This window comes from Eumetopias jubatus, unplaced genomic scaffold (assembly GCF_037043125.1).
Source record: "Eumetopias jubatus isolate StellerSeaLion01/CBP00866 unplaced genomic scaffold, mEumJub1_p1.0 scaffold_15, whole genome shotgun sequence".
In the NCBI taxonomy this organism is placed as follows: Eukaryota; Metazoa; Chordata; class Mammalia; order Carnivora; family Otariidae; genus Eumetopias; species Eumetopias jubatus.
This window is the reverse complement of record NW_028274821.1, coordinates 90,746,319-90,887,580: the sequence shown is the minus strand read 5'-3', so window position 1 is coordinate 90,887,580 and position 141,262 is coordinate 90,746,319. Positions and strand designations below refer to the sequence as shown.

Genomic DNA, 141,262 nt, shown 5'->3' with positions numbered 1-141,262 from the left:
GTTTGGTGAAAGCAAATCCTTCTCGGCTTCCTCTCCAGTCCACATTCTCTTGTCATCACAGTCCATCTCTGACACTTTTGTCAAAGAGGTCTTAAAATGGAAATACGAAATGTTTGTGAACTTTGATCAGTGCGGGCCCCCAGCAAGCCTTTGTCAGTCCATCTCGAGACCTGTGCCTGTCAGATTTCAAGATTGTGGAGATTATTTTAATGTTTTTTTCCCTTTGATGGTATTGAATACTTTTGAAACAGTAAGTATATTTTAGTTGTATACCTGCCAAGACTTTGAAGTTGCTTCTTTTCTTATTTTGGGAGTGATTAGAGTACAGTTAAAATAACCTAGTTTTGATTTAGTTGTAGCTTTTAGATTACGTGTTGAATGGACATTTGTGCCAGACGCTGTTCCTAGTTGCTGGTGATACAGGGGAAGCACTTTCTTTTTTTTTAAAGATTTTATTTATTTGAGAGAGAGAGAGAGAGCACATGAGAGGGGGGAGGGTCAGAGGGAGAAGCAGACTCCCCGCTGAGCAGGGAGCCCGATGCGGGACTCGATCCAGGGACTCCAGGATCATGACCTGAGCTGAAGGCAGTCGCTTAACCAGCTGAGCCACTCAGGCGCCCGAGGAAGCACTTTCTTAACCTCTGCCCTTCTGGGACCTCCCGACACAATTCAGAGTGCTAATGAACCAAGTCCAGGGGTAGCACAGGAGTAAGGGTTTTTTTGATACAGAGGTAAGGGAAGACTTCTCAGGAGATGGTCTCCGTAATATAGACCTTTACTGAAGTTTTCTTGAGGAGGTGGCAGGGGGTAAATTACATTGAACAACAAAAAGCAGTAAATCCTCGATTTCTCTTTATATAATCTGTCTTCCTAGTTTCTTACTCATCCTAGCAGTTGCTCTCTCCCTTTAACTGTCTCCCCGTCTCCCCTACCTTAACACATCCCATTCTGGTTCTTCTATCTTCCTTCCTCCCCCTGACTAGGATTGCCAAATAAAATACAAGATTCCTAGTTAAATTTGAACCTCAGAAAAATAGCTAATACTTTTAAGTGTAAGCATACAACTGCATTTTGAAAGATGTTTTTGGTATTCTCAAAGCAGGTTAGGGGTCAGAAGTTAGATTTTTACTTTTTCAAGTTACTTAAAAAAAAAAAAAAAACGAGTACATAACAACCTGAGTTTCTTAAAAACAAAACCAAGAACACTGAGGTAAATATTTGTGTATTCATTCACCTGCAAGATATTTGGGTGGCTGATATGTGGCAAGTTTTATTACAGGCCTGGGGGGTAAAGTGGTGAATATGGCAGACAAGGTCTCTGCCTTCTGGATGTGATGGTTTCAGATCAGGGGAAGGATGCTAGTGTGATTTAGCGCATAGGGCACTTCTGACAGAAAGGTTTGACAGTCTCTGCAAGCGATAGTATTTACACTGGGACCAGAAGGAATCCACCATGGGAAGTATATTCCAGGCAGGGTGAGGGCAGATACAAAGGTGGAATCAAGCTTAGTGTGTTGAAGGAAAAGGAAATGTATCACACGAAGGGGCAAGTGTGCTAGATAAGATCATCAAGTAAATTGTGAATATTTGTTATAAAGCTTGAATCAAAGCATCCTTAAAATGTACTTTTATATCAATTTCTGCCCCCAGTTTTAGCCATTGTTTTAAGATTTATTTTACTAGTATTTCAGAAGCATTAGAAACAACTAATTGACAGAGGATCTTTAGTATCTCCATAACAGCAAAGTGAAATACTGATTTAGTATTAGGAGAATTATTTTCTTCCCATAGAAGAATTCTTAGCTCAGTGAGCGGTGTATGTAGTTAAGTAAGCTGGGGAAAATAAATTTTATTCATTTTGAAGCTTATTTTTTAATCTTTATTCTTGCTGGAAAGCAAGCCATTCATGGCCCTTAAATTTAGGACAGACCTGTTTTTTATTTTTCCCTGAATTAAGAGGTAATCCTATATCCCTCTATAAGATCTCTTCCTTTCAGGACATTTTCGTAGCTCTAGTCTTTTCAAAACAGAATAGGCACAAGTTCCATTTATACATAGAAGTTTTTTTTTGAAATGTTTATTTTTTTTTTTTAAGATTTTTATCAGAGAGACAGCGCGCAGGCAGAGGGAGAAGCAGGCTCCTCGCCGAGCAAGGAGCCCGACGTGGGACTCGATCCCAGGACCCTGGGATCATGACCCAAGCCAAGGGGAGACGCCTAACCAACTGAACCACCCAGGCGGCGTCATACAGAGTTTATTTTTTATGTTTTATTTTTTATTATTTGAGAGAGAGCACGAGCTAGTGGAGGGGGTGGCTGAGGGAGAGGGAGAAGCAGGCCCCCCCCACTGAGCAGGAAGCCTGACATGGGGCTCTGTCCCAGGACTCCGAGATCATGACCTGCGCTGAAAGCAGACGCTTAACTGACTGAGCCACCCAGGTGCCCTTTTATACATACACAAAGTTTGAAATAGTCAAATACTTTTGTAAAAAATGGCATGCACCCCTCACTCTCTCAGTAACCATTTTTTATTCTTCTTTTGATATCTACTTCCATATTTCTAAATAACATGTCACTCTTGTGATTTCTTAACTTTTGAGTTTTGGGCATCTTCTCTTGCTATAGGAAGTACCCTTTCTTGCAGCCCTACATTCTCACATACCTTTCCTGTTCCCTCATCCTCATTACAGAGTTATTTTATGATTTTTAGGTCAGTGTTTGTTGTTTTGACTTTATAAAAGTACCCACAGCTAAGTCATGTAGTATGCTGTAACTGCTTTTCCTTTCCTTCCCAACTCTTGGTTTTCTCTGGATTTATTGTCTCATTTAATTTTCTATATACTTAAAACTAAATTAGCTTCAGACTCTTGGATGTTTAAATCTCTCATGATCAGGTACATGAAATAATCTATAAGTTTCGTATTCTTGGTTTATGATGGTTATCCTGAAGTACTCACCATCCTCATCCCGGGGCTTGCATTTCTTTCTTTCCTGTGTTGGATCTCTGTCTCTTGTGCCCCTAGTTATCTTTCTTGGTTAGTCCATCATTTTAGCAAAGCACAGTCTTCCAGCTTCCTGAAAAAAGGATGTGTGGATGATAAAGTTTTGAAACCTTGTATGTCCTAAAATTTCTTAAATTTTCTTATTTTTTCTACTTTTCATCTCACTTTTCTTTTTCTACTTTATCAGAGGCCTTCTCACCTATTTTTTTTTTTTAAGCATACTTTTAGTTTCATGGGACTCTTGTTCTCTGAGGATTCCATTTTATAGGATCCTATTCTTTTCATGAGCATGGCATTTTTTAAATTTATTTTTCATTTTTTTAAAGATTTTTATTTATTTATTTGATAGAGACACAGTGAGAGAGGGAACACAAGCAGGGGGAGTGGGAGAGGGAGAAGCAGGCTTCCCAAGGAGTAGGGAGCCCGATGCGGGGCTCGATCCCAGGACCCTGGCATCATGACCTGATGGCAGACGCTTAATGACTGAACAACCCAAGCACCCCATGGCATCTCTTTATTGTCTGAAGTTTGTTAACGATAGTTTTAAAGTCAGTTAAAAAGTTCTCTTTGCATGGTTCCTGTTTCTCCAATTGCTTTTTGCCTGTTCGTTTTAGTGTATACAGACCTTATATATTAACTCTTTTCTTCAGATAACTGATGATTTTGGGTGATCTCACAATTAAGAACAGGACACTGAAAAGCAGATAGGAGCATTATTCATAGTAACCAAAGAGGGGAAACAACCCAGATACCCACTAGCTGAAGAATGGACAAAATATATTAATGTACATAGAACGAAATACTCAGTTGTAAAAAGGAATAAGCCATTATCTGCTACTTTTACATGTTCATTGATGGACCTTGAAAAATTATATATAATAACGTAATATTATATAATATGTATTATTGTTACTGTTATGCTAACACCTAAAACTAATATGTCAGGTACACTTCAATTAAAAAAAAATTTTGGTAAGTGAAAGAAGTCAGGTACAGAAGGCCATATATTGTATGATTCCATTTATATGAAATGTGTAGAATAGGTAAATCCATAAAGACAGAAAGTAGATTATTGGTTACCAGGGTTGGAGGAGGAAAGGACACTCCCAATAGGTATAGGGTTTATTTTGAGATGATGCAGGTGTTCTGGAATTAAATAATGGTGATAGCTCCACAGAACAGTGAATATACTAAAAACCACTGAAAGGGTACACTTTAAAATAGTGAATTTTATGTTGTATGAAATACATCTCAGTTTATAAAAACGCTATAAAAAAGGGATGAATTTAAATAGTGACAGGTTAAAAGAGATGCTAGGAATACCTGAAGCTCCTGCTTTGCTAAAATGATCCTTTTTATTGCACTGTGGGGAAGTTAAATGCGATCTGAAGGACACCATAACATGGTGAAACCCAGCATTAGTTTCATTCTTTATGTGAAAATTGAATGCTTCGGTGTAGTTACAAATCTGTATTTTGTTGTATATAAGATTAAAAAGAAGCTCTGAGTGAAAGGGTAGGCTAGTTAACCATTGGCGCTTTGTTGTGAAGCCCCATCCCCACCCTTATAAATCAGTATCTTTATAATCTTTTTTCTCTCTTAAGTGAGGTCAGATTCCCCAAAGAAGAATCTTCAGATATTTTGCCTAGAAAGGGTAGGTCTGACAGGCAGCTGACCATGGGATGAGGGTGGGGGACAGGGAAGGGTCCCAGCATTCAGTGTATAAACATTTGCCTAAGTTCCCTCTTTGTCAGTACTGTATCTCCACCGTGCCTGCTGTCCCCACTGCTGTCCCCAAGGCTGAAGACTTTTTTTTTTTTTTTACCCTCTCCAGAGACAAAAATCTCTGCAGTATTTTGTGGGTTGCAGAGATGGGCTGTCTCTCTTCAGCCCTCCTTCCAGATTAGAGGTCTACATCAGATTGCTAATAGGTTGCAGCTCAGCTTCTTGGACTTGCTAAGTCAGCTACCATTCATCCAGCTTCCAACATTTTGATACATGTGTCTTCTGTTCTTTGTCCTAATGAACTAATCTTGTTTTTTAAAAATTGCTTTGGTGTTTTGGTGGGGTTTCAAGAGGAGTGAAAGGGGAAATGCCTGTGTTTAATCTCTGTTTTTTTTTTTTTAAAGATTTTATTTATTTATTTGACAGAGACGCAGCGATAGAGGGAACACAAGCAGGGGGAGTGGGAGGGGAGAAACAGGCTTCCTGCAGAGCAGGGAGCCCGATGGGGGGCTTGATCCCAGGACCCTGAGATCATGACCTGAGCCAAAGGTAGACGCTTAACGACTGAGCCACCCAGGCGCTCCTCAATCTCATTTTTATTTGAAATTTTCTTTCTCTTTTTTTAACCATACAGCTTAAACAATATTGTTTTAGCATTTCTTGTTTATTCAGGCCAACAGTTATTAGTGGTGGTATTAAGATGCCTTGATTACCTCTAATTTGTATTGTAATGAGCCACAGACTATGGCATCAACCCTCATCAAGGCTCATCACCCTCATTCTGTTGTAATTTGACTTCATAATGTTTGTCACTAGAATGCTATAGTGGGTGTAGACTCTCTTTACAAAAATTTGGTGTCTTATTTAGGACATAAAGCATACCTAGTTAATACATCTTACTGCAGGTGAAATGTAATAACATGTAAATTATCTTTTGGTGCAAAAGACAAATGAGAGCAAATTCAACTTCTAGCAATATGAGTCTTTTATATACTGATGTGCCTGATAGAAGATATTTTTATTTTTTAATCCTTGCATGTAACACATAAAAGTATTAGATAAAATGACATTTTGGCCGGTTCCTCTTTTTTGGGCCATTGTGGCGAATGCTCTTTTTTATCTTTTTTTTTTTTTTTAATAATTTTATTTATGTGTGAGAGTGAGAGCACGAGCAGGGTGAGGGGCAGAGGGAGAAGCAGGCTCCCCGCTGAGCAGGGAGCCTGACGTGGAGCCTGAGCCCAGGACCCTGAGATCATGACCTGAGCCGAAGGCAGACGCCTCACCGACCGAGCCACCCAGGTGCCCCTGCTCTTTAATCTTAACATTTATATTTGCTGTCCTTATCTGCAGTCCTCTCCTGTCACCAGGCTCATTTTAGGTTGTATGGACAGGGATTAGGTAGGAAGGAAGTGCTCTTCTTGGGTACTAACTTTGATTATCAGTACCTAAATCCCCTGTAGGGAAATTGCTTCATTTCTTTAGCTAATCTCAGATTGTAATTTGTTCTGCAAAGGAAGCAAAACAGGCTGATAAGATAAGTGATGGGAAGCTGCTCCTGAGACCTGGCTGGGAGCCAGAAGAAGAGCATTTTGTGCAGGGTAGAGGGGAGTGTCAGGAACATGATGCTTTGGAGATGGGAACTAAGTGCGCATGTATGAGCAGAGAGATTAGGCTGGTGCGGCTGGAGTGAAGGAACTGAGGGGGAAAGGGAAATGTAATAAGACTGGAGAAGTAGTCAAGAGCCAGATGGTGTACGGCCATGGAAACTGTGGGTTGGGTTTCATCCTCAGTTTAGTGAGAAAGTGTTGGAAGATGTTTAGTTGGTTGGTGTTAGGCTGGGGAGTAGTAATATGCAGCAGATTGCAGTTTTTTACATCATTCTTGGTTGCTCCATGGAGAGTAATCTGATGGAAAGACAAGTATAGATGGAATAGGTGTGTCAAGGGACTGTTGCAGTAGCCTTTGATATGGGTGGCAGCTCTGGAAGTAAAAGTGAATGCATTGCGTGTGAATTTTGGAGATGTATTGATGGAATGGATGTGGGAATTAAGGGGAAGAGAGGAGGATTCTGAGGCTTTTGGCTTAAGCATCTGTTCAGGCGGTGATGCTGTTTACTGGGCATCACATGAGTTCGGGCTAATGGCGGTCTCTTCTGGAAGTGACACCACAGAAGCCAGAGGGGTACAGTTGAATGTGTCAGACGAATATATATTGTGAGAAAGCCTTGGGACAGTAGGATGTGATTTAGGTCTCAGGGTGGGAAGGAAATGACAGACCAGACTAGAAGAACTGCTACAGATGGAAATGAGAGTGGATTTTTTTACTTTGCCCTTTTTCCTTTCTCTCATCGCCCTGGGCTAGAACACTGCTCTGATGTTACCGTGTAGTACGGGGCAGAAAAGTTGCAGCTAGCTCATGTCAGCCAAAAGTAGTTAGGCAGCATTAGGGTGGTTCTGTAGCCCAGCCCATGTGAGGCATGACTCACAGTTAGTCTTTGAATTCCTTGGTTCTTGAGAGGTCTTGTCCCTAGGGCTAGGTTATTGTAACCAAGGGAGTTAGAGTTTGAAAAACATAAGTGCTGGGGTAGATTTGCAGATTGTAATACTACCATGCTCATTTCCTGAGGTATGTCTCCGCCCCCCCCCCCCCCCCCCCCCCGGTCCATTACTCCCTACCCCATTCATTAGAAGAGGCACAAAAGCTAGAGTGGTGCTAGGATTTAGCCCCTTGTGTCTCCCCTGCCGCCCCCCACCAGGCATACCTTTCCAGCTGATATGCCTAGAATCCGTGGGGAGTACGAATTCAAGAGGGGGAGATGAATCTCCTTGGAATGTAGTCACTATAAGAGAAAAGTAGCAAACTGGAAAATACAGAAAGATAAAGCAAAAGTAGTGGAGCAGATAGAAGATTTAGCCTGTTAAATATTTTCAGAGAGAGGAGAGAACATGAAACATGAAGCAGGAGGGAGAAACCATAACAACACACAGAAGATAGTGTGAATGAAAGAGATAATAGTTGAAATCAAGGATTCATTAAGTGGCACAAATATTAAATATACAGAACCTGAGGAATCAGGAAAGGATGGAAGTGGGAAATAGAAAAGAAAAGGCACAAGGTTGGGTACAAGTAGTATTCTATGTGTAATAAGTATCTCAGGAGGGAAAAAATGAGCTGGGGTGATAAAACTGAAAATTGCCCAGAAATAGGGAAGGATTTAAGAGTTTGGGTCAAGGGGCGCCTAGGTGGTTCAGTTGGTTAAGCGACTGCCTTCGGCTCAGGTCATGATCCTGGAGTCCCAGGATCGAGTCCCGCATTGGGCTCCTTGCTCAGCAGGGAGTCTGCTTCTCCTTCTGACCCTCTTCCCTCTCGTGCTATCTCTCATTCTCTCTCTCTCAAATAAATAAAATCTTTAAAAAAAAAAAAAGTTTGGGTCAAAAGGGTTCTTAGTGTGCCAAGGGAATATAAGCACATGTACACCTTCTTAACAGTTGCAGCAAGACCTTTAGAACGTACTAAAGAGGCAGGCTCCAGTAGTAATACTGTCTGCCAGAGGCTCGCATAAAAAGAGCCAGAAAAGTTTATGATGAAAGGATGGAAAAAGAGAGTAACAGAATAACATGACCAAAAGAGAGCAGAATTGCAGTTTTATAATCAAACAAAATTGAATGTGAAAATAATTCAGAAACACAAAGACAGTAGATACTCATAAAAGGAACAGTGACCCAAGAACATATAATCGACCGTGAGCATGCATGGATGCAATAGTGTAATCTCAAAATAGACAAAACAGCAGTTGACAGAGCAGTTGTTGTGGATTATGACAGGTACTCCAGCTAATATTCCATAATACAGTTCATGAAGGCGAGGAAAACAGTGAATAATTGGAAGAGTCATAATTCTGATCATTTGCAGATGGTATCACTATCTACATAGAAATCCCATTAGAATCAATAGTTGGGTACAAGATTGATGTGCCAAAAAAAAAAAAAAATGTTCTTTTAGAGCTGTAATAACTAGCTAGAATATATAAAAGAAGTATCAGTTATAACAAAACCCAAACTGCAAACGTTAAGAGACCTAACTCTTCCCTGCATGTATGACAACCTAGGGTAAGACTGACGGGCCACCATAGGTCAGCAGGGAGAGGAGAGACTGTTCGATAGTAGGGGGAAAATTGGCCTACTCTAGCGGAAATAAATTAGTCTACATTACTATCTTACAGTACATTATCTTCAATTAACACATATATTTGAAAGGTAGAATTACATAAGATAGAATAAATATCAGAAAACACACGTCAATTTAGGTGACTAAAGTCCTAAAAACCCAAGAAACATTAACCCTAAGATGAAAAATTTGGATTTTACTCTGTCATAGTTAAGAATTTTTCAGTGAAGGACCCCATATTCATAGTTAACAGATGGGGAGAAGAGTTAAAATACTCCAAAAGTGACAGGAGACAACTAGGAGCTTTTACAAAGAGCTTTTGTAAATCAGCAAAAATACAGGGAAATCAATAGGAGATGGACAAAAAATAAAACTAGCAGTCCACCGAAGGGAAGACTAAATGGTGAATAACTGTATGAAGTGTTGCTCAAACAAAGAAAAGGACATTAAAGTAACAGGGTGGTGAGCCAAAGTTTGTGATCACTCTGACTGCTTAGTCTCACACTGGGGTGTGCTCACCAGAACACTCCCTTGTCCATCCATGGGAATCTGTGCGTCTCAGGATGTTATTTACAGGATTGTTTATGGAGTTAGAACCAGTTAGGATGGATGAATGTAATACGATAGTTCCAACTGTAATCAGTAGCAACAAACTCTTAAGTATTGATTGAAAAAAAGTAAGATTTATACCACAGTGTCCTTTGGGGTAAACACACACTGCACTGGATTTTTTTTTAGTGATAACTAGTACCAGAAACAGGGTGGGTGTGGAAGGTGGAAGTTGTGGGAGTGGGCATGTGGGGTAAAAGGAAAAATCGAGTAAGAGAGGCCTTGCATAGACTGTTGATGGGAGTATATCTTGAATTCTGATTTACTGTTTACCTGAGATCAAAAGCAAGGAGGCAAAAAGAGAGCAAGGAAGTAATCTTTGAAAGTGGAGTATGCTACCTGGATGAGAAATTTTGGTGGAGTGGTTAGGACAGAAGCCAAGTATAAAAGATGTGAATAGCAGGACTGTTTTGAAAAAAGAAGGGGAGCAGAAAAATATGGGCAGTAGTTGGATGGTGATTCGGGAGTTAAAAAAGGATTTGTTTTGTTTGCTAGTGGTGCCTTTTTCCCCCCTTTCATTAAGAAACCTTATAAAGCAGTTTCAGATTCACAGCAAAATTGAGGACAAAGCACAAAGTTCCTCTTTTACCCCCTTGTCTCCACATGGTTTGGGTGGGTTTTTTGTTTTCTGAGAGGTGGGTCAAGGTGTATGCTGATGGGAAGGAACAATGGGCAGGAAGAAATTGATGTAAGAAAATGGGTAACTTCAGAAATTTGAGTCTTGACAAGAGGGATTTAGAACAAAAGTCAGTGGGTTTCGCCTTTGACTTTGTAAAGAAAGGGAAGATAGGACATATCAGTATGAATGGCAGTTGCTTTGTAGGTTTTGTGTTTGGTTCTATTTTCTTATAACCTGTAAGGCAAGAGCAACATTGGTTACTGGGAACCACCTTTGTAAAAACTCCTTTTCCACAGTGAAATAGCTGTTATTTTAATAGTGTAATTTTTTTAAATCAGAATTATCTTAACCGTCCCATTATAATCAAAGAAAATGTATATAGTGGTAATATTTTTATCAGAATGTAATAGAATATTTTGATCTGAAAAATTATCAAATTTTTAGAAACATACAGTTTTGTAGAATAATCCCATTCTCTGTTGGGGAAAAAAGAAGACTGGTATATCCTCTGATGATAGGGCCTCACTGGACATGTCCCCTTCCTCCCAGTGTAAAGAACAGGAACATGGTATGTTTTTTAGTTACAGTGCATTGTATGATATTACAGCATTTCCACTGTCCTGTAATAATTTGAAGAGCCAATGAATGTTAGTTTCTGTTCAGTGCATTGTAAATGTTCTACTCAGGGAGCTTATTTTCTAACTATATGCGTGATTATTTGTCCTCTGAACCTAGGTGATTTCTTCTAAACTTAATACTGCTTTGATGGGACCACAAACCTTCACTTATTTGTACATTTAACTGTTATTTCATTTAGTGTGAAAACATTAGCACATGCCATTCATGATGTTTAAATTTTCCTAGTCCAAAAAAGGTTATGAAACAGATAAAAATGTAACTTCATCAAATGTACAAACCAGTGAATATATAGTATATACTGAGTATATTCCTTAGTACTTTTTGAATTTCTCTGTGATCTCTCAATAAGTTTGGCCTGTAATAGGAGGCCATTATAGCTTGACGATCAGAGATCCTCTTTATTTCTGGTTCCTAAGGTTGCTTTAGAAATTAATATAAGTCCAAATAATTTCAAACTAAAAGTCTGTCCTCTCCCCAGGATGGGGACTATTTGGGACCTTCTGGGCACTCTCAGGCAGATACCCTGTTCTCTAAGATAAGCAGGTTTGAGATTTTATTGATCTGTCCTTTTCTTTCTCTTTGTTGTACCTGCTAGGATGCATTTTAATAGCTTTATTGAAGTATAATTTATATACTCTGAAATTCACCCTTTTAAAGTATGCAAATGAATAATTTTTTTAGTAAATTTACAGAGTTTTATAACCATCACCATAATCAGTTTTTAGACATTTCCAGTAGCACTAAAACTAGCCCTTGAGCCCATTTTCAGTCACTCCTCATTCTGCAGCCGGCCTCAGGCAGACACGAATCTACCTTGTGACTCTGCAGATTTGCTGTTTCTGGATATATCCTATAAATAGAATGATAAAATATTTGGTCTTTTGCATCTGGTTCCTTTTACTTAGCATGGTATTGAGGGTCATCCATGTTGTTCATGGCCTTTTATTCTCAGATAATATTTCATTGTATGGATAATGCTGTATTTGTTTTTCCAATCACAGTTGATGAACATGTGGGTTGTTTTCAGGTTTTGGCAATCATGAATGAGGTTATGAACATAGAGTGCATCTTTGAAGGTGATTCTTCAGACCTGCCACATTGTGGGGCACTCTGGACATGGAAGTGGGTGATACAAACCGATTGTAGCTGTGTTGGACCAGAGTCTGACCTCATTTGCAAATAATTCTCATGCTGCATAAATGCTGAGGAGTCTTGGTTGGTTAACCCTCATGATGTGTAATTGTTTTTATACATTGTTGGATTCCATTTGCTAATGTTTTGGTGGGGATTTTTACTTTTATGTTGGAGATACTGAGCTATAGTTTTCTTTTTCTGTAATGTCTGTCTGGTTTTAGTATTAGGGTAGTGTTGGCCTCATAGAATGAGTTAGGAAGTACTCTTCTGCTTCTGTATTCTGGAGGAGATCATAGAGAATTGGTATAATTTCTTCCTCAAAAATTCACCAGTGAATTCAGCTGGCCTGGGTGTTTTGTTTCAGAAGGTTCCTTTTTTTTACTGATTGAATTTCTTTAATAGATGTTGGCCTATTCATGTTATCTATTTCTTGTGTGAATTTTGGCAGATTATTTCTTTCTAGGAATAGGTCCATTTTACCTAGGTTATCAAATTTGTAGTCATAGGGTTGTTCATAACCTTTGTTATCTTTTTCATGTCTGTGGGATCTATAGTGATGTCTCCTCTTTCATTTCTGATATTGGAAATCTGTGTCTTCTTTTTTTTCTTAGGCTCTAGCATGAGCTAGAGGCTCATCAATTTTATGATCTTTTCAAAGAACCAGCTTTTGGTTTCATTGATCTTTCTTACTGATTTCCTGTTTTCAATTTCATTGCTTTCTGCTCTTTTATTATTTTTCTTTTTATGCTTGCTTTAGATTTAATTTGCTCTTCTTTTCTAGTTTCCTAGGGTGGAAGCTTAGATTACTGATTTTAGATCTTTCTTCTTTTCTAATATATGCATTCAGTGTGGATAAACTTCCCTCTAAGCACTGCATTTGCTACATCTCACACATTTTCAGAGGTTGTATTTTTCATTTTCAGTTAGTTCAGTATATTTTTAAAATTTCTCTTGAGATTTCTTCTTTGGCAATGTGTTGTTTAATCTCCAGATATGTTGGGCTTTTCCAGTTATCTCTGTTGTTGATTTCTAGTTTAATTCTGTTATAGTCTGGAACAGACAGTGTATGATTTCTATCCTTTGAATTTGTTAAGGTGTGGTTTACGTCCTCAGATGTCTGTTTTGCCATGTGAGCTTGAAAAGAATGTGTGATCTGCTACTGTCATGGAGTAGTCTATAGATGTCATTTATATCTGGTTGGTTGATGGTGCTTTTGAGTTCAGCTGTGTCTTTCCCAATTTTCTGCCTGTTAGATCTGTCCATTTCTGATAGAAGAGTGTTAAAATATTATTTTTTTCTTGCAGTTCCATCAGTTTTTGCCTCACTTATTTTGATTCTCTGTTGTTAGGCACATATATATGAAGGCTTATTGTGTCATCTTAGAGTATTGACCCATGTATCTTGGAATAGTGACTTATTTGTCCTTCACATGATACCCCTCTTCATCCCTGATGACTTTCCTTGCCTTGAGGTCTGCTCTGTTGGAAATTAATATAGCTACTGCCTCTTTCTTTCCCTCCCTCCCTCCCTGTCTTTCTCTCTCTCTCTCTCTTTCTTTCTTTTTTAAATTGTTCCTTCTATTGTTTGTTAGGAAATGTAGATGATAAGTTTTTTTCTTAAATCCTGTCTGCCCAGTTACTAGCTCTATTGCTTTGGGCATGTCATTTGAATATTCTTATTTTCTTTAACTGGAAATGGTATCTACTAGCAGGTGCAGTGGTGTCAAGAAATATATATAAATTGCCTTGTGTGATACTGTTTCTTTTCTTTCTGTTAGTGTTAGCATGCTTATCTTTCTCCATCCCTTTACTTTTTTTTTTTTTTTAAGATTGATTTATTTATTTGAGAGAGAGTCTGGGGCGGGGCAGGGGAGGGGCAGAGAGAGAGAGCCTTAAGCACACTCCGTGCTGAGCCTGACATGGGGCTCAGTCTCACAGCCCTGAGGTCACGACCTGAGCTGAAACCCGAGAGTCAGATGCTTAACTGACTGTGCCACCCAGGTCCCCCTCCATCCTTTTACTTTAATCCGTAATGTGTCTTTATATCTAAGGTGAGTTTCTTGTAGACAGCATACAGTTGGGTCTTATTTTCTGATTCACTCTGACAATCTTTTATTTGGTGTGTTTAGATCGTTGACCTTTAAGGTGACTGTTGGTGTAAGTGGATCCATTTCTGCTGTACTTGTTACGGTTTTCTATTTGTTGTCCTTGTTCCTTGTTCCTCTTCTTGTCTTCCATGCTTTCTCCACCGTTGTGGGGTCTCTTCCTTTTTTAAGAGTGAGAATGCGCACATGCGCAGGGGTGGGAAGGGGCGGGGGGGGGGGGAGAGAACCTTAAGCAGGCTCCATGCCCAGCGCAAGGCAGGGCTCGTTCACAACCCTGAGACCATCACCTGAGCCCAAATCCAGAGTCGGGCCCTTAACCAGCCGAGCCACCCTCATTCCTCTCTGCCACTGTGGTTTGAACTGAGCGTTTTGTATGGTTCCGTTCTCTCTTTCTCCTTGGCATATCAGTTATTCTTTACTTTTTTTTAGTGGTTGTCCTAGAGCTTCCAGTACATATTTAAAACTAACGTGAGTCCACTTTCAGATAACACTTCGTGGGTACTGAGTACATCATAGTAACAAAATATTACTAATTCTTCCCTCCCATCCCTTGTATCATTATTGGCATTCATTTCACTGATGTATAAACATAGATAAACATATACACACACACACACATACATAAACATACACATACACAAACACACAAACATACACACACATACATAAACACACACACAAACACACACACATAAACATACACACACAAACATACATAAACACACACAAACATACATAAACACACACATACATGACTGAATATATCATTACTATTATTTTGAATAAACTATTAGATCAGTTAAGAAAAAGAAACATAAAGGTTTTAATTTTACCTTCACTTATTCATTCTCTGATGCTCTTTGTTTCTGTAGATCCGAATTTCTGACCAATATCATTTTCCTTCTCTCTTAAGATCTTTTTCAACATTTCTTGCAAGATGGATTTAATGGTGACAGATACCATCAATTTTTCTTTGAGAAAGCCTTTATTTCTCCTTCACTTTTGGAGAATTGTAGGGTTCAGGATTTTAGGTTGGTGGGTTTTTTTCTCTCAACAGTTTAAATATTTCACTCCACGTTCTTCCTGCTTGCATGGTTTCTGAGAAGTTACGTGTAATTCTTATCTTTTCTCCTCTGTAGGTAAGATGTTTTTCTCCACTGACTTTTTTCACAACTTTTTTATCTTCGCTATTTCAGATTTCTGAAGTATGGATATGATATACCTGCGTATGTTTTTTGGCATTTATTCTGCTTGGTGTCCTCTGAGCTTCCTGGATCTGTGATTCGGTGTCAGACATTATTTTGGGGAGACTCTGAGGCATGATTGCTTCAGATCTTGCTTCTGTTACTTTTGCTCCTGCTCCCGGTTGCCCCATTGCATGTGTGTTGGGTCTTTGGCACTTGGCCCACGGTTCTTGGATATTCTGTTCTTTTTCCCCAGTCTTTGTTCTCCTTGCCTTTCAGCTTTGGTAGTTTCTGTTGCCAGATCCTCAAGTGCAGCAGTTCTTCCCTCAGCCATGTCCAGTCTACTGATGAACCCACCAGAGGCATCATCCTTCATTTCTGCCAGTGTTTCTGATCTCTAGCATTTCTTTTTGATTCTTAGAATTTACATTATCATCTATTTTTTTTTTTTAATAGAGTGAGGGAGAGGGAGAGAGAGAATCTTAAGCAAGCTCCACGGCCAGCGTGGAGCCCAAGGCAGGACTTGATCTCACAACTGTGAGATCATGACCTGAGCCAGAATCAAGAGTTGGATGCTTAACCAACTGAGTCACCCAGGTGCCCCCATTGTCATCTCTTGCATGCTCTACTTTTTCCGTTAAACTCTTAGTGTATTAATTATAGTTTTTAAAAAATTTCCTGGTCAGGAGGTGCCAGGGTGGCTTAGTTGTTAAGTGTCTGCCTTTAGCTCAGGTCATGATCCCAGGGTCCTGGGATCGAGCCCCGCATCGGGCTTCCTGCTCCGCGGGAAGCCTGCTTCTCCCTCTCCCGCTCCCCCTGCTTGTGTTCCCTCTCTTGCTGTGTCTCTCTCTCTCTCTCTCTCATAAAATCTTAAAAAAATAATTACACACACAGAATTTCCTGTTCTGGTAATTCCAGCATTCCTGTGATATCTGCCTCTGATTCTGATGCTTATTCAATCTCTTCAGACTGTTTTTGGCCTTTGAGTATGCCTTATAATTTTTGTTGTAAGGTGGACATGATGTAGGTGAAAGGAACAGCCAGCAGTAAGTAGGCTTAGTAATATGGTAAGTTTTGGAGGAGGGTGATGGTTCTGTAAGCTGTGGTAGTCTTTCAGTCTCTTGGTGAGGTTTGGCCCCTGGACTGTGAACCGTACACGTTTCTCAGTTCCCTCCACCTCCTTAGGTGGGACAGGATGGCCAGAACGGGCTCAGTTGGTTATTTCTTTTCCCTAAAATAGTTCAACTCTGGTAATATAGGAGTTTCTCCAAGATCAAGCCTTGTTAAGATCAGAATGTTCTGATATATTTCAAAATGGTTTCTTTCCTCCTCCTTGTGCTAGAAGCATGAAGGGATTTTCTCCAGTACTCACTGTGAGGGCCTAGAGGTAGAACTCAACAAAGTGGAGGGGTCCCCCTTACGACTGGGTCCCTCTAGAGTTATTGTCACTCAGAGTTGTCCACGTGAGCCTCAAGCAGCTCATCAGTTCCAGTTCAGGGTGTCCTCTCCTGGCACTGAGCTTTGTGCTCCTGTCACTTCTGGTTATGGGAAGGGTTGTTGATTTTTCAGCTTGCTTTTAACTCATTAGGATGAAGTGGTGACTTCTAAGTTCCTTGTATGTTAAACTGGAAACTAGAAGTCACAAATTAATTTTTCATGTTCTGCCACTTGAGGTTTTAGGTTCCAGACTTGTTGCTTGTTTTGGGAAATTTTGCTGTTTAGAATTGGCTTTCCAGAATGTTTTTGCTTTCTTAATATGTTTTTTTGCTGTATGTAGGTGGCACAGGAGTGGATCAGCTCTCCAAACAAAGAGAAATTCTATCAGTTGCATTTACGAAAATTTCCTGCTGATTATAAAAAATACTGGGAGTTTGTGGGTAAGTTCTTTCTTCTGTAATTTGGAATATATAATAATTGGAAATTGCTGTTTGAGGAAAGCTTATCATCATTTGAATTTTTTGGGACATAGGTTTCCTAAGCTGAATTTGTAACCTCTTACGAGGAATGTTTAAAGTCTTTTTTTTTTTTTTTTTAAGATTTTATTTATTTATCTGACAGAGAGAGAGAGAGAGACAGAGAGGGAACACAAACAGGGGGAGTGGGAGAGGGAGAAGCAGGCTTCCCGCGGAGCAGGGAGCCCGATGCGGGGCTCCATCCCAGGACCCTGGGATCATGACCTGAGCCGAAGGCAGATGCTTAACAACTGAGCCACCCAGGCGCCCCGTGTTTAAAGTCTTTTAATGAGAACAATTACTGGGACAGTTATGGATATAAAATTCACGGTTGTAACCATTCTATAATTAGAAAACCACAGGCCAAAGTGGAAGCTGGGCATGGAAGAGAGGGTGAGTGAAGGGAGCTTGACAAGATTGGTTGGGGGACGGTGTCCGAAAATCAGAGTGTTTCTAGATTCTGAGTAAATCTTCCTGCTGTCTATCTTCTCATTTCATCATTGGTCTGAAACACATACCACACTTAATGCATTAGTTATAAATCAACCAAACATTCAGAACTCTTTAAAATAAAAAGTATAAATCCTTTTTTGCCTCACCCCCGTCCACCCTACTCCATAGATTCAATTAAGATAAAAAGCATGTGTATGTATATTTTTGGGGAAAGGTACTATATGTTCATTGTAGGACACCGAAATAATATTAGCCAACAGAAAAAAAAATCACCAATTCCGATCATTCCAAGATAGTCCTATGAAAATACTAGTATATATCTTACTGCGAGACTGTCTGCTCACCTGTGTGAATTGTGTATATGTGAATGTAGTAGGGTCATTTATTTAATGACATTTTTCATTCATTCAGCATATGTTGACTTTATAGTGCCTCATTATGGGTATGATTCTAGATGCTAGGTATATAGCTGTGAAGAAAACATAAGATTCCTGCCTGCATGAAATTTATATTTTACTTAATTTTATTTAATATATTGTAAATGTCTTTTCAGAGTTACTAAATAACAGTATATTTATTTTTTTTTTTTTTTAAAGATTTTATTTATTTGAGAGAGAAAGAATGAGACAGAGAGAGCATGAGAGGGGGGAGGGTCAGATGGAGAAGCAGACTCCCTGCCAAGCGGGGAGTCCGATGCGGGACTCGATCCCAGGACTCCAGGATCATGACCCGAGTTGAAGGCAGTCGCTTAACCAACTGAGCCACCAGGCGCCCAATAACAGTATATTTAATATTTATAGTTATTCCATTGTAAATATATTCCACAGATCTACTTAACCAGTCGTGTCTAGTTAGACATGTACATTGTTTATAGTTTTTCACTGTTGCAAACACTGAGTGTAAACTTTGCTAGGTCAAACAGATGTGTATTTTAAGACTTATTCCATATTGCCTCTGCCTACCAAAAGGAATATCAGTTTCACTTCTAACATGAAGATATAAGAATGTACACTCCCTCATTTGCTAGCTTCAACTTTGTTTTCCACTTTTATGTATGTAAAGTGTATCTCATCTGAGGTTGTAGCTTTGTTGCCAAATCTTTTCTGATCGTGAGTATTCTTAGGGGACTATGGGGATAATGGTTCATGCCCTTTGCCCCTCCTCTTCTTTCTTCCTTTTTTTTTTTTTTGTTTAAGATTTTATTTTGAGAGAGAGCACAAGAGCGAGGGACGGGCAGAGGGAGAGGAAGAGGGAGAGAAGCAGACTCCCCTCTCTGCAGGGCTCCATCCCATGACCCTGAGATCAGGACCTGATCGCTCATCCAACTGAGCCACCCAGGCCCCTTTTCCTATTAGGGACATTGTTTTCTTCTTTCTTTTTTCTGTCTTAAAAGAAGACACTTTTGGCAGTTTGTTATTCAGATTCACATGCAGGTTTTGAGGCACGGACAATTTCTACACATGTTCAAAACTGTTATACTTACTTCTTTATGGTTCTGACTTTGGTCTTTTTTTTTTTTTTTAAGATTTTTTTAAATTTATTTTTGTGAGAGAGAAAGAGAGGAGAGCGCACCTGAGCATGAGGGGTGGGGGGCTGGGGCAGAGGGAGAAGCAGGCTCCCCACTGAGCAGGGAGCCCGATGTGGGGCTCCATCCCAGGACCCCAGGATCATGACCTGAGCTGAAGGCAAACGCTTAACGACTGAGCCACCCGGGTGCCCCAGATTTTTACATTTTTAAAGAATTTTTTTTAAGACTTTATTTGAGAGAGAGAGCATGCATGAGCAGGGGGAGGGGCAGAGGGAGAGAGAGAAGCAGACTCCCTGTCAAGCAGGGAGCCCGATTTGGGGCTCTATCCCAGGACCGTGGGACCATGACCTGAGCTGGAGGCAGATGCTTTAACCGACTGAGCCACCCAGGTGCCCCAAAGAACTTTGGAAAAAAGCTGATGAATATACAACAGACCCTATGTGTGGCTTGCAGAAAAAAAAGTTTGGCTCTTCACAGAAAAAGTTTGTAGCCCGTTTTCTAGACAGTTCATTGTTTTGTCAACCCGGAATTTATTTTTATGCATGAATGGGATGTGTAGGGGTCATGTTTCATTTTTTTTTTCCAAATGGAATTGCGGTTATCCCAATATCATTTATTGAAAAGTCCACCCTCTTCATGCTGCGCAGTGCCATATTTGCCATAAATCTAGTGTCCATTTAACTCATGGATTTTTTTCTGGACTCATTTCTTTATTGGATCATTTGCCTACCCTTGTGCCCACATCACATTGCCTCATTCCTTAGTCCAGCTTTATAACGAGTTTTAATAACCACTGAACAGTTCCTCCTACCTTTTTTGCCTTAAGAGTGCCTTGGCTATTCTTGTCTGCTTGAGTTCCCATATAAATTTTAGAGGAAAAAAATGGGGAAATTGGGCAGGAATTGACATCTTTTTTTTTTGAGAATTGACCTCTTTCTGATAATTTTCTAACTCATGAATAAGAAATACATCCAGTTATTTTGGTTTATTTTCAGTAATGTTTTAGAGTTTTTGATGGAGAGGTTTTGCACATCATCTTTGGTTTGATCTTTGCAAGGGTGGGGCGTCATTTGTAATTCAGTGACTATCTCTAAAAGATACAGACCTAAAATTTTATAATAAGATCACATTTTATTGCTAAAATATTAACAGTTATTCCTTAATATCAGATAGCTAGTCATTGTTCAGATTTTCAATTTCATCATAAATAACAACTTTTTTCAGCGAGTTTGAAATAAGGTCCAAATTAGGTCCACACATTGACACTAGTTGAAAGGTTTTTTTTTTTTTTAACTATAATTTTCTCATTCTGTTTTTTTTTCCCCTTTGTAATTTGTTTGTTGAAAAAGTTGAGTCGTTGATCCTTTAGAATTATTGTCTGTACTTGTTGATTGTGTCCCCCTGGTGTGTGTTGGTATGTTTTTCTGTCCTCTGTATTTCCTGTAAATTGATAGTTGTTTCTAGAGGCATGATCCGATTCAAGTCTGATTTATTATTTTTGGCAAAACTATTTCATAGATGGTTATGTTCCTTTATCAGGAGGTGCATGATCTCTAATTTCTCTTTTAGTAATATTTACAGCTGTGGATGCTTAATGCCTAGATTAATTTATTAAAGGTACAAAATGGTGATATTTTTACTTGATCACTTATTAGCTGGAATAGTTCTATGAAGAAATTTCTCTATATTATTTGGTTACTCTCTGGTGTGCTTTATAAAGAAATGTAGAAAAGTACTTGACTCTTGACCAGTTTTTAAAATAATGAGCCTAGGGGCGCCTGGGTGGCTCAGTCGTTAAGCGTCTGCCTTTGGCTCAGGTCATGGTCCCAGGGTCCTGGGATCGAGCCCCGCATCGGGCTCCCTGCTTTGCGGGAAGCCTGCTTCTCCCTCTCCCACTCCCCCTGCTTGTGTTCCCTCTCTCGCTGTGTCTCTCTCTGTCAAATAAATAAATAAAATCTTAAAATAAAATAATGAGCTAATTCACTGCAGGCACTGGTGTTGACCAGTGTGTTTTTTTTTTTTTAATTTCATAAATGCATAGACTTACATATACTTGTGTTTCTATCCATTATCATTTAAGCCCTTTAGATAGGACCCTACAAGTCTTTGAGAGCTGACTTGCTATCTCATATGACCAATATCATCTATATTCTTTTATCCCGTATCTGAACTTGCAATTTTCTAAGTAAGCTTAGCATCCTGTAGAAGAAAATGGTTATTTCAAGAACAGTATGATTACAATATAATACTACACTGTATGTGTGAACAAGTAATACATGTAAGCGTAAGAATACAGAAAGGTTGAAAAAATAGAGGATTGGAGAAAGACAGTCACACAAACTCTACTAAAAGAAGATGTGTTTAGGGGCGCCTGGGTGGCTCAGTCAATTGAGCATCCTACTCTTGATGTCGGCTCAGGTTGTGACGTCAGGGTTGTAGGGTCAAGCCCTGTGTTGGGTTCCGCGCTCAGCGGGTAGTCCCTCACACACATTGCACGCGCTTTCTCTCTCTCTCTCTCTCAAATCTTTAAAAAAAAAAAAAAAAGGACATGTTTAGCTCTGTTAATATCAGACTAAATAGACTGTAAGACAAAAAAACTTACATACAAAGGGAATTTTTCATAATAAGTTTAGTTCAGAAGAGATGACAATTCTCAATGTATATATACCTAATAAAATATATAAAGAAAAAACTGAGGGGCGCGCCTGGGTGGCTCAGTCAGTTAAGCATCTGCCTTCGGCTCAGATCATGGGATTGAGCCCCTCGTTGGGCTCTTGGTTTAGCAGGGAGCCTGCTTCTCCCACTCCCTCTACTGTTTCTGGTAGAACTAGAGTATACTTTTTACACATATATGAGACTTTGAACTATTAAATTACCAAAGGTGAATTTTAAAAAACGTACCATAAAGTGAAACACAACAGAAGTAAATGAACCTAATTATATATTACATGTTTTACCTTTTGTTTTGGTTGAATACTTTTACTTTTTTTCTCATTTTAAAATTTCTTTTTACTTTTTCTTATTTGGAAATTCTCTCTCAATGTATACATCTTTTGCTATTTTAGAACAGTTAGGTTAAAACAAACCATGCACCCTTGATTTATCAAAATCTATAGTTTTAGTAGCTCTTTTAAGTGTTTCCATAGATGAGGTAAAACCTTTTAAACTGTGTGAGACATAATCTGTAGCCCCTAGTGACAGTCCTTGGTTGTTCACTGATGATACCGCTTTGTGTTTTTCTTCTCTCCTTATGCCTTGCTTATCCCTGGTGTGTGTTGGTCATTATCTTTGCAGAGTTATTTATAAAAATAATTTGAGGCCTAGGATGATACTATCTTCCTCCACAGAGGATTTTCCTTTGCTTCTGCCAGGCATCTTGGGGGCACCTGCGATGTGGGATCATCTTAATCTGGTTTAAGGGATTGGCTTTTCTGGAGCACCCAGCTGTTTGGAAGCTGGGCTGTAGCCCACGTCGAGGCGGGTTTGCTTTTGCTTCATCCTTGGGTGTAGTCCTGAGTCCTTCGTAGTCTCAACCTGAAGCATATAGGGCTACCAGGGTCCCCACTCTGTACAGGCCCTGGACTCCAGTTTTTGTCTTTTTAGTCCATTAAGGCCATCCCAGGTCTGGCCTGGCCTCTTGGCTGCCATTCCAAGCATAGTTGAGATGTTTCTAGGGGAAATACTGGGCCGACTCCAGTGGATTTCCACATTCTTCTGGATCTCAACACAGTAACTCTTCACTGTTATAATTGCTGTCTGATACCTTCACATAGATATTTCTTTCTTACCTGCCACATTTTATTTATTTTTTTAAAAAGATTTTATTTATTTTGAGAGAGAGAGAACGTGCGCACTTGCTTAAGCAGCGGGGAGGGGCAGAGAGAGGGAGAAGCAGACTCCACACTGAGCAAGGGAGCCTGGTGCGGGGCTCGATCCCAGGACCCCGATCATGACCTGAGTGGAAGTCAGAAGCTTAACCGACTGAGCCACCCAGGCACTCCTAACCTGCTAACATTTTAAAATTTTGTTTGGATTTAGTGGTTCTGTCTATCTAATCCCAGTGCCTCGTATTTTATTTTATTTTATTTTATTTATTTATTTTTTAAAGATTTTATTTATTTATTTGACAGAGATGCAGCAAGAGAGGGAACACAAGCGGGGGGAGTGGGAGAGGGAGAGGCAGGCTTCCCGCCGAGTGGGGAGCCCGATGCGGGGCTCGATCCGAGGACCCTGAGATCATGACCTGAGCCGAAGGCAGACGCTTAACGACTGAGCCACCCAGGTGCCCCCCCCAGTGCCTCGTATTTTAGTTCACTGTACTGTTACTGGATCTGGTGGTCGGTGCTCAACTTTTTTGTTGTAGTGCTTGCTGTTTTCCCAGCCCCAGTAGTTTACAACTAGTCTTTCCCCCTTGTTTGAAATGCCACCAGTAGGCTCAAAATTCTTATATGTCCTTGGATCTGTTTTGGGGTTTTCTCCTGGGATTTTGAAACTGAGAAACAAAAGAGAAAATTTTTTGGTTAAAAACTAAAATAAATTTTAAGGAAAGGAAATTTACTAGCTGCTTTTGAATATTATTTTATTTTGGCTTTTTAGCCATTGTGGAGAATACATTTTATAATATTGTATAATCCATATTTGAGAATGTTGATTGTCTTAGAGTATTATTTTGAAGTATATTACAAAGTCTAGTGCTGTATAGTTGCTTGAACTTAGTACAAGGGTTAATATCCTTTAATCTCATTTAAAATAATTCTGTTAGAATCAATGCCAACTTCTTATTGTTTCATAGTTCATCTTGAGGAATGTGAACTAGCTAAACAGGTTCATCCAAAGGAAAATGATTTGGTGTTTTTGGTTCCTGAAAGACAAAATGGAGAGAAGAAAGATACAGAGAGAAATCGCATGCAAGATCTCCGTGAATATCATTGTGGTTATATTCATAAGTTTCGCCGCACTTCAGTCAGTAAGTAGATAGACTGTAAAGAGAAATCTGTCAGATATAAGCTCATCTTTTAATTTCCCTCTGAGTTGTGCTTTACCGGCCATATACTTGTTAAACATATTTGAGACGTGTATTTGCCAGGTTCGTTACTTGCCATTCAGAGTCCTTTTTTAATTTTTCTAGACTCATCTGGGAAAGGCCCAGTACTTATTGCTCTAGATTTATGATTTAAAAGCTTTCTTTTGTAATGTCCTCTCTTTCTGATATATTCCTTTATCTGTCATTGTGTTTGTTATTAAACAGACAATTTGCAAACCATCTGTTTTTTTGTATCTTAAAATCACAACCTTGGTGTTGCAGCTAAGTATCAAGAAGACCAAACATATAAGTCATTGTGAGGCAACTTGAAGGTTCTCCTGTTTCCATTGCTCCCATCCCTTGTGTTGTAGGGACCCATCTCCTGGGAGTAGCATCGCAGAATTAGTGTCAGCTTGGATATAACAAGTACCTGCTGTGTGCCAGGCCACGTGCCTTGTCCTTCCTGTGCTCATTTATCGTCTTCCTCAAAGCCTTGCAAAGCAGTAAGATTTATATATTCCCTGCTCATCAGGAAATTAAGGCTCAGGGATACTCAGTACTCATCCCAAGGTCATTCTCAGTATTAAGTGGTAGGCCCAGAATTGAAACCTACGTTTGTTTGACTGCAGGGTTGCCCACATTCTTCATTGTATGCTGAGCAGCCTTTTTAACATTTCTGCTTTCTTAGCCTCAGCTATGTGACAAGAACATGAGTTCATTATTCCTTCGTTTTTGCATCCAGTCTTAAAAACAAAGCTCCTTGGAGTTTAGCATCATGGTGCACTGAAACTGGTGTGCTGTATTTCTATAAGTGTGGTCCAGCCCAGTTCTTCCTGTAGAGTGCATTTAGGGGAGTAGCAGGAGGGGTACATAGCTTAATCTGTGCTTTTTGACTCTTGCAGATGATGACATGCGCCAAATTTATATTTCTAAGGTATTCTTCCAGCTCCTCAAGCATCCAACTATCTGACATCCCCATTTGCAAATCTTTTAGACAAAAAGACCAAAGGAAGCGCTTGATTTTCTGCCTAACATCTACTATTCCTTCTCTTTTTCCCATCTCAGCAAGTGGGGCCTGCCTTTTTCTAGTTGCTCAGGCCCAAAACCCCAGTCATCCTTGATCCTTTCTTTGTCTCACATCCTACATGTAATTCATCAGCAAATCCTGTTGACTCCTTTGCAAAGTGTCCAGAATCCAAGCCCCACGTCTGCTTACCACATCCTGGTCCTCACAACCATCAGCTGCAGTGGCTTCCTGGTGGACTGTTTGCTTCTGTGCTTTTCCCATTGCTGTTTATTCTCCCATCTGCAGGAAGAGTGATTCTTCTAATGTCTAAGTTCAAGGATGTCACTTCCCAGTACAAAGCTGCCCTGTGGCTTTCTACCTGACTTGGAACAAGGTTCAAAGTCAGTATTGTGGTCTGCAGAGCCCTATAAAACGGAGCCCCGTTTTCTTCTCTGAGTCTTCGCAGCACTTGTCTCCCTACTTTTCCTTCCAGCTATACTAGGCTTGTCCCTGTTCCTGAAATACTCCAGACACATCTTTGCTTCATGGTCTTGCAGTTGTTGATTCTTTGCTGGTAACACCCTTTCCCCAGATAAGGGCGTGGCCTACTCATTTATTTCAAGTTTCTCCTAAGATACCATCTTATCAGGAAGAAGATCTTCCCTGACTTGCCTGTGACGGTAACAGCTCCCTCCCATCCCTCATGACTTCTTCATCCCCTTTCTCTGCTTGGCTTCATGGTGCTCGGCACCATCTGACATGTTTATTTGGTTATCTGCTTCCCTTTTCTTGAAAAGAATTGCCTGGTTCTTAGGAAGCATTCAGTAAACGTTTGAATTACTTGAACAATATCATACAAAAAACATAAGTTATAAAATACATAATTCTGAATAACCTTTTTAGCTGGACAGCATTATTCCCTGGCAACTGAAATTGCTTTTTCTCCTTCTTGATAATAGTGCGCAATGGGAAATCTGAGTGTTCCCTTTCCATCCAGACTCAAGATAATTTACCAGTCAATTTAAATGAACTCGTGAAATGCGTTGTAATCAGTTCTCTGGTAACTACACAAAGGAAGTTGAAAGCCATGTCTTTGTTGAGTGGACGGAACCAACTGGCCAGAGCTGTTCTGAATCCAAACCCCATGGACTTCTGTACAAAAGATTTACTAACTACAACATCTGAGAGAATTGTGAGTCATGGTTAAACAAGAACGAAAAGTCTGAAAATTTCGTGTCAGGATGTGACAGCATCATGTCGTGTTTATTTGTTGCACATTCCTGTATGTCTGGGACAAAGCTGTATCCCTGTGTGTGCACAGTGAGGGTGTGTGGCGCTTTGTTATGTTACTCAGCTTACCTCAGGGAGAAAGCGTAGTGCAATGAAGAATTGAAAATATGCTTAAAGAGGAGCATTAAAATGTTAGATGAGCATCCTACTTAAATGCTTGTTAGGTGATTAAAATTCAGAGGTAGGAGTAGGTTAATAGAGTTAATTTTGCATTTGAAAGATCGACGGAGAATTGACAGGTAAAGTTGCCATTTTGCATGAGCATGTATGCTCTTGCTGTAAGAGCTATGTATATTCATTCCAGGAGATTAATACTGAGGAAGGCAAGAGAGAAGTAACAGTGTTTGGACCGCTGCTGTGTGTGGGGGCTTTCTGTGCAGTATCTCCTTCACTTCTCGTCCGCTCAGGAATCCCAGGTTTATTGGATGATAAAGGCATAGGCTCAGAGAGGTTAGGAGTTTAGAGACCTAGCTTGTGAGTGAAGCTGAGATTTAAACTTAGTTCTGATCCAAAATCCGGAATGTTAGGAAAGAAAATCTTGGAACGTTTTTGCACTCTCTATGGAAAGAATAAATAGAAGAAAAGTATTGAACAATTTATTGTGATCTTCTTTGTAAGAATCACAAATAAAAATGCAGTTGTAGTAGTTGTAGGTGGGCTGAAGCCTACAGACACTCATAAATAACTTCATCGTAGTGAAATTGGTTCTGTAGATTAAAGGTCATGTTGGAGTCTTGCCTGATCATAACCCCAAAGCTTCTGTCTGATAAAGGTTAGAAGAAATTCAAGTGGTTTTCTCTTCTTCCTCTCCTGTGCCACTCCAGGAAGAGCAACTCATTCTCACTAATGTCTTTTGCATAGATCGCCTACTTAAGAGATTTCAACGAAGACCAAAAGAAAGCGATAGAAACTGCATATGCCATGGTCAAACACTCCCCGTCAGTTGCCAAGATCTGTCTGATTCATGGACCACCTGGAACAGGAAAATCAAAAACTATTGTTGGCCTCCTGTACCGCCTCCTGACAGAGGTAGAGCATGTGAGGGCGTCAGTGCTGTGAGCCGGGCACATCGTTCCACGTGAATTAACTGACATACATAAATAACTACTACAGGTCTTTCTCCTTGCACTTTTGTGTATCTTTTTGGTACTGTGTGGAACTGTATCTGAGAAAGAGGTAGCAGAAGGAGACAAGGATATAAAAAGTAAAAAGAGCAGAAAATGCTGTCCTGTGTGACACTAAGCTGAAGGGCTAGAATGGTGGTCTTGTCACGTCTAATGCCAAGAAACTGGAATGTATTCCTGGGCTACATTTTGGTTGGATTGAGTATGGAGTAAAATAACTGGATAGTGAGGTGAGGCTCAGGGAAGCTATGATAAAATGTCCTGCTAGAGTCATTTTAATGTCAATGTAAGATGTAGGTGCCGTTACTTATTTTTAAGTATTTATAAGGGGAACTTTCGAACATACATGGAAGTAGAGAAAAACTGGAAAACTCTGTAATAGAGCTCATCAGTATTTTTTGTTTGTCTGTTTGTTTGGCGTGTGTGTGTCAAATTGTAGAACCAGAGGAAGGGGCATTCAGATGAAAACTCCAATGCCAAAATCAAACAAAACCGTGTCCTTGTGTGTGCGCCTTCCAACGCAGCTGTTGATGAACTTATGAAAAAAATCATCCTCGAATTTAAAGAAAAATGTAAAGACAAGAAGAATCCTTTGGGTATGATACTTATATGGCTTTTAATTTGTTTTTGGTTTTGTTCTCCGTGTTTAGTGTAGGCAGCTGTGAATGCTACAGAATAAGCCAGCTGTGGTAATAACTTTTGCTTGGGGCTGTGGCCCATACATACTCATCAGTTCATTTAGCAAGTTTTATTGAGCATTTACTCTGTGCCAAGGCCCTGTGCTAAGTACTGAGGTTTCAACAGTGAAACCTTCTAGGAGACGATAGTGAGGAAATGGATCAGTGGGCAGTTAAGAGTATAAAACTGGACATTCTGTAAGAGCAGTAAGATGTGGCTACTTTCGGACACCTTAGAGCAGCCCTTGGTTCAGTTGTGGGAGCGTTAAGGAAGGCTCCTGGGGGAAATGGGGGGAAATGATGTCTAAGATGAAACGTGGAGAGTAGTTAGGAGTTAGCCGTGGGAAAGGATTGGTGGGGTATGGGGAACTCTAGCAGAAGTTACTATCAGTAACAGGAACCAGAGGCGAGAGAACCTCCGTGCAGTATAACTGGAATATAATAAGCCCCACGAAGGCAAGGGAGGGTTTGGGCATTGTTTGCTGCGCTCTCTCCAGTGAGATTCAGGCAATGAGGGTACGTAGGGACTGAGTTCGTTTCCTTGGGGAGGTGTGTGAGTTCTGTATTGGGTTTTGATGGTCAAGTGTACCTCATATGATTAGGTCAAGAGTTTATAAAAACACTGGTCTACCGTAGGTAGACCTTGAAGTGAAAATGTTGGGTTGAAGGATTTGTGCATCTTCGGTTTTCTAGATAGTGCCAAATTGTCCTCAGACGTGGGTTTAGCAGTTTACACGCCCAGGAGCAGCTCCAGTGCATACGCAGTGGTGTGTTTTTAACGTGCCTTTCCCTGGCTGGCTGAGGGAAAGTGAGCACTCTCAGGCGTGTGCTGACCTTGCAGCTGGGCCAGGATCAGGACAGGGCCAGCCAGGCATCCAGGTTGGATCTTCCATTTTGTTAGAGAAAAAATGATATCATCTGGCCGTAGAAGAGAACTTTGGTCTTTTATACTGCATTCATTGTTCACTTCTTCCACTACTTCCAGCTGTCCCGGGTGTCCTTAGAGAAATGCCTTGGACATCTTGCTGTTAACTACGCTGTTGATTTCTGGGTTTTAGTGTTTACCCTCCTTAGGATAAAGAAGTTCTTTTGTCATTAATTTCTGTCATGAAGGGCTGTTGAATTTTATTGCATGCATTTTTCTTGTTGCATCTGTTGAAATGATAATGAAACTTTTTTCTTTAATCTGTTGGGTAAAGTACAATGTTTTTCTTTTTCTTTTTTTTTTTTTTTTTTAAAGATTTTATTTATTTAATTTGACAGAGAGATAGCGAGAGCAGGAACACAAGCAGGGGGAGTGGGAGAGGGAGAAGCGGGCTTCCTGCCCAGCAGGGAGCCCGATGTGGGACTCGATCCCAGGACCTTGGGATCATGACCCAAGCCGAAGGCAGATGCTTAACGACTGAGCCACCCAGGTGCCCAAGTACAATGTTTTTCTAATACTAAAATACCTTTGATTCCTAGAATAAGGCCAGCTTGGTCATATATTACTATTTTGTTAACACGTTGCTAGATTGCTAATGTTTAATTTAGGATTTTAACATTGGTACTCATGAATGAAGCCAGCCTGTGATTTTTCTTTGTCATATCTGTGTCTGGGTATCATTACACTGACTTTAAAAATGTAATTGGGGATAATTATCTGTTAATTCTTTGAAATGTTTTATATATGACAGAGATTATTCCATAAAGATTAATTTGTTTTTAGTGTTGTTTATTGACAGATGGGTAAGTTTTAATCTGTCCGAATGTCTTAGCTGTTAATAGGTCTATTCAGGTTTCTGTATTTTAGTGAGTTTGGCTAATTTATATTTTTCAAGAAAAATCAACATTTCCTCTTAATTTTTAAATATATTGGCATAAAGTTGCTCGTTGTATTCTCATTTTAAAACTCTCAACTCTATTTTGATTGGGTCACCTTTGTCATTCCCTGAATTATATATTTAGTCCCTAAATACACATGTGTTACGACTCTATGGTTTGAAAGTCCTAGAAGAGATTTTGGTTTTTCCCAGCTAAGCCCAGGCGCAGTAGATTCATTTCCTTTACATCCTCCCACCTCTGTCAGGCCCTCTTCCTTTCCAGTGGGCTTTATTTATTTATTTTTTAAAGATTTTATTTTTATTTATTTCACAGAGAGAGACACAGCGAGAGAGGGAACACAATAGGGGGAGTGAGAGAGGGAGAAGCAGGCGCTTCCCGTGGAGCAGGGAGCCCGATGCGGGGCGTGATCCCAGAACCCTGGGATCACGACCTGAGCCAAAGGCAGATGCTTAATGACTGAGCCACCCATGCGCCCCATCCAGTGGGCTTTAAAATCTAAGCCTCCATTATAAAGTTCCTATGACTTCACTGGAATGGTAGTTTTGCCAGTGTAGACATTTGTCAAACTGTAGAACTAAAGATTTTGAAACATCTGCATTTTATTGAATGTACAGTAAAAACAATTCTGAGCACCTAGACGGTGCGAACCCTGACTCATCCTGTTCCCCCAGGGAAGCCCCAGCAGCTTGTGGGCTTTCAACTCTGGTTTTGAGTTTTATCTTTGTTTTTGGCCCCTAGGAATTTCTCTTCCATTTCTGTAAGCTCACCCTGCAGTTTAAAGGAGTCCGTTTTATTTATTTATTTATTTTTATTTGACAGAGACAGAGACAGTGAGAAAGGGAACACAAGCAGGGGGAGTGGGAGAGGGAGAAGCAGCCTTCCCCACTGAACAGGGAGCCTGATGGTGGGGCTCGATCCCAGGACCCTGGGATCATGACCTGAGCTGAAGGCAGGCGCTTAACCACTGAGCCACTCAGGCGCCCAAGGAGTCTGTTTTAATTTATGGAGCATTTCTAGGTATTTATAGGGGGTGAGTTTCCAGGTAATTTCATCCACCTTTCTCATGGAAACACAAGTAAGTTAGCAGTTTTGAAACCTTTAAGTAAATGTTGGCCAGAGAAGATGGCTTCGAATTTAGAAGAATGAGCTGAACTAGGAACAAAATACATTGTAGACAACTGCTTAGTAAGTCATTCATTCATTCAGCATACATTGATTGTACTTCCACGCCAGCCACTATCATAGCCAGTGACTACAACAAAACCCTATCCAGTGGAAGGAGATTGACAATAAACAAATAAGTATATGATGTGTCAGATTGTGATAAGTGCTGATTGCTATAATTTAGCCCAATGATGGAGTGAGAGATTTTTAGATTAAATAATATATAAAATATGGTGACCTCAAATAAAGGTGTGGTTAATAGCTAGCCACTTAAATGACATTTACACTGTTTGCAGTTATCTACTCCACAGTTTCAGCACCTTGTGTCCCTTGGATTCTGGAGTAGCAGCGTGATATGGAGTAGAGTTTCAAAAACTTTGTTGTGAATATTCCACAAAAGGATTTGATAGTAAAATATGATTCTGTCTTGGAAATTCAAATATGTATTAATATATGAAAGTCTTTACATATCTGATATATCCGGTGGTTAAGAAATCTATCTTATTTCAACTCACCTTTCCCAAATATATTTTACTATGGAATGTTGTAGAGAACATAGTTTGAGAAATGTTGGTATAATTGAATCTGAACTTTGTAATGTCCTGTTTATGCAACCTCTTTAGCTTTTATTAGGTAGAGACGGTCAGTACTCACCCTGCAGGGTGGTTGTGAAGAATATCTAATGGGTATGAAGTCTCTAGTGTAGTTTCAGGTGTGGAGTTGATTGATAGTTAATGTTCGCTCCCTTCCTTGATTGTTAATATGCTCGCTTAGAAATAGGTACTATGTACAGAGATTGGCAGTGCCTTTATTAATCTCTAAGTATGATTTATTTTATCAACAGGAAACTGTGGAGATATAAATTTAGTACGTCTCGGTCCAGAAAAGTCTATTAATAATGAGGTCCTAAAATTCAGTTTGGACAGCCAAGTTAACCACAGAATGAGTAAGTACTAATTAAGGCACATACTAACATTACTTCTGTTTCCTTTTATGTGATAGCTAATGTGTTGGGCATTAAAGGTAATTTGGAGACACTCGAAATAGCCTTGCTTTGAGAACTAGTTTTTCTTCTGATTGCATATGCATATGTGTATATTTGTGAGACTTATAGCATTCTTTTTTTTTTTTAAGAAAAAGACTTACCTTCTCATGTTCAGGAGATGCATAGAAGAAAGGAATTTCTAGATCACCAACTTGATGAACTTTCCCGCCAGCGTGCTTTATGCCGAGGTGGAAGGGAAATACAGGTATCTAAACATTTCTTGATGAATATTTTTTAATAGCTGATAAGTACAGAAGCTAGTGATGAGTATTTGATACCATTGTTTTATTGTGGAATAGCATAATTGGTGTATAAAGATGTATACAAAAGCGATATGCCTTATATTAGGGATTTAAAAACTTTCTAAAAAGGAAAGGTAGTAATTTAGACTTTGCAGGCCATATGGTCTCTGTTGCAACTACTCAGCTCTGCTGTTGTAGCATAAAAGTAGTGATAGATAATACATAAACAAATGGATGTGGCTGTGTTCCAATAAAACTTTATTTATAAAAACAGATGGTGAGCTGAATTTGGCCCAGGCTGTAGTTTGCTGTTGCCTGCCTTGTATTAAAGCTGTAGTGAATTTATTAGATATTTTTCAGTTGCAAGTTAAATCCAAGTTAGACAAAAAGGGAATTCACTGACTTAGATACCTAGGAACTCTGGAAGTGATTAACTCCAGTGTAGCTGGATCCAGAGGCTCAGATGTCATTTCTCCATCCCTTGATTTTTCTGTGTCAAGACATTTCTCATCTTGAAGAAGACAAGTGCCAGCATCTCTGGGTACCACCACCCCAGCTTAGAAAACCCAAGGGAGGGGCGCCTAGGTGGCTCAGTCAGTTAAGCATCCAACTCTTGATTTTGGCTCAAGTCATGATCTCAGGGTTGTGAGATCAAGCCCTGTGTTGGGCTCCATGCTCACCAGGGAGTCTGCTTCTCTACCTCTCCCTCTGCCTCCCCCTTCCACTCCCCCCACTGCCCAGACTCTTTCTCTCTCTCTCTCAAATAAATAAATAAATTTTAAGAAATGAAGGAAGGGAGGAAGGCAGGAAGGAAGGAAACCCATGGGGAAAGAAGGGGCTGCTTTCCCTGCTATCCATGTGTCAATTCCGTGGAGGAAGTCTGATCAGTCCCTGGGTGTGCAAGCAGGTCTAACCCCTGTTTTTAAGGGAATGTGAGCCAGTTTACCAGGCATATGTTATATGCCCATCACTGTGGCTAGAGGAATGACTGGGATGTGATTATAACCCGTTGAACCACCTGGAAATTAATGGAGGAATGAGCCCCAGGGGTTGGACTGCTCAGCAGACAGAAATAGCACACATGGGACACACTAGACAGAAGGGAATCTTGTACAGTGTTAAGGATTTATCAGATTAACGCTTAAGTGAAGCTCAGGGTGCCAGACCATAGAGAAATTGAATAGAGATGTTTATCACGCACAGATCCTGGAGGAAGTACACGTCCTGCCTCCAGGGGCCACACAGGGAGGTCAAGGCAGAGTGCAGACCGAGAGGCAGGACCTGGGCGATCGTCTTTGTTAGGGTCTGTGGGTGAGGTGCTTTGGGGGTTCTGGGCTAGGGCCAGATTGGGCAACTCAGCCCAAAAGAGCAGGGCTTAGATAAGCTGCATGGGTGTGCATAAGGCACACAGTCGCTGGAGGCAGGGGGAACTGTGGTCATGAGGGCAGTCCGGTCGGAGCTGCCATTTGCTGGGACTCCGTGGCTGCTCTCTTACCCCGGGGCCTTGTTCTCAGGAGGGCTGGTGTCCGTGGAGGGTCTCTACAGGCTGCCTGGCCAGACAGTGTGCACAAGGTAGCAGTACCCGTGGGGTAGCATGGCCGCAGCACAGCCTGGTGTCAGGACTCCTGGGGAAGAAAGAAGGAACTGGGTGAATGGCGAGTCTTGGGGAGAAAGATTATAGTGTCACCTGAAAGGCAAGGCAGTCAGCTGCAAAGCATTTTTAAATGGCTCAGTTTAACTTTAATGATTGCATTCTTACTTTTCCCAGAGGCAAGAATTAGATGAAAAAATTGCGAAAGTTTCAAAAGAGAGGCAGGAACTAGCTTCTAAAATTAAAGAGGTAAGTGGTTCACCTGTAGCATTTTCCACGTTTTTATCTCTTTCTATAACGAATTATTTCACACAACTGATGGGCTTTTCTCAATTGCATTTAAAAATTTATTTATTATGAAAAATTTTTTTAAATGTTAAAGTAGAGAAGATGCAATTACATAAACATTTGCTATTTTTGTTTTAGCCTAATGATTCTTATCGTCATTGAGATTTCTAAGAAAGAGGTGATTATAAAGTATCTTTTCCTTTTCTAGGTTTGGGTAAGTATTAAACTCCGTTGTTAGGTGCTCTCCACACCCCTGCCACTGCAAAGTCAATTATGATAACTATCATCAGATGAATAGTTAGTGAAAGTAGATTTGAAGGTGTTTTCCCTATTAAAAAGAAAACAAAATTCGTGCCCACCCAGGGACACCAAAAACAGAAGGGAAAAAAAAAAAAAGGAAAATCAGATGTCTAGAATCAAATAGCGTGACAGTGGCTGGGGATTTGGCAAGAGAGTACAAACAAGTCTTTTACAATTCTTGACTGAAAGCATAAACTTACCCTATTTGTTTTTGATCATAAGAATCCTTCTATAGCGTGTGTAACTTCTTCCCCAGTATTCTTGGATATAAAAATGTCATCAAGGGGCATCTGGCTGGCTCAGTTGGTGGAGCATGTGACTCTTGATCTTGGGGTTGTTGAGTTTGAGCCCCACGTTGGGCATAGAGCTTACTTAAAAATAAAATCTTTAAAAAAAAAATGAACAAGATTTAAATTGATCAAAGCTAGGATGAGCCTGATATATATCCTCATGAGCAGATTGCAGCCCTAATAAACCAGTGGGGGTCAGGGAGAGCAGGTTATAGCAACTGGTAACGTTATTAGTATTTTTAAGCTGAGATTTTTCTCTTGAATGTATTAGCCTTCCTGATGTAGCTAAATAAATAACAGTTGAACAATTTAGCTGTTTGTTCATTTAAATAAAAAAATTATGTGGAAAGATTTCTATTAAAATTGTAAACTGAGCCCAAAATTACTTCCCAGACTTAAAGATGAAGCCTGTATTTAAGGATGAAGTCTGTTTTTGCATATACTGTGGGTTTTGCTGCTCATCACCTTGTTCTGTGGGCCATTGAATTAATTGTACTTGGCAGTTTTCCTCAGGTGGCTGAGAGGAGAGGTGTGTGATAGTGCGTTCACGTGTGTCCCTGGGAGGGTCACAGTTGCTACCATCCACACATGCTTGGGAGTCCACGTCTGGGGTTGAACAAATGCGCAGGGATGAACCCCTGTTTAGGAACCGAAAGAGGCTCACTGAATCTCTGATAAGAACCCTGGCTTATTGGCTTGAACACTAAATGGGAGGTGCATTGTCTGGCGCCATCACGCAATCCGTGTGGCAGAGATGGACCGAGGTGGTCTTTCTTACCGTGCAAGCAGAATGCTCCTCGTCTTCACAGGCGTTGTCGTTGTTGGTGCAAGCCTTTGTAAAAGAAAGAACAACATTATATACTTAAAAACTGATGGGAAAATATATGTTCAAGCTGAGTTCTGACCCTAGTTTAACTCAGATAATTGCTTCACAACTATCTCTACACATTCTGATACCTGCCCACATACATCTGCTGTAAGAATTGTAATTTGCTTTGACCAAATCAAGCCTGAATACATTTTTCCTAATGTGCTTAAATCCTGTTCTGAGCTTAGACTGCACTGCGGTGCACAGTGTCCTCTCTGGTGGTTTCTGATCATCTTAAACATTTCTGCCGTTTTCTAGATTTGAGGTTCCCCCTCAGCGTTCACCAAATATTTTTATCACATAATAAATGGTGGATGTTTTACAGTAAAAATAGGCCTACCATAATCAATTTATATACAGCGAAATATTGATTCATCTTTATTTGTTGTCTTAGGTTCAAGGACGCCCACAAAAAACACAGAGCATCATCATCTTAGAGTCTCATGTCATCTGCTGCACATTGAGCACGAGTGGTGGTTTACTGCTTGAGTCTGCTTTTCGTGGGCAAGGGGGTGTCCCCTTCAGTTGTGTCATTGTCGATGAGGTCAGTAGGTGGTCGGCGGTATGACTTGGATGTTACTGTGAGGGCCGAGTCTTGAGGGAACCGTGCTGCTGCTGAGTTAGAGCAGAGTCCTTGTGTAGCTGGTTTTTACCTGCTGTCACGTGTGTGTAGTCTCTTATGTTGAAATGTGCTGCTGACGGCCCCCCACGGTTAAAATGGCTTTCCCAGAATTGGGATTATAGTCTTAAGGATGCCTGACTGTTCCCAACGAGTATCTTGCTTCTGCTTGGAATAGCTCTGGTTCCCTTTTGAAGCAGTTTTAATATAACTCTGGACAGCTCTGAGCCACAATATTTTCAGCTAACATCCTTTATTCGTAGTTCATTCATTGAGCAAGCATTTGTTGGGTACCTACTGTTTGCCAGAATATAGAGCCAGAAGACAAAAGACGTGGAAAATGAGATACAGAGGATCAGTCCAAGATCCAGTTTCACCAAAACGAAAGAACAGAAACCATGGAAATGATGAAATAATTGAAGAAAATGTCACTGAAGAGAAGCTTGAGTCTTGCAGATGATGAGGCCTGCGGGGAACAAGGAAGGAAGGGGGTGGCAGGGAGAGGGGGTCACACAGCCACGCAGTTCCCATGGGCAAGTGCCCAGAAGGCACAGAGAACATAGGACTGGGGCATTACACGCCTTCCAGCCTGTGGCTTGTCCCCAAGTGTTCGTGGTTCCCTACTGGTGCCAGCCGCACAGTGCACCTGTGGTGGTTCTTCTTTAACTGTTTAGAGTGTTTGTTCTGTTGTTGTTTTATCTTCTAACCAAAAAAAAAACCTTATTTTTTTTTCTCATTTTATTTTTCTTATTTTTTAAGTTATTTTTTAATCACCTGGTGTTCATCACAATAAGTACTTTTCAAAAATCCTTATTTTTGATACTCAGTGCAGAAGGAGAAAGTGTGATACTTTTCTGAATGTTAGAACTTTTATGAACTCTAGATAAAGTGTACATGGATAAAGAAACAGCAAAGATGATTAAGAACACTTTCTCATTCTGTACTTTCTTCCCAAGGCCGGGCAGTCTTGTGAGGTTGAGACTCTTACTCCACTCATCCATCGTTGTAACAAGCTCATCCTCGTAGGAGATCCTAAACAGCTCCCTCCCACGGTCATTTCTATGGTAAGTTAGTTTCATGTTCATATTGCTTTAAAGTGGAAGGGCCTTTTTTGTTCTTGTGTTTGGAGGGGGTCTTTCTTGGATCATCATCTCTTATTTGGAAGGAAAAGTAGGGAATGGCTAAGGAAAGAGAATCACTGTTTGAATTTTAAGAGTAAAAGTCTGTAAAAATGTCCCTTTGTTCCAGTTGTGCTTATGTGCATGTGTGACCCGAGCAGGGCGCGTGCCCGAGACCTGAAGATGAGAATGACCGTGTTCCATGTGCGGCCTGCTCTGTCTTGGGGAAAGGCGGTGCGCAGCTATTTTAAGGGCTGTATCCAATCCATTTTAGTAACAGAAACACCAAAACAATAATAAAAGAAAAATTTTAAGTTTCCTAACCTCCTGATTTATATTTAAATGTATGCAAATTTGAAAACGTTATCAAGAGTACTTTAAATGTACTGTTAGAGTACATTTCCAGTTTTAGAATTCTGTGTCCTGTCATACCAAAAAAAAAAAAAAAAAAAACGCTACGCCTCTCCCGTCCTCTGAAAGTGCAGTGTCAGGAAGAGAAAAGGGGCCGTGAGTCCCACTTGTGGGGAGGACCAACCAGCACCTTGAACGTGGTCTGCCCCTCTCTGCTGTTACCACACTGCAGAGGGCTCCTAGAAATGCACACCAGAATCAGGACTTTTGTAGATGTTTTGGGTAATCTGAATAGGTGTAGACCATGGCTTTGAATTTAATAATAGTTGTATATTTCACTAATACAAAGATTGTTTGTAAAGAGGAGTGGTTGCATAAATAACCCCAGAGAACAGATCATTTCAGAGCATTTCTGTTCAGTTGTGGAATGAAAGCCAAGTGGTTTTTGTTATCATTACTGTGTTTTGATTTCGGACTTACTGAAAATGATAGTGCAGCTCTTTGACATCTGAGCACACGTACATGATCCCACTATGGTGTTAGCCTAGAAGCACACCCGAGATCTCTTGAGTGAAAACCTGTGTCAGGAAAAGCTGCGGGTGATTCTATTCATGGAGAATAATGAAGAATCGACTCTGTATCACATTTCTTTTAAATAACATGGTATCTCGTAAATTTACTGATTTCACTTCTTGAAGGGACTCAGCATGTAGTGAAAAGGGATTGTTGATGGGCCCCAACTTTACTGCTTGCTTTGGTGATTGATAAAAGCAGCAAAAAATGAGAAAAATCTGCTTGGGCTTATTATTATTACAGAAATAATATGGGCTTATTGAGAAAAATTTAGAAGATAATTACAAAGTTAATTTTCTCAACATGCTTTTCTATCCACCTGTTTCTAAGAAGAATTACTGGGAACAGTTTAATGAGTATTTTAACAGATTTTGCTGGGCATTTGTGTGTTCGTTTATTCATTTCTTTCCATCAGTGTTCATTGAGTGCCAGCCTAATTCAGGCACTGTTTTAACAGCACCAGGTGCTGGTGTTAAAACAGCGAAGAAAACAGACACAAGTCCTTGCCCTTTTGGAGCTTGCACGTAGGGGGTAACAGTAAATAAGTCTCTAAGATACGGTATGTCAGGTGGCTATAAGGTTTGTGTGTGGTGGTGGTATGTGTATAGCGTTTGCATTAAAGGGGGCAGAAGCATTCTTTGCCAAGTTGTCTTTTTTTCCAGTCTGTAAATAGAACAGGAATATCCTTCCATGTCAGAATGTGGAAATCCACGTCATTCTGTAGGGTAGACTCAGTTTTCTTCTGCAATGGAACTGTTGTTACCTTTTTCTTTTTCAAAATAGGTTTGGCTAACTTGTGAATAGATCAACTTCTGGGGATGTAGATAAAATTGTTGAATGTCTACTACTATTTTATTTAGTTACACAGACTTATTTAAAATCACATATAGAAATAACCAATGATTCAGGGAGTAATGCCTTTCCCCCCCACTCTCCTAATTTGTGAAATAGGTTCTTCGAACTTCGCACACACGTCTTCAGCATCATGTGTGAAGATCCCATACCCATTGTCTTAGTGCATTCAGTGCACATTTGCTTCCAGATGATTTAAGACGCAGTACTTCTGAGTATTTGTATGACGTTGACATTGAAAAGTATATCCCACGGCACAGCTACAAGAACGTTAAAAAAACTCTCTTTGTTTATCTTTTCGGTCACTAATTTTTCAGGTCTTCACTCATTAGTAGGTTTATGAAATCAGCTTAGTAATTATTGTCACTTGTCTTTTCTCCTCCACTGGAATACAAATTCTGTGGCACTTGATCTAATTCACCCTAACAGTCTGAGCACTCCCAACTTGTAGGTGCTTCTCACTGTATGTTGGAGGGATGAGATGGGTCTTTAAAAGGCCTGTGTACAATGACAACCAGCATTTCCATCTGTGAGAGAATACCTTCGGTATAATTGCGAAAATTTGTGTTGCAGGTCTTTTATTATTGATTCTTTCAGGTGACCTCTGTTAGCATCAAAATAGCTTTAGTTATGGCCATTACAAGATCACATCTTTTCCTTTTTTTTTTTAAGTAAATAGGCTCCACACCCAACGTGGGGCTTGAACTCACAACCCTGAGATCAAGGGTCACATGTTCTACCGACTGAGCCAGCCAGGTGCCCCAGATCACATCCTTGTCATAAGCAGTATGTGGGTTTCCTAAATAAACTTCTGTAGTCAAGCTACATGGTTTTTCAAGGCCTGGAGTCAGAAACATCTTTCTCTGAATCTGTGGTTGTTGGTCATCTTGCGCCACTTACATATTAGAGCTCAGTTGCTGTTTTTACAGTAGTGGGAAAAGTATAAAGAAATGCTTGGAAATTGTTGTTCTCGCCCTTTCCAGAAAGCACAGGAATATGGCTATGACCAGTCAATGATGGCGCGCTTCTACAAGCTGCTGGAAGACAACGTGGAGCACAATATGATCGGCAGGCTGCCTATTTTACAGCTTACTGTTCAGTACAGGATGCACCCAGACATATGTCTCTTCCCCTCTAACTATGTTTATAACAGAAGCTTGAAAACAAATAGGTGAGTTCCCATTCATTGCTTATAGTAGCTTATTTTTTTTGTGGGCTTAGCTGCTTAGGAAGAATAGCTATTTTACTGTGTTCTTAAGTCGTCATAAAAAGCATAAATCAGAGGTTTAATATTTTTTTTCTAATTACAAAAGCCATGTTGATTTTAGCAAATACAGATAAAAAAGAAGGGGGGAAGATTGCCCTTATTTATGCTACGCAGAAATAATCACTGGTAACATCTTGGTATATCTATTTAGAAATAGTCTTTGTACTATGCATATCTTTTTTTACTTTTTTTTTTTTAAAGATTTTATTTATTTATTTGAGAGAGAGAGAGACAGAGAGCACGAGAGGGAAGAGGGTCAGAGGGAGAAGCAGACTCCCCGCCGAGCAGGGAGCCCGATGTGGGACTCGATCCCGGGACTCCAGGATCATGACCTGAGCCGAAGGCAGTCGCTTAACCAACTGAGCCACCCAGGCGCCCTACTTTTTTACTTTTTAAATTTTTGAAAAAAAGAATCACACCGTACTCGGCATAGTACAGATCTTCTTAGACTTACAGTGAAGTTACATCCCAATAAACGTATCATAAATCAAACCTACCTACCAAACCATGGCTTAGCCTGGCCTACTTAAACGTACTCAGAACACTTACATTAGCCTACAGTTAGGCAAAAATCATCTAACACAAAGCCTATTTTATAATAAAGTATTAGATATCTCGTGTAATTTATCAAATACCATACCGATAGTTACAAACAGAATGGTTGTCAGCGTAGAAGTTGGTTACCCTCGTGACTGCGGGGCTCACTGGGAGTAGCTCCTCACTGCTGCCCAGCGTCTCGTGAGAGGATTGTACTGTGTGTTGCTCGCCTTGGACAAGATCCAAATTCAAAATTCCAAGTACAGTTTCCACCGAAACGTATTGCTTTTGCACCAGAGTTAAGTCAAAAAATTTTAAGTTGAACCATCCAAAGTCGGGGACTGTCTGTATTCTCTGGCTTGCTTTTTTCACTTACTATATTAGGAGTGACTTTTCAGTTGCAGTTATCTTTAATTGCATAGATCACTCTCCCTAGCCTAGAACAGAAATAAAATCTGTTTTTTACCTTTCACTCTAACACATTTTGATAAAATAAGGTATTTCTTATCCTTAGCTCCCTCCCTAACAAAAAAATAGTAATAAAAATATTTTCTTATAACTTGTATTCTGAATGGTGGTTGCTTTTTTGTAGACAGACTGAAACCAATCGGTGTTCATCAGACTGGCCATTTCAACCTTACCTGGTGTTTGATGTCGGAGACGGCTCAGAAAGACGGGATAATGAGTATGTTCTCCTCTCTTCAATCCCCAGGGATGGTCCCAGAGTTGTTATTTTTGTTCATATTTACATGGAAAACATTTTCCATACATCTCTTTGCCTAGTGCCAGGGCACAGGCATTCTTCTGGAGCTAGGCCACTAGCTTTTCCTTTATTATCATAAATTACTAATATCTTTCTCTATACATTTCGGCCTTTTGGTTCTTCTTAATTGTGTAATGGGGCTGGTAATCCCTAGCACGGTAAGCACTTGAGTAAATACATGTTAATAAGATCACAGCTGTCGTAAGACAGACATGGCCCGAGTGCATGGCTCTTGTGATCTAAGAGGAGAGACAGACACAACTGGGCGATGGCCAAGGTAATTACTTATTCCAGCTGGGTTAAGCGGTGTGAGGATCAGTATAGATCCATTTGAATTAAGGTGAGAGAGGGTGGACAGTACCTGATGACTGGGATTGTGTCTAAGGGAATGTATTCACGTGGTCACTGAAGGATGAAAAAGAGTGGTGACTGCTAAGTAGGAGAAACTTCAAAGGAGTTAGGGCGTCTTGTGAGAAAATAGAGGGGTAATGGTCTGGAGGCTGTTTGTTAGCACAGGTCCTAGCATGGAGTACGGGGGGAGATTACAGATACCACCTCTGTGTCCCTGAGAGCGCTGTAGAGCAGGTGGCGTCCTCAGTAAGGATTAGATATTAGTTGAGCTACTGAGGTGGGGGGACAGGACACTGAGTGAAGAAGTTAGGGATACAGAGAAGCAGTTGGCCATAAGCATTGCAGGGGTGAAGGTCACAGAAGAGTGTTGACCTGAGAGGTGACCAAGGAAAGTAAATTAGACTTCAGTGATGGAAGAGATAGCTGGCTAATGGGGTTTTCTGTAGAGTAAGTCGGAAGTTAAGATTGTGGGTTTTAAAGGCCCTTAAAGTGAGACCGCTAAAGTGGCCTCAGGTGCAGTGCATGTTGCTCCTAGAACAGTAATGAAGGGGTGCGTGTAGTTTGGGAGGTGAGTTGGGAGTGCAGGAAGAGGCCAGTGAGGATGCAAGCCTGCTGCAGGATTCCATGTTGTTTGCCTCTGGGGCTGCATCACATTTAGTCTGTGTGGATGGCATCCCCGCGCCGTGTGGTGCACAGCCAGCATGGGGAATTAAGAAAGATAATACGATAAAGCACTTTTTTCAGTGTGTGGAAGATGGCAAATTCTTAGTGTTCGCTATTTATTATTCGTATCTTCGTTATTATGAATACTTTTGTTCTGACTGTGCTATCCCTGGTACAACAAATGAAGATATCAGTGAGTAAACTTCAGTTGACTTCAGAGTCTTTTCTTTCTTACAACTTCCTGTTTCCCTGGGTGGTTATAGGTCTTCAAGTATGCGATAGTAGTGGTCATTGTAACAGCTGCTTTGAGCCGCTGATGACTGAATAAAGGTGAAACATACCTGCCTGCCCTTCACTGTAACGGAAAACAAAGTAGGACTGAAGCTAGCAGTTGGACTGCTATTAGTTTTGATGTGTTTTGTTTTGTTTTTTTTCATCTTATTTAGCTCATATGTAAATGTTCAAGAAATAAAACTGGTAATGGAAATAATTAAACTTATTAAAGACAAAAGAAGGGATGTTACTTTCCGGAACATTGGCATAATAACCCATTACAAGGCTCAGAAGACGATGATTCAGAAGGATTTGGACAAAGAATTTGATAAAAAAGGGTGAGGCATCTATATTTTTACAGATACTTCCAGTTTTTCTTTTGAATTGAAAAGAAGAAAGAGGGGATAGAAGGAAACCTAACTCTAGGAAACGGTCTTAGGCCGGTGGTAGTAGAGCAGGAGGAGACTCAAGGCTTCAGTCATGCTGGGTGGGGAACGCTCACACTCCCGGCCCCGCAGACCAGCCATAGACAGAGCACCTCCTGCTGGTCGAGATGTCCTCACCACCACTGGCAGTGGAACCCCCTGAGAAACCCTCCAGGCCTCTTCCTTTACTTCTGTGACTTGTTAATCTGAATTCTCATTCTAGTAAGATTCACGAAGTAACACTTTCACTTAGAATAAAGTATCCTTTTCATGCCTTTATGTACAGGGTGAAGATCATGTTTTTGTTTCCTTCTTAACAATAAAATTAAAGGTTAATTATTGGAAATCCATTAATTCAAAAATTTCTTAACCTAGGAACACACAAGCTACCAAAATTGGCTCTAGAAAAAAAATAAGAAAATTTGAACAGACCTGTAAAAAGTAAAGAGATGGAGTTAGTAATCAAACACTTTCCAACAAAGGAAAACCCAGGACCAGGGTTCACTGGTGAATTCTATCAAACATTAGGATCAGAATTAATACCAGTCCTTCTCAAACTCTTCCAAAACATAGAAGAGGAGGGAAGACTTTCTAACTCCTTTTATGAGGCCAAAATTACCTTACCAGAGCCACGGAAAGACATCACAAGAAGAGAGAAACTACAGGCCAGTATCCCTTATGAATATGGATGTAAAAATCCTCAACAAAATAATGGGAACTGAATTCAGCAGCATATTAAAAGGATTATACACCAAGACCATAGTGGGATTATCTCAGGAATTCAAGGTTGGTTCAACATACAAAAATCAGTGTGACACAGCATATTAATAGAATCATGGGAGAAAACCCACATATCATCTGAGTAGATACAGAAAGAGCATTTGACTAAATCCAACACCCTTTCATGATAAAAACATTCAACAGACTAGGAATAGAAAGGAACTTCCTCAACCTAATAAAAGGCATCTGTGAAAAACCCACAGCTAACATCATACTTGATGGTGAGACTGAGTGCTGCCCCCCCAGGATCAGGAAGGACGCCTGCCCTCACCACTTCTGTGCAGCACTGTATTAGAGGTTCTGAGCAGGATTATTGAGCAAGAAAAGAAATTAAAGGCATCCATATTATAAAAGAAGTAAAATTGTCCTTTTTCATAGTTGGCAGGACCTTATATATCAAAAACCACATAAACTATTCATTCTAATGAGTTCAGCCAACTTGTAGGATGCAAGATCAGTATGCAGAAATTAGTTGTATTTGTATACAATAGCAATTAGCAATCTGAAAAGGAAATTTAAAAAATAATTGTTTATAACGGCATCAAAAAGAACAAAATACTTAGGAACGAATGTAGTAACGACGTGTAAAACTTACACATCAAAAAGTACAAAACGTTGTTGAAGGAAGTTAAAGAATACCAAGATAAATGGAAAGATAGTCTCTGTCCGTGGATTGGAAGACTTCGTGCTGTTAAGGGGGCAGCACTCCCCAGAGTGATTGATCTACAGATTTCAGTGTTGTCTCTGGCAGAATCCAGCTGCCTGTTTGACAGGAACGGACAAGCTTAACCTAAAATTCACGTGGAAATACCTTGAAAAAGAACACTAAATGTTGGAGGGTTCACACTTTGATATTTCCAGACTTACTGCAGAGCTGGTTATCAGAACTGGTACTGTCCTAAGGATAGACATAGAAACCAGTAAAATAGAATTGGGAGTTCAAAAATGAACCCATTCATTTATGACCAGTTGCTTTTCAACAGGGGTGTCAGGGTCATTCAGTGGGGAAATAATAGCCTTTTTATAAATGGTGCTGGGCCAACTAGATCTCCACATGCGAGAGAATGTATTTTTTTTTTTTTTTTAATGTGCAAGTGGGAGGGAGGGGCAGAGGGAGAGGGAGAAGGAGAATCTTAAGCAGGCTCCACGCCCAGCACAGAACCAGACACGGGGCTCCCTTCTCACCACCCTGAGATCATGACCTGAGCCAAATCAAGAGTCCGAAGTTTAACCACTAAGCCGCCCAGGCGCTATGAGAATGAATTTTGACTCTTGTCTCACACCATACAGTATAATGAATTTAAAGGGGTTTAGAGCACCGAATCTAAGCGATAAAATTATAAAACTTGAAACAAAGGTATAAATCTGTGTGACCTCAGATTAGACGACAGTTTTCCAGCATGACACCCAAGCACAAGTTACCAAAGTAAAAATATTGGGCGTCATAATTAAAAATTTAGAAACCTTTGTGTGTCAAAGTACACCATTTCAAAAGGGAGAAGACAGCCCCCAGAATGGGAGAATATATGGACAGTTCCTGACTTACCATGGTTTGACTTAGAATTTCCCAACTTTATGATGGTGGGAAGGCAGTACACATTCAGTAGAAGCTGTACTTCAAATTTTGAAGCTGGATCTCTTCCCCAGCTGGTGACGTGCAGCACAATCCCCTCGCGGTGCTGGGCAGCAGTGGGTGCAGCTCATAGGCAGTCCTGCGGCCACTGACAACCGTCCTGTACCTATCCTAGAGCAGAGGTCAGTAAATTACGTGAGATAGCCAACGCTTTATTATAAAGTAGGCTTTGTGTTAGACGACTTTGCCCAACTGTAGGCTAATGTCCGAGGTAGGCCAGGCTAAGCTACAGTGTTTGGTAGGTTAAGTGTAGTAAATTACATTTTCAACTTGGGATGTTTTTAACTTAGGATGGGTTTATTGGGATGTAACCCCATCCTAAGTCAAGGGAAATCTGTACTTGCAAATCATGTATCTGAATTATATAAAGAACTCACACAACTCAAAAATAAAAAGTGAAATCTAATTTTTTTAATGGGCAAAGGATTCAAATAGCATTTCTCAAAAATAGGTTGTAAACAAATGATCCACAAGCACACGAAAAGATGTTCCACATCATTTGTCATTAGGGAGATGCAGATCAAAACCACAGTGAGACCCCATGTCACCCATCTAAATGACTCATAAAAAAACATTAGGGCGCCTGGGTGGCTCGGTTGGGCGACTGCCTTTGGCTCGGGTCATGATCGCGGAGTCCCGGGATCGAGTCCCACGTTGGGCTCCCCGCTCAGCAAAGGAGCCTGCTTCTCCCTCTGACCCTCCCCCCTCTCATGTACTCTCTCTCTCTCTCTCATTCTCGCTGTCTCAAATAAATAAATGTTTAAAAAAATTATTAAAAACAGACAACAAGTTTGGGCAAAGATGTTGAGAAATTGGAACCCTTGTGCATTGCTGGTGAGAATGTAAAATGGTAGATCACTGTGGAGAACAGTTTGGCAGTTCCTCAAAAAGTGAAGCATAGGGGTACCTGGGTGGCTCCGTCAGTCAGGTGTCCTCTTGATTTCAGCTCGGGCCCGGCCGTGATCTCAGGGTCGTGGGATCAAGCCCATGTTGGGCTCCCTGCTGGGCGTGGAGCCGGTTTGGGATCCTTTTCTCTCCCTCTTCCCCAATATTCACATTTGTGCTTTCTCTCTCTCAAAAAAAGTGAAGCATAGAATTCCCATATGACCCAGAAGCTTCACTCCTAGATAAATACCTGAAAGAATTGAAAAAATGTTAAAACAAGAGCTCATAAGTGAATGTTGATAGCAACATTGTTCCTAATGGTCAAAAAGGGAAAACAACCCAGATGTCCATCAATTGTAAATGGATGAATAAACCATGGGGTATCTGTACAACCAAATATTCAGTCCTAAAAGGAGTGCAGTACCGTTACACGCTACAGCAGGGATGAACCTTGAACGAGTTCTAAGTGAAAGAAGCCAAGCAGGAAAGGCCACATATGTTATGATTCCATTTATATGAAATTTCCAGACAGTAAATTCGTGGTTGCCAGGGCTGGAAAGAGGGAAAAATCGAGATTAACTGCTAACAGGCACAAGTGAAGGAAATGTTGTGAAAGTACATAGTGGTGATGGTTGTACAACATAGTGAATATACTAAAAATCACAGAATGCTATACTTTGAAGTGGTGAATTTTATGTTACATGAATTATATATTGATGAGAGATACCATGAAAAAAGCTGAAAAAATGCTACTGTATAAATACACATATTTAATAATTATCTTAACGTTTTTCAATAAACATATTTGTCTTTTGTAAATAGGCCAGCGGAAGTAGATACCGTGGATGGGTTCCAGGGCCGGCAGAAGGATTGCGTTATTGTTACGTGCGTCAGAGCAAATACCATGCAGGGCTCAATTGGGTGAGTGTCATTGGCCTTTTACTTGTCTGTAATCTCGAGTCAGATCTGTTTTTTGGGGTTTTTTTTTTGTTTTTTTATTTTTTATTTTTTATTTTTATTTATTTATTTCTTTAAGATTTTATTTATTTATTTGAGAGAGAATGAGAGATAGAGAGCACGAGAGGGAAGAGGGTCAGAGGGAGAAGCAGACTCCCTGCTGAGCAGGGAGCCCGATGCGGGACTCGATCCCGGGACTCCAGGATCATGACCTGAGCCGAAGGCAGCCGCTTAACCAACTGAGCCACCCAGGTGCCCTTTTTTGTTTTTTTTTAAAGAATTTATTTATTTGAGAGAGAGAGGATGAGAGATAGCACGAGAGGGAAGAGGGTCAGAGGGAGCAGCAGACTCCCCGCTGAGCAGGGAGCCTGATGTGGGACTCGATCCCAGGACTCCAGGATCATGACCTGAGCCGAAGGCAGTCGCTTAACCAACTGAGCCACCCAGGCACCCGAGTCAGATCTGTTTTTGATCACTGTTGGAGAATGTCATTATTTGCGGTATTTTCCTTTATAAAAACTTGTGTCACATCATGAAAGTTTCCTTTTTCACTTGTAAAGTTGATCCACTGTCATGCCTGCTTCTCTTGGACCTTGTCTATCCCCCGCATCCAGGGGCAGTCTGTTCTTTGACCTCTTAGCTAAGCGTAACCTGACTCTTGCCTCGGGGGTAGTTTGCAGGGGCCTGTCCTCTCCACGATCTGTCATAGAGTGGCTTTTCATCTTCTCTGTGTTTTTGTGCTTTGCTAAGTTTGTAAACCTTAACTCCTGTCAGTTCACTCACTAAAGATGCCAAGGACACTGTAATGAGTGACAGAAAACTCCTCTGAGTCTCAGAGCCCTGACACTTTTGTGTGGCTGCCTTTTCCTGCTCTTAAGGAGCAGGTGAAATTTACAGATTATAAATGAGTTTCCTTGCTCTTAAAGAAAATAGTAACATGAGTTACCTCTGCCCCTGTTTGGAGAGAGTGTGCATGGACAAGTGGAGACATTGGTATCTCTGGGGCATCCTGTGAAGCAGAAAGGCCACCTTCTTCATACAGCAGTTCTGTTATTTCTTAGCTCTCCTCAGATCTGTTGGTACATTTGTCTGATAATGTGTGTGCTTCTCCTCTGGCTCCACAACATTTTACTGATCTCAGATATACTAGGAATAACTGATCTAAGTAGCGTGTTTTTAGGATGTTTCTAAAGCTTTAAGGATGATACTGTTTAGGGGCGCCTGGGTGGCTCAGTCGGTTAGGCGTCTGCCTTCAGGCTCAGGTCATGATCCCAGGGTCCTGGGATCGAGCCCTGCATCGGGCTCCCTGCTCAGTGGGGAGTCTGCTTCTCCCTCTCCCACTCCCCCTGCTTGTGCTCTGTCGCTCTATCAAATAAAAAAAATCTTTAAGGAAAAAAAAAAAAGAATGACACTTAAAATTCCCAGTATCTTTTCCAAGTCTGAATAGGAGATTGACAGACGCATCACTTTCAAGGAAAGCGCCAGGCCTTTTGTTTCCAGGTTTTAATGGGAATTGCTTCTTTGCTGGGGACCCTGTGTTGGGAAGAGGGAGAAAACGATGTACCATCGAAGAAGGAGAAGGAGCACGAGGAAGGCTCTCTGAAGCAGCGTCCGTGTGTCACCTGCACGTATGCTAAGTCATTCTGCAGAAGGAAGTAACTTTGTTTTTATTGCTTAGATTTCTGGCAAGTTTGCAGAGACTGAACGTCACCATCACACGAGCCAAGTACAGCCTCTTCATCCTCGGACATTTAAGGACCCTCATGGTAGGTGCATTCTCTGGGCTAGAGTGCTCCAGAGTTTGCCCATTGTGGCTGATACTGGGTTGAGGTTTTGTTTTTATTTTCCATCAAAATGGAATTGATTGCAGGGTTACAAAATAATGAGCTGCTTCCCCCTGGTTGTCCTGTCCTTCGGCAACTTCTGTCTGGGAGCTTTTACCGATGTAAACCGCTAACCCTGTCCCAGTCCAAGGCCCAAGTATCCACAGTACCCATAATGAAAAAAAAATTAATGTCTCCATCATAGGACTGTTGAGATCTATAAAACCATCCGTACATCTTAAGGTGCTAGAACAGTTGTTGGTACTTAGCAGACACTCCGCTACTGTGGCTGTTATTGGCCCAGCTTAATGCCAGCTCGAGGGAGTTTGCAAGAGGAAGCTTGGATCTTCTTTTCTGTTTTGGCACGGGGAGCGTACTGCTCACCCTGTGTCACTTGGGTGGGGGAGGCCGAGTCAGAGCTCCTCTAGGAGACAGGGTGGGTGTACATCCGTGGTAGGTAGAGTGTGGCCTCCGTCGGTGATATCAGCTGGCTAACACAGGTGTTTGCTGCTTGCCTCTTCAGGGGGTCACAACTTTGAATTCTTCTCATTTTTGTATTTCCCAAAGTCATTGGTTATGTTAGGAGAGGAGCTAACTCATTAGATTTTTTTCAGTATTTTTCCCATTTTCTGGTTAGTACCACCAGAGGGCATTCAAATACAGTCTTTCCCACATCTGTGGTCTTCAACTTCTGTTATTTGTGTGCCCCCCCCGAAGGAATTTTTAAAAGCTGCATACCACCTATTTTTAAGTTCATATTGAAAATTTGTTATGGTAAGTTTAAGTATTGCTTAAGATTTTGCTTTTGAATATATTATAAATATTGGCATTGTAAAATAAAACTATTAAAAATAAATCTTTACATCACTCTTAATCCATTGGAACAGATAGCAGTATGATTCTTTCTGCTCTTTGAAATTGAATTTCCACTTGTACTTGCTTGGAATAAAATTCAGGGGGATATATATTTTTATAATTAAAAGCCTTTCTGTTATCTCACACTGTTAGGTTTCTCTGCCACAAAAATTTACATATAAATTGAAAGTTTAAAAAGTATTTTTATAACTATCTGGGGAAACTGTGTGAAGCGTGCACGGAACTTCTCTGTACTTTTTCTGCAACTTCCTGTGAATCTGTACTTACCTCAGAAGAAAAGATTTTTTTTTTCTTAAAATTTTTTAAAAGATTTTTTTTATAGAATTGTTTTTCCGGGTACCATAAGGATCTAAGTGTTAAAAAATGATTTCTTATCAGTTGATTAACCTATTAGAATTATCCTTTTTACACGGTTGAATTTTGGTAATGTTTTAACCTGAAAGGTAAAAAGTATATTAGAGCTATGTGTCTTCTAGCGACGCCCTGATTGAAGGAGCCTTCCTGGGCACCCCTGGTTTTACTGCCCCCTCTCTTTGGCACCCGGGAATCTGCATGTGCCTTGGCAGTGGCAGTGTACCCCATGGAGAGCCTGGGGATGGATGAGTGGTGACTGTGCAGGACGGAGCGGGGGCGGGGGAGCCCCTGGACGGAGCAAGCGGGGAGCTGGGGTGTCTGCACTCTCGGAAACCAGTGGCACAGAAAGACAAGAATAGGAAAACTCCCAGGGTATCACTTGGGCTCTCCAACTGACTTCTGTGGTCCTTGGGGCTTTTTTCCTTTTTTTTTTTTTTTAATTCTTAACCCAGTTTCCCTTATGGAAACAGAATCAATGGTGAAGGCACTTGGTTTCCTCTGAGAAACCAAGAGTTATAGCCCCTTCTCAAAACTGTTTTTGTGATCCTAGGATGGATTAAATACCAAGTTGAGGTGCCATAGACTTGGCAAAAATAGCAGCAAGGCCATCTGGCTTCATATCACATCTGTGTTTCAGCCTCAGGCTAAGACGCTCTGGAGCGCTCCAGAGTGAGAAGGAGGTCCAAGCCCCGGGCCCAGCAATGCTCGCGCGGGCCTGTCTGGTGCCCGCCGGCCCTGGGCATGCGCGCTGTGCACGAGCCTTCAGCCCTCACGTAATCCCAGTTCGTCCAATCCAAGAAGCCGTTATGATAGGAATCATTATTTTATGTACTGCTATTAAACTCTGACGCTATTTTCACGTAGAATTTTTATGTATATTAAAAGAACTCTTTTAGGCTTGTTTTGACAAGACAGACAGACTTCTGTCGCCCTTGTTCATACATAAAAGAAAATAACAAAATGAATAGGCTGCGATATTCCTGGAAGGACTTCACTTTCCGAGTCCAGCACTGCAGAATCATTCCCCAGGTCCCAGTCACACATGTCCTCGCTCCTGCCACAAACTGTTCCCTGTGCAGTCAGCGGGTTGGGGACTCCGCATTTCCTAAGGGTACCCCAGCAGGGTCTCCAGGGTTCTCTTCCAACTCCAACGCCAGTCTCCATTCTCCCAGGTGTTAGTGCTGGTACTATCTTGTCTCTTCAGAAGGTATCTGTGGATAGGTTTTCAGGCAAGAGCTGGGACTCAGTCTATTTTTTAAATGGTTTATTGACTGAAAGTCAAGGGGTTGTGGTTGCCTAACCATGAATTCCTCCAGGATTAGGTACTCGGAAACTGCTACCTGGCCAGGAGGTGCCCCAAATTAAGAAATGGTAAAATGTGAAAATGTGCATTTTAGAATCCATTAAATAAAACTTTATGCCCATTTTACAGATGAGGAAACGGGCTCAGAGAGGTTGACTTGACCACGGTCATGCAGCAAGTAAATACTGCTGCCCTCACCCAGTTTTTTTGAATAGGGCCGGAGGCTACATGAGGGCAGCTGTCTCCTCCTCTTTAGGCTTCGGATTTTCTCCTCTCATGCTCACTCTTTAAAGGGGCCCACGTTCTGATGGTTGTAAAGTGGCAGTTTATTGCTAAGGAAAGTCAAAACGGGAAGAGAGGAGAGATGCGTGCAGGTGGGGTTTCCTTCTCCTTAGGTTTGCTTTTGTAACTTAAGTTCCTCCAGAAAAGAGACAGACAGTGGGAAAAATCTGTGGAATACTTGTCTCAGTGGAGTAAAACAGTTTAGCGCTTTGGAGTCTGGGAGGCCTTTGGGAATTCAGTGAAGGCTATGGGCCTCTTTCTAGAATAGTCACACGCACCCGAAAGTTAGGGCTCTCTGAAACCAAGCCTTCCTGCTCCAGAATGTTAGCCTTTCAAGAGGTAGGCAAGACTCTAGATCAGGTGTCCAAGGGGACTTTCTGGGGTGACAGAGCTGTTCTTCGCACCATCCAGCACACTAACCACTAGGCACGTGTGGCCCCTGAGCACTTGAAATGTGGCTGGTGCAGCTGTGGAACAGAACTTTTTATTTTACTTAATTTTAACTAATTGAAATGTAAGTAGCTACTCGTGGCTGCAGACGGCTGGTCCGGTCTGCAGAAGCTCTGCTTCCCACACGGCACGAGCCACAGGCTAAAATGGTGGAAGTTCTTTCTCATAGGCGGTGACTGGTGCTCTTTTCTGGTAACGTGGCTTCATAATTCCGTATGTGAACTTATTTTTCCTTTAATGGATTCTTGAGAATTTGTTCGTGAAGTGTATTTATTATTATTCAGAAACGAAAGCAGAAACTTCGTGCTTCCCAAGCATCTGGGTGTTTGGGGGGTGTGATTGTTTTTCCCTTCTGTGTTTCAAGGAAAATCAGCACTGGAACCACCTGATTCAGGATGCACAGAAGCGGGGCGCCATCATCAAGACGTGCGACAAGAACTACAGGCACGACGCAGCGAAGATTCTGAAGCTCAAGCCCGTGCTGCAGAGAAGTCTGACTCACCCGCCAGCCGTAGCCCCGGAGGTGTCCAGACCCCAGGGCGGCTTGCCCAGCAACAAGCTCGACAGTGAATTTGCCAAGACATCTTTCACTTCTTCCCTGTATCACACGCCCCCTGACTCCAAGGAATCTTCTGGTACTGTCACTACAAAGGACCCCGAAAGGCCTCTCGTTCAGGACCGGCTTCGGGACCCACGACTGCTCAGGAGGATGGGCCTGGACCCCGAAGCCAAAGGGATGTGCCTAAGGGATCCGCAGCCCCTGAGCCCGCAGCACCCCGGAGCGACACCTCCCTCGGGCGAGCCAGGCTTCCCTGCCAGTCACCAGGATCTGGGTGGCGCACAGCAGTCCGCTGCCAGAGGAACGGCTCTGAACAACCACGAACCTCACGCGCAGTGTGAACCTCCAGCTGCTGGGACTGGTGTCTCCACAAGTAAAAGCAGATGTGACTGGGAAGGAGGGCTCAGCCACAGAAGAGAGACCCGGGCTTTCAGTGAGGGCGACCGGGGCAGGTGGAGCCCGGAGAGCCACTACTCGAAGAGGAGCCCCGGCTGGGACAGGACGGGACCGCAGAAGGAGGGCTGCAGCTCAAAGAGAAGAAGGCTCTTATGGTAAAGCCACGCGGCACAGACTGTCGGCCGCGGCATCGTTGCCAGCTTCAGATGACCAGCCAGTGGGACTGTCCAGATACGATGATTTTTTTTTCCTCAAAGGAGTTTGTGTGCTGTTGGAAAACATGGAAAATGTATCCTGACACCTGAGCCCTTGGTCATCTTCCATAGTTTTTTGTCAGTTGCAAAAGCTTTCGAGGGCCTTTGTGTGTCTGTAATGTTGTCCTTGAAGTCGGAGACTTAAAATGTCGAGCTCCTGTCCTTCTGAGATAAGGGGTCAGACCGAGGCGGGTGTTGTAGAAGTTGAAATGTATATGTGTATAGCGAATAAGAAAATCGTTTTAAAATGTAATCTAGTAGACCGCTTTTCTTTCCCCTGTGTAAAATGTTAGTCATTTTCAGCAGAACAAACTTTATATTTAAAAAACAAAACAAAACAAAAAGGTGGGAGGGGGAGGGCAGGCCCTTTCAGATGTTCCGGCAAGACCTGTTCAGCAGCCCAGGTATTGCGGAAGAGGCAGGGTTCATGCCGGTGGGTCAGACGGCTCCAGTTCTATTTAAGAAAACAAGTGGAGTCTCCTGGGGGAAACTTCGGGCAGCCGGGTCCTGTTCGGTAAAGTTCTGCTGCTGTTGGACATTTCCAGATGAGGCTCCTTGGCACAGGATACTGCACTGCTCTGCTGAGTCCAGCCTCCTATCTCAGGAAGCACAGAGTTTCTAGCTAAAACTCGTGTTCCCCTTGAAACAGACGAAGATGAAACGGAAGAATAATTCTTGTCCTACCATTCAGATGCCCCCAGCATATTGTGAGTGTCCCATAACTGGTGGGTGACAGGTCCCACGGTTGCTGGGGCTGGAGCAGCGTGGGGACCCCTGTGCCTGAAAGCCAGCAGGTTGCCGGGAGAATCCAACCAGATTGTTCTGGGGGTGCCTGGGGAGCTGCATGTTAGACGTCTCCCCAGGGGCCTCGGGTCACCAGCCTGGCAGCTTGGGATTCAGGAGGGCCAGCCAGATAGAATACTGTAAGTGGGAAAGAAGCAGCCTTTCAGAAGAGAAGGCTGAAGGGAAGTGCAGACATTGGAAGTTGAGACCCAGGAGGAGAGTTGACAGGTTTCCTGTGATGTTTGGAGACTGTGTTAACTCCTGAAAAGATGCCACTATTGTAGGGTCATCTGGTTAGAGGGGGTTGTGCTGTGGTTTGGGGTGCCATGGGGAGGGGATGTTTGAGGGGGCTCGCTCATTGCAAAGTCCCGTTTTCCAGACTCACAGACATGAGGATATATGGTATCAACAGTTGGCACGGATCAGAACTAGTGGTTTATAGGGAATGCCAGGCATTCCCGTTGGCTAACTTGGGGAGGGCCTCCCCCTTGAAGATTACTGTGCACCGTTTGAAATTTTGCCATCTGCTTTTTAAGCAAAGAGAGCTTTGTGTCAGAAATTCTACTGAAGCTGGTTATTAAAAGCTTTAAATGTTTGATTGCCAAAAGTTTAAGCATTCTGCTTCTTCATTACCCACATCACCCCAGCAGGGGTCTGCTGACGTCAAGCGGACACTGCCGGTCCTCAGGGAGCACACGCTCCGCCCCACGGTCAGCCTGCTCCCTGTGTGTGGGTAGAGTGTGGGTCCTCGGCCGGTTGAGTGTGAGAAGGTGCAGAGCGAGGCCCACCCTGTCGGGGTCAGGGGCTCTGTAAGCTTCCTGCTTGTGCCTTTGGCAGGAAATGGCACTGTTACTTTGAGTTTACTTTCCTTCTACTCTTCTTGAGCAGATTCTTGGCGGTAGCAGTGTAAAGGGCCTAAACTCTGTAGGCTTAGAAAGGAGGCATGACAGACCCAGTTGGGGTCAGGATTCTCCCTCTGCTGGTGCAGCACGGGGACTAAGAAAGAAGGGTTCCTGTTCCCAGGCCTCGGACTTCGCTGCCACTCCGGGACCGTGGGCCTCCCATGAGCGTGACGCGTGTTCTCACACGCCCTGTCCATCCTCTGGTTGCCCACACTCCCCATCCGAGCCTGTGTCCTGCCAACCTCTCCCCGCGAACACATGCCACCTGACACTGCATTTGAAACTGTTGTTCCACTTGGTAAAAAAACGTTGGTATAAAGCATTTCCTATGTGTTAAATGGGGCCTTTCCCGATGTGGCTGTCCCAGCTGTGTTGGTGAGTGGTAGTTAATCTTGCAGAGTGAGGAATACGGCTGTTTGCTCCGTCCTTGCCACAGCACTACAAGAAAGTGGCCTGTCTTCTTCACTGTTCGTTATTTCAACATGAGTATATTCTGCTTAAAAACTTGTTTTGCTTCTCTGTATATAATTTTCCTTGGATTTATGTGCACGGTTTATTTGGTTCTACGTTTTCATGTATCACCAGGAGCAAATTTGATTGATAAGTACATGTGAATAACCTCCTGTAAATGGATTTTATAACAAAAGTGTACTAAACTATTTTCTAAAATTAGTTGTGCAGACGATAATTCTTTGCTGCAGCTCTGACTCTACGCTCTTGAGTTCACAGCTGGGATTTGGTAGACAGTACCCCTCTTCGTGAAAACCTCCGTTTTAAGAGAGACTGGTGAAATTAAAAGTGGAAACCGGAAAACTGGCCTGAGTTAGGTAGGATTCAGCGTCAGTGTGCTCAGCAGAGTGCTTCAGGCCCGTTCAGCCTGCCATGTGGTCTGTCTGCAGAAAGCACATGGTGGGGATTTGCTTTATTCAAGAATGTTCTCCACTCTCCCCCCCCCCCCCCGCCCCCGCCAGCCCTGGCTCTCGGGGTGAAATCTCATCTGTGAGGTCATGAGGTGTGTCACGACCAGCCCTGGAGGCCAGTCCTGGTTGGGGGCTTGGCCTGACAGAAAAGCATGCTCACCTTCAGGCAGAGGCTGGGGAGGGTGGGAGAGGCCGGGTAGGCGTGAGCGGAGCCGCTGGGGACACGATGGGTGCAGACATCCAAGTCGGGGTGACTGCTGACGGCCACAGAAGTGGAGCGTGCTTCGCAGTGTGAGACTGTGCCGCGCTCCTGTTGGAGGGTGCTGGCTCATTCCAGATGTGCGAGCAAGTCCCCAGGAAGGTGAAATGACAGATGGGGGGTAGGGGCCTCCTAAATTCACCAAAGGACCTGGTGAGAGACCAGCGCTCCGAGGGCCATTTCGTCTGTGGAATTCATTACTGCCGCATCTGTAGTGATGATTTTTAAAGTCATTGCTGCCCGACCTACCCACGCAGTCACCACCACCTCCCGGGGGCCGCCATTCATTGTTTGAGGAATAAATAATTCAGGGAGGAAACAAAAATTTAGCTTCAGCTTAAGTAGAATTTATGTGTCGTGCAGCACATAACGGCACTTTCTGTACTTGAGGGACCTCTCCGTTGCCCTTAAAGGACCTGAGTTACTGTCACCCTGTGCATAAATGGTATCTGTAGACGGATGGGGTGCTGGAGCCCCGCAAGGCGGTCTGCGTGGGCCCTGCTCCCCAGCACTCAAGCTTGCCTGTGCTGGTGGACGTGGCCACCTTTGTGTTGCAGCCACCTGCCTGCAAAAAGAAGTGCTAACATGTCGTTTTCAACCCAGGGACGCGCTTCGGAGCCACCAGGGAGTTTTGGAAAAATTTTGCCCCTGGGCTCTAGCCGAGAATTTCTGATGTAATAGGTCCAGGGCCCGGCGCTTGCTGCCTTTTACTTTCTTTCTTTTTAATTTTTTTTTTTTAACTCTCAAACTCACTCTCAGGTGATTCCATTGAGCCTCCAGCCTTGAGGCCTCCTAGGGGTCAGGAGGAGAGAGGAGCAGCCCTCAGCCCCACGGGGGTCACGTCTGCCTTCCTCAATCATTGTCGCCCCCAGGAGCCCCGGACTGGGCAAGGCCCACCATGAAAGGCCATCGGGGCACCTTCGCTTCCATTCAGAAGGAGGTTCCCAGGACAGCAGGGCCAAGGGAAGGAGAACCGGAAACCACTCAGGTGACTCCTGGGGCCGTTAGAAGGGAGGAGATCCAGGGTGAGTCCGCATGGCCAGTGAGGCCTTGAAAAGGCAACAGGTCTGGTGCTTGTCCAGCAGGGACGCCTGCGTGGCTGTTGTTGAGGCGAGGGAATCCCGGGCTGGGGCTCCACGTTGGAGCTAAGCCATGCACGGCAGAGTCTGCTGGGCACGTGCGGGTGTTCTAACACCGGCTATCACTGAAGTGCTTGCCCGGGTGCTAGAGCTAAGAACTAGCAAAGCTGCGGGTCTGGTGACCGGAAAGGCCTTGCTTATAACCCCCGCGGTAGGTGCCAGCACACAAAGGGGGCCTGGGAGGGACTCGGTGTTAACCAGAGAGGGGGCAGGTCTGCCTTAGCTCCACCCCGGGCACCGACATCTCGCAGCCTCCAGGGGCTTCACTTTATTTACCTGAAAGTGGAAATTGGGGTTTGAGTTCCTTTTCTGATTCTTTTCACCAAGCTCCAAAATCAGGCCCCGATCCCTGAGGTTCTGGGGAGGAAGAGCTAAGCTTGTGGTGGGTTTCTGTGCTAGCACACTCGGGCTGTCGTAACAAAACCCGAGAGACCAGGTGCCTTAGAAACGTTCTTTGCCAGCTCCAGAGGCTGGGAGTCCCAAGATCGCGGCACCAGCAGACGCTGTGTCTGGTGATGGCCTTTCTCGTCGCTGTGTCCTCCCATGGCGGAAGGTGCGGGGAAGCTCTCTGGGGCCATCGTGAGCTTCCATCCGCACGACCTCAGCACCTGCCAAAGGCGCCACCTCCTGACACTATCACTTGGGGGGCAGAATGTCAACGTATGAATGGGGGAGAGGGGGACACAAACATCACTCCGTTGCAGTTTGTAAGGTGTCAGCTTGGATGGGCAGAGTTCCCCGTAGGTTTGCTTTCGGATGGGCCACAGGAAACCCCGTGTGCGGTCTGAGGCCAGAAAAGCAGCAGCGGCCCTACTGTTCACAGGCTCTGAGGCCAGGACAGAGGCCCAGGGCTCTGTCATAACTCACGCCTCTTGTCACTGACCGCTGGCTCGTTGGCACGGGGCCTGCAGCCGTCACTGTTCAGCTTCTCTAATACCTGGGCCAGGAGGCTGTCTGGCTCCAGGACAGGGGGCCCCAGCTTCTCCTGGGGGATGCCCCCTGTCTCCACCATTGCGGGCAGACAGACATGGGCTCCAATCCACCTCACCGATTCCAGCTTGCCTTCGCTCTCGTGCTTCATTCACCTCCATCTTCCTTCCCGGACTGCCCGCCTGTGGACTTCGAGATCCAGCATGAGGCATGAACATGACCAACTCATTGGGGTGGTTCAACCAGCTCACAAGCACGTAAGGCCAAGTCCAGGAGATAATACCTGACGTTGATTTTTGACAGTGGTTCTGCTTAATTGAACTCCGCGACCCGGAATGCTCTGGTCCCTCCCAGTAGCAGAGTTGGTAGTCCCCTCCTGCGCTGAGTAGGGCTGACTGTGGAAGCAGTTGGGTATTGTGGAGACAGGTGACTGCAGGGGGTGCGTGCTCTCTGTCAGATCATCTGCTCTGGGGGAAGCCAGCTGCCTCGCTGTGAGGGACACTCAAGGATCTCTGTGGGGAGAGGTCCTAATGGGGAGGAACCTGCCTTGTGCCAACAGCCAGCAGCGTCAACATGGGCAGCGAGGGCGCCATCTTGGAAGTGGACTCTCCAGCCCCAGTCAGGCCCAAGAAAGTCCCCAAATCAGAACCACTGAGCTAAGCTGCACTGGAATTCCTGACCCACAGAACCTGTGTGACCTGAATGTGGGCCCAAGCCCCCCCGAGTCAGTGCTTCTCTGCCACAAAGAATGAGCTAGAAAGAAGACACATGGCGTTATGCTGTGTGCAGTCAGCAGGCATTCCAGCTTGGGGAGGCAGAGAAGGCTGGGAGCTGACGGCTAGGGTAGGAGTTGGCATTCCAGACAAAAACTGGAAGGCCCAATGAAGAAAGCACGATCAGGTCCGAGAACCCAGCAGGAGGTAGCAGTGGGGCGGAGGGGCTGGCTAAGGAAGGCCAGGTCCTGCAGGTCCTTTTTGGCAGGGGAGTAGCCGAGTCTTACGCAAAGGGCAGTAGGGAGCCCTTGCAAGGTTTTTAAGCAACTTAAATGCCTTGATTGGAACCCCCATGTCTGGCACTCTCCTTCCGGGTAATCTTGGGGCATAGAGACTGGTCCTGCAGCACAAGCCTGTTACAACTGCCCTGCACACCATTACAGCCATCAGCAGGGGCGGCTAATGATGGCACCTCCGGGGCACAGCGACAGACCCCCAGTATAGTTTTCAATCGTTTTTCTTGACCTGGAAAGGATTCACAATATTGTGGTAAGGGGTGGTTATATTTTTCTTCTCTCTCTCTCTGTGTACATACAGCACACAGAATTTTTTAATAAGGGGGGAAAAAAGCCTAAAAGGACATTTGCCAGTATGTTTAACAAGGGCTAGGTAGTTGGGGTTTTTAAAATAGGTTTTATCTTATAGAGCATTTTAGGTTCACATCAAAGGGAGAGGGAGGTACGGAGATTTTCCAAAGATCCTCCGCCCCACACACCAGCCTCCCCGCTGCCTCCAGCCCTCTCCGGAGGGTACATTTGCTGCAGTCAGTGAGTCCGTGGTTTGCGTTAGGGTTCACTCGGGTGCATTCCATCGGTCTGGATGATCGTGTGATGACCCCCCCTAGGCATTCCCAGCCTTTTACGGGGTGGTTCCACTGCCCTAGAAATCCTCTGTGCCCTGACTAGTCCAGGGAGTAAATGCAAGTTTATTCTCTATATGGTGGTGGTGGTTTTTTCATTTTTCCATTTGTTGTACAGTGAGTGTGAAGTATTTTTGTAATAAAACTAATTGTATTTTAAAGGTAACACCAGTTCTTTCGGTCATTCTGTCTTACAAACGGCATTTGCCCTGGAGCCTGCGGGAAAGGCTGTGTTCGCAAATCTTCCTCGTGCTGAGTGAGCCACGTCCTCGCGGTGGGCTCCGGGGCCGTGGCCGCCCTCCGCAGGTGCTCAGCGGCCCCGGAACTCCTGGGCTCCCCCGTGGCCGCGGCCACAGCCACCAGGCCTCCTGGCCTTCCCACCCCGGACCCCCAGTGCGGGGGGCGCTGCAGGGGCTCGTGGCATGAATGGCCAGAGGGGCAGCTGCGCAACAGGGCACACCAGCCGCCCTCCCCACCCAGGAGCAGGCTGCCTGGGCGCCGCGCCTGGGACAATGGGGGTCCCCCGCAGTGCCAGGTGAGCGTGCCAGGTGCACGTGCCAGGTGTGCGCCGGCTGCCGGAATGTGACGGAACTCGCCACTGGCCAGGGCGGCGCGCTCGGCCCGCTCCCAGCTCCCTGGGCCTGCCTCGAGATCTGTCCCCCAGCTCCGCCCTGGCTCCGGGGAAGCGGTGGGGACAGTGACCAGCGCTGCCATCCTGCAGCCTCTGCGCACGCAGAGCAAGAGGCAAAGAGCAGGGCAGAGCCGGAAGGAGCTCGCAGGTATGGGAGCAGGTTTTCTTTCAGATATCCAACCCCTTCGCGGTAGTGCGCAACGATAAATGTTACTTGTACCCTGGTCTCGGGGGAAAGGTGTGAGGATTGCCCATCTACATCGGTTGCTCTCAAAGCCAGTTTGACCTGGGGCCCCTTATGGACAAGGGCCTCTGCCAATGTCCCCACAGGTAGAAAGGCGTCTAGCAACGTTGTTGCCGGGAGTGGATGCATTGCTTACTCAGGCAAGATGCGCCAATGTGCACGAAGAAAATCCAGTATATAAACTTAGGGGCTAACTTATTTGAATGGCACAAACGCGGGTTGCAACAGGACTTCCGGCCCCACTCTCTGGCTCTAGCTGGGGACTTCGGGCAACTTGCCCCGCCTCTCTGAGTCTCATCTGGAGAATGGAGATGCATTTATTTTGTATGTTTTAGTGTTTTTATGAAGGCTGTGATACTGCATCTCTCCTTCTGTGATTCGAATTTGCCACTCAACATTGTATTTTAGGATTTATCCATGGTGATGCATATAGCTCTAATTTAGGGGTTCTCAGGTTGGGGGACAGTTGTTGCAATTTGGGAGTGGGCACTGCTAGCATCTATCGCAAGCCAAGGGTGCTGCGCAACATCTGGCCGTGCACAAAGACAACCACCCCGCCCCCCCGCAGCAGAATGGTCCAGTCCAAAATGTCAGTAGGGCTGTGGCTGAGGGGCCCTCTCCCAGTTACCCAATGTCACCTCTGGATGCTATCCCAGTGCGGGACCGCACCGCAAGCCCCATATCTAGCCTCCTGTGCAGTGCATCTGGATTGTTTCCATTTATCACTCACTATTCAATACTTCGGTGATCACTCCTGTACAGATGTTCTTGTCCCTTGCGCTGGATTTTCTCTAGGATGTATACCGAGGAGAGGAATTGCCAGGCAAAAGCACGTTAGACTAAATCATATGCTGATTTATATTCCCAGCAGCAGTATATGTGAAATCTCATTGCCCCACATCCTCACAAACACAAGGTGTTACCAGACATTTTAAAAAGCTTCTTTGCTAATCTGTTAGGGGTAAAATTTGTATTTCCTAGATTACCACCAGGTTGATCTTCTCTTAGGTTTGTTGACCATTTTTGTTCCTCATCCAGGATTTGCTGGCTCTCATCCTTTGCTCATTGTTCTCTTGGGCTGTTTATCTTCTCCCTTGATTTTTTTTTTTTTTTTAGAAATTCTTAATATATTTCCAATGTTAATCCGTTATCTCTTTCATGTATTTCCAGTATCTTGTCTCGGTCATGGCTTGTGCTTTTTTCCTGGTGTCTTTTATGGTATAGAAGATTTTTATTGCAGTGTGGTTGAATTTACCAATCTCCCAAAGGTTTCGAAAGCGCTACTTTGCTTTTAACCTCTTGAGTTTATTTTTATGTATGGCATGAGGAAGGGATACAGTTATATTCCCCGCTTCTCACAAATGCCACTGATTTGTCTTAGCGCTATTAACGAGTTTATTTTAAAATTTTTATCGTTTTCATCCAATTTTTTGTCCTGAAATTTTTAAATGTAAAGGAAAGTTAAATTAGTGCAGTGAAGACTTTAAATTCAGTGAAGACCTAAAGTACCTGGATTCACCAGTTCTCGACACCTTTCCACGTTACACTTTCTTGTTCTGTTCATCCATCTGTCTCTGCTTTTGGTTTTCACGGAACAATTTCCAAGTGTCTTGTGATAATCATGATACCTCACTTCTAGATACTAGAGAACACAGTTTCAAGGAATAAGGACTTTTTAAAACATAACAATACTGTTACCGAAATTGGATATAATTATCTAATTTGTGTTCAAATTTCTGCAGTTATCCTAAAATGTCCTTTATTGCTGTATTTTTTAAAAAGACTTTAATTCTGGATCCAATCAAGGATCACACATTGCATTTAGTTGCCCTGTCTCTTCAGCCTGTAAAATGTTCCACTCCTTTTTACATTTTCTTTTGGGTCTGTCATGATATGGACATTTTTGACAAGTAAAGGCCAGGTAGCTTAGGGAATGCCCCGTAGTCTAGATTTGTCTGATTGTTTCCTTGCAATTAGAGTCAGGTTAAATATTTTTGGCAAGAACATAGGTGGTGATGTATTCTTTCTGTGGCATTGTTACGGTCAGACCCTTTCCTGTCGGAGGGGCACGTGGGCCTGGCAGGGAGTCGCTCCTGTAATAAGGAGCTGGAGTCCTGTTGCCCCCGGAGGAGCGCGGGTTCTGGGTGGGGAGGAGGGCAGTGGGTGGAAGCAAAGAATGAAAAGGACGTGCTTTTGCATTTCTTTTTCGTTGCAAAAGACCCCCTTTGATATTCAGGACATATTGCTAAATTTTATAAGGCGGGTTTATATAAGATGAGGCCACTATTGTTTTAAAAAATAAAATAGAGGGAAAAGGTGGCAGTGTGCAGGTCAGTGTGAAAAGCTAGGTTCTGCACCGGAGAGCCTGGATTTGCATCCGGGATCCTGCTGCTTCCTGGCTGTGTGACTCTGGGCGGCTTGCCCTCCCTCTCTGTGCTGAGTAGTCATTGTTTCTTTGTGCCCTTTCTCTGGCTGGGGAAGGGAGACCATCTCCCTCGGTGGGGTGGGAAATGCTGGACACAAGGCTGTGCATACCTGGTGAGGACCCAGCAGGAGGCAGGCCTGGGGCGAGGGCAGCACCCCTGGCAGCATCTGGGCCAGGGGTGGGGTGGGGGGGGCCCCTCTGGGCCACCGGGGGCTGCATACAGCCCCGGCTTTGTACATCTAGCTCCCCTGACATGTGCCTTCAAATAATCTCTTCTGCTTAAGTCACCCCGGAGCTGGGTTTTGTGCTGGGCCTAAGCTCTCTGAGCAGGACACTCTTGGAGGCTCAGAGTTGTCAGCCTTACGTAAGTAAGGTGGCTACACCGATAAAGCCCACTTCCCAGCTTCCTTGCTGGGATTCTCGAAATAAGGATGTCAAGCCTGACCACGATGCTTACTACTGGGCTTAACAAATGCCGGCCCAAATTATCTGTGGGTTTGCTTTATGGAAAAGTACTAGAACTGTATATCAGAAAATATTAACTGTTATTAGCTCTGAACGGAGGATTGTGGGTGATTTCAATTTTAAAATTATTATTATTTTGCTTCTTTGTATTTGCTAACTTCCCTACAGTCTGATTTGTGTTTTGCAAAGGAAAAATAAACAAGTAAAGCTTTGCTTCCCTGGGCCTTTGCCCCGAACTCTTCTGGCCTGAGATGTGCTGAGATGGGCTGGGGTCCCTCTGGGACTGGGGGAGACTGGCCTAGCCAGAAGTGTGGGGCCCAGGGCAGGGGTGCAGGCATGGGGTGAGCCCCCTCTGAGCCCTGCCCACCCAGGCCTGCCTGGAGAGGCCGAGGGCTGTTCCCTCGGCTCCCATAAATGCCTCCTAAGTGTGACGCATGGCAGGGGAGGCCAGAAACGCTAACACAGCAGTCCTGCTTATTTAGAGGGGGCAGGTGGGGGCAGGGGGCGAGGCGAGGCTGCCTCGGAGGGGCGGGTGGGAAGACATTTCCCTTGACAGCAGAGCTATTCGGATGAAGCCCAGCTCCCCAGGGCTCCTTGCTCTGCCTGCTGTAGAGTCTGCTATAGGGGTTGCATGGGGCGCAGGGATGGAAGGCAAAGCAGGCAGGAGGGCCCCCCGACCCCCTCCCACCCCGGGCAGATGCCCCGCTGCCTGGGGCTGCCTAGGCTGCAGTAGCCCTGGGTTCAACACTGGGCTCTGGAGTCAGGCTGACTGCACTCAGCTCCTGCCCCTGGGCTTAGCAAGTGTGACTTCAGGCCAGTTACTTCTCTCCTAGCCTCCCTTGGTGGACCTCCTCATCCCCTTCTGTAAAATGGGTATGGTAGTCCCTTCTGCCTAGGGCAGTGTTCTCAACCTGGGCCGGTTCTGCCCCCACTCTGCAATGCCCAGAGGCACTTTTGGTTTTCACCCCAGAGAAGGAGGTGCTACTGGCATCTAGCTGCCCAAGGCCGGGGATGCTGCTAAACCTCCCAGGTGCCAGGCTCAGCGTCCCGCCGCCCTCCCAGAAGTCTCCAGCCCTCATGGCAAAGGCCCCGAGGTTGAGAAACCTGTCGGAGGCTGAAGACTAGCATTCACTTGCGCACGGCACCTGATGGCCGGCCGTTATCCAAGCTGGGGAATGGGGACCTGGGCCTCTTTACCTCTCAGAAGCAGGTGTCAGAACCCGATCTCGGTCGTGGACAGGATGCAGTATTTAAGAGAGGCTGGGCTATGACTTTGGGTCCGGCTCACCTTGTTTTCTCCCCCCCCCCGCCTGGAAAATGTCAGAGTTTTCCAAATGGCCTCAGGCAACTCTCCCTCCAGCCTCCAGCCAAGGTCAGGGTCTGAGTGGTGTCCTCAGGGACTGGGGCTGCCGCTCTGATTGATGATGCCGTCCACCTCCCAGCCCTCACTCAGACCAGCCCCAGGAGAGCTGACACAGCGCTGGTCTGGCTGAGAGAGTTCTGGGAGGACAGAGCACTGCCCACAGAGGCCCCTTTCCTCTTAGACCCCTCAGGACCCTTCCAGAGACACACCCAGGGCGACACAAAGGGGAGAGTGTGTGTGCGTGTGTGCAGAGTTGTTGGTGCCCGGCCCAGAGCCCCTTTATGGGAGCACCCCCCCAGTGTTGTGTTGGCATAGTCACAGCTCACGGGCACCCACTTTCTGTACTGGGGGACTGACTGCAGCCCCCCAAGGCAGCATGAGGCCACTGACTGCCTGATTGGAAGCTGCCCCTTGCCTCACGATGTGGTTTATGCTCCAGAGCCCCCACAGTGGACCAGGCTGACGGAGGACATCGGTGCTGGGCCTTCCCCACACCCCCCCATCCCAATTCCCTCACTACCTCAGCAAATGCACGCCCGAACCCCTGTCTCAGTATCTGCTTCTTATGAGGGAACCAGACCAAAGGGCTGTGTGTGCACGTGTGTGCACGTGTGTGCACGTGTGTGTGTGTGTGTGTGTCTGTGTGTTTGGGGGTATCTTACTGCGGTGCCTTTGTATTTTAACACTGGGAGGAGGAGGAGGAGGAGGAGGAGGCGACCATTGTTTACAAATTGCAGCCAGCAGGTACTGTTTGTCTAGCGGTGGGTCCACACTCAGCTGAAGGGAGAGGCAGCTCCCGTGCGGGAAAGAGGTGGCTTGAGACAGCAAGGCCTGGACACCGGGGCCTAATGCTGTAATCCCTTGTCCTCGTCGTGGGCAGTTTTGGGGGGGGGAGGGCGGCTGCAGCCGAGAGAGGGAGGGTGTCAGTCTCTCTGGCCTCAGTGGACTCGGGGGGCGGGGGGACCCAGATGCTGGGTGGGGAGAGCCAATAGCTTAGGAACTGGTAAGTCTGCGTGAAACAGAAAACCCCAATTCCAGTGTTTTAATCACATCAGGATTGATTTTTTTTTTCACACATGAAGAAGTGCAGAGGTTGGCAAGCAGGCCTGGTGTGCTTGGCTCTGCTAGTTCCTCAGCTCCACCATCCTGAGAAGGACACCCTCACACCCAGGGTTGCCAGATGGCCCCTCCCTCACTTCTGCTGCCTGAGCACCAGGGGGAGGGGCAAGAGAGCAGGGCCAGGGCCCCAAACCGGGCCAACTAAAGCTGGGTGGGGAGTAGGGAGGGGAGGGGCTTTTAAGGAACTTTCTAGAAGCCCCATCCATCACTCCTGCTTAGATTTCAGTGGCCAGAACTATGTCACATGCCCACTCTTATATACAGGGAGCCCCCCAGGGTGTCTTACTTTCACTGGGGTTCTGCTGGTAAGGAGGAACGTGAAGAAGCCACTGGGGGCCTGATGGAATGCACTTCCTTTAGGGGTTGGGAGCTGACCCCTGCAACCTGGTGCTGGGGATGGGAACTGAGAGAGGCCAGCAGGGTTGGCCTTTGGCCTTGACAAGCCTTGAATCCTGTTTCATATCCAGTTGTAGCTTCCCTCTTCCCGTGCTGTATTGTAATCTCGTCCTCAAGGCCAAGTTCTGTTGACCTGGGTCTTAGCCTTGCTTTGGGGATTTGAGGGTGGGGGAGGCAGGTCTAAACTCCCCAGTCTGGAAAGAGTGGCTGCAGGTGCCAGGAGGTAACCGCAGGTGGGGGCCGTAGGAGCAGCTAGGAGCCAGAACTGACCCATGGGGCTGAGAATCTTTGGGAGAAACCTGGACCTTCCAGAGTAAGTGGTGGTGGTGGGGGGAAATATGAGTACCCAAGGGCAGGAGAGACGCGGGGGACCCTCCCATGGCACGGGGCCTCAGCTGATAGACCCCATTCTTCAGAGTGTCCTCTCGCAACTCCCAGGCTGCCCCTGGGTCTCCTTGGCCACCCCCGGTGTGATCTTTGGGAGGGAAAGGAGAAGGAGAGGGTGGTGGGCTGTGCATTCCATCTAGGGATTCCAGACACTGGGCCCGAGGCTGGGGGTCCCCCAGGTCTGAGAGACACATCCATCCCGATTTATAAATCACCAGTCAGTTCCCTTGGGCCTCTCAGCAATGATACCAGTGTCCACCATGTGCTTTTAAATTCAAGGACAGCTGAGGAAAAGTGCCAATAAACTTTGCATTTTCTTTTTTTTAAGAGACAGGAGGGAGGCAACAGTCTGGGGAGGCTGCTAACATGTGGGTACCCCCTACCAAGGGCTTAGAGGGCTCTGCTAATCACACCTGCCAGGAGGAGGGCTGCCCAATCTCACTCACAGACCTGGGGAAGTGGTGGCCCTCACCGGTGAAAGTTCCTCCAAGGCTACTTTGTGGGCTCCTCTTTAAACTCCAAACCCGCGGGGTGTAAATGAACACAGAAAACAGGCCCCGGAGGCAGCAGTGAGCAGACTCTTTACTCCGTTGACTCTTTACTCACTCCGTCGGATAATACACCATCAACCACCCGTAGCGGCTCATGTCCTCCTTATAGGGGACGGTTAGTACAAACAAAAATAGTTCTCTACAAAACAGTTTCCAGCCCTCCCAACCCTCCTTCCCAACTCCCTCCCCCAGACGGTGAGTTCCTTGGTCACCAGGCCTCACGGAGTCCGGTGGGTCGCAAAGGAAAACAAAGAAAGGAGAGTTGTAGGCAACTGGACCTCCGGGTCCGCAGGCCGGTGGTAAGCCAGGGACAGGTGCAGGGGGTGTCCTTGACAGTCGCGTGCGTGCGTGCGTGTGTGTGTGTGTGTGTGTGTGTGTGTGTGTGTGTGTTGGGAGACGGGACCTGGAGGTGTTGAGGTGAGCGGCGTTTCTCCCCAGCCCCCGTCTCACCGCCAGCAAAAAAAAAAAAAAAAAAAGGTGGGGGGACGGCGGGTAATACAAAAGAAAAACTAAGACCCAAATCGCAGGCTGCTGGGGCCAGAGCCGCACAGCGCCCCCTGCGGCGGCGGAGGGCAGTGCCGGGGCGGGGGCGGGGGCCACGGACCGCGGCGGGAGGAGGCGGGAGGACTCTGCTGAGTAGCACCTGGGAGCAGCTCGGGCCGCACCCTTCTCGCCGCCCGGCCTCGGACGCCGGCCCCCGAACCCCCGAACCCCCGAGCCCCCCGGGCCCCCGGGCGCAGGGTCCTCCGGGCCGCGCTCAGCAGCCCAGGCGGGCGGCCAGCCCCAGCAGCAGCAGGCAGCCGAGCAGGGTGGCGGGGCGCGGGGCGGCCCCGGGCGCGCGGTCGCAGTCCAGGCCGCCGTCCTCAGCGGCGGGGTCGCAGCGGGGCTGCTCGCAGCGCACGCCTGTGTAGCCGCTCGGGCAGGCGCAGCGCTGGTTCTGCACGCAGGTGCCGCCGTTCTGGCAGAGCAGCTGATCGTCGTCGCACACGTTGGCTGCAGGGCGGAGGGGCAGTTAACGCGGGCGGTGGCCCAGTCCACCCCCCTCGCTGGAGCTTCTGCGACTGAGACGGACCGAGGGATGCTGGAGGCTCAGGGCGCACTTGGTGCGAAACGCCCCTGCGTGGATGGGGACAGTGGCCGGGCGAGACCTGGCCCCTGTCTTTTTTCCCGCCACTGCCCCTGGCTCTCCCCGCTCCCGGCCCACTGGCGTTGGGGACGCACCTGCTCTCTCTTCTCTGGAGCTTTGCACCTGCTAGTCCATGTGCCTGGAGCGCCCTTCCACCCTCCTCCAGAGGCTAGCGACCACTCGTCCTTTCTGTCTCGCCAGGCCATCATTTCCTCGGACAGCCTCCCTTCCTCCCCCCATCCTCCTTCTCCGCAAACCTGCCCTCGTCAGCCAAATCCCACCAACCGCCAGCTCCACCTTTGCCTCCAGCTCCCTTCTCAACCAACCCCCAGATCCGCCGCCTCCTGGTTCCCACCTGGCACCAGCCCTAAATTCCTGTCGCATCAGGCCCCGCCCACCGCCCCGGATCCCGCCCCTGGCTCCACCCACGACCCAAAGCCCCGCCTCTGGCGGCGCCTGTCCCCGCCCACAGTCCCAGCCCCGCCCCCTCGCCCGCCCGTCGCTCCACCCACGACCCCAGCCCCGCCTCTGGCGGCACCAGCCCCCGCCCCGTGCCCCGCCCCGCAGCAGCAGGCTCCGCCCGCCGGGCGCGCACTCACGGTAGCAGCCCTGGCGCCAATAGTGCGTGGGGAGGCAGTCGTCGCACTTGGGTCCCGCTGCGCCCTCGCGGCACTCGCAGAAGCCGGTCTCGTTGCACCGGTCGTGCACGGAGCCGATCTGGTTGCAGTTACACTCTGGACGGACACGTGCAGGGCGTGCGGTCAGGGCGGCCTGTGGGCATCCTCTGCACGGACCCCCACACCGCCCGGCCCCGCATCCATCCAGCAGGCTCCCCGCAATCCCCCGGTGATGCACCCCACACCATGTCCACGTGAGCCCACGGCTGCCCGAGGGTCCACATATCGAGGGAAGACTGTACTGTCTTGGTTCTCTAGCATCCATTACCCCCTCCCTCTCCCTGGCCCCGGCGCTCTGTGGCCTAGGGCCGCCCCAACCCCTCTCTGGACCTCAGTCTCGGTCTGTGTAACTGGAGGCAGCGCGGATCCTTCCCAGCTCCAAAGGGCTGTAAGATTATTGACAGCTGGGAGGAGCTTCATCAGAGGCGGGGCATCTGGGCGGAGGGTGGGGCAGTAGTCCACAACTGCATCTCCTCTCCAGGGCGGGTGGAGGAGCAGCCCAGAAGCCTCCAGCTTCTCCCTAACCCCTTCCCAGCTGGTTTCCTGGGGCCTCTGCTCTGTGGGAGGGGGCAAGTGTCCCCACTCTGGGACTCCTTGGAGCCCAGAGCTGGGCCCAGGTTAGGAGGCAGAGAGAGGCAAGGAAAGAAGAAGAATATTGGGAGGGGGGAATGCCTCTACTCGGATCCGGAGGCCCCACCCTGTCCCTGCAGCTAGCTGGTGTGACATGGGCAGCACAGTTCTGTTTGGTTCACTTTAGAGTTGATGGAATTATCTGAAGGCCGATGCCGTGATCAGACGGACAGCTGCAGCCTTGTGGGCAGCCCCTCCTCTGTGAAGTCAGAGCTGACCTGGTGGGTGGAGGATGGGCAGTGGGGTGCCAAGGGGGTTGGGCACCCTAGGGCTGAGCTTTGACCTCCACCGGAGACAGAGGCAGGGGTGGTGGGCAGCCCTTCCAGGCTGGTGGGTGTTGGCCGAGGCCATGGGTTTGGCCTTTCGGGATGGCCAGCTCCGGCCCGGGTCCAGGGTCCCCCCGGATTGCTTCTCTACCCCAAAGCCAGTCCGAGTGCCCACTGGGTCTTACAAGCTGGGCCTCTGCTTATAAAGCATTAGAAGAACTTCACTGGAAGAAAAGCTTCAGCCACAAAAAAGGAGTTGAAAACCTTTGATCTAATCCACTTCCCCATTTTACAAGTGGGGAAACTGAGCCACACAGCAAGCTCTAGAACCAGTCTTTGACTCTAACTAGTGGCTCTGAATTCCCAGCGTCTGTGGGGATGACCGAAGGGGGAGGTTATTAATAGAGCAGATTCCAGAAGATTCTGTCCTTCGAGACGCCCAGCTGAAATGGGCCCCGGAAATGAAATTCCCCCTGGGGTTCCCCGGGGCCTGATGACGCCAGGGTCTCCGGACTGCGCCCCGCCCCTGGCGCCCACGCCCCGCTCCCGGCGCCCGCGCCCAGCCCCGCCCCCGCGCCCAGTCCGGGCGCCTCACCTATGCACACGTTCTCGTCGTCCAGCTCGGCGGAGCCGTTGCGGTAGTAGCCCAGACGGCAGTGCTGGCAGTGCTGGCCTCGCGTGTTGTGCTTGCAGCTGACGCAGGTCACCACGTTTAGGAAGTCGATGTAGCTGCAGCGGTTGGAGTGGCCATAGCACTCACAGTCTGGGCCGGCCGAGCGTGAGAAACACCACGGGTCAGTGAGCCAAGGCAGACTGTGCCTTCCTGCCACCCCCTGCACCGTGTATTGGGGGAAACTGAGGCACGGGGCGAGGACAGACCAGCCCCAGGACATGCAGGGAAGGTGCCACGGGCCTCCAACACTTCTGTACCATCTGGGAGGAGGCAGGCGTGCCACCTTTGAGCCGGAGCGGGGACCAGTGTAGGCCCAGCCCCCAAGTTCCCACGTGGCCCTGGGGACAGGAACCCTGGGAGGGCCAGTGGACAGCCCCTGCCTGGCGGGGTGCCAGGGTGACGTGCTCTCCGAAGGATGCCTGCGCGATGCCGGGGCGATGGGAAATGATTCATGCAGGGAGGATGGGTCATGCGGCCAGTGTGAACTCAGGAAGGACAGTGCCTGGGGTCATGGCGCTCACCACTGTACCCCCCGTGACTCAGTGAAGGATAGATGCATGCACGGGTGCTGGGCAGATGGAATGGGCCAGGAGCTTCCTCCACATGCTGCTTTGGAAGATGCTGGGAAGGAAAACGCCCACCTGCTGGACCTTTTATTATTAGTCTGAGCTGTTCTGCAAATTTGATTGGCACCAGAGGGCCTCCTCTTGCACAACCCTGAGAATGAATGCCATCTTAGGGTTTGTGCCCCGGGCATCTCGTTTTGCCTCCTGATCGTCTTGGCCTGGCTTCTGACTCTTACTGCCCGCACACGGCTCTGGCTCCACGCCGAGGACAGGGGTCTCTGTGCCGTCCCGCTGTCCCCTGCAGCCACCCCCCCCGCCCCGCCCCAACTCCAGGGACTGGGCGAGTCCCATGACTGCCAGGGAAGCCATCCTGAAGGCATTGGGGCGTCACTCCCTGCCCCCACGAAGGCGGCCATCCCTTGGTGTCCCTCCTAAGGGGCTGAACATCTCCTTGAACAGGAAAGTCAATGTGGCTGCCCTTGAACAGGAAGGACGCTGGCCACCCTCCCGAAACACCATCTGTGTATCTCTAGAGGACCCAACCTCCCTTTGTGATGGGAGAGGAAGGAATTGACGAGGCCTTGGTGGTCAAGGGCATGAGAGACCTTGGAGAAACGAGCCTCGGAGCTGTGCCCAGGAGGAGACAGCGGGCATGCCACACCTTGGGCCTCCTGGACCTGCCCCCTTCACCTGTCCCTCCAGGAACAATGAGAAGGTGAGGCATCCAAGTGTCTCAAGGAGTAGTGGCAGTGACCTCCGTGTCCCAGCTCTTGCTCCAACCGAGACGAGCCCCCCTGGGCCACACCTCCCAGGGGGGCCAGGACAGGCTATTTCTGGTTGCTGCTCTGCCTACCCCGGGCCTGCCCACTGTGCTTCTGACTCATACCTGCTCCCAGCTCCCTTGGGGAGGAAGAACTGAGGGAAGAGAGGCTCAGTTTCACCTTGACCCAGCTACTCCGGGAGGGTTTTCTGAGCCAGGCGTGGGTCCTCCGTCCTGCATCATTGCTTTCCAGCGGAGGTGAGGGTAGAGGTGCTGGAGGGGGGCTGGTCCGGCCCGGGGCCTTCCTCTTACCTTGGAACTCTTCAATGGGCACCACTTGAGCCGATTTGGGCTTGAGCTGGAAAGGTTTGGAGGCCGGGGCAGGGGCAAGGGCAGTGGCGGAGGTGCCCACAGCTTGGAGAGATGAGAAATAAACTCCTTTGTCGCCATGGTCCAGCTGCCCAGAGCGGGCTGTCCGGGCCCAGGGAAGGCCCAACAAAGGCTTCCACCGTGCCCTGGGCATGCTCCGGGGCAGTCTTGTCACCTGCTCAGTTGTGAGGGGACACAGCACATCCAGGAGCATGCAGAAACTGCCCTGCCTTTGGTGCCCCCTTTGGAGACCACTTAACACACTCAGCTAGATTAATTCTCCCAAATTACTTCTCTAACCCCAGCATCCCCTGACAGCATGCAAGGTGCTTTGCTGAAACTGAGTGATTTTTTTTTTTTTTTTGTAATGATTGCAGACATCACTTTGCTCTCCCCTCTCCTCTTCCAAACTCCCGTGAGCATCAAATCCAGAGCATGGACCTGGCGTCCAAGGCTTTGGCTTCTCCCTTTCTGAAGCGTCCCCCGCTGCTCCAGCCAAAGTGAGTCCTTTACTATTCACAGATTCCCTGCTTGCCGGTGTTGTGAGCCACGAGAACAGACTGCGCCTGCCTTCCACGTCAGAACCCACCGGGGCCTGGCCCCACCTTTATGAGTGAGCATGACACTGTCCGGGCAGCAGAGTGGGCTCGGTGTCCCTCTGGGAGCCTGTGGTGCCCTAGTCGGTCCAGGGCAGGGGAGAGATGGTTCCAGAGGCTCCATCACCAGGGAGGACACCCAACTCGAGACCCTCAGCAATTGTGGGTCCAGTTCCAGAAGTGCCTGCCAGCAGAGGGCGCTGAGAACCCCGCTCACTGCTCACGGAGGGGCCCGAGGTGTGGGGCTGGGGTTGTTGTCCAAGCAGGCATTAGGACTAATGTCCAGGGAGCCGGTGAGCTGCGATGGAAACAACCTCCCTTCCCGGAGAGTCAGACAAGGCCCTGTGTGCTTCCTGTGCATGTCCGTCTCTGGCTACAACGAGCCCACGTGTGTCTCCTCCTGCCGCCGTGGGAGACTGAGGCTCCGGGCTAGGTATCAGTACCTTGTACGATGCCCCCTGCCCTGCTCACTGCCACCCCACCATCAAGCCTCTGCCCTAGCTGGTCCTGCACCTGGAATGCACTGTCTTCTTTCATCTGCCCATAGCCAGCCCCACGGTCTCAGTCTGACTGCCGCCCAGCTCCTGCAGAAGTCCTGACTGACTCTGGGCTCCATCTCTGCCCCCCCGGTGTCCTGTGGCTGACAGTGGCAGGACAGGGTTCCTGCTATCAGGGCGGAGTCTCCACTTGGCTCCAAAGCCCTTGGGGGGAGTGAAGGATTCATGGGGGTTGGGCCTGGCGATATCACACTGGGCATCTCTAAGAAGGTGAGAGTTGGGGTGGGGACAGGTAGAGCTCCAAGCCCCCCAGCTCCCATGGGCCCCCTCCCACCCCAGTCCCACCTGCTACCTCCACTAAAGAGGGAGGGGCCCGCGGTCTAAGGAGCTGTCTGGGGCGGGGGGTGGGGGGTCTAATGCCCGTGCAGACCCTCCCCCCATACCTTCTGCACTGGAGGGCGTCTGGGGCCAGGGGGAGCTCTCCCCAAGGGGGGCAGCGGTAGATGACCTGATCCACTCTTGGGGGAAAAAAGAGAAGAAACTCAGTTATGTGACAAGGTGGGGCTGGGGGGTCATGGAGACACACTGAGGCATCACACACCCTTAGCAGCAGCAGCACAGTAAGAAGCGGCTCTGTCTACATTGGCCAAATAGAACTGGGTCCAAATCTACTGAAGAGACAGCATCTACTTTACTGCAGCCTGTGGAGGGCACACGTGGACTTGAAGCCAGATAAGGGGAGTGGGGAGAGCCTGAGAATCTGCATGCTTTGGGCTGTCCTTTCCTTGGTGGAACACCTGATTTATATGACTTTTCTGCTCTCCCTGTGTTGTCCCTGTTCCTACTGAGGGTAGACCTGGATCTGGTCCTATGTCTGGGCCCAGACCTCTCTGTGCTGAAGTCCCTGGCTAATGACTGTAAAGGGGGACACGTGTCATCCAACGTGTCCAGAAGGGTCCTTGAAGCCTTCCTGTCCAATACTAATGCGGGGACCAGAGCCCCTCCACCATCTGGCCTACCCCCCCAACCCACGGTTAGGACCCACTTTCACCAGGGACCCCCATGTGAGTCAGCCCCCAGTGCCACAGAGCCTATCTCCAAGACTGACAGGACACAGAGCAGGGGAAGCAGGCTGGGCTGTCGAAGGCAAAGCACTGCTCTGTGCGCTGAATTTCAAAGGACAAACCCAGAGGGACAGGGGAGAAATCGGATTCTTTCCGCTTCTTAAAGGGATTACGCGCGATGCCGGTTGGTGGGGAGAAAAAGAAAATCTACCAGCTAAAAAGTGCAGGAGAATTTCCAGCTGGGAGCTGGGAGCCTTTGGACATCAAATTGACATTAATATGGTGCTCAATGAGGAGAAGAGGCTGCAGGACCCAAATTGGCAAGGGCTTAATTAGAGCCGCAATAAAACCCGCCCTGAAGGCTTTTTGCTTTGGAGCCTTTCTCCCACCACGCTCTGCGGGCAAGGATTAGGGGTCTCGAGCAGCTTTTCCTGCCCAGCAGCCCCTGCCCTCCAGACAGCTTGACATTGGCAGGAGGGGGAAACATCTGGGTCAGAGGTTCACAGGCCCAGCTGGACTCTGGCCAAAGAGCTGAAGCACCTGTTGGGAGGCATGTTGGGGAGACTCGGGACCTTTCTGGGGGCTGGGATCTGGGGGCAAGAAAGACCCCTGGCTGGGCTCTCTGAGGCACGCTCAGGTGTGCAGGAAGAACATTCTCGCCACGGCCTGTGTCGTGTGCCAAGGCCAGATGGAGGCCCCGCCTGTTCCTTTGGAATCGGGGAGCTGCGCAAGCCGGGTCTTAAAGACAGCACCAGCTCACGACCTCTGAGGCTGTGGGGCGGCAGCACTGGGTGGCGGAGCCCGGAAGCTTGCCTCTGGAGTCGGTGAGCCCCGAGTTCGAATCCTGCCTGGGCGCCTTTGTAATCCTATTACCTTGAGCAGCTGCTTCTTTCTTTTTAAACAGCTTTATTGAAGTATAGTTTACACGCCATGAAACACAGCTGTTCCTTCCTAAGCCTTAACACCCTCACCTGTGGGACCAGGCACTAATGGCTCTATTCCTTGGAGCTGTGAGCCCGGGAGAAGTCCACACTCTGCCAACCCGAGAGATTGTCATTATTAGTGGGGGTCCAGGTACAAGGGGCCCAGGGCACAAGCTTCCGTTGCTAAGAGGAGTGATGTGGGCTACTCGGGTCGCTGGCTGTCGGAGCGCCCCATCTCGCCACTTGGGTCCTGGAGACCCTCACAATTCAAGCCCACCTTGCCTTGGCTCACTACCCTGGCCTTGGACTCTCCTTACCTCCCAACTGTGTGGCTTGCTTGCCCCACGCCGCTTGCACCAAAGCAGAAGCATTCAGGGTTCCTCCGTGTGTGTGTGTGTGTGTGTGTGTGTGTGTGTGTGAGAGAGAGAGAGAGAGAGAGAGAGATAGGGCATCTGGTCTCCCACCCAGACGGGCCGCTGTTTGCACGCAGACACGGCACCCACCACAGTGGGTTTTGCTCTCATCTGTCTGTCACAGGCTCAGCCCCAAGAAGCACAGGCCAAAGCTCAGGCGGCTGGGCCAGCTTCTGTTCTGGCATTCCCAGCGCAGACCCATCCTTCACCCCAAAGAGGATCCCTGGGCCAGGAGGCTCCCCTGAAATCCCTGAGGCTCCTGACTAGCCCCTGCCTCCTGCAAATGCCTCCCGTGGAGAAGGGAGGAAGGCAGAAATAAAAAGAGCTGGGGTGGGTCACCGTCTGGGTCCCCCGGAGGAGTGAAAGATGGCGCAGGACCAAGGGGGACTTTTCCACGGCGTGCACCCAGGCGTGGAGAGGGCTGAGCCCCACTCCAGGCCAAGGTGGGGAGAGGCTGAGTGTGGATCCCTTCCCCAGCTGAAGGAGGGATTTCTGCCCAGTGGAGACCTGGTCTGCCCCTTCCCGGGTCTGTGCACAGAGAGAGGAAATGTCATGGCTCTGACCAAGGAGTGAGGAGCCCCTGCCATCTCCTCTCTGCTGGGGCACACTGCTGAGGCACCCCTTCCCAGCTGGGACCAGGAAGAATTCCCTTGGACACATCCTCCTGGCACCCTCTGGGAAGAATGAGTCCTTTCAGACTCCCGGCATTTGCAGCGGGCAGGGACAGGTGAGTCCAGGGGGCCACCCAGCACCCCAGGCCTCGACTACACACCCATCCTCCTTTGGAGGGGCATTAGAACCAGAGAGCAGGTGTTTCCAAGCCTGTCTGTCGCTGCAGACCCCTAAGAGTGGCTGCTCTGGCTGATGTGGGGGCAGGATAGGATGCTGGCCCTGGCCTGGCCCTGCGCCACACACCCAGCCCAGAAAAGCTCAGCAGTCCCTCTTCTAAACAGCCTGGGCCCAGAGGGGCCCTTCTGCCTTGCTGATCAGAGGAGTTCACCTTCTTGGCTAACGCTGCGCTGTCTACTCGCAGGGATCAGCTGCTGAGGAGGACCTGGAAGCAGAGCAATGGTGGGGGGGGCGGGGGGCGGGCCAGCTCCACAGGTCACTGAGGCAGGAGCTCCCCTGGGGGACAGGCTTTGGGTGAACTTCCTGTGGCCTCAGTGCCTCTGGGAACCTCCCCTTCCTTAGTCACCCTGTCCTCTCGGCCATGCTGGTCTCAGGACCCTCCTGAGCAGTGTTTTGGGAGGCAGGGGGAAGAAGCATCGAGGGGCATGAAGTGAGCCCCAGACCCCCTGGCTCGGGCCCGGTCACAGGAGGGCCTAGACGTCCTCAAGGCCCTCAGTCCTACACTCTCGGCTCTAGGGTCTAATGTTCTCTAAGAGCCAAGCCCCAGCAGCAGGGCACATCACACACAGAGGCAGGGACGTGGTGGGAAGTGGGGAAGAGCAGCACAGCTGCGCTGTCCCTGGGCACCCACCTGTGGGCTGTGGGGTGCTGGGGGCCATGGGGGCCCGCCCAGTGGAAGTGGAGGGGGCAGGAGTGCTGGGGACCCCTCTCATGGCCACAGTGGCCAAAGGGGCCTTGGGGACGGGGTCTTTCCGGGGCCTGCCGACACCTGGCAAGAGACGAGAAAGGCAAGAGGGTGGGGAGTTGGCAGGTGTGGGGGCGGCGCAGAGAAGCCACTTCCGGCCTCACTGAGGGGGCCGGCATCCCCTCCCGGGTCCACCTTCCTCTGGCACCGTCTCTGCCCCCAAGTGTCCCAGCAGGGAGCAGCCCACGGTGGGCTGTGGCCCCCTCGAGCATTTCTGAAACATGAAGTGACCAGCGGCTACCTTTGACCCTGGCAAGTCATCTCCTGCTGACTCTAAAAGCTGACGGCAGAACCCACGGGGGATGGGGGGCACGTGGGGGGAGGCACGCGGTGGGGCGGGGTACCGGAAGCACCTGCTTAGCCAGGGCCTGGTGCCGTGAACGCTGAGGACTTGGCAGCCTGCGGGTGCCCACGCCCAACCTCCCTCCCACGGTCTGCCCCCTCTGAGCTGGCCTGCAGGCAGCAGGATCCCGGCGCACCTGCCCCAGCCTCACGGGCACACAGGTGCAGGCTGCCCCGAGCCAGGCAAACCCCACAGTCGGGGAGACTTCTGCCCCTCTGGAGGGGAGGGAGGCATGGGGAGTTCACCCAGGGCTTGTGGGGGCCCTTTCCAAAGCAGCACTGACCAGGAAGCTCGAGGGGAGAAATGTGGGAGGCATGGGCTGAGGGCCACAGCCCAGGGGACAAGAGGGAGCGGGGAGAGGTGACGAAGTGAATGGGGTGCAGTTGGAGTCGTGCACTGGGGGCCCCGGTGGCCTTCCCCAGGGTGGTGGACCCGGAGCGTACTTACTGCCAACAGCAGAGCCTGCAGCAGCACCTGGGGGGAGAGAAGGAGGGTCACAGGCCTCCCCGCGGAGAGGGGGGCGGTGACAGGGCTGGGGGAGGGAGACCTGGGGCCACGTGCGGGCTGACCCCCGTTTATCCAGTTTCATCCTCAGGGCTGCCCAGAGAGGGAGGGGCCGCCTTAGCCCATTTTGCAGATGGAGAAACTGTCTCAGAGCCATGACTGACCCCAGGGGACCCGCTGATAAGTGTCAGACACTCCACTGGGGGCTTCATATGCACCCTCGTCTTTGAGGTTAGACTCTCGGGCCCTCCCACGCAGGACAAGGAGGTGGGGGGCCTTTCTTCAGGGGGCACTGGAGGGCCAGAGGACAGGAGGGGCACCGCGACAGCGGCAGACGGGTTTCCTGGAGGCGCTGATGGAACTGGCCACGGAGAGAAACCACAGTGTGTGCTCCCATCTGCGGAGATGTGGATTTGGCCGAGTGACTCACTGAAACAGAAGCGTAGCCGCTCGCGCATGTGGAGCGCTCACTGTGTGCCAGGCACGTGCTAAGCGTGGCCCCCCACGCGGCCCATTTAGTCCTTGCCAAAGCCCGCAGGGGCTCTCGGGTCCTGCCTCTACGGCTCGGGGACACAGGGCTCGGGGTAAAATGACCGGCCCAGGGCCACGCAGCTGTGAGTGGAGGCCTTTCTGTGTGTGTCGCTGCCCCGGGGGGCTGAAGGAGGCCTATGGTCAGGGTTGACCGGAGTCTCAGGAGGGCAGGGTAAGAATCCTCAGTCCCAGAAGGAAGGAGCTGGTGCCAGCTTCCCCCTGAAGAAGAACAGAGGGTGAGGACGCCCCTCGGTGCCTGGGGTGGGGGTGTGGACAGCAGGCTACGTGGCACACAGACCGCCCCCGAGTGAGCCCAGGGGACGCCAGGGAGGCCCGGGACGATGATCTCACAGGGCCTTGTGTCAGGGGCGGGGGTTGGACTGGGTTAGGATTTGATTCTGAGGGTGCCGGGCGGGGGCACCCTGGTGAGGAGAGCCCTTTGCCTGCAGCGGGGAGGACAGGGAGGGGGGTCTAGCGGGGCTCGGGACGGGGGGGCGCCGCTCTTGCAGCAATGAGGGAGGGGATGTGGGGACCGAGTGGGGGGCAGTGGAGAGGAACGGCAAGGAGGGGCCAGCGTCAAGGGAGACCCCCACACTTGCAGCTTGGCCCCCTGGGTGTTGGTGCCATTACTGGGATGGGGACATGGTGGGGGCAAAATTAACCTGGGACTTGTTTCTGTCTGTGTCTTGGGGGCTGTTTTCTCCTGTTGTCCTAGAGAAGGGGGGGTTCGCGTTAGGCTGAGGACACACAGCACCTCCAGCCTCATCTCTGCTCCGGGGGATTCCGGAGACACCCATCCTTCCCGGGGTGGGGGACTCTGGAGAAGCAGGGACCAGCTCCAGGAGCTCCCCAGATGAAGGGGCTTCGCCTGCCCCTGCAGGACGGAGGGGAGAGGGTCCAGAGGCAAAGTCGGGTCTGTGCTCGCGTGCGGGTGGACACGGCCGGCTGGACAGAGGGTGGGCACCGCGGGGTGGCGCCTGCAGCTCGGAGCTGGCCTGTGAGTCTGCCAGTGTCAGGAGACTTGGGCAGATCTTCCAGGAGGTGGGGCGGAGACCGGGGAGGAGGAGGCCCGCAGGACAGATGAAGGGGGGCAGACTGCCAGTCAGAGAGGGAGGCGACAGCCCCTAAAGAAAGGGCTCCAACAAAGAGATGGGTGGGACACCCGGCGGGGAGGGAGCCGGCGGGGCGGCTGTCAGCGCCCAGAGCTCTGGGTGCCTTTGAAGGCCCAGAGTGCCGGGAGCGCCTGGCAAGTCACCCCTTCAAAGGCCTGTCGCCGGGCACAGGCATGACAGGCCTGTCATGGCCTCGCTGTGAGGCTTTCAGCTTTGATCAGCCTAAAGTCACATAAATCTTTCACGTCGGTGGAGGGAGGGCGTTAGTGGAGGGGCTCCCTCCCGCGAGGGTGCCCAGGCAGGCGGGTGGTCCCGGGGCAGGGGGCCGCCGCCCCGCTCTGGCTTTGGAACCAGGCCCAGGGCTGGCGCATCGCTCGCTGCTGGACCAGGGCTGCTGGGCCTCAGGTTGCTCGTCTGGAGAGCGGGGGGAATCCCAACTCCACCCGTGGGGCAGCTGTGAGGGCTAAGGGAGAAGCGATGTATCGAGGGCCTGGTGCAGCCTCTGTGGGAGAGCGGACAAGTGTCGGACCTCAGTGGTGTCGCTAGGGGGCTGGCCAGGGCGAGTCCTCCCTAGGTGCCAGCCCCGGCCCCTCCCCACGGCAGCTCGGGGGCTCCCTGGGATTTGTGATTTCATGAAAACATCCATGGACTATGCTGGAGGCCCCTGATGAGTGGGTCCCCCCAAAGGATGTTCACAGGGCAGGCACGTGTGGGCACACCCCGAGGAGCACTCCCCTGGCACGGGAAGGCTGGGCGGGAAGAGGGGATGATGCAGAGAAAGGAGGCCGGGAGGCCAGAGGGGATCTCACACCAGGGCCTCGAAGGACCCCTCTGTAAAGTGGGATAAAAGAGACCCCCTTCCAGGGGCAACTCTGAGGGTCAAGGGGGGCGGTGACTGCGCAGCACGCGGTGCCCATGTGGCAGGTTGTAAATGCCCCGTAAGTGCTGGTTATGAGGGACGGTGCTGCTGGAGTCAGGGGTCTCCGCCACCCCCCTCCCGACACCCCGTGGTGCCTTCTCTCCAGCCTGCAGGGTCAAGCTGCGGAAGGACAGCAGGAAAGATGCTGAGCAGCTCATCTCTGGTTTCCCTTGGCACCCGGGGCGGGAAGGGCAGCTTAGGTGTTGCAGGAGGCAGGTGTGCCGAGTAACAGGGGGTGTGAGTGTGCACACGTTGGCATGCACGTCTGTGCGTGTGCATGCTCGTGTGTGTGTGTGTGTGTGTGACCACAGCCCCCAGGGTGGAAAGCGGGGGAGGCCGCAGCCTCACTGGCCGGGGCCGGGTCGAGGGGCGTACGTACACGCGTTGGGAGAGCCGTGGGGCAGCGGCAGGTAGGAGCCGGCGCGCCAGGACCGGGTGCGGAAGTTCCTCTTGCACTTGCCGCAGTCGGGGCCCGTGGTGTTGTGCTCACACTCACACTGCAGACTGCCCTCCCTCACGGAGCACAAGTTAGCGTGCAGGTTGCACTTGCACCTGGGGGGGCGGACACAGAGGGCCAGAGAGGTCAGTGAACTCGTGGGCAGGTGGGCGCGGGAGGGTGGCCCTGGAGGCCTCCCGTCCAACCTGCTAGGACTCTCCTTTGGGACAAAACCTCCCTGATCACCCTGCTCTTCAGAAAGCACCATTTCAACCCTTTCCCAGGATAAAGCTGCCCCTGCCGCCCGTCTCCTCCCCTGTCTGGTGGTGCCTGCAGCGTTCTCCGACATCCCAGGACAGGGTGACAAGGTGACCTTGACCAGACGCTGTGTCCTAATCACCTTTGCTCTTGACCGAGACAGGCTGACAGGCAGCAAGGGCTGCTCACCAGCCCTCCCCGTGTAGACCCGGCCCCGGCCCAGGGCCACCCCTCAGCTCTCAGCCTCGGCCCACACCCACACCCTTCAGGGCAGATGGAGAGAACCCCGACTCCCAAACCCCATTGGTTCATCCACACATGTATTATTCATTCATTCATTCAAATATTTATAGGCAACTCATTATTCTGAAATCCGGCAAATAAAGGGAGGGAATCAAGCATGTCCTCTCTGTCCTGTGTAAACTGTACCTCTGAGTAACCAACTGTGGATGAGGGGATGTTTCTTTCTATAGAAGCATCCCAGCTAATAACCGAAGAGGGAAGGATTAGAAGGTCGCCATGTAGCAGCCCTCCCTTCGCCAGCGGCCCGAGGCTCTGAGCGGCAGCTGCCGGCCATCGCGCAGAGATGGCCGACCAATGGTAGGACACACGGCACCCCAACGTGGTCTCACCAAAACACACTGAACTTGAATCTGATCGAGCCTCCGCATCCGTCTGCGAAATCCCAGGGAATACGGGGGGCAGAGACACACAGAACAACAGCAGTGCGACGCAGTCAGCCCAGTCCGGACGGAGGGGACCCCAGGGGTGATGAGCCAGCTCTCTACCAGCTGAAGGGCAGGGGCAAAACCGATGGGGGGGGGACCCAGATCAAGAGAAGCCTCAAAGGCATCAACCAGTTGCAGGGCGAGGACCTCATGTGGATCTTGAGTCAAACGACTTCTAAACTCAAATAAACCAATATTCATGAAACAATTGGAAATCCGAAGACTGACTGTATTTGATGATCTTAAATTAATGTTGACTAGACGTGGGGATGGTGGTGGGGTTACATTTTTTAAAGTCCTTCTCCTTTCAAGATACACACTGAAGTATTTACAGATGAAATGAACTGGGGTCTGGGATTTGCCTCAGAATAACGTGGAAAGGCAGGAGGTGGCGGGAGATGGGGGTGAAACCAGAGAGGCCATGAGCTGATGGCCGCCCCAGTTGGGGGGCAGGTAAATGGCAGTCCTCTTTTTGCGTGCGTGCTGGAAGTCCTCCATAAGGGAAAGAAAGCAAGAGTGCTCTAGGTTCTGAGACGGGAAGACGTCCAAAGTATACAGTCAATATTTATAAAAAGCAACTTGCAGAATAACGCGTTTAGTAGAATCCTGTTTTTGTTAAAACATGCAAAAACTATAGAGAGAGGTGCGGTACCCGTTACGTGCCAGGCTCTGGGCTGGGGAGCAGATCGTGGAATGGTCAACACAGCTGGGGGGGTCCCTGCTCTGGCGGAGTATACAGTCTGTCTAGTAGGGCAATGACTGAAACCACTGATTGGGTTGAATCCGTGGAGCACGGGGACATGTTAGGGCAGTGAAGCCATTCCGTGTGACACGGTCATGGGGGAGGCAGGACACTGTGCATTGGTCCAAACCCACAGAGCTGACAACACTGAGAGGGACCCGTGACGTAACCTACGGGCTCTGGTCCACAGTAACACACCATTGCTCATCACCTGTAACGAATTTACCACGCTGGTGCAAACAGTAATGAGGGGGGGAGACAGGTACCCGGAGACAGGGGTGTTGGCGACTCTCTCCACCATGGGCTCCAGCCTCTCTAAGCCTAAAACTGCTCCAGAACATGACGTCTATTAATTTGACAACAGTCATCGTGCAAATCTTTAACTAATGGCAATTGTTAGAGGTGCCCAAGCATCATACAGGAGAGGGAATCATGGGGGGTCTTAAGTTAGTCTTGGGGGAGCAGGATAGGCTTCCAGGAAGAACAGTTTTAAACTAAGGCCTGAAGGAGGATCAAGAATTTGCCAGACAAGGAGGAGAGAACCTTCTGGAAAGAGGCAAGAACAGGAGGAGAGACCCCAGCCCCGCCCCTGAGGTCTGAGAGGAGGCCAGCCCAGGACACAGAGGCCGCTGGGAGGTTGGAGGCGGTCTGCCCTGGTGCATCGTTTACATCCCTGGGGCAGCTCCATGCAGAATGCCCTGTCTGGGGCGCCAGAGCCAGGGAGGGGAGGTCAGGGAGAAAGCTGGGCGTTGGCTGGCAGCAAAGAACAGAGGCCTGGGCTCGGGTGGAGGCACGGAGGCCAGCCTGTGGTATTCAGTTATGGCAGCCCCAGGCAGACTAATACATGCGTCTTCTGGTGACATGTAAAATACATATATCCACACCCAAATCACCAAGAGAAAATGTATCTGGGTATTAGCGTGATTGTCCTAGGTCAGGAAGGGATGGGCTGATACGCGGTTTTTATTTTCTTCTTTGTGATATCGCACATTTCCTACATTCTCTATCATGAGCAGGTATTACGTGTATCAGCGGATGACAAATGTTATTTTAAACTGGGTGGTCAGGCCAGGGTGGGGAGGGTGGCTGGCTGCCGAGCTCACGCATGCCTTTCCTCTTGGAGGGGAGGTCCTCCAGGTCTCAGGGGGGCTGAGTGGGAAACCCTGCTCCAAGTCACACACCACCCGCGTTCGTGACTCGTTCTCGGGTCCAGGGATATCTCCCGAATTCTCCGGAAGGGAATTCTGCTGCAGACAAAGGCCCTGTCCTTGGTGTCAGCCTGTACTCTTTCTTGCTGTCCAGCCGCCACCACCCCTTCTCCCTACAGCCTGGGCCCTGACTGTGTGGAGAATCTACTGCAGCGCAGAGCTGGGCTCCACGGTGCCTGAGGAAGCCTGTTCACTCTTTCTCCGGAGTTCCAATCCACGGCCACATAGGCACAGTGGACCTGCCGTGTGCTCAGCTCTCGGAAAGGCACAGGGGGATGAGCAGGCACCTGTTGGCGCTGGTGACGCTTCTTCCTGGGGAAACCAGACCCCAGCGCTAGTCCTTGGCAAAGAGAGGTCCTGGGCTTAACCTTACTGGTCAGCACATATGATGCTTCCCTAATACCCTCACGCCCCCTCCCCGACCCCCACACGCACAGTGCCCATTGGCAGATCACAGGCTCTGACAAATCCTGCAGGAAAGAAACCTGTCTGACTTTGTCTAACAGAGTTTGTTTGCAAAATGAATTTGACCTCAGATTTTTTTTCCCTTCTGAATTCCTATTTAACATCCCACTGAGCTAGCTGGAGAGGAACACCCCAGCTATGTGGAACCAGGAATGTACTCCATGCCTCTGGCCCGAGGACGGGGTATTTTTAGGTATCAGCTACATAAAGAAAAGATCGCCATCTCAACTCTGGGTGATAACACTGACCTTGGCTTGTTAAAAATGCATAAGGACCGGCTGAATCTGAGAAGCAGATTGTAATGATGGTAGTGGGGAGTCCGGGGTGTCAGAGATGGACAGGCCCATGGGGTCCAGGCTGGGGAGAAGCCAAGGCCGTGCAGCTAGTTACTCCAGACCCAAATCCCGATCCCGCTCTGCCCCAGTCCCCTGCTGGCCAGGCCCTCCCACAGGCCTCCTCTCCCAGAGGGTGTCTTGGCTTCTCCACCCTCTCTGGCTGAGCCCTGGAATGAGCCCGGTGTCTCCTCCACCAAGGAGAGAAGTTCCCTGTTGGGCACAGCTGCCAGGAGAAGCCCACATAGTGGGGGAAAGCCTCACCAGGGCTGGCACAGAAACGGAACCCAGTCAACGGAGGTGTTTCGTAGACTTCCTGATTTTGCAGGAGGGTCTGGGTGATGCTGCCTCTGTGTGCACAGGTGCGTGGGGCTTGGCCTTTCTGGCTCTCTCCTTGTGCTCTCCTGCTCTCTTTCTCTCTAATCTCGCCAGGTCTCTCTGTCTCTCCCTCCCCATCTCTGTCCAGCATGTGTTCTGAGCTTGCTTTCCTCTGGACCCCGGCATATGCTGTTCCCTCCACCTGGAGCATGCTGCCAGGCCCCACCCCCGTCTCCTAAAGCGAACCCCTGGGGGAAGCGTCAGGTTTGAGGTCAAATGTCACTTCTGCAGGGGAAATTTTCACAATCCCTGCTCCGTCAGCCCCTGTTAGACCATCCCTCATCCCCAATAAGCGTCGGCATTAGCACCGTCTCCCACGGTGGAGCGCATGATGTGACTGTTGGGAGATGCATGCGTGAACTATAAAACAATTTAGGGATTAGTATTTATTTTGAACACACAGTATTTTTTTTTAAAGTGACAATCTCATCAGACCCGGGATCTTAAAAATATTATTGCCTACTTGAGGCGATGAAGCATATTCACTTAAAGCAACTATTAAGCAAGTAAATTAATAATATGGGATATCCACATGCACGAGAATGAAGTCACACCATAAACAGAAATTAACTCAAAATGGATCGAAGACCTATACGTAAAAGCTGAAACTAGAAAAACGGAAACATACAGGCAAATCTCTGTGACTTTGGGTAAAGCGGTGGTTTCTTATCCAAGACGCCCAAAGCACAGACAACAGAAGGAAAAAAATGTATACACTGGATTTTATCAAAATTAAAAACCTGTGTATGTCAAAGGCCACAGTCAAGAAAGTGAAAAGACAATTCATAGAATGGGAGAAAATGTTGCCACTTATATCGAGACTACATAATGAACTCCTGCACCTCAGTAATAAAAAACATAACCCAATTTTTAAAATGGTGAAAGGATCTGCATAGACCTTTCCTCAAGAAAGACACACACGTGGCCAACAAGACCGTGACAAGATGCTCAGCATCATTAACCGTCAGCCAAATACAAATCAAAATTACTGCGAGTTACCCCTCCAGGTGCATCTTAGGATGGTTATCAAAAACACAGATAATAACAAGCGTTGGCAAGGATGTAGGGAAACTGAAACCCTTATACGCTCCTGGTGGGAAGGTAAAATGGTGCAGTTGCTTTGGGAGGCAGTCTGGAGGTTCCTGGCAAGACCCAACATGGAGTTAATCCAGCAACAACACGTGACGCAGCGATCCGCCCGGAGTAGGTATACACCCAGGAGAAACGAGAGCCACGCCCTCACACAACATGTGTGCATGGATGTTCACAACAGGCGCCTTCACAGTAGCCGAAAAGTAGAAACAACCCAAGTGTTCATCAACAGAAAAGCAGAATACATACAGTGGAATATTATTGGGCCATAAAAGGGAATGGAGTCGTGACACCTGCTACAGCATGGATGAACCCGGAAAGGATGATGTTAAGCAAACAAATAAGCCAGACACCAAAGGGCAAATGCTGTTTGATTCCATTTATAGGAAATGTCCAGATTAGGCAAATCCACAGAGACAGAAAGTAGATTAGTGGCTGCCGGGGGCTGGGGGGAGGAGGGCAGGGATCCTTTTTAAGGTGATGAAAATGTTCAAAAGCCTGACCGTGGGGATGGGTGCATGCATCTGTGAGTAGATTAAAGCCATTGAACTGTACACTTTAAATGGGTGTGTTGCGTGGGATGTAAATTATACCTCAGTAAGCTGTTAAATGAATGAATGATAATTGGGATATGGGAAAGTCGTGAAGGGGTTACCTCAGTGACAGGGTTTTATTATAATCTCTCTCCTAGAAATCTTCAGAGGTTTGTTTTACTCTTTCTATCAACCTATCACTCTGTACCTTAAAGAAGGTTGCTGGCTGAGTATGGCTGACACGTGGCACCATTCTGAGAGCTCCATGAAAGAGCACACGGGCCTTTCCCGGCAATCCTATGAACGACATACCGTTATTATAGCCATTGAGCAGATGGGGAAACTGAGGCCCGGGATGGGGAAGTGAACTGCCCGAGTCCCTCCCAGCCGGGAAGGGGCAGAAGCCAGGACTTGAATCAGGGCAGCCCCAATGCCGGAGCTCACACTCGATGCCTGAACTCCCTGGTGGCCAGTGGGGGTGGGGGCACCACGGAGCTCCAGAGTCCGTTTTGTCACCTGCTCACCCCAAGGCTGTCATGAGAATCGGTGGCCTTGGGCACCCGTGAGTGAGGGAATAAATGAATGGACAAAGTAATGCACCTGCCACATGACTATCCGCACACACAGAGTGGCCGAAGCCAAAGACCCCGCACACAGCAGCCACAATCCAGGCTCTGTGCCCCTTCCTCCTGCCCTTCCTGGTGATGGCAAGATGGTTGCCCTGGCGCCTGGTCACACCAGCCTGGGATGGGGATGTTTGGCCTCCTGCCGTGTGACCTCAGGAAAGTTGCAGAACTTCCCACGGCTCAGTTTCCAATCTGTAAAATAGGATAGCAGTGGCACCTGCCCCCTAGGGTTGTTGTACGACGTAACTGGGATATGGTCTATGAAGGACTCGCTCAAATGCATAGAAGCGCTTCACAAATGTTAGCGTCCTGTTGGTTTCCTCATTCCTTAGACTTCTGAGCTCCTGGAGACAGGGATCTTGAGAGCCTTTCAGGAATGAATGCGCCAGCTCTTCACAAGAGCCTTATGAAGGGTATATTATTATCATCTCCATTTTATAGGTAAGGAAATGAGGCACAGAGAAGGGAAGTGAGTTGCCCAAGGCCACACAGCTAGTGAGCCCCTCTTTAGGAAGGGCCGCAAGCAGGCAGGGGGCCGTGGCCTGGAGAGTGTCGGGGCTGGCTGTCAGACAGACACGGGCCCAGAGGAGAGCAACCCACCCACAGTCCCCCAGACACAGGCACGTCCCTCCCCGCCCTTCCTCAGGCTGCCTGCTGTCCATCTGGGATTTCTCTTCGCCATTCCAGAAGGCCCTTGGGAGACGAAATAAATAAAAAAACAAGCAAGCATATATCAATAATTTATTGAGCACTCATATGTGGATAGGCGCTGTGCAACGTGCATTGTTAACCGAGTCCATGTGAAAACCCAGGAGGCACACTCCCCCAACGCTGCAGGTGAGGATGCTAGAGTCTAGTGGGTCACGTGATAGTAACTCACTCCAGGTCTCTGGGTGGTGTGGATAGGTGGGGTTTGAACTCAGGGCTGTTGGGTGCTCGAGGTGGACCTCATAGCTGCTTTCCCACCTCACGGCTCTTGGAGCTCGCCTTCTGCTGACAGCACAGAGGTGACCAAGGCCAGGGGAGGGGACACAAAGCTGTGCCCCTGCCCATAGCCTTCGCAATTCTGAGGCCTGGCCTTGGCCCAGGAAACGGGCAGCCAGAGGAGAAAGAAGCCCCTTTGCCACCTTCCCTCCCAGCACTAGCTTCTGCCTGTGTGCAGACCTGGGTGGGTGGTTGCCCCGCCAGCCCGAATGTTTCTCCTGCATCCACGGGATCAATTTTCCCAAGGAATTGCTTTTTGAATTTGACCTTTGAGAACCATCAATCTCACCAGAAAACCATCACCTGAGCCACCTGACCCTGCTACACAGCACCTTCCAGCCCATCCATCAGGAAGCATTATTTGATAATGAACAGGGACAGTGTGAGGCTGGCCAGCCCCAGGCAGCCTGCCACGGGCTAGCGGACGCTCCCAGCCCACCCGGACCTGCTGCCCCTCCCACCCCGGCCCCATCTCAGAGTCCCAGGCTTTAAGTCCTATTGACACAGCAGGAGCAGCTCCCTGAGAGAGAGAGAGAGAGGGCGAGAGGAGAGAGAGAGGGAGAAAGAGGGAGAGGGAGGGGGAGAGGTGCTGAGTCAGCAGCCAGACTCTCGCCCCGGCCCTGCTCCTAATTTGCTGGGTGACCTTCTCTGGGACTCAGACCTTTCCTTTGCAACTTGCAAGGGTTGAATTACATCTGAGATTTTCAATTTTGCTATTTCATTGTTCGCAAGTGCCCGACGCACTGCCTGGCCCACAGTGGGCTCTCGCTGCCTGTTGAATGAATGAGTGAGATCATGGCAGCACCGGGCGCAGAGCGGCTGCTCGGGGAACAGGCCGGCGGTGTCACGGCTGGAGCAGTGTCTGGTGGCAGGTGACCAGCCTCAGGGCATTAGTCTCCCTTCTGACGGGCCGTTGGGAGGGCGGGGCACCGTTACGTGGGGGGCACTGCCCGGGGTCCGGCATAGATCGAGCACTGCACAGATTGCCAACAGCCGAGAGGTCACGGAGGTGGGAGTGGGGGTTCCTAGGAATAAAGACTGGCCTTACCCTTACCTGGCAGCCCCCAGGTGCCCAGCCCGAGACAGGCCCCCTCGTCTGTCAACATCCGACCCCAGAACCTGTCCGTGACCAGCAGCTCCCAGATCAGCTTGCCTGTCCTCCAGGCCCTGGGGGGTCCCCACCGGGGAACACACACACACTGTCATCCCAGAGCCACTTTCCTGAGGAGACAGATCCGGCAAATAAAAATATAGGGTGCCTGCTTAAATTTGAATTTCAGGTAAACAATGAATAGGTTTTTAGTATAAGTATATCCCATGACCTATGTGGGACATACTTATACTAAAAAATTTTGTTGTTTATCTGAAATTCAAATTTACCTGGGCATTTTCTCTGGCAGCCTCACCTGCCACCCCTGCTTGTGCACATGGCTGGTCATGGCCTTCCAGCCCAACCCCTGACCCCTCTTGAGGCCTGGCATGGGCTGTACCCCCTTGCCCACTAGAAGCTGGCCCTGCTGCCCGCCCTCCAGACAGAGGGCCTCAGCCCCCTCCTCAAGTCAGTGAGTCCCTAATGAGCCCCCGGGGACAGCAACTGTCTGCAGGCGGGGCCAGGCCTCACCTCCAGGGGAAGGCCATCCCAGACAACCGCAGTTCTTGGGGACCGTGCTCTGCTCCTGCCAAGAGGCGACTGGCACGCCGACATCACCCCCTCCTGTCCACCTGCGGGGCCTGGCCAGGGCCTCGGCAGCCACACGACTGTGGGGACCACAGGGCCACCAGCCCCGGCCAGGCCAGAGCGTGCCCTGCCCTGCAGGGAGGGCGGGTGGCGCCCAGGAGCTGCCCGCGGGAGCGCCATCTGGCCGCGGGCCTGGCACCAGGGCTCCACGAAAATCGTGAGCGGGCCCTTCCCTCCTTGGGGCGAGAGGAGCGGGTGTTTGGAGCGCCTCCCAGACAGGAGGGCGGCAGGAATGTAGGTCAATGCCTGGCAGCCGGAAAGAGTGATGTCATCGCTCCTGGGCAGGAGGGGGGCGATGAAAGAGAGAGAGAGAGAGAGGCGGGTGCTGGAGCCCGCAGGGAGGAGGGGCCCAGGGCTGGCTCCCCTCCAAGGTCAAACCCACCAGGATTTCAGGACATTCACAGGGACCCCTTGGACATGGGGCACTCAAGGGGGCTCAGGGGAGAGCCCAGGGCCCTGGTGGTTCTTGGTAACGCATCCCCTCTGCCTGGCGCCCCCCCCAGTTGGCCGCTGGTCTGTGTGTGGAACGGAGAGTGGACTTGCGTGTTCCCGACACCCTGAAGGCTGGAGCTGCCGGGGACAAGCGACTATTTTTAAGCAGCCGTGGTATCTGCCCATTTCTCTGCCAGATAGAGCCTGTTCCTTTGGGTAAAGGTGGTTCTGTTTTCCGGGAGACATTTCAATGGGCTGCTGGGTTTAGAGGGAAGCTCACCCCAAGCCTGTGCTGGCCTGGACGCGGCGGACACAGGCTGTGCAGGACGAGGGAGACGGTGACAGCCCCAAGGGAACTTCCCTCGTGGAGGGGCTCACGCTTCAGGGCTGGGGTCTGCACTCCAAGGAGGGAGGTTGTGGCCTTGGGAGGGGGCTGGGGCTCCCTGGGCAGGGGCTTCCCCTCCCAGCCAGCAGGTGGCCATGGAAATGGCTAGGTCTCAAGGTGCTGCTGGCCAAAGGTCATCTTTGAAGTGTTCTTTCTCTCCCCATAGGGAACGCCATGGCCTGGGGGCTTCAGGCCTTTTTGGGTGGGGGGGGGAGGAAGGGAGAGGACTGTCCTTGGTTGGGGCTCAGCAGTGTGGAGGGATGGGCAGCCGTTGCAGAAGCAAGCAATGGTCAGGAGGAAAGCTTAGGGATCTAGCTGGATCGAGAGTTGACAAGAGACCAGCAGGACACAGTAGGCACGGTGGGAAGGGGAACCCAGTAAAATGCTGGACTTTTCCAGTGAATTGGTGGAAGGGGACAGGGCTGGGTACAGGAGGGAGGGAAGGGGGCTCCCGGGTGCCGGGGACCACAGAAGGTAGGACCTCGGCAGCGAGGGGTCTGGCTCTCTCAGGGTAATGTGGATAAATGCTGGCGGCCACTCCTCCTGGAACGCGGTCAGGCCGGCAATTGAGTTCATTGGCTAAATCAAATTTGGGCTTCTGTGCGAAGTCCTTTTATATTAAGTGCTTTAACGTACATCACCTCCTCCAGACTACTGATAAATCTTATTACCCATTATGAAGCCAGAGGCCGCCTCCCAGCCACCAGGAGAGGCCGGTGGAAGGGAGCTCGTGGGTCCGAGTATGTGGCTTGGGGACAGTGGGCATGGCCAGGGAGGGCCTGGAAAGCCCACCGCCTCCCCTCCACCGCCCAAGCCTGGCCAGGCCGTTGACGGAAGCCGGATCCGTGTCTCCCCCCAACCTCGTGAGAGGCCCTGGCGCCCTGGAGGGAGGGCCAGGCCCAGGTGATCGGCGTTGCTGGGTGCGATGGTGGAGGGGTGAGCAGCAACAGGGTGGGTGTTAGCAAGCCCAACTGGCTTGGCCTCCCTGCCTCTGAGCTGCTAACACGCCACTCCTTTCCTGCTCTGCAAGGAGCTACTGATGGTAAGCTCGTTTGCTCACGGATGAATGAGCGAAAGAATTCAATAAACACACAGCATGCCCACCTGGTCCCCGGTGCCAGCCTCACTGGGCGAACAAGCCAGACCCGACTCAGCTCAGCACCTGGGGCGGGGCCGGGGGCAAGGGTTCAGAGGTGTCCATGCGTGGCCGCCGTGGCTGCGACAGAGTGGAACTGCCACACTCCGTGAAGGCCAGAGTGGGGCACAGAGGGGTGGCTGCCCAGGTCTCCAGCCTTGGGGAGCCCCAGAGACGGGCCGTTTGAGCCAAGCCCGAGGGAGGAAGAACCTGCCAGACAGGAGGGCAGGGAGGGCTGGGCTGTGCTCCAGGCAGAAGGAACAGCCCAGAGGCAAGTCAAAGGGGCCCACCATCCGGGCCACAGGTCTGCGAGGCCTCAGAGCCCGGGCTGCCAAAGGAGGGGAGAGCAGAGCCGCAGAGTGTGCACTTGATTCTAGGGGCGGTGGGGAGCCACTGAGGGGAAGGGACATGGCTGGACTTGTGTCTGGGAAAAAAGCCTCTGCACGGAAGGGGCAAGACTAAAGAGAGAAGCCAGTCATCTCCCCAGATGAAATCCTGGCGCTGGTGGTGCCACTCTCTGGGGGGCAGGAGGGTGACGGGAGTCCATGTAAGGAAGCTGCTCAGGCCGAGAGTGTGGTGGGAGGGCTGGGTAGGAATCCAGAGGGAGGGCATGGCCCCGCAGAGTGGCAAGAGGCCTCCAGGATCCCAAGCTCAGAATGGGCAACTCCGAATGGGGGAGAAGCCCCCAGATTCCCCAAGTCCCGGACAGCCAAGCCAAGGCCCCTAGTGGACGCTGGGCTCCCGCTGAGGCCTCAGGGCATCCTACAGCCCCCAGTCTGTGAGTCTGTGAGCAGCATGCACGCGATGTTTCAGCGAGTGATGTGTTAGGTGACAGGTGTTTGTGGAAGCGGATTTCTGCCTGTGTGTGTGTGTCGGGGGGGGCAGGTACACACACACATGTGTGTGGGGGTGATGGCAGGGGGGTAACAGGGAAGGGAGCAGTGGTAAATCGAACCCGTGCTTGATACGGGGCGACATGCCAGCGAGCCTCCAGAAGGACCCCCACCCCCACTCCGCTCCCTCTGCTGCGGAGGCCAAGGCCTGAGAATAGGCTCAAATCGATCTGCCTTCCCCCTGACTCTCATTGCCCCTCCATGGCCCTGTCTGTCCTGCCCACTGCCCACGCCTCCAGGTCTTGCAGGTCACAAAGCAGGGGGGCAGGGCACAGAGCCTGCTGGGGCCTGGAGTTCGTGCGTGGGGTGCCGCCAGGCTGTGGGGGCTGTACTCCTTGCTACACCACTGGTGATCACATTGTCTTCCCGAGTCACTCGGGCTGCGTGGCACGTCCTTTCCTGCCCGCCAGCTGACTCATGAACGGGGTGGGGACCGTACCGGAGGGGGGATGAGACCCAGAGCTTCCTCTTGGCTGGAGAGGGTCCCCCTAGTGAGCGACACACACCTGCGAATGAGGTCTGTGTTCAGGTGAGTGAAAACCGACTCCTTCCAAATAACAAGGATGCCCACTTCTTGCTCACCCGCGGTGCGTGGGGCGTTGAGCCAATGTGCAGGTGCTCGGATGATCCTTACAATAGTGGGATCCCATTTTACCGGTGGGGAAGTGGGGGAGACTTGCCTTGGGCCAGAACCTTGCAAAGGAAAGAGTCAGATGCAAATGTAGGCTTCCCTTTGACACCAAGAGCCCTGTTACCACAGAGAGACCTCTTGGAGCCTCGGGGAGGGTGTGTGTATTTGGGGGGGGGCGGGAGGATGGCCATCCGTGGTTGCCAGAAGTGTTAGAAGCTGGGTTTCTGACCCAAACAGTGCATCTGTCAGCCTGCATGTGCCTTTCCCCCTCACATGCGGTGCAAGGTCACCCTCTGCCCCCTCACCCCTCCTCCCGCCTGGTGGCCCTCCCCAGCCCTTTCCTGCACCCTGTCAGCTCTCCCCACATTGTTTTGGGTGGTTCCAGCAGAATGCCACCGCACTGTGGCGCCTCCCCCATTTGTAGGAAGAACTCTCTCCTCCCCGCTTCTCCCCACCGGCTCATGCCCAGTGTCCCTGCTCCCTCTCGGGACCACACTTCTTAAAGGCCTTAACAGCACCCCATTTTTACCCCTCGTTCATCTTCTTTTACTTTGTGGCATTCACCCGGAACCCACCACAGACAGCTTCTGTCCCCGACTCCACCACATGTGCCCTGGAGGAGGTCACCTTCGACCTCCCTGTTGCCAAATCCACGGACGTGGCTTGCCCTCCTCCGTCTGGACCCCAGCGGCATTGGACACACTCGTTCCGCTTGGCTTTGGGCACCCTCCTTCTGGACTCTCTCCCCTCCCAGCTGCTCATGCTCTGTGGCCCCCTTCACTATCCAACCTCTCTGGGCTCCAACCCAGGCCCGACGCTCTCACCATCTCCCCACTCTCTCGGGGTTCTCGAACGCTCCCAGGGAGTCAGGATCTCTCGAAGCCCCAGAAGCCCCAGAGCCCCGTCTGGCCTGCACTCCAGACACCGAGGCCTCCAGGGCGGCCCAGAGCCACAAGTCCGGAGCGGAGCTCCCTCTTCCCTGCGTGCAGCCATTCTAGAAAACCCATTCGGCGGTTCCTTATAAAGTGCAACATACACTTATCACAGGACACTGCGATCCCACGCCTGGACATTTACTCAAGGGAAATGAAAACTATGTTCACCCAAAAACCTTGGCATGAATGTTCATGGCGGCTTTACTCACGATCGCCCCAAACCAGAAGCAGTTGCAATACCCCACAAGGGCTGAATGGCCATAGGAATGGAGGTACGGCCAGCACACAGTGGGACACCACCCAGCACACAGTAGGACATCACCCGGCACACAGTGGAATGCCATCCGGCACGTAGTGGGGCATCACCCAGCAACAAGAAAGCCTGTTCCTCAAAGGTACTGTGCTGAAAGAGGCCACCCACATGCCGCATGACTGCACCTATAGGACATTTTCAGAAAGACAACTGTCCGGACAGAGCGTGCATCCGTGGTTGCTGGGGGTGGTGCGGCTACAACGGGGCAGCCAGAGGGACTTTCATGGGAACATGGAAATGTCCCGTGTCTTGGTGGTGGTGGCAGTCACATGAATCTGTACAGGTGTTAAAATTCATAGAACTGTGCCCCAGAAGGTATGATTTTTACTGTGCGAGAAAATAAAAAAAATAAAAATGTAAAAATGTAAAAATATAAAATCAACTTCCTCCGGAAACTTATTCCCTCCCAGCTGTCCACAGGCGAGAATCCTGGGAGCCCCCTGGACGCCCCTGTTCCCCGTCCCCACATGGTTAGCTACTACCAAGGGCCCCCCATCCCCAGGTGGCCCCTGGCTTCCTGCCCCACCACTGGGAACCAGTACCGGCCGCCGTCAGTCTTGGAAGAACCTGCCTAGTTTCCCTGCCACTCCTCGGTCCCCTCCCAACTCAAATGTCGAAGCATTAGAAATCAGATCATGTCACTTCCCAGCATCCCGCAAGAGCTCTCTCCGAACTTAGAATAAAACCAACTCCCTGCCACGGCTGCGGGGCCGGCAGGATCCAGCCATGTCCCCTCTGCTCTTGCCTTAGGGCAACTCACAAACTCTAGCCACATCACGTGAAGTTCTTAGAAGGCACCATGCGTGCGAAGGCAGGGCCTTTGCACCTGCTATACTCCTGCTGGCAACGTCCCTCCCCCACCTGCTCCCCCTCACCCTTCCCGAGGTTCTAACTCCTGCTGCATGAAATTATATGGAAGTAGGGTCTTTGCAGATGTGATGAAGACATCAGATAAGATGAGGTGATATGGAGTAGGGTGACCCTAATCCAACGTGACTGCCGTCCTTCCAAGAAGAGCCTCAGTAGGCACGCCAGGTCCCAGGACAGGCAGCAGGGAGGAGCAGAGTTGGGACCAGAGGGATGCAGCAACAGCCCACGGGACCACAGGTTGATGGCCTCCCCCGAAGCCGTGAGGGAGGCATGGACTGGATTCTCCTCTACATGTTTCAGAGAGCGCGTGGCCCTGCCCACCCCTTGATTTCAGACTTCACGCCTCCAGAGCTGTAAGGCGACACGTTTCGGCTTTTTAAAGCCCACCTGGTTTGTGGTACTTGGTTCTGGTGGCTTTAGGACACGAATAAAAGTGTGCATTAAAAGTATCTGTGGAATGAATGAATACGACAGTGAGAAAACTCTCAGGAAACCCTTCTCCTTCAGCAAGAGGAAAGGCGGCTTGGTTCTCCCGGCGCTGTTGGGAAGACACTGTTGTTGGTCATTCCATCCTCAACCCTCCTGCATGTCTCCCCACATCTTCTGTGACTGGTCCAAACCAGGAGCCCTTCCTGCCCCTTCTCACTGACGGGGGGGGCAGCACCAGGTCGGGGAACAGAGCAGAGGCATCCAGGGGAGCTGCACCGGGCAGGGGACCCCCACGCAGTTCCCCAGGAACCCCTGCCCCCTGCCCCCAGTTCTCAGCAGACGGAGAATACTGTCTTAATTCTGCATGTCTGCTCTTCGGTGGGAAGCAATGGTTCAGGAAGCTCAGCAGACCCGGCTACGGGGGCGTGAAGTAACCCTAATGAAACCTCTGACCCCAGTGAGCAGAGCTCGTATGTGTTCATTTAAAAAAAAAAAAGTAGCGGCGCCTGGGTGGCTGAGCGTCTGCCTTCAGCTCAGGTGGTGATTCCGGGGTCCCCGGGATCGGGTCCCGCATTGGGCTCCCTGCTCAGCGGGAGGCCTGCTTCTCCCTCTGCCTCTGCCCCTCCCCCCGCTTGCGCTCTCTCACTCTGTGACAAATAAATAAATAAAGTCTTACCAAAAAAAGTAGCACACAAAGCTCACTCTCCAAACACTCGGGATCACGGACCCCCTTTGAGAATGGCATGGAACCTGGGGCCCCACTTGCAGGCTGACCACCCACACGGCACATGACTTCGGGGAGTCCTGGCTCCTAAAGCCCACGTGACCCTCCGAAAAGTGCCCCCGCCCGGGGAGGAGGGCCTCCGGGATGCACCCTGCCATCTGGTGCTTCCTGGGCATGATGCTGGCCCTGGTGCTTACAGGCGGCGGCACAGGGACCCAGCCACGGCTCCAAGCCCTGTTCTCCAAACCCTTCTTCACCTCACTTGCACCCCGAGGTCGCTGTCTCTGTTTTACGGATGTGGGAAAGGAGGCCTGGGCAGCTGGTGTACCCTGCCCAGGGTCACAGCTGAGGCAGGATTTGCACCCAGACGGTCTGACACGGAAGCCATCCACCCACCTGTTCCTTCTTATTCTTTTTTTTTTAAGATTTTATTTATTTATTTATTTATTTGAGAGAGAGAGAATGAGAGAGAACACGAGAGGGAAGAGGGTCAGAGGGAGAAGCAGGCTCCAAAGGAGCAGGGAGCCCGATGTGGGCCTCGATCCCAGGACTCCAGGATCATGACCTGAGCTGAAGGCAGTCGCTTAACCGACTGAGCCACCCAGGCGCCCAGTTTTTATTTATTTATGTCTTTAAGTCATCTCTACACCCAACGTGGGGCTCGAACTCCTGAGCCCAAGATCAAGTCTTTTTCTTTCCTTTTTTTTTTTTTTTAATTGAGGTAAAACAGCCGTAACATAAAATTTACCATTTTCCCGTTTTTAGGTGCCTGGTTCAGGGGCGTTAAGTACATTCACATTACTGGGTAAGTATCAACACCATCCGCCTCCAGAATGTTCGCATCATCCCAAACAGAAACTCCGTCCCCACTACACGGTGACTCTGCACCCCTGCCTTCCCCAAGCCTTTATGTTATTTTCCGTTGCTCTGATCCTGACTTCTCCAGGTACCATATCTGAGCGGAGGCAGGGGATACCTGTCCTTGGGTCCGGCTTAACTCACTCAGCATCATGTCCGCAGGGCTCACCCATGTTGTAGCAGATGTCAGAATTCCCTTACTTTTTGAGGCTGAGTAACATTCCATGGAATAGGGACGGACCACATTGCACGTATCCATCATCTGTCAACGGACACTTGGGTTATGCCCACCTTTGGGCTGCTGGGCACGATGCTGCCGTGAACACAGGTGCCCACACATACCTTCAAGCCCCTGCTTTCCCTGCTTTTGCACCGATATGCCTAGGAGTGGAACTGCTCTGCCTCGAGCAGGGTCCCAGCGTTACAGGGGAATTCACACACTCCCTGCAGAAAGGCCCAGGGAAGAGTCTAGAAGGAGGGCCAGGCACACAGGTGGGCAAGAAAGCGCCTCTCTCTCTGATGCACCCCCCACCCCCACCCACTGCCCTCCACACTCACGCCCAGAGTAGAAACCTTCCCTCTGAGGTTTCTATTCTTGTCCTGAGTTCTGTCCATCTCCAGTTACCGGGTGATCAATAGGGACAGGGCATTTGTGGAAGAAGACAAGAAGGCAAGACGTGGGGAAGGGGGGAAGGGGGAGAAAACCAGGTGGGTGTCAGCCGGTCCAGGGGCTCGGAGCAGAATCTGGCAAAGTCGGTGGGCTCGGCCAGCCCAGGGTCAGACACGCCCGTCCAGGCCCAGCTCTGTCTCTGGGACGGGGCATGTCTCCCCCCTCCAAGCTCCTCTTGGGTTCAAAGGGGGTGAGGACACAATGCCTGTAATCTAACACCCACCAAATTTCTAAGTGGTATCTATAAGCTCCTGTTCACTTAATCAACATTTATTATTGTCGTACGGAACAGGTGCTCAGGACCTTAATCTGACCCATGGACCTCTCTCCACCATCTCCCACGAACGCCACCCTGATGGGCTTGAATACCTCCAGGACAGGGAGCTCCTCCTTCCCTGTCCCCAGCTGACAAAGGCCCAGCTGGACTGGTTCCCCAGAGCCTCCGAGAATTTTCTGAGCAGAGGAATTTGCCCCTGGTCAGGGCTTGGGGATGAGAACCGGATGACCCCCGTCTACTCTCTGTCCTAGACCCAGAGTGGGCAGGACTGGCAACACTGTTTCGCCGGTCTGCTCACGCCCCAGGCCCTGGGTGCCCACCCTGCCACGGACCTGCTGAGTCCTATTAGCACAACGGCTATGCTGTCACACCTGCGACAGGACAGGAACATCTCAGAGTGTGAGGGGCACACGGTCAGCTCAGGAGCTGCCCTGGGCCACCAGTGTGTTTTGTTGTACCTGCACAGGGTTTTTGAAAAAAATTTTGAAGTAGGTGCCAAAATTTTAAAAATCAAGAGATCTTACATAGATACCTGCTGCCTGCCTTCTCTTGTAACCTCAGAAGATCTGGCAATATTTGGTCTCTTGTTCTGTGAAGGGCCTGCTCTGCCCATTTCTCCACAGACCGCACCCTTCCCTGTTTTCTCTACGGGTCTACATTACCCAGGGATGTGTCTTCCGTGCCCCCGTAGACATTTGGGCTTGCCACCACACTAACCCAAGAACGCATGCTTCCCTGCATCTTTTCGGAGCTCCAATTTCTGGGGATGGATGTGGCCATGGCCTCCTATCCAGGCAGCCCTGGCTCCACGCCTCCCTCCCTTACCTGTCCTGCCACCTAGCTGGAGGAAGGGGAGGCTGGAATAAGCTCCGTGCACGCATCAGCCTAATGAATCCTCACCACAAGCTGATGAGGGAGTTACTATATTTTCATTTTGCAGATAAGAAAACTGAGGCTCAGGCAGGTTAAGGAGATCCAGCTAATCAGTGATGGAGCCCTGCCTCTCCAACTCGCTTGAGGAGCTTTGCAAAGAGAGGGCTTTCTGGAACTTGCTCCAAACTTATGGGATCCAAGCCTCTTTCGTGGTGGGGCTGGGGAACCTGTCATCTTAAAAAGCTCTCCTGTATGATGCTGGCCAGGTTTGGGCCTTGCTGCACTTGACCACTTGGGGCGGGGGTGGGGGCTCTGTCTCTGCTCCAGGGACAGTAAAGGGATGATCACATTTCCTCCCAAATCCAGATGTCACCCCAGATTTGCTGCACAGTGAAAGCCAGCTAGCTGCTCTCCTGCTCCACACCTGAGTTTGCCCATGTGTGGAAGGAGGAAATAGCTCCAGCCCCTTTCCTGCCTTCCAGGAACGGGAATGAATAGGAGGTAAGACCCCCCTCTTCTCTCTGTCCCAGACCCAGAGTGGGCAGGACTTGTCAGGGCCCGCAGGGAGGGAGGGAGGCAAGGCTGGTGGGGGCAGAGGCCTCAAGGTGCTGAAGCCTTTCCTCTTACCCCTGCTCTGTACTCATTCCTCATTCCACAGGGCCCTGGACTTTCTCCAGCTGCTCTGCCCCCCTCCCCTGCAGTGGCCAGGTGCCTCAGCCCCCCCCTGCCCCCCAATCTGGGTCTTCCTTGCAGGTGGAAATAGCTGACAACAGTGGCAGGTTGGGAGCAACCACAGTACCAGAGACCTTTGGATTTGGGAGAGGGGGTCAGTGAGACGGCCCTATATAGAGATGCACTTGAGCTTGGACATGCCTGGGTTGGATCTTGGCTGTCTGGTGTTTAGTTTAGCTGTGTGATCTCCTTATGTTCCCTGACCTCAGCCTCTGCATCTGAAAACAGGAGGTAGAGGGGAGCGCTGTCTCTATCGGGCAAGGTGGGGATCAGGTCTGGCTTGCTCAATGCCACGTTCTTGGCTTGTGGGATCTTAGCAATTCAATAACCCATTGGGGAGTCAAATGACTATTAATTAAATAAGAAAATGCACATGAAGCCCTTAGCTCGGAGCTCAATGAGACTCACTCAATGAGACTGTAGCAAATGCTCAGTAAGTACCAGCTACTATTGTTGGCAGGCTACAAAGGGAGGCACACGGGACCATGAGACTCAGGGAATCCCAGAATGGGTTCAATCTGAGATCCCAGAACCTGAGAGGCCCCGGGAGGTCCCCAGGCGCCCACTCAGAAACAGCAAGGGCATCATCTGGGCGGTTCCTCCATACGCCTTTGCCGCCCTGCCTTGTCTCCGGGGGCCTCTCTGACTCCCTAGCACTGCTGGGCTTTCCCACCCGGAATTTAAAAAGGAAAAGCGGAGGAAGTTGCAGCCCTTTGCTGAACCATCTAACCAGACCTAATTAATCGATAAGCCAAGCTGCCGCTTTCCTGCCAACCAGCTGCCTGAAGAGTACTTACTTCATCTGTGAATTGATTGCCGTACTTCCGCCACCATTACGTCTAATGCCCGCCACCTGCAGAGGCTGGGTGCCAAAGGGAGCTGGGAGCTGCTGAGCAGGGGCTGCCCTTCCATCTTGCCAGGGAGACGTGGTCTCCAGGCGCCCAGTCCTCAAGTTACAGGTGGGAAACTGAGGCCCGGAGAGGGGTGGAGAGGGGCAGGGCCGGGACCGGCTCACCTGGCCCCAGATCACCCAATGAGGTGGAAGGAGGGCTGTTGACCACACTCCTGAAGATGAGGGTCCCCCTGCAGGAGCCCAAGGCAGATCAGAAAGGCGGATGCAACCCCCAGAAGGTGTGGGGATCTGGTTCCAACCACCACATAGTGCTAAGCTGGCTGGGACTGCAGAGTGAAGGAAGGGTCTTATACTAGCCACTGCATCCCCGGGGCAGGCAGAGGTCACCGAGAGGACCAGAGGCCCAAAACCTGGACACAGATCAGAGACCTCCATCCTTGACCCCCAGCTTCCACAACAGTGGCCACTTATCAGGTCGTTTCCAGAACATTCCTGATTTAACATATCCTGCCCCAAGCAGGGGAGGGTTAGAAGTCGCAGGTGTCAGAAATAGAGGCCCTTGCACGTGCACCTGTCAGCCTTGACCCTGAACCACCTCGTCAACCACTTGCCTTTGCCTTGGCCCCCCTGGAATACACACGCAGAGTCCAAGTAAAATAAAAGGCAAACACGAGCTGAAAACAACAGCCCCACTCTGCAGGCAGGACCACAGTGATCTGTCAGCACACAAGCTCCTAGCCTTTGCCCCGAGCCCCTGATGCTCTTCCTGTGCCTGGACAGATTTCTTTCCAACGTCTCCCCAAGATGTAGAAATTACGCACACGGGTGTATTATACATTTTACAGAAGAGGGATTATACTAGACACACCATGCAACAAATTGCTTTTTCCTCTCATCAGTAATTCTATACTTGGGGTCTTTGGAGCCTGCTGTGGAAAGATGCCCCTGGTGTATGTTGTCCCAGCAGGGTTCTTGGTGGGACCCCTGCCCACATGGCCTAAGCCATGTGCCCGATCCTGATTATGTCCCACCTTAGCCCGTTTAACTGTCACCACCATCCAATGAGAAGGGTGTGACTGTTATCATTCCCATTCCACAGGCGGGGAAACTGGGGCACAGAAGGGTCCTTGTCCGGGGTCTCACAGCCCGTGGATGGCAGTGCCAGGAATCCAATAAGGCTGTCTGGCTCCGGAACCGTGCTCCCAACCAGCCAGTGTTTTCAGACTAAGGCACGCATCAGAATCCCCGGACGGCTCACTGGAACACAGATTGCTGGGCCCACCCCTGGAGGTTCTGATGCAGTAGGTCTGGTGTGGGGCCTGAGAACTGGCATTTCTAGGAAGTTTCCAAGCGCTGCTGATGCTGCCGGTGTGGGAGTCATACTAGGAGAGCATCACATGCTGCTGCCCCTTATCACTGACCACTCACTGACCCAGGGATGAGCCTTCCCCGAGCCTCTCCGGAGCGCAGACCAGGGTGTTAGGGAGCAGGCTCAGGGATAGAGTTCTTGCCCCTACAGACCGCACATGATCTGTTGAAGGAACAAATGACCCAGATATCAGGGAGTCACTTAGTCATCCGCCATCTTTCCTGGGGATCAAAGGCCTAGTTTTTATCTACGATGGTCTTTTGTCTTCGGCCAAAGTGGCCTAGAAACCTACTCTTCTCCAGAGCTGTGAGTAAAGGATGAACTCAGCATGTGTGGGCTGTCCACACCCTGCATATGCCAAAGAAAAGTCTGGCCCTTGACTGGCTTCTGTGAGGTAATCTCTGAGCCATTGGAATGTCTTGCCTGGTAAGTGTCTTTGTTTACCTGGGGCTTTGGGACACATTAGTTTGGTTTACGGTGATGATATGATTTATGGCAGGGGGCTTCTAGGTCAAGGGATTGAAGACCAAGGTCAACCATGCAGGCAGTCAGCCATGCCTACATGATCAATTCCCAAAAAAGACCTTGGATACCAAGGCTTGGGCAAACTTCCCTAGCTGGTGCTATGCCACACATGTGATCACACATCATTGCTGGGAGGGCCGAGTAGTGTCTGCAGAGCTGCACTGGGAGAGGATAAACAGAAGCTCGCACTGCGGTCTCCAGGAGCCCACGCGTGGCCCTTTGTCTGTTGCTAACTTTAATCTCTTTTCAGTGTAATAAACTGTAATTGAGAGCGTACTGTTTTGCTAGGTTCTGTCCTTCTAGAAAATCATTGAGCCTGAGGGTGGTCTTGGGGACCCCCAGACACAAGCACCAATTCACTGAGTTGCCGGACGGTTACAGAGCACCTCCTGAGCGCTCGGCTTTTGCCCACGCCCTGCCCACATTGCCCAGCTCCACTGGTCTCCTCTAGACCTTCCGGCCCTCCAGGCCCTCCAGAGGACATTTATCATCCATCATTCACCTCCCTCCATGGAAAAACCAGGTGTCTTGTCTGTGCAGCCCTGGCCACCATAGGCAGCCCCTTTGATGTAATACCAGGTACCATCCCAGATACCAGGGAATGTCCCAGAAACCAGGTCATATCCTGAGTATCAGCTAACATCCCAGGAACCAGGTAACATCCCAGGAACCAGGCAACATCCCGGGTACCAGGTAACATCTCGAGAACCAGGAAACATCCTGACTAACAGCTAACATCCCAGGACCTGGGCAACATCCCAGGACCCAGGCAACATCCTGGGAACCAGGTAACATCCTGAGTATCAGCTAACACCCCGGGACCCAGGTGACATCCCAGGACCCAGGCAACATCCTGGCAAACAGGTAACATTCTGAATACTAGCTAACATCCCAGGACCCAGGCAACATCCTGGGAACCAGGTAACATCCCAGGAACCAGGTAACATCCCAGGAACCAGGTGACATCCCGGAAACCAGGTAACATCCCAGCAACCAGGTGACATCCCGGGAACCAGGGAACATCCCAGCAACCAGGGAACATCCTGGGAACGAGGTAACATCCTGAGTACTGACTAACATCCCAGGAACCAGGTAAAATCCCAGAAAACAGGGAACATTCTGGGAACCAGGTAACATTCTGAGTACCAGCTAACATCCCGGGACCCAGGTGACATCCTGGGAACCAGGTTACATCCTGAGTACTAACTAACATCCCAGGAACCAGGTAAAATCCCAGAAAACAGGTGACATCCTGGGAACCAGGTTACATCCTGAGTACCAGCTAATATCCCGGGACCCAGGCGACATCCCAGGACCCAGGTAACGTCCCAGTACCCCCCAGCAGGCCTTACCTGCCAATGACCTCGATGTTGGAGATGGCATAGAAGTACTTGTAGAGGTTCTCCCGCTGCACGTAGGTGCCCCCCAGCGCAGGGCGCAGCAGCCGCATGCGCAGGTCCGTGAGAGTGAAGAACTCCTTAAGGCCCTTGGCGCTCTCCAGCCGCGTGTAGAGGTTGCCCATGTTGCGCAGGTCGGGGCCAGCGAAGATGGCCAGGCGGTCCCGCACCTCGAAGCGCACGTGCTTCTCCTTCTTGGAGCCCGCCCAGCGCGAGTACTCCTCGGTGCACAGCACGCGGTGGGCGCCCGAGGACGACAGGTCGCGGGCGCGGCGCGCCACCATGCCGAAGGCCTCCATGCAGTCCTCCGCGTAGAACTGGTAGGGCTGCCACGTGCGCCCGTTGTCCAGGGACTTCTCCAGGACCATGACCGTGGGCCGGCCGTACTCGAAGGTCACCACCACGTCGTCCGTCAGCTCCACGCTCTTGTTCCACGAAAGGGTGATGTTGGCTTCCAGCGGGCTCGGGTAGCGGCTCCACGTGACGCTCTGCCAGTACGTGGCCAGGCCCTCATCCTCCTTGTCGAACATGAGCCGGGGCGGGTGGGCCAGGTCCGGGTTGGAGGCGTCACACTCGTTGCTGCACAGGTAGGGGTTCTCCTGCGGGAGGAGGAGACGGGAGGGGTGGGCGCTGACAGCTCGGGGGGCGGGGCCGGGGGCGGGGCCCGGGGGCGGGGCCCGGGAGACTCCACCCGGCCTGGCCCCAACTGTGCGCCCTCCCCGGGCGTCTGCCCGGAAGTGGCAGAAGGGTCCGGGCACCAGGAACCTCCGCTGGGCTGGTGATTTGCACCCATTTCCCCAAAGCACATAGAGGCATGCAAGTCTATGGCTTCCCAAGAAAACGCACACTTGCCCCTACTCCAAATACAATCAAGAAGGGCGGGTGTTAGTCACCTGCTCCCAAGGCCCCCATGGTTCCTCATGGCCTGCAGGTAAAGTCCTGCCTCTTTAATGCGACTCTTTAGTTCTCTCCTTCCACCATACCTGGAGCCACTGTTCTCCTGGGGCCCGGCCCAACCAGAGCACTCCTGCCCTCCACACCCAGCTCGTCTGCGCCTCTGAGCCTTCGCAGACCGTATTCCCTTTCCTCCATGTGCCCTTCCACGCTGTCTGTCTTGAAAATTCCTACTCACATTCTTAACTCTTTAAACATCTCCTACACCAAGACGCCTTTCTGACCCTTTAAACCAATAGCATTATAGCAACAGGAATGAGGTAGGAGGGGAAGTCGAAGTCTCCGCCCGCGATGTATATTAGTTACAGACCTCCTCGCCTCACTTCGCCCGTCTGCCATCTCACTTCCGAGCACAGAATGAGAGTATTAGCTCCACACTCTGGATGAAGGAACCCGGGCTCGGGAAGGTGGGCGCCCTGGCCCAAGGCACCCACCAAGCGCCAGGAGCCATGCCTTGGCCTCTGCTGCAGAGCATGGCAGTCACGCCCGCCTCTGCCCGGTGGCCTGTGTGCCCACCTCATGCGTAGTCTGGGCGCACTGGGAGGATGCTGAGTGTCTACAGGCTCCTCTCACGGGGGTGCATCGTTGTGGCGAGTCGTTTCCAGGGCCTTGGCACAGGCCTGGCGGGCTCAGTGGGGGATGCTGGCTGCAGAAGGCAAGGCACAGCCCCCACTCGCACTCTCTCCTCCCACCTACCCCAAGAAGGCTGGCAGCCCACTCCCGGGCCCAGCGGGCACCCGCCGTGGCTCCCCTCCATGGCAGTTCAGATCCATTCCCCGTGCTTGTTCACTGCCTGAACTCACCCGGAGGCCTGGAAATGTCACCAACGCGCTGGTTGCCCAGGTTGGAGCACGGGGGAATTCTAGGGCAGTGAAGCGATTCTGTGTGACACGGTCATGGTGGAGGCAGGACGCTGTGCTTTGGTCCAAACCCACCGAGCTGACAACACTGAGAGGGACCCCTGATGTAACTCTGGGCTCTGGTTCACAATGACTATCGATGTTGCTCATCAGCTGTAACAAATGTATCAAACCAGTGCAAATGTGAATAGTAGAGGGAAGTGTTCATGGGGAGGCAAGGGGGCATTGGGAACTCCCGCCCCTGTGGGCTCAATTTTCTGTAAGCCTAAAACTGCTCTAAAACATAGTCTATTAATTAAAAAAAAAACAAAAAAACAAAGCTGTCATGAAGAATCACAGCGCCCAGACCACTCACATCCCTTTGTGATGAATATTTCAGGTCTCTGGTTTGCTCAGAGACAAAACAGCTTGGATCTGAGTTAAAGTCTCTCACTCCAGAATGAGCCACTCAGCTCCCACAGGGGAGTGGGAGCATTGCCTCCTGGGCGGCTGAGCTGGCGCCCCCGCCGGCATCACCATGGTGGCCTCAGGCCGTCTCAGCTGATGCCCTTTGTGAAGGACACGTTCCCGGGCTGCCCAGGGGTCCTCCGTGGGAAGGGTTTTACTGAGGCAGGTTCCACAAAGCCCTCCTCGACCAAAATAGCTCTGTCCTTGGTCCGCTATGGTGCCACCGTCCACCAAACCTGGCCCAGGCCTGCTGATTCTCAGGACCCGCAAACCTCGGGATGGAAGGGGTTGACCGCCGAGTCCAACCCCTCGTTCAGCAGATGGGGAAACTGCTGGAGGTCCAGGACTAAGCAGGACTGGCCCGGGCCTCCTTGACAGCGGGTGGTGTTTGAGGATGAACCTGTTCCTGTCCCGTACAACCTCGGGGCTGTCCTGAAACACTAGTGTCCTCACATGCAACACGGCAGGAAGGGGGTCTGACTCAGCTTGTGGGTTCCAGCTTCCTCGAGCTCCAGCAGAGTGACCTTGTGCCGTCGCCCCGAATGGGAAGGGGCTGAGAGGGCCCTGGGGATGGCTCAATGGCCTGCAGAGGCCAGGCCTGGTGACCAGAGGAAGCAAGCCTGCGTGTGGGTTGGGGCACAGCATCTGCCCCAGTCCCTCTGCCGACAGCAGCAAAGGGCACTCAGTCCAGAGGCAGAATCAGCTCCGGTCATGGTCATGCCATTTGGGATGGAGATGTGCGAGAGCTCACACATGGACACTGGGGGCAGGAGGACACAGTTTGCCCCTAGGCTGGCATTCCCCACCCACCACCCAGCAATCACCCCCTTCTTACCCCTCAGGTCCCCTTCCAATCCCCCGGCACCTTGTTAGGGACTAAATTGTCCCTCCCTCCAAATTCGTATGTTGAAGCCCTAAACCTCAGGATGTAGGAATGTGACTGGTTGGAGAGAGGGCCTTAGTTAAAATGAGGCCCTCAGGGTGGGTCCTGATCCAACATGACTGGGGTCTCTGTAAAGAGAGGAAATCTGGATCCACAGAGAGACACCAGAGGTGAGTGCGCCCAGAGGAAAACCACTGTGAAGAAGCAAGAGGAGGGCGGCCATCTGCCAGCCCCGGGGAGGGGCCTCAGAGGAAACCAGACCCACCTTGGTCTTCAAGGGTCAAGCAAACTTGGATCTTAGACTTCTGGGCTCCAGAGCCGTGAACAAATAGATTTCTGTTGTTTACGCCACCTGGGCCCTAGCAAACGAATACATGCCTCATCCCAAAGCTGGGGACGAGAGGGGAAGTTCAGGGTAGGAGCACCGGTTCAGAGGGGCAGGACTGAATTGTGAGTTTTTGATGATTTCCCCAGAAGCTCTGTCTGGAGCTTTCCTCCACCAGCCTGGTCCCGGAGACACGGGTACCAGACAACATGCTTCTTTGCCCACCTGGATAACTCCTATCAATCCAGCACCGAAGGCTGTGCCTTTTCCCTGGCTGCCTCATCCTCTCTCACCTCTGAGCTTGTGTTCCTGCAGCCACTCTCTCTCAGCATTTTCAGAGCCTCCCCCCACGCACCTCCTCTAGGAAGCCCTCCTTGCCTGACTCAACATTTAAACCCAGTTCCTTTGTCGCCCGTCATGTGACATCAGTGTGCTTATCTGGGACAACGTGGTAAAACCTCTGTATAGGGCCTGGACCTCGGTAGCCACTCACCAAATTATAGTTATGACTGTCATCATATTAATTAGTTATTAACATAATGACAATTGGGTTACTATTAATAAAACTCATGTCGAATGCTGATATTATCCCTGCCAACCCCTGACTTCTGTGAATCACCCACACCTCACCTTTCCCCGGTCCTTCTTCCTCCCCCTGCCCACCTTCCCTCACCCTGCCCAGCCTCTTGGTGGCCCCCACCACCGGATGCGGGATCCCACACAACCCCCATCTGTACCGGCCCGTCTGTCACCACCAAGACTGACATGGCCAGCTCTGTCAGGGGACACGCTGCCATAACCTGCAGGGCCCACTGGCCCCCCGCCCCCGCCCCCCCCCCCCCGCCCCCGGCCCGGGAAGCAGATGGTCAGAAACTAATGAATCAGCCTGTGTGTTTACCGGCCCCGCGCCTGCTGCTGAGCGGGCTTAATCCACAGCGAGCACGATAAATAAATCCCAAGGCATCGCCTGCACAATTCTCTCCCTCTCGCTCCCGTTTCTCTTCCTCCCTTCCACCGCCCTCCCGCCCCAAGTTCTTGGAATTCCATTTAACCATTTCGGGGGTGCGGGGTGTGTCTCCTGTTGAAGGCGCTGTCCACGCTGAACCAGTGGTCCTTCCGAACACCATTTGCTCTTGCCTCGCTTTCCTTCTGTTCTCCCCTAGCGAAGGTTCCCGAGGAGGAGCCTGGGGTTGGGAGCCCATTTCACCCCAAGCCCCCCTCCCCCAGGGCTGTGCCTCAGTCTGACAGCTCATGAGGGCAGGTGTGAGGGAGGGGCCGGGCTGGAGGGCCAGCGTCTGCCCGCCTTCTTGGTCTGCACATTTCCACCCATCTCCATGAGATCAGACTAATACTGAAACACAATCCAAACAATACCTAGTGCCTAATACCTGGCCTAAAACCAGAAAGTTGGGGTGTTAGAGGCACACCTTTAACTTTTTAGGATGATACCAAAGCCAACATTTGATATTATCATCGAAAGCAGTCATTATTTTTTTTTAGACATTTCATGAATATTCCCCAAAAAGTAGATAAATAAAAATCATACCCCTGACTAAAAGGTTTGAAACTTTCTCCAAAGAAAAATGTAACACACCGCATTTTCCATGCAAACTCTGGGGATTCATGGGGTCCTGTCTCCCCAGTTAGGAACCCCTGTTCTGGAGCAGTTAAGGAAACCGGCTTTGGGGTCTGAAAGTCCTGGGTTTAATCTCAGCTCTGTCCCTTGAGGCTGTGTGACCTTGAGAATGTTGCTTTACCTCTTTGAATGTAGTCTCTCATCCAACATCATGTGAAATAATGTGTACGAAATACCTAGAAAACATCTCCAAATGGTAGCAATAATTATTAAACAGCAGCTTCAAATACACTAGCTCAGGGGCTCTCCCAGCAACCTTCGATGGGAAGAAGGAAGGCTGAGGCCAACCAGCTCATTAACGGTAAAACCAGAACTTCACATAAGACACGGACCGCCTTGGGGACTGAGGGCTCAGATGTGCATAATGATCATGCCATTCATTGCGTGCGAACCGTGTGCCAGGGCTGGGCTTGGCACTTCACACCCATTCCGCATGGCATCCTCCCAGCAACCCCGGGGCGGCCAGTGCTACAGACCGAGAAGCCGAGTACCTGCCAGCCCCCCCACGTCACTTCCTCTGAACACAGTGGGGCCGAGCCTAGGAAATCTTGGGGAAACCGAGCCCGTGTGCCTCTCCCATCTCTGCACACACACCAAGGCAAGTCACCTGGAAGGTTAGGTGGTGGGGCTGATGGGGAGGGGTGAAGGCAGGGGTGCAGGGCAAGGGGAAGGCAGGCAGCTAGGACAACAGCACCAGAGAATGGGGTGCGAACAGACAGACCCACAGAGACACTGAGCAGGAGTCGCCTGGAAAGAACTATTCTATGGAGAAACCATTTCGTACCACGAATTTCAAGCCTTTCAGTGGTCTCTTGAATGCTTTTGTTCGTTGTTTTCTGTGCAAAGGGTACAGCTGGGAGCCAGAGGCCAGGCTGTAAACAGTGTAGACAAGCTTCGGGCAAAAAATATAATCGAGTGAAAGTCGACTGTTAGCAGGGATGCAGGAAACCGAGCCCAGGGGAAGTCAGGTTGTTTGGACCTCTGGGCCCCTACCAAGGAGCCTGTGCAGGGGCGGCCCCCGGAGCCGTAACCAAGTCTCGAGAAGAGGAATAAACAGCCCGTGCCGACCAGCCTTGCATCCTAACCTGTGTCGAGATATTTCAGTCGCTGGACCCCGAAGGGGCGGGGTTTGGGAGTGTGGCCAGAACCCAGCGGGAAGGGCTCTGCGATCTGTAGCTGGACCAGTGGGGACAGGCCTTCCCCCAGGCTCCCCCCAACCACACACGGGTCTCTCCCCTTCCCCGGGTCGAGTCTCAACTTCTCCACTGGAGGGGAAGCGCCATGAGGGCAGCGGCCTCACCCTCCTCCTTCCTCACGGCAGCCAAGGCCCTGGCACTCCTCGGGGATCCTTGGGAAAACTTGGCGGAGAGGGTGGAATCAGCGGGGGTGAGCGGCCTGACTCCTCGGGGCCCTCCTGAGGATTACAGCAGGTGCCACGCGGCAAGCACCTTGCGCAGGAGCCGCAGCTCACCACCGATGGATGGAGGGACAGCATCTGGGCCATCACCAGCCCTGCGGTTCGAGCACGCAGCAAGGTCCACACCCTGCACGTGCCCTGGCCTGGAAGATGGGGTCCTTCAATTTACACTATAAATGAGGAAAGGCTGAGCAACGTCTCAAGGTCACGCTGCTTCCCAGTGGCACAGGTGGGACAAGAAACCAAGGGAGTTGGGCTCGGAGACAAGTCCGGAAAGTGTGCCCTTCACCCAAAAGGGAAGGACACCGCCGCCCCCAGACCTGGGCTGCTCCCTCGAGATTCGGGTTCCACCGGGAGGCAGACAGCCCATCGCTCTTCCACCCAGGCGTGTGGGCAGGCCCAGGGAACAGTTTAGCAGCTGACAGATTTTTCTGAACCTGTCTGCCGAGTTGCCAGCTGAACTGTCTCATGCTCAACCCGTCAACCTCAGCGCGGCTGGAGGCATCTGCCTGTAGCAGGCGGCCAAGGTGAGCCCTAGGGAGGGGTGGTGAGGGGCGCCAAGAGGGAGGGACGTGGGCCAGGGGGTTCCAAGGGTCAGGCCAGGCAACACCAGCTCCCTCTTGCAGAACAGGACTTAGGGAGGAGCAAAGGTGGGGGAAGCCAATGGGCAGCTGAGCTAGCCCCACCCTCCACCTCGCAGGATGCTTCTAGGACCCTGGGGGAAACTCTTACACACCTGGGGCAGGTGTGTGAGTCAATAAGTTCCCTGACCCTCGGAGCTGGGATTCAGGAGACTGTTCTTAACCCGCTGTATGACCTGGGTGGGGCCTTGCCCTATCCGTGCCTCAGTTTCCCCACACCATTTGGCATCCCCAACTCTACTCCAGGGAGAAAGCCGGGGTGCCAGGGGAATTCTCCCTAACAAATTATTTCCTATTTATTGGTAAGAGAAGTTGCAATGGGGATAAATTATTAACAAAGCGGAAACGAGATTCTGTTGGGAACAGATTCTAATTCTAGCTGCCCTGCCGGTCTCTAACCATCCCACCACCCCCCTGCGACTCCTCCCGTCCCCCTCCCTCCCTGTCCTCTCCTCTGGTGGTTCCACTGACCCCTGTCCCTCTTTAACTCCCTCCGCCTGCAGGCTTCTCTCCCCTTCCCTTTTGGGTTTCTGTTTGAGCCGAAGCCTGGACCGCAGCAAGGTCACCCCTCCCTGCTCATGAATCAGCGGAAACCGACCCCCGCCCCAATGGCATTTCAGGGCTGGAGTTGCAGCTGGCCAGGGAGGCTTCTCTTGTTGGGGTGGGTTTTTGTTGTTGTTGCTGTTGTTGTTTTGGTTTCGGTTTCTTGTTAGAGCTGTTTCTTTCCAGCCCAGCCCCTACTCATAGGAGAGGCCAGGGGCCTGGATGAGGGATCTTCCTTGGACTCATCCATCCTGACAGTGAGCATCCGGAGGCCACAGCGACAGCCACCACTCCCCACCGGCTCATCCCCAGACTTTGACTCTGAACCAGCCACAGTGGGCATCTCCTGGCCAAAGGTCTACCTCAGACCCCTTGAACCTGTCCTGGCCTCAGGTCTTCAACTGCCCAGAGCACCTCTCTGCTGCCCCAGTTCCCCAAATTGTTTGGGAGGACAGGGAGGCCTTTCACTTCAACCCTGCCCACAATTTACCTCCTTCCAGAACCTTCCATGACTGGGGCTGGACTCTAGGCCAGCAGAGACCACGTCTTGCCCACCCTTGCCCCATACCCTCAATGACTGTTTGCACGAAGTGGAATTTGCTAAACATTCCCACCCCCAGCAACTGGATCCCATGAGAGGGTTCTCAAGGGGCACTTTCTCGCTGGTCTCACTCAATCTCCCTGCTCTGGTGTGGCTCAGAGAGGGTAAGCGACCTGCCCAGCACCGCGCAGCTAGGACTGTGTTGTTAACCGACTCCTGAGAGATGTGGGAGCAGCCTCCAGCAGGGACGCCAGCTCCGCAGTCCTGTACCCCACCTCTGGCTTCCCCTCCAGACACAGCCAGTAAGACTTTCTGCCGACCCGAGGCTGTCAGGCTGCCCTGGAGGACTGTCCAGGAGAGGGTCAGCTGGGGCAGGGATGCAAATGCCAAACGCTGCCCTCCAGGATCGCAGACCCAGAAGGGCCAATTTCCTCCCTCAGCTGAACAGCCAGAGGGCATGGGCGGCGTCTCGTCAGGGCTCTGGTTGGCTACACAAGAGTTTGTCTCTACAGGAGCTTAACATTTTATAGTAGTCTCCCCACTTATGCACAAGGGATACTTTCCAACACCCCCAGGGGATGCCTGAAACCAAGTCATAGCTATAAATACCGTTTTTTCCCTATGTGTACATACCTATGATAAAGCTTAATTTATAAATTAGGCACCATAAGAAGTTAATGATGATGACTCAAAAAACAGAATAATCATAGCCAAATACTGTAACGAAAGTGCCGTAAATGTGGTCTCCCTCTCTCCACCTACCTTCCCGTGCTGCACTCACCCCTCGTGTGACATGAGATAGTAAAATGCCCGTGTGCTGGGACGGAGTGAGCGCGTGACATGAGCGGGGGGCGAAGCTGTAGGCCGCTATTGACCTTCTCACGACATGCCGGGAGGACCATCTGCTTCCAGACCTCGGTCGACTGTGGGTAACTGAAACCACGGTGGCGGGGGGCCGGGGGGAGGGGGAGGAACGGCTGTACTGTTTAAAAAACCATTAGAAAAAACGATACATTCTGTTCTGCCCTGGGCATGTGTGGATTCTTCCCACCGCCAGATTTCTAGGAACGTTTGAAGTGGGAAGTTCTATCCCAGCTGAAGAGAGCCTGGGCTGATCTGTGTGGCCCCCCCAAGGGCGACTTCTGCACCCCAGCCCCTCACCTGGCAGCACATAACTGACCAGACACATGTAGGCGTCTGTCTCAGACAAGGAAGGGCTCCCCGGCCATTTGCACACCCCCAGTGACAGGGAACTCATTACCATAAACAGAAAGGCCAAACTAGACTGCTCTCTCCCTAGAAAGTTTGGCAATATATTTTGGCTCACGCTCCATGTATTTTCTTTGCTCCAGGCCCCCTTTCTTTTACGTGTCGGTCCTGTTTCCTCTGGTTTTGCTGTAAACATTTTCTAATTGATTTGGAAAAGAACTGAAAGAAGCAGGGTTCGCCCAAGCTCTCCTCCTCCCCCATGTCAGGAGCTCAAAGCTTCCCCACCAGGGCCAGCGGGAAGGCTCAGCCGCTCCTCCTCGCCCCCTCCTGCGCACAGAAGAAACCTGTTCTGCCTGGGACTGCCTGCCTGGCAACTGCCAGGCGGCTCTCTGCTCTCCCCTCCGGCGCACCCCACTCCCCACCCGCGGCCTGCCACCCAAACAGCCCGACACTTGCATTTAATACCTCTTTAAAAAGTAAAGAAAATAAAGAAGGGGGATGGGAGGATGAAAGAAGGAGAGGGAGAGAGAGAGAGAGAGAGAGAGAGAGAGAGAGAGAGAGAGAGAGACTGGGCAGGGTGGGGGCAGGGTGCAGGGAGGAAGAAAAGCTGCATCCAGAGAAGCCCAGTAAAGTGCATTATTGATTCAGGACTCAGAAAATGCTTAGAGAGTAGGAAAAGCGTTCTGCTCTTTAAAAGCTTGTGCAAAGCCTAAGCTAGACACATGCAGCCTTCCCAAAGAGGGCCTGCTCTGCTGACATGAATATTTTATCACGCAGGAAAAGAAAATTGGCATAGAAGATTTAAATGCTGGGGTGCGGGTGGAGGGCAGGGCGTCCAGTGGCCCCTTCTCCTCTCAGGGAGCAGCCCTAGGCTTCCCCGCTGACGAGCAGAACAGTGGGGCCACGGTGGTCCCTAAAGAGGTCCGGGGCTGGGGGGGGAGGGCGGAGCACCCATTGAAAGGGGAGGGTCCAAGAGGAGTAAGGTTGAAGCCTGATCCTGCAGCCCCTCCCCTAACCTTTGCCCTGCCCGCCCCCCACCCCCCCACTAGATGCTCTTTATAAACCACCAGTAACACCTGCACTTTCAGCTCCCCTGCCAAGCCCCAGAGGCTGCCCCTTTATCCGAGAGAGAAAGTCCAAACCCAAACTGCCCCCCACCTTCCCATGCCCCTCCCTGCCTTGTTTCTATTTTTCTTTCTTCAACTGCCACATTGAGTATTTTTATTGGCACCAGACATTGAGATCCTGATTTTTCCTGCTAAATTTCGTTTCCTCTATCCATGACAATCCTGTGAGCTAAGGCACAACTCCGAATTTTGTTTTTACGATGATGAACAGGGGCAAGGATAGTTAGGCAACGTGGCCAATGTCACTTTGGTGAACGAAAGGCAGAACCGGGGCTAGAAGCTCCAAATTAGGTGCTCGGTGGGCAGCCTAGCATGCTCTCCCGTGCCTCTCGCTACCGCCATTCCCTGGTTTAGGGGCAATGGAAGGGATTTTCACACCATAGATGTCTTTACAAACTATTTTATGATCCTATTGAAGTCATTTTCTTGCCTTGTTAGATACCTCGAGTCTGCTTCCTCTCTTGATGCCCCTGCCCCCACTGGGGCTTTCAGGATGGGGCAGCCCCCGTCTGGAGCGCCTCCCCTCCACCCACCCCGTGCAGTGTCTGCTTGGCCATCTCTTCCTGACCACTGCCACCCGCCTGCCCCCGCCCCGCCGCCCCAGAGATGAGCACTCAGTCAGTTTTCCTTAGCAACTTATGGGGTTAATGTGTGCTCCCCAAAGGTGGAGCGGGGTACCTGCAGGGAGCTTAATTAAGGTTTGCAGAGCGACTCCCCCTCCTCGGCAGGTCCCCTGTCTGGGTCCCCCAAACTCGATAGGAAGCCTCGGGAGTGCACACAGCACCCAGACGGATGGGGACAGATGGCCACGGCCTGTGCCAACAGCCACAAGCCGAGATGGTCAAGGGTTTCTCCCTTCCGGTCTCTGAGGAGTTAAGAAGCTGTGGGGCAGAGGAGAGAGGAAGGACTCTTGGGCCTGCTCCACCCGGACACAGCTGGGCACACCCCTGGACAGGTGCACCACTCTGTGCAGGAATCCTTTGGTGAGGGTGGGAGTGGCAGGGCTGAGCCCCCAAGGTTTCATTCATGTACTTATTCACGTCTTCACCCACTATTTCTGAATGTCCTCTATGTGCAAAGTAGTCGTGGGGAAACAGCGATCAGAACTGGTTGCTCATCAGAATTCCTGGAAGGGGAGAGTATGCAAATATTCCCGGGCCCTAAGGCCAGAGATTCTGCTCCAGATTTAAAGCAAACCAGCCAACCAACCAAACCTGGCTGCAGGGACTCAGATGCCCGGCCAGGTTCAGGAGCCTGGTACAGTTGATCCGAAGAAGGGCACCGATTCTATGACATGAGCCCCGCTCTCACCATCACCCCCATAGGTGAGGAGGGACCTGAGGCCCCCAGAGGCCAGACACTGACTCAAGGTCACACTTCCGGTCACCCGGGCACTTTGACCCCTTATGAGAGCATTGAGCCTTCTGCGGTGACCCCAGAAAAGCCACCTGTGGCTTGGTCCCCACAAATGGCCCAGAAGACAAGCCTGGATGGGAACTGGCTGGGATGGTCAGGAAGCCTTCCTCGGGGAGGTGGGATTTCAGAAGGGCAGGCCGGCAAGAAGGGTGGGCGAGGTATGGACAGGTTTAGGAAGATTTAACTGGGCTGTGAGTGGAGTGCCCTACGCAGCGAGGCCAAATGAAGACCAGACTGGTTGTGCAGAATTTGCACAGGGAGAGATGCAGGGAGAGATGAGTTAATGCACTTGGCAGGGCAGGGGCCTGGTGGGGAGCATGGGGGATAAGGGCAAAGGGGCGGCCTGGAGCCAGTATCCGTCTTGACATTTAGCAGCTGCTGGAAGGCCCTGACTCTGGCCAGCCAGCCTTCCTCCAGGAAGAGGGGTTAAGAACCTGGGAACAAAGGGCGAGGGACATGGGGGGGGGAGTTGGCACCCCTCGGCCCACCCCCCCGCCCCACACCCAGGCCAGAGCAAGGATGGAGTGCCTGTGGCTCAGGCACAAGGACCGGTTCTGAGAACGAACTCTCTGCCCCTCTGGCCTTTGAATTTAAAAGATGGCAAGACACTTAAGGCTGGAAGGGATCCAGTGCAGTCCTAGGAAAGGCTGCAATGGTGGTTCTCACACTTGGCTGGGCCCGGGAGCACTTGGGGAGCTTGGCTGAGCCCCGGTGCCCAGGCGCGCCCCAAGGACGGTGTGGTGGCCGGCGGGGTGGGGAGTGCACAGTTTCTACCTTACAGCCTGCTGAGAGCCGGGGCCCTGGCAGACCCCCCGAGTCTGCACAGCTCCCGGCCCTTGCCTTTTCCACTCGCCGATTCCCAGCTGCCCACCTGGGTTCAGAGCCTTCCAGAAGGTCACCCAGGGGTGAAGAGATAGGACGGATGGAGGAGACAGGCACAAAGTTGGAACCCCCTTCCCCGATGTGGAGGTACCGCTTACAGCGGTTCTCAGGTTAGCCTCGTCTGGGGGCACCCCGGACCGGCTGCCTCACATCCTCGGGGTAGGCCCCGGCTCTCAGGCCGGTTCAGCGGCCCAGGAGTTTCCAGTGTGCAGCCAAGGTTGGGGCCAGTGCCCCGAGGACCCTGCCGTGGGACAATTCTTCATCTGGGAGTGGCACCTGGCCCCCCCCACCCCTCCTTCCTACCCCTCCCCTCTCTGTGCATGTCCCCAGGCTGAGAGGTGGCCAGACATTTGGGGAACCCGGATGGGAAGGGGCGGGCTGCCTGTGCCAGGCAGACAGGCCCGGTGGAAGGCAGCCGCCACGCTCCCCCTCCCCACAGCTCCCTCCCCCCTCTATTTTTAGGTCCATTACTGTCCATTGTTGGGTGTATTTCTTTTCCCACTCCTTCCCCAGAAAAACAGCTCGGCTTCCTCCAGGCAAAGCCATCTCGCCTTCCCCAAAGCTGGTGCGTGGGAGTGTGTCCGCTGCCAAATAGACATGATATAAGTGAATTATCAAATAAGTGGATTAGCAGACTCCGCCAAGTCTCAAAGGGTGGGGGGGGGGGCTGGTAACTGCCACCATCACTCACTGCTCCCCAGCCCTCCTTCCTCAGGCTGACAGGGACAGTATGCTCACCCACCGCAAAGGGCCACAGGCACGCACGTGCACACACACACACACACACACACACACACAGAGATGACAACCAACTCAATCCTTCAGGTGCTTTCTAAGCTACTCAGAGTGCCTCACATCAGCTATAAATGGCCTGGTTAGCAGCTAAGTGCTGGGGCCAGGCAACCCAAGGTAGAGGTGCCACGCTCCTCTATTTCAATGCTGTGTGACTTTGGGAAAGTGCCTTAACCTCTCTGAACCTCGGGTTCCTTGTATTCAGGGTATAAATATAGGATCTACCAAAAGTCTTCTGTGAGGGTTCAATAAGCTTGTTTAGGTCAAGTGCTTGGTATACAGGAGGCACTCAATAAATATAAGCTATTGCTCCTCTGAGGAGAAAGAGGTAAAATCAAGAAAATCCTCAGATAATAGGACCATTCGGTTACAAGAAGACAAACATTGATTTTCCTGAGTGTAAGGGCCCCCAGGGGGACCACAGGGGTCCATGGGTGGACCCAGGGTGGTCTGGGAAGCCCCACGTGTTTGCAACCGTGTGTGTGTGTGTGTGTGTGTGTGTGTGTGTGTGTGTTTGTGTGTGTGTTGTTCCTGAGAGAGCACCGTGAATCCCCAAAGGCAGGAGTCCCTGCTCTGGGGTTTTGCTGCTGAGGTATGGGTTGGTCTTTGCTCTGCTTGTCCCCTCTGGGTCGTCCTGGGTGCCTGGGACATTGCTGGTTTTTTCCGTATCTCTCCCTCTCCCTTCCCCTCTCTGACTCCCTCTCCAAGTTTAAAAAGTCCCAAAGGCTAGAAACAGAACCCGGGGAGGCAGTGGGGTTCTGAGGGTGAGCATGCAGGCAGGAAATCTCTACTCGAGACTTGCCTTGAGTTCACCCAGCTCCTGGAAGCCAGTCCAGTGGGGAATCCAGGCCCCGGGAGCCCAGAACCAGCCCAGTGCCTGCCCCAGGGCTGTCGGTGAGGGTTTTAGATGGCCTGGAGTGGGGACAGGGACAGTGTGCCCTTTGGCCAGCTGGCTTCTCCTTCTACTGTCACCTGCCTTTGGCTGTCTCTTGATTCCCAGAGGGAGGGGACACCCCCAAGAACCCCAAAAGGGCACCACCGTCCACATGGGCTGGAGCAGGAGGGAGCTTGAGGGTCACGTGCAGGCTGCATCTCCCACTGGACTCCTTCTCACCTTTGACCAACAACAGACTCTGCTATGACCGAGGGGAAATGTCCTGGTCATGTTTCATTTCTTTTTATTTCCCTGGTCGACACTTGGAGTCAAGTGGACAAATGACACAGGCAGAAGGAGGGAACTGGAATGAGGGACTGAGGGGTCCAAATGGTCCCACAGCACCCCGGGCAAATGGCTAGGGGACAAGGGTGCCAGATCGTTGATGATGGGCTAAGTCCCTTTATGGGGTGGGGGGAGCAGCTCTAGAGTGCCCCCAGGTTTAAGTGTGGAGGGCAAATCAGACGTGCAAAATTCCTGCAGGGAGAGATAGGTTGCATTTCTCTAAAGGAGGTGACCCCTGCACAGCCACACCTTGAGATCCTGGGGCCCCTTGCAGTCTACCTCTCCTGGTGCTGCCACAACTTGGAGCGCTGCAGCTTGCGGGCAGGCTGGGATGGGGACCTTGGAGCCCTCCGGGCCATGCAGGGCCAGTTCTGAGCACAGCCACATCACCAGGGGCTCACCCAAGGGGGCCAGAAAGCAAATGTCACATCTACACTGAAGGGGCAGCCCGGGCACCCCACTGGTTGCAGGTGGCTTTCAGGCAGGCATCCCATGTCCCCCACCAAACGCCATCATGTGAGGTCAAATCCCGGGCATGAGTGCATAGACGGAGACCTGGTGTGGAATGCCTCACATCCCGAGGGCTCCAGTCCACTCTTTCAGGAGAGCCCAGGACCTACAGTCCAGGCTCTTGGGTCTGTCGTCCCTCCCTAGGGGCCCAAGGAAGTCACTCCATCCTGTGGGGCCTCAGTTTCCCCTCATGTTCACAGGAGCCCTAGGACTGCCTGGGGGTGGGGGGCTCAGGGTCCCAGGTCGGGGGCAGAGGGACACCAGCAGCCAGGTCCAAGGAGCCCTCTTTCCCCTGAGCCATTAGTCCCACGGGAATAGGTGGCTCTAGGTACTTCATAGGTATTGAGGTTCCTCTCATCTCTAAGACCCCTTCCAAACTGCACTCCCTACTTGAGATGAAGGATAATTAGCAGCCCATGTCTGTGGTGGGACGACGTGAGACCCAGGCTCCGGGGCCCTGCTGAGCAGATCGGGGAGGGGGTGCCGCGGGAGCTGGAGAGGAGACACTCCGAGACCGGAGAGAAGTCACAGGTTGGGCACCCCTCCCCAGTTACCCTCCTCTGAGCATCAAAGCTAACATCCCAGCCTAAAAGCTAGGTCAGGAAAAAAGGAGACACGGAGGAGGAAAGGAGGGAGGGGAGAGAAAAGGAGGGAGAAGGCATGAGTATTTGGGCTCCCCCTCCTCAGGCTTTACCACGGCATCACATTAAATGCCTGGGATCTGAGTTCAAGCCCAGACTCTCCACTTAGCGCTGGGGTCCCAGCTTCCTCATCTGTAAAATGGGGAAAGTAGTTTTTACCCTGCAGGGTATTTGGGAGGGCCCGAGGAGACAATGCGCATGGGATGCTCAGTGTTTCCAGGGAAAAGATGGAGAGCCCAGACGTCAACCCTCCACTGACGGTCAACGGATTGTCCGCGAGGAGGACAAGAACATTTAATGGCGAAAGAAGAGTCTCGCCAACAAATGGTGCTGGGAGAACTAGCTATCCTCGGGCAAAAGAAGGAAACTGGATGCTTATTGTACACCATATACCAAAATTAACTCAAAATGGATCAAAGATCTAGACATGAGAGCAAAAACTACAAAAGTCTTAGAAGAACACATGGGGGTAAACATTCACGACCTTGGATTTAGCAGTGGTTTCTCTGATATGACATCCAAAGCACGAGCAACAAAAGGAAAAAAAAATAGATCAATTAGATTTCACAAAAATAAAAAAAAATGTTGTGCATTAAAGGACACAATCAAGAGAGTGAAAAGACTAACTGTCGAGTGGGGGAAATACTTGCAAATCATATTATCTGATAAGGATCTAGTCCCTAGCATACATAAAGGACATGTACAAATCAACAACAAAAAGACAACCCCATGAAAAAAAATGGGCAGAAGACATGAATACATATTTCTCCGCAGAAGATACACAAGTGGTCAATAAGCCCAGGATGCCCAGCGTCATTAGTCACTAGAGAAAGGCAAATCAGAACCATATGAGATGCCGCTTCACACGCACTAGGTTGACCATAATAATAAAAAACAAAAATGGGAAATACGCAGTGCTGGTGAGGATGTGGAGAAATTGGAACTGTGTCCCGTGCTGGTGGGAATGGAAAGTGGTCCGGCTGATGTGAACGACAGTTTGGCGGTTCCTCAAAAACTTAGATATGGAATTACGATACGACCCAACAATTCCACTCCTAGGTATATGCCGCAGAGCAATGTCCACACAAAAAGCATACACAAATGGACACAGCAGTATTATCCGTAACGGCCCCAAAGTAAAAGCAACCCAGATGTCCATCAACTGGTGCACGAATGCATAAAATGTGGTCTATCCATACAACGGAATCTTACTCAGCCTTAAAAATGGAACGAAATACTGACACCTGCCACAACATGACGAGCCTCGAGAACGTACTGCTAAGTGAAAGAAGCCAGGCACAAGAAGTCACATATCATTTGATTCCATTTACAAGAAGCGTCCAGGATAGGCAGATCCATAGAGACAGGAAGCCGACTAGTGGTCCCCCGGGCCTGGGGAGTGACAGCTAATGGAGACGGGGATTTCCTTTTGGGGTAATTAAAAATGTCTCAAAACTACATAGAAGTGGTGGTCACACAACATTTTTGAGTGTACTAGATGCTATGAAACTGTATCCTTAAAAACAGTTAAAAAGGCAAATTTTATGGTCTATATGTTTTATTGCAATAAAAAATGTTAATGGTTCATTTCATGTCATATGAATTTCACCTCAATTTTAAAAGATTTTTAAATTCTTTTAAAAATGGCTCATCAAAAGAAAAAAAAAACCTTTAACCGGGTGTGGTGATGGATGTTAACTAAGTTTATTGTGGTGATCATTTTGTAATATCTACATATATCAAATTGTTATGTTGTACCCCTAAAACCAATACAGTGTTATACATTAATTATATCTCAATTAAAAAAAAGCATTTAGAAAACCAGAGGGAAATTATGTGATGTACTGTTATATTTTTAGTGCTCAGCTTTATTTTTCTTTGTTTTGATTTTCGTTTGTGAGAATACTATGATAAAGGAGTTTGGACTTGGAAAAAAAATGTCTAGCGCTGTGCTCGGCACTCAGAACCCCTCTATCTGCGCTGGGATTCCCCCATTTTGTCTGTCTGTGACCAAAGCTGAACCCTAGCCTAGATTTCTCCAAACTCCCAGAATCTACTTGGCCATCCTCCAGGAGTGCTGGTGAATCTACGTACACCGCATCTTGGCACAGTGGGGGAAACTGAGGCTAAGGGGCTTGACCTGGTGTACCAGCAGCAAGGAGACTTTGCCAGAACCTGGAACCTCCCGGCTCCCCTCCTGTGCTCGTTCTGCTCTCACACACTGCCCCCCCCTCCCGCCAGCAGTTGGTATGTGCTCAGGGAATTAGAAACACATTTTCATATATTTAAGCAAATCTGCTGCTGAAGAAAAACAGATCAGAACCTGCAAAGCGAAGCCGAGCAGAACCGGTTTCCGCATCATCTGCCACTTCCTAGTTTCCTCAGCACTTGGTGCCCCGCGCGTGTCGTGGGCCAGATGGACCCTGGCCAGGTCCGAGGCCGGGGAACCTGGGCCACGGGGGCCATGGGATGGGAACGGGGCTCTGCAGCCTGGGCCCCGGTCCTGGGGTGGCCAGGGCCGGGCGGCGAGGGGCCCCGCTCCTTTGAGCCTGCCATGCTCTGTTCTGGCCCCTGGGCTCAGGGGCTCCCTCGGGCCTCTGCCTGCCCACTGTTCCCCTCCTGCCCTCCCCACCGCCACATCCTTGGCCTGACCCCCCTCCCCCCAACACTAGGAGCCAGACAGAAGAAGGGTGAATCCCAGCTCCAGCCCTGAGTGGACCTAGGGAAGCCTCGGTCTCTCTATTCATCTGCCTGATGGTACAGTAAACTCCCCGCCCACAGGCTTACGGGGGGCGGGGTGGTTACATGGGAGGACGAGGTCGCGTGGCTCGTCCCCTCCCCGGCATCCAAGTGCTCCTCCCTCATGTCCCTCGCACGCCCACCCCATGACCTTGGACTTGCCGTTCCCTCCGAGCGAGCCATCACTCCTCTGAATGCCTCCGACCCTTCACCCCAGACCCGGGCCCCCCATAGCTGAGCTCCCACCGTACGCAGGGACTCTACCTCCCATTCCGTGCCCGGTCGACAGCATTGTCTTCTGTTATGCTCTACTGTCACTCCTTTTGTCTCTCCAGCTAAATCCTGGGATGGAAAAAGAAAATCCCTTTTTTTGGAACATTCATTCTGTGCCAGGCACCCCGCTGAGGGCTCTCTGAGGCTTGTCTCACCTCATCTGTCAGCCTTCCTCTGAGCCTGTGGTTGCTGCCATCCCAATGTTCAGATGAGAAAATCGAGCCTCGGAGCACAGGGGACTTAGCCCAAGTCCCACAGCCCAGAGGGACGGGATAACTGCAGCTCGCATTTGCCCCTTCCCGGATCCCAAGTTCTCCTCCACAGCGGGGGTAGCCTGCCCGTCTGCCTGTCTGTCCACCTGTCCATCCCCTTCCTCCCCGCACAGGGGTTTGAGGCAGCTGGTGATAATACATGCAATGCAGGAGAAACATGCAAATATATGAAAAACCAAGGCTGGAGAGTGTAGAGATGGAAGAGGAAGATGAGCTTGGGGAAGGCAGGGATGTGTACACTGGAAAGTTCTAGAACTTCTCACACCCTTTGGAAAGCTGTTCTCTCCGGGCCCTCTCCCCTCCCCACTGCACTCCAGTTGCACTGTGCCCACCCTCCATGGGGTGTCTGGACCCAAAACCATTCCCTTAAGAAAAGTAAGGGGCAAGGATCTCACGCGTGGGGGCGCTGACCTCCCAGCAGCACTGCCCGGGGCCTATCACTCGTCTGCTCCCCAGGAAGGAGACTTCACTGTGCAACGAGATGTCATGCATGGAACTATTCTTGTCCTGAGCTGGGCCCTGCCTCCGGCGTTTCAACAGAATGAGCTGCCTTAACTAAGGGTTGGGTGAAGCTCAGGTTCTAAAGTCGCTTCCTACTTAAGGACAGAGCTGTGCAGACCTCCTGGTGTTATCCGATCGCAAATCCCACGAACCAGGGACTCCGATGGAAACACGCAGGAGCTTTTGGTGCTTCCTCTGCCCTGATCGAAACCCTAGTTCTTCCTGTAAGATTCAGTTCTAATCTCTTCTCCTCTGAGAAGTCTTCCCGGATCACACCGACCTTCCACTGGCCCAACCATTTGTTCATTAAACACTTACCTCGCACTGACTGAGCCAAGAGGGACGTGCTGGGGACGGAAAGATGAGACAGCCCTACTGTCTCAGGAGCTCACAGTCCAAGGCAAAAGCAAACACCAGGAGCACAACAGCCCGCATGAATGAGCATTGGTCATATGCCAGGCGCTGTACTCATGACAGTCGTGATTGCATATCCTATTAATAGCAGCCATTTGAGGAAATAAGGCTCAGAGAGGTTAAGCCTCACGCCAAAGGTCACACAGCACGGGGTTCTAACCTCTGTCTCTCTGCCCCTAGGACCCGAGCCCTAAACCACCAAGCCAACGTCAGTGAGCTCAATGACAGGGATGTGACCAGATGGGGGCCTTCTACCCACCTGGGTTAAGGAATCAGGGAGAGCCTCCTGGAGGAGGTGGGTTCCAACCTGAACCTTGAAAACTGAGCTGGGGTTTTCCAGGTAAATGTGGAAGCCTTGGAAATGAAGGAAGCAAGGGAAGACATTCCGGGTAGAGGAGGCGGCCCAGGCAAGGGCGAGGAGGTGAGAAGCGTGGCGGGCTGGAGCACGCACGGTCAGCCGGAGTGATGGGCCTGCATCCCTCGGGGGCTCCCACCACGTCAGCTCTGTCTCCCCACACCTTGTTAGTAGTGTATGTCGGTAACATCTGCCATGCTCTCTCCTTGAGGACAGGAGGGGGCGGGGGAGAGGTGTGCCGCATGCTCTCCCCTTCGGGTTTGGGGGCCAGGAACACAGGGGGAAGGAAGCCTGAGCCAGCGGGCCATCAGCTTGGCACTCCTTGGTGGGAACATTTCGTGAACATTGAGGTCAGGCAGGAGGCAGGACATCTATGACCTTGATTCTACATGTGGTGTTCAATGTCACGGTGAGGATGGGCTCGCGGACTCAAGGATCCACTTGCCGTCTGTCTCAGTCAGCCCAACCGTCCCCTTGGGTGGGGAGATAGGGCCATGAGCTCTGTCTGCATTTAGGTAAACTGAGACACAGAGAAGGTAAAGCAGGTGCTGAGGAAGAAGGGTGCTCAAAGACACACCTTCACGGCCTTTTCTTGATTTCCCTGTCAAGCCCAAGACCAAGGCTCCTGTGCATGTAAAGTCTCCTTGGATAAAAAGTTTAATGTCCATCTATTTCAAAATCAAGAGGATCAAGACTGGATTAACGCTCATATCAAAGCTTGACGCTAGAACAGAACTCACTCTCTTCAAGCACTTCTAGATATTCTCAGAGAAGCATTTCCTTCTCTCAGGAAGCTGGTGGGGCGGGCACGGTGGCCACGATTGCCCCCCCCCCCCCCGGTTACAGATGAGGAACCTGAGGTTCAGAGAATCTAAAGGACTTGCCCCAGATCACCCCGCTTGAGAATGGCAGAGCTGAGATGGGGGCTTGGGTCCTCAGACCCCAGGTCTGTGTTTTCTAGAGAGGATACCCACAGCCTCTCTGTGGAAGCTTCCAGAGGGTCTCAGGGACGTCAGCTCCCAGCGCCACCCCTCACTCCCAGGCCTCCTGCTCCTCACCATCTCCTTCCACAGGGACTCACCACGTAACCCACAAAGATCCCCCGGGATCATCAGCCACGGGCTACACCCACCACCAAGCAATTAAATAGGGCAGCTGTTTCTCAGACCCTACCCTGCATGCCTCTGAATCGCCTGGATCGCTTGTTAAAATGCAGTTTCTGACTCAGCAGTCTGGGGCTGGGCCTGGGATTCTGCATTTTTAACAAGGTGAGTCCAAGGACTACACTTTCCATAGCAAGGGGGGACCTGTCGGATCACTTTAAACACTACCTGCCTGGTCTGTGGCCAGCACCCCGACCCCTCTCTCTTCCCCACCATCCCCCTTCCTCACCATCCCTCTCCTGAGACTCAAGGGTTAGCTTTTGTCTCCAGAGGCACAAGGAGAGTGTTTTGGGGCACTGTGGGGCTGCTCCCCACACCCAACAGCCCAGGGGTTGAGAAGCCTCTGTGGGTACCACCTCCCCCGCCCCCCTGGGCCCTGCAGCGTGGCCCAGAATGGAGGGTGGAGGGCTGCCTGTCCTTTCCTGCAGTCCTCATTGAAATTTTGCCCTTGCCCTCGGATCCTTGGTGGAGAGCTCATCCCTATTAATTCTCATTGTGCATTTAGAGCCGATAGGTTTTTATTTATTCATTTATCTTGGTCTTCTCCTCCCTCCCCTTCCTCGCCAGGCTGGAATTTACAATTCAGTTCTCAGGTGGCCTTGTGGAAGGACGGGGAAGCCTGGCGGGAGGGAGGGTCTGCACCCTGAACCCCGAAAATGGTGGCTGCTTCGTGGCCCCCCTTGCACCCTGGGGGTGCTCCAGGGCTCACACTCCCGTTGGCTGGATGTGGGGACAGGTCCAGCAGTCGCCACAGGGACCCACTGGGCACTGGCCCAGCTAACAGGTCAGTGGGTGGCTGGCTACCATTAGGGCGCCCCCTGGTGGTTCACACCGCCGACCATGCCTGCAGGAGTCCGAGCTCCCGGACCAACCAACGGTAGGCCTGCTGCCCAGAGACTAGAAATACAGGGCGTGGCGTCCTCCAGGCTGGACAGAGGCAAAGAAGCAAAGCCAGGGACACGGCTGAGGGCGTTCTAACAATAATAATAAGCTCATAACACCCACTGCACATTGAGCACCTACTGTGTGCCAGGTCGCTCCCCCTGGCCCGCCCTTTGCCCCGCATACAGTATTATCCTTTACAGGGGAGGGGACTGAAGCTCAGAGAGGGGAGGCCGAGCCGCCTGGTGAGTAAGCACAGGCTCTGGCTGAAGATCAGTTGCCCGCCCCCCCTCAACTGCCTTTGAAACTGAGTGACCTTGGCAGGATTTAGGCAACCCCGTCTAATCCCTAAAACAGGATTAGAACACTGCCCACCTCAGAGCATCCTAGAGATGATTAAACGAGGCCCACACAGGACCTGCTCAGGGGAGCCTGCGCGGGGGTTTGAATCTATCTGGATGTGACCCCCCCCCCCGCTCCCTGCAGAAGCCAGCCCCCCCCTCCGCCTGCCAGGCACAGTCCCCATTCTTGTTGGCCGCACATTTGTAATCAAAGGCAGAGCGGGATGGCAGCCTGTAATGAAATATTTAAGTCCATCAGACAGGTGTGGAGACACTGAGGACACACCTATGCGGGAGATGTTGAAGACGCTACTCTTCTCCTGTCTTCCCAGGAGAGAAGGGGTCCCAGCTCCTCCCAGACCCCAGTGCTCAATGACACCTACCTGGGCAGGTGGGGCAGCCTTAGGATTGGGGGGTGGTGACCACCCCACCCTGGCAGCTGCCCTGGGTCCTCCCTGTGAGAGTGGGTGGGGGCAGGGCAGAGGTCCAGAGCTAAGGGCATCCTGAGCCAGCTTTGGCCAGGAGAGGGCCTCAGACTTGCATCTGATGACCATCGCCACCCCTCAAGACCTTGACCAGAAGCTGGTCCAATGAATTATGATTTAGCTGCCCTGTCCCACACCCTTCCCCCCCAGTACATTAAGGCAATGATTAATATTTAAGAGAAGGAATACAGTCAAGACTCTAATATGAGAGGCAGAAGTTGATGGTTCAGGGAATGTGTAGAGAAATCTTTGCATGAGCTGGGCTGGGTTGCCAGCCTAATGTTCAGGCTCAGACCTGGGCTCCACTCCCCCCCCCAGCCTGGCCTTGCCCCTGACCTTCAGGAGCTAACCCCCTTGCTCATCCCTGAGCCAGTGAGGCCCTGGGATCCCCAGTGCAGTGGTCCCCAGGAGCTATCCAGCAACCCCCCTCTCCCAGCCCTGTGTTCCCTCCCTCCCTCCCTCCCCAGCTGGCTCTCTCGGCCCAGCCACCATCCACAGTGACAGCCTCACGACTGACTGCTGACTGTCCAAGCGGGAAGCTACCTTCCCAGGCTGACTGCTCTGTGATAGGAATGCAGCTCCCCATGGGCCTGAGGTGTCCTCAGGAGCCCCATGGGGATACCTGCTCAGTCCAGTCATAAGCCCAGAGACCCGGAGGTTCCCTCAAGGACACATGGAGACAGCAGCTACCCCAAAGATGACAATGAGCCCCTCCCATCAGCTCCTGCAGCCTGGCTGCTCAGCCCAGCCTCCTGCCGGGCACAGGCGTGGGGGTGGGGGGTCAAAGGCACTGCCAAGTGGGAAGGCCTCTCTCGGCAGGCAGCTTAGCTCAGTGACTTTGGAGCCAGACACTTGAATCACAGCTTTACCACTTCCTGGTGGGACTTTGAGCCTCAGTTTCTCCATCTGTACAACAAGAATGACAAGAGCTACCATCTATGGGGCACTTGCTATGTGTCAGGCCCTACTCCACATTTTACATGTGTGAATCAGCTCACTTGCCCCTATAATGCCCATTTTACAGACGGTGGAATAGAGGCCCCAAGCTGCCACTGGTTCAGAGCCCACCCCCCAAACTCCTTTATACACCAGAGAATCAGCCTGGCTGAGCTGACGGGGGACTTGCATAGCAAGCTCTTAGCCCACATGCAAGGGGCTCCCGTGAATGGTCCTGGCTATTATGACCACTGTTGTTGTTGGTAACACTGACTACTGAAGTAGTCCATGGCTCTAAGACCCCATCCTTCTCTAATTAAGGGCTCAAGTGACAACCCCTGAGCAGCCGCCATCCCCCTGACTTAGCCAGTGGCTGTAGTCACTGCACATAGGGGTGGGGTTGAAAAGAGAGCCAGCCACACCATCCATTCTGGTCTGACTCTCTCCTTCCACCCTTATGAATCCCCCCCTGCACATCCATCAAACCTTCCCCCGCAGAGTTCCAGGTTGGTGCGTGGCATACGCTGACGTGGCAAAACCGTCTGCTGGATTGGATCAGGTGGGATAGGACGTGGTCCCACAGAAGGGATGAACAGAGTGCAACATTGCAGAGAGTGCCCTGCTCCCTCACCCAGGATGCTGACTTCCTGACTACAGAGGCGGGGCCTGTCTGTGCCAGCCGGCCCAGGAACTATCACTACCATGGTCTTCCCAAGAGAAAACGATCTGGTGGTCAGCTGGTCAAGAAGGTACCCATCCCAGAGAATGACGCCACATGACCGCAGAGCCCTGGGGGTGGCCTTTGCTTTGGCACTGCTCCAAGGTGGGACAGCCATCTGCTCCCAATCTGAGATGCGGGAAAGTCAACCTTGCATCTGGTCCTCCCATTCTGCTCAGCCATCACCAGAGTGTGTCCCAGACCCCCTCCCCCTTGGCCTGAGCAAACAGAACAGCAGTGAGGGGGGTGTTGACTTACATGGGAGCAGAATCTCTCAGGGGGGTCTCCGCACGTGATGCCTGAGGGCTCCACCTTCACCTTGACGTAGTCCTTCAGCCGCATCACCTTGGGCTGGCAGGCGTAGAACTCCCAGGTGGGGCCCTCATCCGTGGTCACCCAGGATTTGCAGATGTCGTAGTCCCCAGAGGCCAGTGGGAGGCAGTGCAGGAAAAGTGCAAGCAGGTGCAGCATGGCTGCGCAGTCCGCAGGGGCGTGGCCCGGAGAGGCCCTGGAGAGGCAGCAACGGGGTCAGGCGGGACTCTCGGCCTCAGCATGGAAAGTGCCACATCTACCAGGCAACAGTGGCTGGATGTCCCAGGGACTCGAACACGGCCGGGTTGCAAAGAGCGAGGAACTTGTTTCTTCCCAAAGGCTGACTTGGAAAACTCAGAGCCAGCGTTTCTCAGACTGCTGATGGGCAGATCAAAAAGTTGCCCATAACTTCATGTCCTCCTAACCTTGGCATTGCACCTCTCCCAGAGGTGAATCTGATCAAATCAGGCAGGCTCTCAAATTGTGACAGTGGATGGAAATGGGATAGGGAGCAAATCCTCAGGGATCTGGCATGAGGCCGGATCAGATTGCTTTTAATTTTTGTCCTTCCAATCAATCCAGGTCTTTAAAGGGCCCTGAATGTGTGATGTGCTCAACACAACTGCAAAACAACCCTCCAGCCTGCATTGTAAAGATAAAATAAAATCAGGAGGTGTACGTGTTAGCTGGAAACATGTTCCCTCTATGGGACTGGGCTGGCATCTCAGACCAATAAAAGAGATTTCTTTTCATGTGGGCTTAAAGTGACAACAATTGTGTGGCTGGACTGCAACATAAAAAAGCGACTGAGGTTTTTAACTGGGGAGAAGCTTATTTGGCTCTGCTTTGTGGGGACAGGCACTAATGGGGGCCAGCTGACCTTGGCTGGTAGCCATCGGCAACTTATTATGAAGTTTCTGACACTTCGGCTCTCAATCCATCCAGGTACCCCGGGGCTGGCTTGTCTTTCATTGTAAGAGGGGAGGAGAGAGAGCTCATTAGCAACAACACCTGCAACAAATTAAAAAGAGAAGGGGGGACGATAAAGATGTATAAGAACAAAAGCTCTCTGGCAAAATGTGCAAAAGATGAGGCTGCATTAGCAAGGTCTCCCGAGAAAACTGGGTTATTTTTATTAATATCAGAGTTGCACATTTGGAGATTGGGCACATTATTTAAAAGGTGACTCGCTTTTCTCCCCCTCTTTTCTGGGGGTGTTAGGGCAGCAGAAGTGCCCCTGCTTGGGGTCACCGACTTCCCAGGACATGCTCAGGGGTCAAGATTGAGCGGTGGCTTTAAATACCGTGACCAAAAAGTCAAAATGCCAAAGCTCTCACCATAGGAGCCGACGAGCCTGTACAGACAGGTATAGATCCGAGTGGGGGCCAACAAGTAAGAACCGGGTGCTGATAAATCTCTCCCCAAATTCTGCAATGGTCAATTTAATTTTCAACGCTAAGAAACTAGGGACAGTGAGGACTTCCGCAGGAGTGACGATGGTTTGTCATATTAGATTTTTCTGATCAAGGCCAAAATTTTGCAATCATCTTTGGAGGGTGTGTCTATAAATGAGTCCCTATTATGATTATTGCTTTACTATTTTAAGCTACTGATAATTATTTAAGAGCCCAAATAGCTATAACTGAGACAAATGTTACTTTGCAGAAAACATGACTCCAGTAATGTGGTGTGTTCCCAGACACTGGATACCTCACCAGGAGAATCTGAGTGCAGCCAGTGTGGGATCCTGGCCAAAAATACTGCCAATAGGGCAAAGGTTATGCAATGAGTCACAGAAGAAGCACCCGCGTTATTAATTATTCTGATTATTATACCTATGATTATTGCCTCTTAATCCCCAAACTGCTTCGGCATTGCTGCTAACCTCAGCATGATTCTCACCTGACACCTTCTTGGGCCACATTGTACACGGATGAGTCCCTGAAGAGTTAATCACGTTTCCATGAAACCCATTCTCCCCCCAGACACAAACACACTGCTGCCAAAAATGACAAACCAGGGAAGTGGACATTGTCCAGAGGGGGCTGGCCCCTCACCTGGGCTGCCCGAAGAAGCCCCCAGCCAGTGCCCCATGCTCCTGGTCAGTGGGGGGGGGGAAGGAATCATAAATCTGCATTAATGCCACCCCTGCCCCCTTTCTCTGGCTGAAGGGCTCTTGATGGAGATGAATGAGGAGCCGAGGGGGGACCACATTTTCACTGCTCACCTCTGGCTGTTTAAAGAGAAACCTGTTATAGAACCTGCCTGGCCTTGAATGGGCTCCTTTCTAGAAACTCTCAGAAAGAACCCGCCTGGCGACTATTTTTACAACCTGAGAAAATGTAGTAAAAATAAAATAGCGCGGCCGGCAAAGGTTTGGATGCCTTTACCCAAGCTTCGAGCTGCCCAGAAAACAGCAGGTCCCTAATTAATTCTTCCAGCCGAGGACTCCCAACTGTTCACTAACAGGTAGGGAGCTCCTGACGGGAGGCGACACCCGGGCGCTGGCTGTGGGCTTCCTTCATCTGCAGGACCAGCGGCTGCTCCGGGGTGGGGTGGGGGTGGGGGGTTGGACCGCGCTGTCCGACTCACGGGCGGGGGGAGGCAGCGAGGCCGGGAGGCCGGGAGACCACGGAGAGCCAAGTGCGGAGCAACTCGAAGATCTTTGCAGTTCTTTTGGTTTAAATGCCGCCCATTCCCTGGAAAATGGGGTGTTGGGGGGTAGCCAAGAACAACCCAATCTGCTGGGGGCGGGGTAACAAATGTGTTTACAACTAGTCAATCAACGGGGCGTTGCTGGTATTATAGGGAGAATTGTGAGCTCAGCAAGGGAATATTACAGTCGGCTTCTGCCAAAAAGAAAAACAAAAAAACAACACACACACACACACACACACACACACACACACACACACACACTCACACACACAAACAAGGAGGGAGGAGAGAAGCAAGAGTGTCCGGAATAACGAGGCGGAAAGCCGGGAGTGAGAAGCCAGCCAGGGAAATTTCAGAGTAAGAGGTTGTATCCCGGTGGATCGTTTTCTCCTTGGAAAATAAATCTTCACCTGATATTATTAAGAAACTGCAGCTCCCAGAAACAAATAGAATCAATGCGCTTTATTTCTTTTGAGTCCTCAGGAACCGAGGGGGGGCTGATAGCCAGGGTATTAAAACCCGAAAATTAGATTTTACCAGGATTTCTGAACTCCGATTTCTCTGTCTTATTGAATTAGCGCCTCTCGGAGCTGGCTGGGCTCGGAGGAGGCTCCTCCCGGAGTTGCCGGCTGCGCCCTCGCCTCGTGGGAAACTTGGCGCTGTGGGCGCGGGGCCCCTGGAGGGCACTGGAGGAGGGGTACCCGGGGCTGCCCACCCGCGGTTCCCTCTCCCTTCCCATCGGGGGCAGCCGGGCTGAGTGAGATCTGCCTTCAAGGGGGTAGTGCCCGAGGGCTAGGAAGGAAAGGGGAGCCCGCTGCGGCCGGTCACCTTCCCGCCCTCCACCCCGGGCCGGGTCCCCGGGGGTGCTCCGGGCACCGCTGGCTTAGCTACCCGCGACCCGGGTGCCCCCCAGCCCTGGAACAGCAGCCCTCTCAGCTCCCGGCGTCCCCCACGGCCTCTTGGCTGCCGGGGAGCCCCGAAAAGTTGAGGGCTGGGGGGTGGGGCGCGAGAAAGAGGCCTCGGCTGGGCGCGGGGGATGGGGGGTCGGTCCTGGCTGGGCCGAGGGGTCGGGGTGGAGTTCGAGCTTTGGGTGGGCTGCACAGGGGCGTGCATCGCACACGGGCGTGCCCCCCCAGTTCCGCAGTTGCGTTTTGTCTTTCCCAAGTTGAGTGCAAGGCCCGGCAGCAATTAATAAGCACTCCTTTAATAAAGGCCCCTCCGGCACCGAGGATGCCCCCTCCGTTGGCACCGCCTCCCTCAATTAGAAGACACCGAGCAAAGCGCCCGGGAATTAGTTGCCTTCTTTTTCCCGGCGCCGCTTTCCAGCAGCGCCCCGGCCTCCGCCGCCCCCCGCCCGGGCGGGGAACTTACTCGGAGCGGGCGGACCCCGCGAGCCCACGGTTCTCTTCCCGCCTTCCCGCTGCCTGCGCTCCCCCAGTCTGCGCGCCGCCCTGTTCCAGGTTCCACTCCACACGTCCCCAAGCCGGTCCCTGCTCATCGCCCTCCCCCATTAGCCCACCCCTCCACCGCACGGAAAGAAGTTTCCAGCCTGGCTGGCGAAGAGTTTCTCTGTGCAACTCACACAGACCCAGTTTCCGGAGAGATGAGAATGGGATGCGAGGAAGAGAGGGGGCGGGGGGTGGCTGTCGATGGTGGCGATTAAATTGGGGTGGAGGAGTAGCGCGAGAGAAGGGTTAATTTTCTTTTCACAAACACAGGCACGCATTCTTGCAACATCTATCCCCACCACACACACACACACACACACACACACACACACACACGAGCGCGCGCGCGCGCACACACACACACGCGCGCGCTCACACACACGATGGAAAAAGACCCTGGTAGGAAAAAGCCAGCCGGAAAGACAAGCTTTTCCTTTAAGATGCTCCCACAAATGCACACTCACACACCCCTCTCGGGCGACTCCAGCCCTCCGCTAGTAACAGCAGCTACCAAATAACTTTTGCATCCGAGCCTTTGCTGGGCCGCTTTAAGTGGCTCCCGGGCCCCGGGGAAGCTTGCATGGTCACCGAAGCCCTTTAAAAATGAAACCAGGCTGGCACAGCTGCAGCCGCTCTCCCCCCCGCGCGCCCGCCGGCTCTCCCCGCCCGCCTTACCCCGGCTCGGAGCAGCTTCCCGGAGCGCAGACCCGGGAGGCCGAGGACCGCCGCCCGCGGGCACTCCGCCTGCCCTGGCCGGCGCTGGGTGGGGGCGCCGGCCGGAGGGCTGCGAGCCGCGGCTCCTCGCCGCGCCGCTCCCGCTGCCGCTGTGGCCGCCGCCGCCGCGGCCGTCAGATCGGGGTTGGGGAGCCCTCCGGCCCCCGGGGGGGCCGCCCGCAGCCGTCCCGGAGACGCGGGCCGGGGGAGGGGGCCGCCCGCGCCGCCCGCATCGCCCGCCCCGGGCCGAGCGGGAGGTCGCCTCTAACAAGTGCAAACTTTTTGGGCCCCCTGGGCGGCTCGGAGAGGACCGGTGCGCGGGCACCGGGCAGCCCCCCGCCCGGGTGGGCTTCGCGGCTGCTCGTCGGGGCGCCGGGGCATCCCCCCAGGCGCGGCGCGGGCCAGATGGCGGGGCGCTTCACCGCCCCCCTGCACTCCGCTCCAAGTTAATGCCGAGGCTAAATCCTCTTGCCATCTCTCACGATCACCATCGGGGCTTTTATCTCTCGGTCTGATCCGGGCTGCGTAACTTCCTCTGTGTGGCTTTAACACACCATCCCACCACGGAGCAACGGTCTTCTTAAAGGTGCAGGAAGGAAATACTGCGAGACTCGGGGGACGCGCCACGGCCCGGGGAGGGGCGCCGCCAGCAGGGGCGTCCTGGCGGGCCCGCGGCCAGGGTGGCCCCAGCAGGCGGCCGCGGGAGCGAGCCTGCTCTGGGGGGTCGCTGCCTAAACATCTCCTCCCGGCTCGGGGGCCGGCGGGTCGGTGCGCGCAGAGCGCATCCTCAGCCGGCACGGGTCAGGCGCCGCGGGGCTGCAGCTTCCTTTTCCAAAACCCTGGGGCCTGACGGGGTGCCAGCGCCCAGGGGTGTGGGGGCTGCCCCATCGGCACCAGGGAGGGGGCCAAATGAGTCAGTCCACCCACCCCCAACAGCCAAGGGCTCAAGCCTGCCGCTCTGACTCCCTCTGTGAAGTGCTGCCACCCAGAAGGCCCCAAGCAGTGGGTAAAAGGGTGGGTGGGTGGATTTGGGGAGATGGGGAGGGGGAGCGATCTGAGCGCACAACCAGAGCCTGAATACCAGCTGACACATCGCCGCCTCCACCCTGATGGGCCCTGCTTTTGATGAAGCCAAGCCAGCTCCGGAGGGAGTGCAGAGTAGGGGGGCAGGAGGGGCCTCACTCCTGGCAAGCATAGGAGGGGAGCGGGGAGGACTCCTGCAGGGGGTCCGGGCAGAGGCCAAGGAGTTGGCAACACTGGGCAGCCCTGGGCTCTTGAACCCACCTGGAGGTTTCCTGCGGTGCTGTCTCCCAGGGCTGTGCAGAGAGCTTCCTCCATCTTCCAGGGGGGACATGTGGATTTCAGGTGCTCCTGGCCTCCTCCAGGGTGGGTTCTCACTGCAGTGCTCAGGCAGCCAGCCCTGCGATTTGGATGCATCGAGAACAAAGAGCCCGAGGGCAGAGAGGGAGACGGACTGGTCCAAGGTCACAGAGGGTGTCAGGAACAGGAGCAGGATGGGTCACCTCAGGGCCCCACCCCTCTGCCTCCACTTACCTCCACCTTGACCCTTTCCTGCTGTTGGTTCCCCCCTTGGCTTGAAGAGGGGGCCCTTACTGCTGAAAACCATTTCGGCTATTGTCACAAAGCAGGCAGACGATGCAGAATTAGAGACTGTCATCTGCTTTAATAATAATAACAGTAACAATAATTTAACATTTATTGAACACCTGTTTTATGCCAGGCTTCATGCAAACTGGTTTATGTGCATCAGCCGCTGATTCTTCCCAATGGACGCATGACTTAACTCCTGTTAGCAAAGTCCCAAGTTATAGATGAAGCTTAGAGATGGTCAGTAGCTGCCCAAGGTCACACAGCTAAGGGAGACTCTGGCCTGGGAGGCAGGGCTCTCTGGCTCCCAGGTGGTACTCTGTCACTGCCTGGCTTACTGGTTAACTTGGGGCACAGCACAGATTGCTTCGGGGCCTCAGTTTACCCATTTGTGAGATGTGAATCTTTCCTTTTCCACAGAGGGTTCAGAACAAGGCCTTCGAGTGCCTCCTCCTATACCCACTCTCAGATCCCTCTCGCTGGAGAGGGGCTCACCCCACAAAGATGTCTAGGGGAGCAGATCCATGCCAACCCGGGTCACCTGCTCCCTGGCCTCAAAGCATCTAGCAGGAGGCAGCTCCTCAGAGGTGGAGGACAGATCTCAGCATTTGGCTTTTAGGCACCAGGCCTGCAGGCAACAGTGAAAGGCACAGTATGGGGCTTCTGTGTAGGCACAGTGAGTGATGACCCAGGTTGGTCCTCAGCCTGCTGTCGCCCCCAGGAGGGGTCATCAATTCCCTGGAAACACCCTACTCCTCCATCATCGCCGACACTAGAGGCTGTGGGGAACAGCCAACAAGACGTGGAGGAAGATGATTCGAATTTGTGGTTCATCTAAATACAGTGGAGGGGCCTGGGACGCATCCTCTTGTTATGGTTTAAGTGACCCACAGGCAAAGCTCTGGGCCACTGGAAACAATGTTTACAACACCTCTCCAGCCCTGCTCTTCCCAGTCCTTCCTGCCTTGCCAACAAGCTGGTGCCAACAGACTTTTTCAGGGACCCGTCCGGAAACTATCTTCTGGTCTCCCCATTGCCAGACCCTGGAAATTATGGGATGGTAGAAAGAGCACTGACCTGCGTCGGGATATGGGGCTTTTCTCCGTTCAGCCCCTAACTAGGTGTGTGGCCTGGGGTCATCACTTCCCGGCTGTCAGCCTCAGTTTCCCCATCTGCATAATGAGAGTTTTGCCCAGGAAGGTGGTCCCTTTGCGATGATCCTGACAGCAGCCGATGGCAGCATCCAGAAGACCCAGCTCCTGTCAAGTGAACTATAAAGATGGAAAACAAATAGGATTCTGGCCGTATAGGGACCAGGTGGTCAAGGGACGTTCATTTTAAAACTTCATCAAGGTACCTTATGACAAATGACCTTTTCCTGGTAGTAATGAAACGAGGCTGAGCACCAGGGGCTGGAAAGTGTTAATGAGTCTCCTCTCCCCCCACCAAAATAAAATGAAATAAAATGAAAATCCTTGTTGCCGACCCCCACCTCTCGGGAGCAGCCCAACCATCCTCCTCGGGGTGGGGTTTTGCCTCCGAGACACAGCTTTAATTTGAATTGTGTATGTCAAATCTTAGTATCAAAAAGCGTCTGCAGAACAATGCATTTAATTTTATTCCATCTATGTTTTTTTAAGGCTATGTATAAAATAAAGATACCAAAGTATGAACAGGAGAGATGGGGGGATGACGTGTTTTATTATATACATGATCTTCCTGTGTTGCTTGACTCCTTTACAATGAGGAAACCTGCATGGATGGGGTAGACGAGTAATAGGAAATTATAAAGTCACACGCAAAAATGATCTAGTAGCTTTGCAATGAGAGGTAGCAGATGAGGTCCAGGCCCTCTGGCAAATCCTGCTGCAGACAGACAAAAGGACAGACAGATAAAATGAGCTACTGATTAAAGTCAAGTGTAAGCTCAAGACCACCCCCATCGTGTTTTCACGCTTTGCCTCCTTCACTCCGGTCTCTGTTATGCCAAAGCAAGATTTTGATTTGTCCCTCTGACCTTGAGCAGTTTGCGATGCAGCTGTGAGTAGTAAGATCCTGGGAACTAGCCCAGGACCATCCAGGGGTTTGTTCAAGCCATCCCTGGGCCCCTTACTTCCACAGCCAAGGCAGGGGAGAGAGGGAGCAAGACCCAAGCCCAGGGCCTTCCCCAAGGTGACACCATCAGGCAGTGGCAGAGCCTTCAAGAAGCACCCTGACTCCTCCCTGCCAGTTCCCCGCTCTAATCTCCAGACCATACTTCCATTAATTATTATTACTGTATTAATCATACATGTGATTAATTCAGTAATGGTGATTCATAATTGATTGCATTTTATATGGCGCCTTTCATCCACACATCTCCCAAGATGTGCACTGCCTACAACAAGAGACACATAAAGCTGAACGTGTTCTTTGCTTGCCTGCATTTTGTTGGATAAACTTCTCTTTGCAGAGGCAGGGGGCTAATGGTTTTGGGGCAGCCCGGGCTTGCCAGCTCCGTGCGCATCTCCCTGGGTAGTGTAGCTCACGCAGTGCTCTCCCATCTGGGGGCTCCTGCTGCACCCTGCCTTGCCTGGTGGTGGCCATGCCCTGGTGGCCCTGCAGACCCCATTCCCCTGGCAGGTAAGTCTGCCCGGGACCCAGGCTCCTGGGCAAAGCTGGCTTGGGCTCTGTGGAGAGGTGGTACCACAGCGGCACTGGAGGAGGGCTCTAGAGCTTGACTTGCTGGGTAGGAGTCCTACCTCTCCTGTTAATTAGCTGTGTGACCTTGCATAAACTACTGCCCCTCTCTGCCTCAGTTTACCCAAACAAAAAATGGGATTGACAAAAGTACCTTTCCTCCTAGGGTTATTATAAAATTGACATGCAATGATGCACACAAAGGGCTTCATACCTCACACATAGTAATTGCTGGATCAATGGGAGCAGTAATGGGGGTTGAAGGCCTGGTTCCAGCAGCAGCTCTGTAACCGGGCTGCTCTCTTCCCTTCTCTGGGCCTCAGTTTCATCTGCTGTAAAATGGGATGACCAGTCAGCTTCGAGGGTTAATTCCAGGTCTTAAATGGGCACATGCTATAATAAAGGTTGGGATTCAAGGCTTCAGAGACAAGCAGCCCTGGGCTCACACTCCTGCTCACCATTTCCTAGTTATGTGACCTTGGGTAATGGACTCACCTTGCCAAGCCTCAGTTGTCTGCTCTGGAAAATGGGCATAACAATGGTATCCAATGCCTAGGCTTGGTGTAAGGATTTAATGAGCTAATGCTTGAGAACTGTTTGGCTTCTAGAAAGTGCTTAACACAAGGTGGCTCTGGTATTCCACACCAGGCATGGTGCACAGCACGTCACTTATGTTCTCACATTTCTGCTTTACTACCACCCTGTGAAAATGCTCTTATCTTCTCCATTGTTCAGATGAGAATACCCAGGTTGAGGAGCCTGTCCTGGGTGATTTGGTTAGGGCCGCATCAGTATTTGAACTCAGGCCTCATGGCTGGGCTCTCTGATGTATGGTCTCCCCCCATCCCAAGCCCTGCTGGGATCCTGGGGTCCATGTGAGAATGTCCCATTCCTGAGCCCCAGACAGCATGGCAGGACAGTGCTGGTGAACCCCAGCCCAGGAGGAAGAGCCTGGTTCCTCCGGGCCCAGCTGCTTGGCTCCTTCGGGGGAGTGGGGGGT

At 50.5% G+C, this 141,262-nt stretch overlaps 2 protein-coding genes and 1 long non-coding RNA gene across 10 annotated transcripts in view; 2 read left to right on the top strand and 1 right to left on the bottom strand.

Moving 5' to 3' along the window:
• SETX (senataxin) overlaps positions 1-56,548 on the top strand; it is an 83,776-nt gene extending 27,228 nt beyond the window's left edge. For 3 of the 5 annotated variants that reach the window (XM_028090488.2, XM_028090487.2, XM_028090489.2), the window contains exons 10-26: positions 1-250; positions 16,960-17,059; positions 23,908-24,081; positions 26,104-26,336; positions 27,296-27,463; positions 27,998-28,154; positions 32,068-32,169; positions 32,358-32,473; positions 34,279-34,350; positions 36,242-36,391; positions 37,423-37,530; positions 40,344-40,531; positions 41,757-41,849; positions 43,388-43,552; positions 47,760-47,858; positions 49,573-49,660; positions 53,347-56,548. The exon at positions 1-250 is cut by the window's left edge and continues 3,971 nt beyond it. In XM_028090488.2, coding sequence (XP_027946289.2) covers positions 1-250; positions 16,960-17,059; positions 23,908-24,081; positions 26,104-26,336; positions 27,296-27,463; positions 27,998-28,154; positions 32,068-32,169; positions 32,358-32,473; positions 34,279-34,350; positions 36,242-36,391; positions 37,423-37,530; positions 40,344-40,531; positions 41,757-41,849; positions 43,388-43,552; positions 47,760-47,858; positions 49,573-49,660; positions 53,347-54,096 — 3,013 coding nt within the window. In that variant the 3' untranslated portion in view covers positions 54,097-56,548. Of the gene's footprint in view, positions 251-16,959; positions 17,060-23,907; positions 24,082-26,103; positions 26,337-27,295; positions 27,464-27,997; positions 28,155-32,067; positions 32,170-32,357; positions 32,474-34,278; positions 34,351-36,241; positions 36,392-37,422; positions 37,531-40,343; positions 40,532-41,756; positions 41,850-43,387; positions 43,553-47,759; positions 47,859-49,572; positions 49,661-53,346 lie in introns of those variants that run through there. The other 2 variants (XM_028090490.2, XM_088018746.1) reach the window with 2 other exon arrangements.
• Positions 56,549-56,846: 298 nt separating this feature from the next.
• On the top strand, positions 56,847-60,922 carry LOC148162462 (uncharacterized). Its single transcript, XR_015766826.1, has 2 exons — positions 56,847-58,043; positions 58,656-60,922. It is a non-coding gene; the product is annotated as an uncharacterized LOC148162462 (long non-coding RNA).
• An 8,160-nt stretch (positions 60,923-69,082) lies between these two features.
• Positions 69,083-136,014, bottom strand: NTNG2 (netrin G2). Of its 4 annotated transcripts, XM_028090571.1 has the most exons (13): positions 135,937-136,011; positions 132,036-132,166; positions 131,102-131,797; positions 124,768-124,845; positions 105,677-106,320; positions 82,280-82,452; positions 79,282-79,308; positions 78,378-78,515; positions 74,941-75,015; positions 73,348-73,449; positions 71,632-71,799; positions 70,063-70,197; positions 69,083-69,330 (listed from the first exon to the last, which is right to left on the bottom strand). In XM_028090571.1, exons 3-13 carry the CDS (start codon positions 131,312-131,314, stop codon positions 69,095-69,097), a joined length of 1,989 nt encoding a protein of 662 aa, XP_027946372.1. In that variant the 5' UTR covers positions 131,315-131,797; positions 132,036-132,166; positions 135,937-136,011; the 3' UTR covers positions 69,083-69,094. The 4 variants fall into 4 exon arrangements, with proteins under 4 accessions (XP_027946372.1, XP_027946373.1, XP_027946374.1 ...); XM_028090572.1 differs by lacking the exon at positions 132,036-132,166 and having other exon boundaries at positions 135,937-136,014; XM_028090573.1 differs by lacking the exon at positions 74,941-75,015.
• Between the last annotated feature and the right edge of the window lie 5,248 nt (positions 136,015-141,262).

What these genes read in the sequence shown, in the direction of transcription:
- NTNG2 (XM_028090572.1), bottom strand. Translation starts at nt 131,314, where the DNA reads ATGCTGCACCTGCTTGCACTTTTCCTGCACTGCCTCCCACTGGCCTCT. An exon ending in GCCCATTGAAGAGTTCCAAG is followed by an intron (nt 71,800 to 73,347) that starts GTAAGAGGAAGG and finishes CGGCCGGCCCAG; the next exon opens with ACTGTGAGTGCTATGGCCAC. An exon ending in CGACGAGAACGTGTGCATAG is followed by an intron (nt 70,198 to 71,631) that starts GTGAGGCGCCCG and finishes GTGTCCGTCCAG; the next exon opens with AGTGTAACTGCAACCAGATC.